This window comes from Sceloporus occidentalis, unplaced genomic scaffold (genome assembly GCF_023333645.1).
Source record: "Sceloporus occidentalis isolate IW3139 unplaced genomic scaffold, rSceOcc1.0.p SCAF_43, whole genome shotgun sequence".
In the NCBI taxonomy this organism is placed as follows: Eukaryota; Metazoa; Chordata; class Lepidosauria; order Squamata; family Phrynosomatidae; genus Sceloporus; species Sceloporus occidentalis.
This window is the reverse complement of record NW_028317023.1, coordinates 2,683,083-2,827,261: the sequence shown is the minus strand read 5'-3', so window position 1 is coordinate 2,827,261 and position 144,179 is coordinate 2,683,083. Positions and strand designations below refer to the sequence as shown.

Genomic DNA, 144,179 nt, shown 5'->3' with positions numbered 1-144,179 from the left:
TTACAGTAAAGGTCATTAGCAGCTATTTTATTTACTTTTTACAGTAGCTCAAGTAGGAGCAACTGAAATTGATAGAAAACCCTAAATCATCATAACTAGGAAGTTATCTAGATTATGCCCAGTAATCTTAAACTCACCTAAATGTATTTTATAAGCATCAGAGAATACAATTGTCAGAAAATCTTAATTTTCTTAATTTTCTGGGGTTACTGTGTTCCCACTCATTTAATTATACATTTTACTCTCTCTCTCTTGCCAGAACTTTTCCCTATGTTTACTTCCAAACTATCCTCCTGATTATCTCCCACATTTCTCAGCCTTTATTAACACCTCTACCAGAGGAGATGTGGCAAGTATACTAGGGCTCATATTCCACCTACCGTAAAATACGTATTTTTCTATAATGGGGGTGTCAGGGACACTAAACTGCACCTTTCATGGCAATGGTGCAGCTAACATCCCTACCCCACAAGCACTATTGCCTCTGACCTTACATTCAGTCTGTCTCCAAATAGTGCCACCTCCTTATATCTCAAAAGCATTACTCACATTTGTCCCTTTACAAGATGCAACTTCTGGTGGGTTGGCCCTATCCTTTGGAATACCGTTCTCAGGCTTATCAAACTCCCCCCTAATCTCCAGTGATTAAAAAGACCTCTTAAAACCCATTTTTTCTGGGAATACCTGTAAATTTCCAACCTTTAACTGCCTCACCTTTCAAAGTCTAACTCCCTCTGTCGTGTGTCTACCATCATGCCTTCTTGCTCGTTCTCTACCTATGTATGCTTATAGGGTGATACATTTGAGTGGCTGGTCCACCTAAAGTGTTTGCACCTCATCTTCTGCAAAATACCCCCACCTCCTTCTAGGCTGTAAATTCATTTAAGAAGGTTCCTTCTAACAGTTTGTTTCTATAAGCCCAAATGGTTACGTGGTTAGTGGTTTACTACTGTTATTATAAACAATTAAGTTACCCGAAACAGGTGAGTAACTAAAAGCCAAGAGCCATGAATAAGTGAATATTTCACAAAATAGCAGTGTGCAAAATTCTTCGAAGCACTGTCATTTCCATTACATTTCAGTAACCATGTATCCAAAACTACTGGAGTAAGCACTTTGTCAACTGACAGTATATGTAATATAATATAAAGTACCGTACTTAGCTGTCAGTAGTTTGACAGTAATTCCTCATGCTGTTGCTAATCCGCATTGCAGCAGCTGATTTGGAGGCCGCCATCTCCTGGTTAGATATGAACTGTGCTGTATGCTTTCACAATGCGATTGTTGGAAAAAGACTGCGTCTCACCCACTACCTGCTGTGCACAATGAGTAGTCTACAATGATCCACGTGTACACGATGGGACCAAAAGTGGATAGTGAAGTCCTGCATGCTGCCACAGTAAAGAGAAAAAAGAGTATCATATAGGATCCTACATAGGGGTGCTCAAAAAACACGTATGAGTTGCAAGCGGGCAAAATAATTGCTTCTAGTCTGTCTCTTAAAAAATATATACTTTATTAGAAAAATAGTAAAAGTGGTAAAAATACCCCTCATCTTATATTCGCGGTCATCTTATAATCAGACCTCAAATAGGGGAATAAGACATATCTGGGGGGGGCAGAGTAGCAAGCCGTGGGACAGATGTGCAAAACTGGGGTGCAGGTTGGCAAATAAAAGGAAATTAAAAAAAAATGCAATTTTTCTCAATCATAGTTTTTATTAAATATGAAAAAATAGTTTACATGTGAATTAATATTTACTTATAAAACTTTTTTCTTATAGGGCAGTCTTATAGTCAGGCTTTTTCTTTTTTTTTTTTTTTTAAATGAATATTTAAATTTGGGGGGATCGTCTTATAATGCTTATTGGACAGTGCTGCAGAATATGATGGTGCAAAATGTACAAAGCGGAAATGAAGAACAATCTGATTGACTTGGGTAAGGTTTGAGAATCTAGTGGCCATCAAGATGATGTTCACAGTGGTATAACTACAAGGGTCACATTGGTCCCAACTGCGACGGGGCTGTGCCCACCCCTGCGACCACTTGTTCCTGTCTCCTCGTGCAGATTAAAAATTGGCATGGGGAGACAGGAACGTATCGGGGTCACCCTACATCATGTGTTCCCGTGATGAAACAGAGAGTTGTATGTATGTGAGCATGGATGTGTAATTGTGCGTGAGTATGGACGTTTAATTTGTGTGTGTGTGTGCATGTATGTTTAAGTGGAGTCAGTTGTAGTGTGTGTTAGTGAGTATGAGTAAGTGTGTGTAATTAAGTGTGTCAGTCAAGAGCCAAGGAATGCACAGACAAGTTATTTGGAGGCAATAATGGCACCGACAAGCTGTTTGGGGCAAAGATGGCACAGATAAGACCTGTGACCAGTGACCTGTAGTTTCTAGTAACTCCCCTGGATGTTCACATACCTCTAAAATGAATAATTCCACTATAACCACTTGGCCCTGAGCAAAGTGCTATTTTAAGTTAATTGTAAGACACGTGAGACAAAAAATATTCCGTCGCTAACTCTCTACATAGAATAATTTGAACGTTTCTATTAAGTAGAGGGTGTCCTAAATGCCTTCACTTTGGATATGTGTATAATATAGCATGCTTCAAAATATCACATTTCCATTGTGAAATGGACAACACATACTTAAATAGAAGGAAATTCTAAGAAATGATCAAATATACAAATCTAAGAAAAGACTTTACCACATCCTTGTAACAAATAATACAAGCCTACATAAAAACCTTGCTTTAAAAAACACACACAAAATGTGGTTTACAGATGTAAACAATGTACATTTATTTGTAGGTGGGAAATGATGATGATGATGATGTCAAACACCAGGAGCTGATGCCAAGATTAGATGTGATTTCTTGAGTGTCCCAAGTGTTATAGTGGTGTGTGTATCTTTTCCATGACAAATGCACCCTGCTAATGAATCTGGTTGCTACCTATTAATCCAGTTGGGTATGTGTTCTTTGGGTAACAGTATGAATAGCTGGTTACAGCATTACTTGCTGGCAGCATGATGAGGGAGCAATAAAATGCAAGACCTGCGTTTCATTGCTTACTCCCAATGCTGCGGGTGAGTGATTGTGATGCCCGACCTCTTTGTAGTGCGTCAGGTCTGGTGCTGTTTTACAGAGTTTTACAAGACATTTTAGAGAATTAGATACTTCCAACTTTGTGGCACCAGTTTGGGGAAGGCCCTTCCCTGTTACATGACTGTGCTCCCATGTGCAAAGCAAGGTCAATAAAGACATGAGTTGACAAGATTGGTGTGCCAGGTCCAACATCTGTGCCTGACTTTACAAATGCTCTTTTTGCTGAATGGGGGGGACCCACAGACACAGTCCCAAATCTTCTGAAAAGCCTTCCCAAACAAGTTAATGACTTGACCATTCGGGTTACATTGGACTGCATCCAAGGTGGGAAAGGAATACTAAATTCTTAAAGGGACACTGCTAATGTGGATTATATGGGGTGACCCAGGATAGTTACAGTTTGTTTATGAGGTTTTCTTAGATGTTGTTGTATGTTTAAATAGCATTCTCTAGGTAAATACCAGACATCAGATATGTACGTATTTGCAGACTGTTATAAGTTATGAAAATGATTAGGACCATCTGTTTGGTTTTGTATGTTGGTGCCTAATCTTGGTGCAGTGCGATGTTTTCACCTTCCAGAAAAGCAACACACAAGCATATATACGCTCATCTCTCTTTATTCTCTTTATCTTTCCTCTTTGTCCCAATCTGTCCTCATTATCTTTCCAATGTTTCCCCTATACCCCCTTATTTGTTATTTCTCCCTTTTCTCATCCCCCCTTTCCCCATCTATCATCTTTCTCATTATCTCCCCTTTCTCACTGTCTCTCTCTTTTCTCTATCTCCAATCTGGATTTGCTAATTTGCAATCTCTTGCAAAGTTTTGTTTTAGTTTTATTTTTATTGCGTTTGTTTTCTTAGATATCATAGTATATCGCTTGAGTACGTCCCAGCCATCCTGTTCATTGTTCGTACTGGTCATCTGGCAAACTGAGCAAATGTCAGGTTGGCCGGTGACCAATGATGCTGCATACTTACCTCTACTGCTGCTCCACAGCAGATTGAGTCCTTCAATATGTGTTTGCTGGCTGGATTCACCTGGCAGCTGGTTTTTAGTATATGTGGATGCATGTGTGCCATTTAGCAGCAGCTAGCCTTAAAGTAGCTTTCTCTTTCCCAGTTTGGCCCTGATCAGGTAAACCATCGTCAACTACCAGAATAGTCACAAGTCGCTCTCTAGTATCATTTATTTACTTTAGATTTTAAGCTGTAGGTCCCCTTTTTCCATGGGTTTTGTTTGTTTAAATGTTTATTTTGTCTTCTTTTACATAGCACTGCAAACTTTATGGCACAAAAAAAACTTACACAAAAAAACCTGATAGTGTTATACATAGACCTCAATGCCACATCCTGTCTTTTAATCCACTTTATGTTGAGGAGGAAAAAGAACAGCAAAAGCATTTCACACCTCTCCCCCTTAACCCCCCCACACATGCAAGGTCATGGTCACCTAAAAATTGTTTCCTGTATGTGTGTATCTACTACATACTACTATAAGTAGTCAGATCTTGAGAGAACGGGCATTATCAGGCTTCTTTGGGATCCATAACAATGAAGTTGACTCTTCTTACAATGACCATTCTTTTTGCTCTGATTTTTTTCAAAGAAGCTCATTCTGCTCCAGGTAGGTTGATTTCCTTGTCCCTATCCCGCATGACATGGTTTACAAGAAGACTTTTGATAAAAATACTATCAACACAGTAGACCATGTCAACCCAAATATATATGTATATTTTTAGCACTAACTAATAAAGTACCCATTTATAGGTAAAGTAGTCATACAGACACTATGATTGGGGCACAATAGGCATAACCACATTGGGAAAGGAGTTCCTTGAACCAAGGAGCTTACAGTCAATTAGTTTTAGGTGGTGTGCTGACATACAGATACAATCATGGTTAAGAGATAAAGGCAATATATTTTTTGAGGATTTTTTCTGCTTCAGTCGAACATACTTCACCTGTGGCATGTTCAAGAACAATGAAAACTATTTAATCAGTATATGCTAGATATTCCGTTTTTGTTATGGAATTGTATTTTTTAAACAAGTGATATTAATGATGTCTCAACCAATGTAATCTCTATATTCTATATGGGGGAAAACATGATAAAACCTCAGTGTCTTTTTTTCTTCCTTAAATTTTGCAAAGGACATAAACATAACACAGAGCTCGGAAACACATACAAATTGTGGAAATCTGTTTTTTCTTTTTGTTTAATGTAAATATTGATTATCTGTAATTACCACACCAGGATCAATTTTTATATATATCCCTTTTTATTTATTATAGTACATTATATTAAAGGTTTTTCAAATCCAGGTATATATAACATAAAAAGTAGGCAGTGAAATGTTTCTTGTTCACCTCACTAGATTGCCAGGTGGCCTATTCTGGATGACACAATCCCTTGGTCTTTGAGTGTCGAGAGGGCTTGCACCATGCAACCCGATCCCTATCCTGTCCTATGGAACGCGTATTTGCCAAACAGGACAGCATAGAATGCCAACAAAATACAGCCTAATGCAAGTAGTGGCCCAAAGACTTTAAGGATGCCACCATTTCCAGCCCTTCCCTGATTTTTGTGTTTTTCTGTTTAGAAAATTAACACGTGTCTCTCCTTATATAGTAAAACTCACAGTAAATAAAATGTTTAGAATTTGCCAGATGGAACTCTTAAGGTAACTCACAAACTGATTTGTCCATTGGTGCTCATGTTAGGCAATATTTCATCTTGTGCTTGTGGCTTGATTTTGACAATGTCTATCAATACCTAAAATAGTGCTGTGTGTCCGCATGCTTCATGTGTTATTGTCACCTGTGCTTGACATTTGAGCCCTGAAGAAATGTGTAGTTCATACTTCAAGGTGGTAAATGGACCATAACTCTTTAACGCATTCCTTATGGTGAATCGTATAGGGTATCTTGTTTAACCAGATATCTCTTTTGCAGTTGGCTCAGATGTGGTCGCTTGCTGTTTTGGGTACATGGAGAAAGCCATCCCTCGCAAACATGTGGTAGATTATTTCTACACTAGTGGCCGATGCACTCAGAGAGCAGTTGTGTAAGTGAGATTCAAGTTGGGGAACATATATATTCTTGTATGAACTTAGTCTTCTAGGAACTAAGTATTTGGGAGTTATATATAAAGAATTATTCTGAAGTAAATCAGCAGAAAATTGAAAAATAGTAAGAACCAGTTACTATGCCAATTAGACCATCTTTTACTCCATTGCTCCAGAAATATTCTTTATACATAAAACCTTTTGTTTGTGCTCCAGAGCAATATCATGCTTCCTTCCAAGGACTTGATAATGCATTTTCAAGTTTGGTTAATTATGTAATTAAAATTTAATTATCTAAAAATATTTTTCACTTTTTTTTTTTATTAGATTAATCACAAGAAAGAACCAGAAATTATGCACCAACCCAGAGACCAAATGGGTTCAGGATCACATTAATTACCTGGAAATGAAAGACATAAAAGATAATGCATGAGCCGGTAACCTGGAGAAATGAGATGTCATCTTTTTGGCTTTAATATGAAACGCTAAATTTGCCACTAAAACAATCTCTTGCTTTATTCTTGTATAAATTACGCAATTCTAGTTCACCTTAGTTTGACTTTAATGAATAACTACGACTAGCTGAATATTTGTATGCTTTCCGTGCATCTTTAAAGGGGAAGTCCTGTGGGATTTTTGTTCTCCATGAGCATAAAATACATTGTGTCAATTCCAACTTACTTTACAAATATACAGCAAACACGGATTGATGCTATTTTGTTCCAATAAACTTTTATCTTTAGACCTGGAGGCTGCTATTGTTGTCAGTCATGTGATACTTTGGTTGACTTTTCCTGTGCAAACACCACACTGACGTAAATCTTTACTCTATACCACCGACAGCACCATGGTAAGGAGTTAGTGCGTTTGTCTAATAGACTGGGTTAAGGTAACAAAGTCAGAATATATATCAACATTATATGATTCAAAAACAAGAAATGTTTTAGCCCAGTCGTGACCGATGACATACCAGGTACGTCATAAAAAATACGTCATTGGTTAAAATTGACACAAGTGTACAGAAGATCCTCCACACATACACTACTGTTCAAAAGGTTGGAGTCAGCTGTTTTCATGGAAAACAAGGGAATTTCTAGCAGTGCTCACAGGGCCGGACTGGGAATTAAAACCAGTCCTGGTAATAATACCAGCCTCATATTTCATGGTGCCATTTTTGGGAAGACTGCACATGTCATGGTTCTGACCCTAATATAAGAGCAGGTGAGGAGGGCCCTGTTAAAACGAGTTTATAATCTAGAGGGAGTTAGGGTGTATTACACAATATATAAAAGGGCTGTTGTTAGAGATGGACCAGCCACTCTAGTATAAGTATTGTAAGAGAGGGACTAGGAAAGGTGAGCAAAAACAATATGGGAGGGTGTTAATGTGCAATGTTGTAAGTGTCCTTAAAGAAGTGGGTCTTGATGGATTTTTTTAAAGCACCCAAGGCAGGGCCAAAGATAGCCAGGGGGAGGGCATTCCAGAGGATAGGGGTAGCCCTTCAGAAATCAGAGGGGAAGACAGATAGAGATCATTGGATGAGATATTTAGAGATGAGTGGAGAGACGGGGTAGGAGGGTATTTAGAAATGAGTAATGAGATGTAAGTAGGGGGAACCTTACTTTGAAAGTAAGACTGACAGAGGGGAGAGACGTTAGTGAAGCGATGGGAGAGGAAGATAAGTCTGGCAGCAGCATTCATGGTGGATTGTAGAGGGGTGAGATGGGTAAGAGGGAGACCAGCTAAGACAGAGTTACAATAATCGACGCAGGAGATAATGAGGGCATGGACAAGCGCCTTAGTGGCATCTTGTGTTAGGAAGGGACGGATGTGGGGAATGTTTTTAAGATGGAGATGGCTGTTTTTAGTGGTGTACCTAGCGGGGGGCGGTCCGCACCGGGTGAAGCTCATCAGGGGGGTGCCAACTTGCCGGCACCGGGCACCCCTCCAGAGACGGACAGTAATGTCCGCCGCTGGAGGAGCAAGCTCGGTTGGGGAGATCAAGGATCTCCCTTTAACCGGCTTAAAATCACTCAAGGAAGCCGGAGGTCTGTTAAAGACCTCCGATACCACTGCCTTACGATGCGCGCGACAACTGCTGCTGTGCGCCGGGGTTACCTCTCATATATTATGTTTATATATTTGTTGCCAACTTTATTAGGGTAAGAAGCGCAGACAGTTTTTGTTTTTTGTATACATTGTACAGCCAACACACTGTATTTGCAGCATGCTCACACTGTTTGGTAGGCCTCATATTATACATTTGTATTATTTGAGCCTGAGACTAGCTTAGCGCACCGACATTTTTTCTTTTCCCTGTTTGCACATATTTGAGGTTGTTGGCTCCTCATCAGTCTGGTTGCAGCTTGCTGTCCAGGGGTTAATTGGGAAGAGGTTTAATTGCACCTCCCCCAACACATTAATAAGGTTTTGGTAGCAGTATAAACTGCTTTGTGTGCCCACTATGCAGGAGGTGAGAGTAGGTTCTCACCCTATTGAGAGTGTGCCTTGACGTGGCGGGTGAGCTTAATTATGCTTTGGCCAATTCATATAACCAAAACCTCTCATTTATATTATGTTTATATATTTGTTGCCAACTTTATTAGGGTGAGAAGCGCAGACAGTATTTTGTTTTTTTGTATACATCGTACAGCCAACACACTGTATTTGCAGCATGCTCACACTGTTTGGTAGGCCTCATATTATACATTTGTATTATTTGAGCCTGAGACTAGCTTAGCGCACCGACATTTTTTCTTTTCCCTGTTTGCACATATTTGAGGTTGTTGGCTCCTCATCAGTCTGGTTGCAGCTTGCTGTCCAGGGGTTAATTGGGAAGAGGTTTAATTGCACCTCCCCCAACACATTAATAAGGTTTTGGTAGCAGTATAAACTGCTTTGTGTGCCCACTATGCAGGAGGTGAGAGTAGGTTCTCACCCTATTGAGAGTGTGCCTTGACGTGGCGGGTGAGCTTAATTATGCTTTGGCCAATTCATATAACCAAAACCTCTCATTTATATTATGTTTATATATTTGTTGCCAACTTTATTAGGGTGAGAAGCGCAGACAGTATTTTGTTTTTTTGTATACATCCCTACTACTAAGCCAGACAATGAAGTGGTAGGCCTACACCACATCAATGTTTGGCTTACTATATAGTGATAAGAGATATGCTGCACTATTGTCAATGTCTGGCTCAATGTAAAGTGATAGGGATTACGCTATACCACCGTCAATGTCTGCCTCAGTATATAGTGATAGGTGTTATGCTGTACCACTGTCAATGTCTGCCTCAGTATATAGTGGTAGGTGTTATGCTGTACCACCGTCAATGTCTGCCTCAGTATATAGTGATAGGTGTTATGCTGTACCACCGTCAATGTCTGCCTCAGTATATAGTGATAGGTGTTATGCTGTGCCACCGTCATTGTCTGCCTCAGTATATAGTGATAGGTGTTATGCTGTGCCACCGTCATTGTCTGCCTCAGTATATAGTGATAGGTGTTATGCTGTACCACCTTCAATGTCTGCCTCAGTATATAATAATAACAGTAATGCTGTACCACCTTCAGCGTCTGAGCCAGTATATAACGATAGAAGCTATGCAGTTTTAAAGTGTGTGTGTGTGGGGGGGTGCCACAAACAGGATCCGCCCCAGGTGCCAAATACTCTAGGTACGCTCCCCTGTGTGGAGGGTGAACAAGAGGTCAGAGCCAAGGGTGACATCAAGGCTGTGAACATGATGGGGAGATGATTGCACCATTAACATTAAGGGAAACTGATGACAGAATGTTTACATTGGAGGAAGATGAGACGTTCGGTTTTAGAGAGTTTGAGTTTTAGGAAATGTGCATACATCCAGGTAGAGACAGATGGAAGGCAGTTAGTTACACAATCTAATACACAGGGAGAGAGGTTGAGAGAGGTTGGGAGAGGATATATGTATCATTATCATACAGGTGTTATTAAAAGCCAAAGGATGAGAGTGTAGTGCAAAGAGAGAACAGAAGGGGTCCTAGAACTGAGCCTTGGGGTACCCCGACTGAGAGGGGGTGGGGAAGTGTTACTGGAGATATGATCAGAGAGGTAGGAAGTTAAGTAGGAGAGAGCAGTGTCACGTAGACCAAGATGAAGAGTTTTTTGAAGGAGAAGAGGGTGGTCCACAGTGTCAAAAGCAGCAGAGAGGTCCAGTAGGATTAGCATAGAAAAGTGGCCCTTGGATTTAGCAGTGAGTAGGTCATTAGTAACTTAAGTAAGGGCGGTCTCAGTAGAATGTCAAGGGTGGAAACCAGAATTAAGAGGGTCAAGTAAGGAGTTGGAATCAAGAAACTTAGTTAATTTAAATAATTATTTCAAGATACTTGGAGGCAAGGGGAAGTAGAGAGATAGGACAGTAATTGTGGGTTCTGAAGAGGCTCAAAAAAGTAGACAGCGCAATGGTTATCCTTTGAATGGCAAAAGGTTATGTACTGTAAAAATAAATCACAAGTATAAATATCATAAATGTGTGTGACATTAAATGCAGGAAGCAGATATAATTATCAAACCAGGGAAATTCCCAGTGTCTGTATAAAGCTCTTCCTCTTTTGATGGAATATCTTTGCATCTTTCATCCACAAAGAAGGGGCATGGTTAGCCGTTCAAGGGGCAGAGATGGCCTTAAATAGAATTTAATATGGATGTTTCTATAGTACGGGATATTATACTTTCCCTTTAATGACCCAACAAGGGATAATAAAATGATTACGCTTCTGAGGAGGTTGAGGTTGCTCTGTGATATTCACCCTTGTCTGCACTGCTGTGAGTTTACCACAAGAAAAAGATCTGGTATCAGCCAGATCTAAGTAACCCAAAACCTCAGCGTTTCCGTATGATCTAATCACTTCCTGTATTGTAAGTAGCTGCACATTGTGTGAATACACTAGAATAAGATGGCTTTTGTGTGATAAACACCAATCTCAATAAATTAATGTGACTAATGGAATCATTAACCTCCCCACTGCCAATGGCCACATCTCCCTAAATATATACATAAATGCTCAGGCATAGGGAATGAACTAGCTACAGACTGCCTTTAGTGAGAGGCAACTGGCGTAGGAGCAAGGAAAGTGGAGTAGGCAGAATATGGGTGGAAAGTGGGCAGAGAAGCGAACAAACCCATGGCTGACCTTCATTTCCAGTGTACAGATATTTGTGACCGAAATATGTACAAAAATGTTATATATAGATATTCTGGTTTGGGACATCGCTGTGAGCAGTCTTTTCCCTTGGATGTTGATTTGTAATTAAGAATTTTTTTGTGCACACATTTACAAGTGTAAATTTGTTTTACGTCCAGTTACAATCTACACCAACACAGAGGCTCAGATCTTTCTTTTTGAGTTGTCCTTATGTGGTACCAACAGCTGCAACCTACATTTTATTGATGAGTCAGTGTTTTAAACGCCAGGATCCATGACTTTGAGTCCCACTCTATTGTCTTTAGAGAAATTCAAAGATCAACCATTTCACCACCTGCTGCTATTATATCTTAAAATAACTTCCTGGCAGAAATATATCTGAATACCAATGTTTTTATTGCATAATGTAGAATACCCTTTAAGCATCAGCAGGAGAGATGGTAGCACTTGATACGATATATCCATACGAGTATCCATAAAATAGCTTCAACTGTAAACGTTTGCACAATATTCTGGAAAAAGCACAGACAACTGCAACCCTGTAGTTGAAGCTAAGTAGAACATATTAGGTTAGACTTATTAATTGGGATTTTAGTGAAGAGTACAATAACAATGTTTTGGGAAATGCTCAATTGATGTCCATGTGGGCAGGGGAAGGCTGGCTAGTTAGTGGCAATCACCTCCTGGGTTGTTCTGATGTTTGGCCTGAACTTTAAGGTTTTTTTTTTAACTTTTATTTCCATATTTACCCACCATGATACCTACAGTAACAAGATCCTAGGCAGTAGTATTCAGATCATGACTGGATCCATTCTGTGGCTTGCTATACACCCCCTTTCTGAAAATGTGTTATGAACAGGAGTAGAACATATTCAGTGTCAGACATATGGCTTGAGCTTCTTTATCACTTAGCCTCTTGGCAGGAATTCCCCTGATTAAATATAGATTTTCCATGTAGGTGACAGCACATATAACAGGGTAGGCACACATAAGATCGTGTACATAAATATACTACAAATGCCATAAATATACTTAAGGGATACAAACACATTTAAGAAGGAATTAGATTTTTAATTTACTACCATTCCACAGTTTGAGAAGCTGCTGATAGGTCACTGACCTGCTCAATTAAACTAAGTTCAATTAGTGACTGAACGTAAATTTGATAATTTGGAACGAATGTTTGGTGATTTATATTATTGACACATTGAAGGAGGAAAATCACATAACAAACACACAATACAAATCACAATTGTAGGGAGGATTTTTATTTAATTACCCAAACATGATAGGTCAGTCTGTGGTACTCCCAATAACCTAACATGAGCATCTTGTGGTATAATGGGACTGGAATTTCTATGAATGCAAGTGAAGTACACACTGACTATACCTATGGTTAATGGGCAGGGAGGCATTGCTAAGATTGCAATGGACTGGATCAAGGTGTCTACTGCCATGTAGTCATAGAATCAAATCTCAACCTTTCGGCTATAACCAAGTGTGGCATTCCCTAGGACAGGAGAGGAGAACCACTTGTGGGTAAATTGTACTGACAATGCACAATTTTGTGTGTTTCTTTTTCATGGGTTTATCATTAAAAATGCCATAGTGGGCCTTTTGGTAGCCTCCACTCTGTATAAGATCTGGGTGCTGCCCTAGGCTTAAGTTGTGAAGACATGGCCCATTGAACAGCCATGGCACAGTTAACCAGCCCATTGAATAGTAGTGCTACAGGGAGCCTGATTGGCCAGTTCTGGTTCCTTTTTATGTGGCAGGAGACTTGGACACTCGACCTGCTGCCCTAGATTCTAGTAGGCCTAGGTCAGAATACACCACTAGGCCATCCCCATGGGTTCCAAAGCTTTAGAAATGGTCACCTTTGTGCTGGCTTTCAAGCTGGCAGGAGTTGGGAATTCTTGTTGCCCACAAAGCACTGCCAGCAGAGGGAGGCAAAGACCCTGTCATTCTTGCTTTTCCTACTGGCTGTAAAAGAGGTGAGGAATACGATTGTGAGTCTTGTCATCTCCTTTTTGGATCATGAGTTTCACCCAGCATATGCCTTCTTTTTTTTCTGATATTAAAGCACTTCACCTCAGGCTTCTAAAGAAGAAAAAATAGTCATATTTATTATTAAATCCCTAGTCAGCAATCTGGAACAGTAGGTTAAAATATTAAACAATGGTTTGGAAACGGGTTACGGAGTAAATGAGATGTTTACACGTATTACAACTTCTACTTACAATAACGTGGTAACTATTGTGGTTGTCTCACTGATGTGATACACTGGATACACCATATTTTTTTTAATAAATCAATTTTCATGATCATGGTTTACTGTTGTAAAACTTATAAAATGGTGCCCTCTAGTGTACAAAATGCAGTAGTAAAAATAAGAATGACATTTAGCTGCGGCATGTATATATATATATATATATATATATATATATGATAACATTATAGAAATATATGCAGGGCCAATATAAAGAGCTCTTTAGTGACCTGTTCATTAACAGAAATGTACAGAGAACAAGAGGTCTGAGACTGGAAGAGTGGAAATTTCATAGACGATAAAGGAAGGGATTCTTTGCAGTAAGGTATGGAATTCACTTCCAAGGAAGGTGGTGTTATCAAATACATTAGATGCCGATACAGTGGCGACTCTAGAAACAATATATAGGGGGGGCACACAAGATACTACAGTCATACCCCTGAAAAAACATATATCGTATTGGCTCGGATATAGGCCGCTCCCGCATATAATCCGCACCCTAAAAGTTAGGTGCTTTTTTTAATGAAAAAGGTTTCTGCCCCCCCCCCAGATATACTGCCACTCTGTCCCGAAGATGTACCCCCCCGAGATATGCTGCCACTCTATCCCCAAGATGTCCCCCCCCCCCCACACCAGACTTACCGGTGCAGACTCCACGGGGTCTTGCGGGGCCGACGGGGGACATCTACACATAACGCTTCAACTTCCGGTGCCGGCACTTCCGCCATGGGAAGTACCGGCAAGGAAGATTGTTCACGCAGACGTTCACCGGCAGCGGCGATGCGAGCAGAAACAACCTCCGCTGCCGGCACGTCTGCAAGATGTGCTTTAAAAATCTCCCTTGCCGGGACTCCCCCCGTGGGAATTCCCGGCAAGGGAGATTGTTAAAGCACATCGAGCACGTCTGCGCGATGCGCTTGGACAATCTCCTGTGCCGGCACTCCCCCCGTGGGAAGTGCTGGCAGGGGAGGCTGTCTGAGCACATCCGAGAGTAGGATGCAGGTCCCCTGCACCGCTGCGGGGGATCTGTATCCTAACCCCTCTGCCTGCCCAGCGCCCGGGACTGGGTCCACACTGCCCACACAGAACCTGGCCAGCACCCAGATAACACACATAAGATTTGCCATCTTTGTCCCCAAATAGCCCAGCACAAGTCAACTTTGTCCCCAAACAGCCTGGCCTGTGCCATCTTTGTCCCATATACACTCTGCCTGTGCCATCTTGGTCCCCAAGGCTCAAACATCCTGCTATTGCCATCTGAGGCTTTCCACAATTATACATCTATGATACACACAAACACATTAACTCATGCTCTCCCTCATTCAGACAATTCATCCACACATTAACTCATGCTCTCCCTCATTCAGAAAATTAATCCACACATTAACTCACGCTCTCCCTCATTCAGACAATTCATCCACACATTAACTCATGCTCTCCCTTATTCAGACAATTCATCCACACATTAACTCACGCTCTCCCTCATTCAGACAATTCATCCACACATTAACTCATGCTCTCCCTCATTCAAACAACTAATCCACACATTAACTCGTGCTCTCCCTCATTCAGACAACTAATCCACACATTAACTCGTGCTCTCCCTCATTCAGACAACTCATCCACACATTAACTTGTGCTCTCCCTCATTCAGACAACTCATCCACACATTAACTCGTGCTCTCCCTCATTCAGACAACTCATCCACACATTAACTCGTGCTCTCCCTCATTCAGACAATTCATCCACACATTAACTCGTGCTCTCTCTCATTCAGACAATTCAGCCACACATTAACTCATGCTCTCCCTCATTCAGACAATTCATCCACACATTAACTCATGCTCTCCCTCATTCAGACAACTCATCCACATATTAACTCATGCTCTCCCTCATTCAGACAATTCATCCACACATTAACTCATGCTCTCCCTCATTCAGACAATTCGTCCACATATTAACTCATGCTCTCCCTCATTCAGACAACTCATCCACATTTTAACTCATGCTCTCCCTCATTCAGACAACTCATCCACATATTAACTCATGCTCTCCCTCATTCAGACAATTCATCCACACATTAACTCATGCTCTCCCTCATTCAGACAATTCGTCCACATATTAACTCATGCTCTCCCTCATTCAGACAACTCATCCACACATTAATTCATACTCACTCATTCACACTTTAATATTCTTACTACCCTCTTTCTCAGTATGTACCCCCTCCCTTATCACTTTTTACCCCCTCTCACTCCCTTATCTCTTTCTACCCCTTCTCCCTCCCTTATCACTTTCTACCCCTTCTCCCTCCCTTATCACTTTCTACCCCTTCTGCCTCCCTTATCACTTTCTACCCCCTCTCACTCCTATTTCCCTACTCACTATCTACCATCCCCCCCCTTTGTATTTCACTCACCTTTATGTCCTGTGGCCGGAGAACGAGGCTTCCGTCTTCCTGCTGTGCCGCGGTGCGCGCTGCTTCACTGCTGAGCGCTGGATATGAAGTCATACTCCGGCGCTCAGCATGAAACGCTGGGACCGTGACGGAGGTAGAGGCCTCGTGGAGGAGACTGAGGGGGGCAGAGCGGTTGCTAGGCGCCCCTCTCTCTCCTCCGCGTTAAAAAAAACCCCAAAAAAACATTTGAGGCTGCCTGGGACTTAAAGTCCCATTGCGGGGGGGGGGCAACAGGGGGGGCATGGAATAACCATGGGGGGGCAATTGCCCCCCCTGTAGCGACGCCACTGCTGATGGCAGATTTCAAAGTAGCTTAATTATGGGGGTTTTTTGCCTTATTTTGGATCAAGAATAGGAAGGTTAGGTAGAAGGGTTGAACTTGATGGACTTAGGTCTTTTTTCAACCTTATGTACTATGTAACTATGTATATATATGTATGTAACTATTTGTCTCTGAACCTTGTTAAGTGAATGCCCAATTAGGATTTTTTCTGGATGTGTTTCATACACCGGAGAGGAAGAGCCACTTAACGCTTGTGTGGAACTGTATCACGACATATTCCAGACAACATTCCACCATTAAGATGGCCTACTGGCAGGCCTTTGGGATATGCAGTAAAATAGTAATATTTAGAAGGTACCATAAAACCTTGGCTATAATATCACATGTATGACTATACCATGAAATCATAGACATGCAAAATCACACTATACAGTTTACAGGTAGTAAGTGTTTAGTACAACATAAAACCTCTTTTTATTTTTTGCATTCTTGGTCAGTAATTAGGTAATGTAAGCTCAGATGTTGGTCAAAGAACAATTCTGACCACAAATATTCTGTATAGATTTAATATAATTGTGCCATCACAATTATGTGTGGATTCCTCACTAATAAATAACTAAATAAAGTAAATTATTGACTAACAAATGAATAATATGGATATACTGGCAAACATGTTTTGGAAATCTAAAGGGGAAAAACATCTCTGATTTTGCTGATGCCAAGTAAATAACTAGGTAGGTCATCTTTTAGGAAGGAAAGATCCTGTCCGTACTTTTTCCTTGAAATGCAGTTGGTTTATCAGAGCTGTGATATCAAATCTTCGTACATGGCAGACGTCCAGATTCCTGCTGTACAGATATAACCCAAGGAGGTTTCATGGTTAAAGGTCAGAAATAAGTACAGTATAGTTACAATGATTAAATGCCTTCACAGTAATGCATACAATGCTGTTTATAATATAAGTGAGTAATAGATGAAAAGAGACAGGCCACTTCTCTGAGCCATATGCTCAGGGAACAAGTCGAAACATACTACCGGCCACTCTACATGGGCGCACAGATACCTAGCCGTGCCAAACCTACCATATAAACTAGGTGGTTGACTTCTAGGGAGGTCACTATGAGATTCTCATGTTAGAAGGCAAAGTGTATGCAGGAGGGTAGAGCCACAGGCATGGTTCAACTAGAGCACTAGACACTCTTGGCCAATCTCATCTCATTTTCCTCCTCCCCCTCAATAATTGTGGGTGCATGCTCGAAAGAGTCTAGTGTCTGTCCATGTGTATCCAGTAGGCGGCAGCATGTACGTCATATATCATCTGATGACCCTAAAATTCCAGGGAGGAATATAATCCCTAGTCTGTCCTGTATGTGTTAATTTTTTAATGGCGTTGTAAAATGAAATGATGGTATTTTATTTTCCTCATTCCTGCCTGCTTCAGCTTCCTACGTGTGCATTGTGAGGGGGGGGGATCGAGTGAGCAAACCTGGAAACAACAGCTACTGGGAGCCCTACCTTTTTGGGAACTGGGTAGGTGGCCCCACTGATGTGAGCCCTACTGATCTTGATGGCTATCCCGTTGATAAAGGCCGGCAGCCAGCTGACATCATTAAGCAGTCCCGCTGATATTGCGTGTGGTCCTGCCATCCTAGTGGGCAGGGAGTGGGGCACCCTGCAACATCCATAGCGTACCCAGAGTTTCTCTTTGGTGATCCAGAGAAGCTGTCAAACCTTAATATGGGGGGTTATTTTCTGAACAGAATTCATGAGTGGATGTCAGCAGAGGGTAGCAAGGGGGTGGCTCAGCAGAGGGTAGCAAGTAGTGGTGGTGCCAGTAGTTCAGCAAAGATGGATATTTCTGTATACTGTATTTGTGGGGCTATCAAATCTATATATATAGTTTTGCTTATTAAGCAAAGCTCCTGGTTAATGTCGGCTTTGATTTCTATGCTTCATGTATTGATGACAATAGTGACTCCTTTTTATGCTTTTAGTTCTTCCCATCAATTTAAAAGTCTATCCAACTGATTTATTATTAATGACAAATAACAGCATTAAAGAGCTTTGAAGCAGATGGTTGATGTCAGACTGGAGTTGCCTATATATACAATAAATATATATATATATATATATATATATGTATATATACAGAATGTATTTCACAGACATTATAAAACTATTTAATTGATAGGGGTTAATGTGTTTTAAGTGATAATTTCATAGTATATAATATATATATATGTCTGCTTACGTCCACTTATTCAGAAAAGAATCATTATGCACATATGTGTAATTGGACCCACGCAGTAGTAATGAATGTCACAGTCTGTACTGAAGTAGCTAATCAGTAGCAGAAAAGTGCACATGAAGGTCTCATCAGCATACGCGAGAATACTCTGAGACCCGGAGAGTTCCTAGGTATGCCGAGACCTTCCTGTCCACTGATTGGCTACTCCAGTACAGACTGTGACATTCATTACTACTGGGTGAATATTTTCTGAATGGAATTCATGAGCGGATGTTAGCAGAGGGTAGCAAGTGGGTGGCTCAGCAGTGGTATGCACTGTGTCACAGTGATGTGAATGATTAAGTGTTATGATTTCTGGCTAGTGAATGGTCAATTTGGCAACCATACATGGGCCCCATGAAAACTAACTTTGGCACTACATTTGTAACCATGGAGTGTTTGGCTAAAAGCTGTTAAATGTTTGTGTGTTCTGATTAATTGAGAATATATACAATCAGAATATTCATGCTGTATATTAAGATATATTTTAGATACACAGAGGAAAGAATGGTTGGTAAGAATGTGACTGCTGTGCACATTTCACACATTCCAATGTGTGTTTTTTATCATGAAATTCAATCATTAAATTCCCCCCCCACACTAAAAAAACACTGTCCCTGGGAGGCTGAAAAGCTTGTGTTTCAATTTTTTCAAGAGCATTGTCTTGGCTCATTTTCTTCTGGAGATCAATAGGCCTGTAACGACCTGCTATGTTTTTTGATAGCTAGCAGCTTGACTTAGTAAAACGCGTCCATTTTTAAGGGAGATCTTTGATTTCCCAACTTGGTCCATTAGTAGCTAAAGGGACACCAATCGCCGAGTAGTGAAATCGGCCCCAACTATAGAGGGTCCTGCATCTGCTGCCCTAAACATAGGCTTAGTCAGCCTAGACCAAAATACATAGCTGCGTAGATTTAAATAACAGAATTACACACACTCCACATACAGACAATTCATTCTGGTATGAAGTCTACATCGGTCAAACTTCTGAACAAAGAATTCTGAACAAAGAATTACTTCCCCACTTCCTCTGGAACATAATACCTTCATGGCAAATGCTTATTCCCTCGCTTTTTGAGAAATTTATGGTAAGAGGCGAATGATCTCTGTTTTAATATATTGATTTGGTAATGTGCCTAGATTTTTATAGGCACAGATAAAGAAAGAGATATGCATTTGTGCACCTAGCTAATTCTGTGCAATGCATGGTACTGGGTGAACATAATGAAAATGCGGATGCAGTGGCCAATGCAAAAGCTTACACATCATGTGGTGAAAATATGGAGCAATGTATACTTACATATAAACAGTACGCGAATATGCAATATTTATAATTCTGTTAAGTGTTTCTGGCTTTTCCTATATCTATCATCAACTTTCCTCATTCCTTTCTTCTTGCTTGCTTTCTTCTTTCTCTCTTTATTCTGTTCTATTCTTTCTCTCTTTATTCAATTATATCCTTTCTCTCTTTCTCTTTTTATTCTGCTCTATCCTTTCTCTCTTGATCACCTCTCCTATTTAGTGATTAATCTATGTCTCTCCTTTTCCTACACTAAACCAAGGAAAGTATTCCGAGGTTGTGCAGACTGGATGGGGCGAATGGTTCTTATCTGCCATTACTTTCTATGTTGCTATGTAATGTCTTGCCCGTTAACAAAAACACAATACCCATGGCCGCACTCTGACCACACTGAAGGCACATCCTCTTTAAAAGTATCTAGATTACAGCAAAATGCTGCAACCCTTTGCAGAAGTGTCTCTCAAGAGTTTTGTCTAACATCTTACATATTAGCATGGTTTACTTGTATATATCTGTTATTTCCCCCTCCAGTCAAGCAGTTCCCAATAAAGAAACCCCTGCCCCCATACGAAATACCACAGGGACTCATAGACTGGAAATAACAGACAAGTGTCAGATACTTTAATGTTTTAAAATTCACCTGTGGATATTTTAACCTTCCCCTTTTTTGCTGTTGGGACAGTATTTTCATTTGATCCCTATAAGGGATACTCTAATGTCCCAACGCGGCCCCATAACAATGAATCCATTTGAACGTAGTTTGTAAGATTCCCAAAAAAAGGTCCCAAAACAGAGATCTCTGTGTATAAAATGCTAAATAGTCAAGAGCTACTAAAAAATACTTTGAGCAAACAGTCATATGTAGAACAAAGTTTTGCTACATATGAACCTAAATTGTATTAATCTTAAGGCATGCAAGTATATTCTATATAACAGACTATACAATATAGATCAATGTATAGCTATACAATTTTAACTTCCATCGGATCTCATTAGCATTTGAACTCTTTATGTTCTACTTTTATTTACAGGGGTGACACTGTACCTAGTGCAGTACACCGGGACCCTGACTTACATGGAAATCAGTGGAAACCGTTCTGTCCCTGGATGCTAGTGAGCTACACTTTTCAATTACACTGTATGCTGACACAGGATGGATACAACTGGGCTATAACTGTAAATGATGGGGGGTGGTAGGGGAAAAATTGTTTGGAGGCTCCAGAAATACACTATACTGACAAAAGTATTGGGACACCTGACCATTACACCAACTTTAATGACATTACATTCTAAATACAAAGACATTAATATGTTGTTGGTTCCCCCTTTGCAACAATAACAGCTTCCACCCTTCTGGGAAGACTTTCCACAAGATTTAGGAGTGTTTCTGTGGGAATTAGTGCCTATTTATCCAGTAGAGCATTTGTAAGGTCAGGCACTGATATTCAACGAGAAGGCCTGGCTCGCAATCTCCGTTCCAGTTCATCCCAAAGGTGTTCAATGCGGTTGAGGTCAGGAATCCAGGCCGCCAGTCAAGTTCTTCCATACCGAACTCATCCAACCATGTTTTTATAGACCTTGCTCTGTGCGCTGGGGCACAATCATGCTGGAATAGAAAAGGGCCTTCCCCAAACTGTTCCTGCAAAGTTGATAGTATAGCATTGTCCAGAATGTCTTGGTATGCTTGAAGCTTTAAGATTCCCCTTCACTGCAAGGGAGGGGCCAAAACCCTGAAAAACACCCCCATTCCATTATCCCTTCTCCACCAAACTTTAAAGTTGGCACAATGCAGTCAGGCGGGTAGTGTTCTTCTGGCATCCATCAAACCCAGACTCACCCATCAGACTGCCAGTGAAGTGTCAATCCACAGAACACGTTTCCACTGCTCCAGAGTCCAGTGGCAGTGTGCTTTACGCCATTCAATCTGACGCTTGGCATTGTACTTGGTGATGTGAGGCTTACATGCAGCTGCTCAGCCATGGAATCCCATTCCATGAAGTTCCCGCCGCACAGTTTTTGTGCTGATATTAATGCCAGTGGAAGTTTGGAATTCTTCAGCTATGGAATCAGCAAAGTGTTGGTGACTTTTACGCACTGTGCGCCTCAGCACTCGGTGACCCCGCTCTGTCACTTTACGTGGTCTTCCGCTTAGTTGCTATTGTTCCTAAATGCTTCCACTTTCCAATAACACCACTTACAGTTGACCACGGAATATCTAGCAGGGATGAAATTTCACAAATTAATTCATTGCAAAGGTGGGATCCTATCACAGTACCACATTTGAATTCACGACCCATTTTCTTCACAAATGTTTATAAATGCAAACTGGCTAGGGGCTTGATTTTATACTGTGGCAATGAGTCCTATAAAAAACACCTAAATTCAATACTTTTGTCCACATAGTGTATTTTTGCTCAGGAGGGGCGTACAGTTTTTGGTAACCCCAATTTTTAAATATCTTTTGACATATTCTATACCACAGTGGTTACATTTTAGCGCCCAGAAGGGATGGCAATCCTCAAAGCTATGGTTCCCCAGAAGCTTCCTCCACTGAGGTTCTCCTGAAAGATGAAGGATGCCTCTGTTAGTCTAGAGATAAGCCTCATTATTCAGAAATCTTGAATTAGACAACAATACCTCAATGTACTGAAATAATACTGAACAGTGTGGGCAGTGTACAAAACATCTGTGTTACATTTAAAACTTGCATCCCACGTTTGCTTCTACTGCAGGGTTTCGTTATGTTACAGTTACTACTCATAAAATGCTTAATATAATTCCAGCTTTTGTTATTTTTGCTATGATTGAGCAGCAATACCTTGATAACATAGATTAAACAAGAAGGTAGATATACCTTGAGTAAAGATGCAGCCAATCACATTAATTCCCAACCTTTTAATTACATCACCAGAAATTCCATGAAAAGAGTACACACAAAGAAAATTGACAGAATATCCTATTTCTGTGGTTTACCTGCTAAACTGCATAATTAATTTGTGGCAGATTTCTACAAAGTCATTTGACCAATAGAAGAGCTTAATGCGCAATTAAATCAATAAATTTTTTTAAAAGAGACGTTCACCAGGGCTGTGACCATGATGAAGTCAGGGACCTGGATGAATAAACTGTAACTATTACATTTTTTAAGATTTACAGTACCAGATTAAAACAGTTCTTGTTTTTGCATTATATGTTTTCAGACAGCTGCATATTAGGAATATGTATGTGTCTTAGCTTTGTTAATTAAGCCCATGACCATTCCAGGAACTCTTCAGGTTTGACTCGGAATCTCTGGGTGAAGCACGGCTTCCTTGGGTCTCCAGGTCACTTTCCTGTTTCTCTGGGAATGAAAAAAGTTTTTTGCCACACTGCACGAGCATTTTCGGTATGCCAGAAAAAACAGAAAATACTGTCGACTATTGTTTATTCAGGTCTCTATCTTTATTTTTCTGCCCTGTACACGTACCTGCCGTACCGGCCATGTTTATATGTACCATCTTTTAATGCTGTACCATAGGTGCCTTTAATCTTTTTGGAGTCCTTTGCATTTTCTTATAGGCCCTGCGGGTTATTTCATGACTGGCTGTTTGTTTATGTCTCTCTTACGCCACTTGTTGTATTGATGTCGACACCAATAAACATGTTTAAAAAAAAAAAAAAAAAGTTTTTGGCCATGTCCACTTCTCCTCCTACCCCTGGACACTCTGACTAATGACAGTCTATGAAAGAACATACTTCATCACCAATTCCATAAAGACTCAGCTCACAGTGGTGTTTTGAGCCACCCAAATTAACACGACTGATAACAAGCGTCCAGGTCTGCAGAACAAATTGAGAAACTTGTGGCAATTATGTTTCATTATGAGAACAGATGGAAAAGCAAATAAAAAATAATGCTGGGACTATTTTGGGCCTTCTCAAACCAAAGTGAACTCTAAACTGCCTTAAGGGAAGTAAGGAGATTCTGGACTCTTTGATGGTCTTGAGAAATGAAGATGGGGACCACTGATTATAGTGGCTGATGACACCAAGGTACAATTTTGTTGTTTAGCCATGCCTGGCAACTTTCAGACCAGAGAGTCCAGACACCTATACAATTTTTAATAATTATTGAAGTGCTCCTTCATATTCTGTAGTGCTGTACACTTTGTAAACAGATCATAAGTTATACATCACATAACATTTTGTACTTAGAGAGAGAAAAGTTGAGGAGGACCCTGCTTTATATAATATATTGCTGCACCACTCTTGTCTAGTCCTGTACAACACACCTCCTCTAAAAGGGGTTGCATAGAAAGTCAGGGTAAAGTATGTGTAGTTTTGTGCTTGCCTAGCTGTAGGCACACAATTTACTGCATTCTACAGGATGTAAAATCTTATGCAAGAGTCCTGACTTCTTTGAGTCATAGGTCACTGCCCAGAAAAATAAGTGACGTGTGGCAGCTCTGCTCTTAAATATGCCCAAAATAGTTTTTGGAATTGAGACAAAATGTCTCTGTGGGCAATGCTATGTTAATAGTATATAAAGGGCTCCTGGGGGAGATGTGGTTAATCCAAATGTATAATACAAAATCAAGCAGAGATTACAAAAGCAATAAAGATATTAGATCTTGTGCATGAAGATCAGTTTTGGTGAAAGGTAGTGCAATCACCATAGTAACTAATGGACTCATCCAATGTTACCATTATGAGCCACAATCTTATATGCATAAACTGCATAAACTGTGTTCATACACAAGCACCATTGTTTTCACCTCTTTTATTGGAATGACACGAAAAAAAAGTTAGATAATGGTGTTTATATGATTCAAAATCAGTCACTGAGAGATTGAGGATCACTGTTTACTGGTGCAAACCTAATTATAATTCTAGAAATTATAAAGAGTGACAGTCGTTCTTTGGGACTCAAATGGTTCTGTCCCTTTTTCTTCCCTGATGTCCCTTCCCTGATGTCTCTTCTCTAAGAGATAAAAAAATTTATAGGAACAACAGATAATTATAAACTAATTTGTGTATATATATTCATCTGTTTGGAGGAGGATTTAGGACCCCCCAAAAAAGTACACTAAATGACCAAATGGATGTGGATACCCTTCATAATTATTGAGTTTAGATGTTGCAGCCACACAAACATTGTCAGTAGAGTAGATGGTATTGAAGATCTCAGTGACTTTAAATGTGGTACTGTCATAGGATGCCACAAGTCTGTCCTGCTAGATCTGCCACGGACCTCTATAAGTACTATTATAGTGAAGTGGAAGCACAGTGGGGCTAGCGAGTGCACGTGGCATATAACAATTACCTGTCCTCTGTTACTACATAGTTCCAAATTGCCTCTGGAAGCAACAGAAGCACAGGCATTGCACGTTGTCTCCAACGGTTTCCAAAGCCGAGTAGCTGCACACTGCTGAAGGTCACTACGCAGAATACAAAGCATTGGCTGGAGCATTGGCACACTGTGGCCTTTAGAGCAGTTGAAATGTGTTCTGTGGAGTAAAGAATCACACTTCCCTATCTGGAACTACTTCCTACTGGAATTTATAGTGCCTACTGTAAAGTTTGTGGAGGAGGAGGAATAATGGTCTGGGATGTTTTTTAGGGATTGGGCTAGGCCCCTTAGTTCCAGTGAAGGGTAATGTTAATGCTACAGCATACAAAGACAATCCATCTTTGTAGCACCAGTTTAGGGAAGGCCCTTTCATGTTCCAGCGCCTGTGCACAAAGCATGGTCCATAAAGAAATGGTTTGGTGTGGAAGACCTTGAGTAGGCTTCACAGAGCCCTGACATTAACCCCATTTGAACACTTTTGGGATTAAATGTTAAACCGGGCCTTCTCACCCAACGTCAGTGCTTGACATGACAAATACTCTTTTGGCTGAATGGGGGCAAATTCCCACAGACACATTCAAAATTAAAGACCAAGGTTTTAGAATGGGATATCCAACTAACTCATATAGGTGTTATGGTCAGGTGCCCACATACTTTGGTCATATAGTATATATTTCCTGGCATTGAACAAGCTCACACAGAAAGTACAGTACAGTGAAAGCCTTGGACAAGTGATGCAATTATATAAATTGCAACTTTGAAATATTCCACACGGGAGTCATGACATCACATCTCATTCCATCTTTCAGAATGCAGTGCCTAATAAGCTGCCACCAGCCCTAATACATGGGACATCTGCTGTGGCAGTTTATAGGGACTGTCCATACAAATTCACAACTGTTGGCAGCTTCAAAAGGTGCAGAATCTATAAAACAGAATATGTTGTATTTGTGATTGGAATATATTCTTCAATTGCCATGTTCTTCAGGTTCTGCAAAGCTGATCTAAAAAATAAAAAAATATCCAGCAACATTGTGAATAGAATTACTGACTTTATAAAGGGACCCCCGGACACTGAGGGAAGAATATACTCCTTGTGAAAAGAATGAAGACAGCTAGACTAAGAGCTTCTTAATGGTCCCACAGGACAGACTAAATCCAGCTCATCAAATGTCCCTTAATTATTCATCAGAAAAGCTAAGGCAGCATCCTGCAATAACAATGCCTATCTGTCTCTGGATGTATTCCACCATCTCCAGCTCCACCACTTCTGTAATTCTGCCTGTGTCTTCCCAGCCTCTATGCCATTACAGCTGACCTATTACTTTCACTGGGATGGAGATCTAGAAACAGCTGCAAGTGAATAGGGTGCTAAAGCGGGATAGTGTCCAGCCCACCCCATTCTACCTCTACACATAGCCCCTCAGTATCCCGTGTGCAGCTGACCAATTATTATTCAGTGGACTGTGAAGGCCGGAACTCTGGTGCTAATCCTCCTGCTGCCAACAACTGCAGATCATTTCCCTGATAACGCCTCCATTGCCAAGTGACACAGAATACAGAAGTATCAGATTCCTGGGAGTACCATGTGTTCCGAATTTCTATTGCAGTGCAGTGATTAAAGGAACCCCCCCTTATATTTGTTATTCAGTTTTAATGTATATTGGAGTCAGGGTGACCACATCGGCCACATTTTCCCGCACACACATAATTTTTACGTATTGCTGACCAGCCCAGATAAAACGCTTATCTGCAGTATAGGGGATGTATAACTGGCTAATTGGTTCCCTTCCATGAGTCTATACATCCCACATACTGCAGGGCAGCATTTTATCTGGGCTGGTCAGCATTATGTACAAATTATATATGTCACCCTAACTGGAGTCCATTTACCATGCTTTGATCGTTGCGTTGAACTAAATTAATTTCTTCAACTACCACGGCCAAGGGCTTGTCTTTTGTTTGCCATTTTTGGAGATATCAAGTATAAAATTAAGATCCATTATATAGTCCAGCGCAATCCTGGAGTTCTTCCCGTCACCCACCTTTACAAAGACTCCCTGGACTTAATAGAATGGTGAGGAATATATTTTGGTAATTTCTCCCTGGTATACATATAAATGGTGACGTATCTTAGACACCCAGGGCATTGTTACCAGTCACCCCCAACGCACAGCTTTCCTTACCGCTGAGCTTTGGGATATGACATCATATTCCAACACTCAGCCTTCTAAGGGTGCCCTGAGCAGAGCTGAACTATGGTGTCATTCCGTGGTAAAATCACTCGATGCACGTGACGTAGGGTGCCGATACGTGCAGCTCTACAGGTTGTATAGGAACATCTGCTCGGAATGTGAATTATTAATGTCATTCCCTTTGCCAGTGCATTGTTGTAAATTTTACTAAAGAAAGTATTAGGCAAATTGGGAATGGAAACTGTCGTACCACGCAATGTTTGCGATTGGACTCCACGGCAATTTAAAAGAGGAAGCACAAAGGACGGGAGTCAATGGGGCAAATCCTATTTAAAATGTAAAAACGAGGAGTGTCCCAGGGAGAACGCTGATATCAGTTCCATTAACACATTTTGCATCAATTGCGACACAAAAGTCTTGTACAGATGACACAAGTGTGTAGGAGTGTCACCACAAAATGACAATACATAATATATAATATATATATTTACAATACAATATACAGTATGACAGTCATCTGACTGGCAACAGCAGCAGCGGATACTACAAACATAGATCATTTAATTCTAAATAAGTATGTAATAAGTATAAGTATGTAATAATAATGCCAGCTAGTTTAGTTTGGAAACGCACATTCATATATAGGGCACTTTGTTTTATCTCATAGCACTGGGTCACTCTCCTCCATGTCCACTGAATGCCCAATTCACTTCCCAACCAATTTAACCACAACCCTCACCCGTGGTTAGCCCTCCTCGCAGAAGAAGGAGAGCTCCGGGTAGCCTTTCCTCTGGTTTTTCTAGGTATGGTTATAATAAGTGTACCAGCCAGGGGTCCATCGAACATTTACCCCGAATGTCTTGTCTGAATACATATACCGGTACTTTGATACGGCTATGCAAGAGTGGTAAGTGCCATCAAACTTTACAAAGCCAAGTTCGTCTGTGCGTTGAAAGGCATCTTGTATATTTTTATTAAAGGTAATCTGTCCCGTTCCCAGGTGATATATTTCACAATTTAGCGCACTTACCTACTTAAAGTCACAATGAATTTTGTGTCATTGGGTGTATTTGGTTTTTAATGCAATACTTGCCTCTGAAGAAGCCCAGTGAGGCGAAACGCGTTAGGTGTAAGAAGCCCAAGTGAGGTGAAACGCATTGGGTGTATTTTGTTAATGTAATGCTTGCCTCTGAAGAAGGCCAGTGAGGTGAAACGCGTTAGGTGTATTTTATTTATAATGTGATACTTGCCTCTGAAGAAGTCCAGTGAGGCGAAACGCGTTAGGTGTGGTTTATTTATAATGTGATACTTGCCTCTGAAGAAGTCCAGTGAGGCGAAACGTGTTAGGTGTATTTTATTTTAATGTGCTTACTACAAAAAAACATTATACATCTATTTACCTTTTTATGTTTATTTGCTTTAAGATGAATATACCTGTGATTATTTATCCTACTATTACTTTCTTCTGAAGCACTCACGCCAGTTCCAATTATCCATTGTGTGAAACACTGCCTGGATACCTCCGTAACAGGGATACATACCTCCCATGTGCCCCTCTTCAGGAAGGACAGTCCCGTTTTGGGACCCAAATGCCTCTGTTCCTCTTTCCTGCCATGAAGAATCTCTTCTATGAGCTCCAAGCAGTTGGCGAGTGCATCACAATGTTCAACAGCCCTAAAAGTCACACATATAAACATGTTTATATAATAAATTGTGTGAATCCGATACATTATTCTTCTACATTAGCAGATATCAGGAGGTCGCAGAGAAGTCCCAGTAAAGTCCATTCTGTTTATTCATCCGAATATATGACAACTGCACATGATCCCTGACCAATGTATTACCAAGGACTGCAACTCCCATCACTCACTTAAACCTGAGTGTTAGCACTTTATATGACAGTCTAGGGTTTCACTTACATCTTTATCTGAATTTATAAATGGATTTTCTTGGTTCCACAAACACCTCGTATAGGCGATGGGTTTGGAGGAGCATTTGTCTACTTAACGGTTAATGCCCGGCGCTCCTCCGTGCCGGACTGCATGACATCTCCTCCCTCCCGGGCGATTCTTATTGTAATGCCGCTGATGCACATGCCTAGAGCCGTCCCCCCCTGTCTGCTCGGGGCCGGGGTGCCTTTTCTCTATCCCACAATCCTCCCCTTTCTCCATCCTGCGTCCCTCCTCTCCGGGGGCTGTCTGTACCCCCCCCCCCCCAGCTTCTAGCAGGAGGAACGGGGCTGAGCGCCTAATGCCAGGCAGTCTAATCAGACCACTTATTGTCAGTGTTGGTAGATCAGGAGTAGTCTGAGCATTGCCCCGTCTCTGTGGATCCCTTTGTCTCTTGTATGTGTGCCAGACTGTCTGCTGCTGCCTGCATGCTCCCTGTGTGTGTCTGTGCATCGATTTGCCCCAGTCTCTTCCTCCCTGCACACACACTCACTCACACACTCACTCACACACTCTATCTCCACCCCTCCTGCTGTCTCTCTGCTGTGATCTCCTGTTTCTCTTGTAACACTATTGCTTTCAGTCCCATCTGTCCATTGCTTGTTTCGGGTCCTGCTTATTGCTGCCTCCGTGTGCGCTGCTTTTTGGGCTGTTTGCGTGGTTGGCTCTGGACTGTTTTTGTATCACTTTACCCACCCCCTGTCTCCATCACAGTCTCCCTCCTGATTTTCTGCCTGCCTGCCTGCCCCAGTGCCTTGCTCTTCCTCTTTAATATGTTTGGGTGCCCTCTTTCTGTCTTGGTGCTGGCTCTGATCTCTGCTAGGCTTTAGTTCTTATTTAGTTCTTTATTCTTATTGTTTTCTTACCTCGCCTTAGTTCCATTGCTCCCTTAAAGTCTGTGTCTTCTCCTCTCGGTCTGCACCCTTATCCTCATCCTGGTGTCTCCCTGGTGCCTATAGGTCCCTGGCTGTGTATGCCCCTGCTCCCAACTCTCTGTGTCGGGGTCTTCTTTTGTATTCCTGGGTACCAGGGTGTGTGTACGGGCGGATCATGTGGCTTCTAGTCCACTACTAAACACTCAACAGGATTTGTTTGGATATTGAAGGCAGAGAACTTGTTGGAACTTAAGAGGTCTTCTCCTGGCCTTCAACAGATCTATCCGAAAACATGGACGCAGGGAAAATGGTGAGTAGGAAGCTAAATTACACTGGAGGGTATCAGAACCACCAAAGTTGAATTAAGGGTCAAAGGGGAAGCAAAACCGATTTCTAAAATTGTGTAATTCTTTCTGGGAATGATAAATGCTGGATGAAAAGCACTTGAGATGTAGAGTGCTACTGGAATTCGCAGAGCAACAATAACAATCATAATATTTACATGGGACCCGGTGACTCTTATATTTCTTATTTGGTATCAATATATCAATGTATCATTATGTATTGCCTAGAACAAAAAAAAGTGAATGTTTGAGTAAACAGAATAAAGTTTTTATTAAGAAATGCCTCATAACTTGCAGTGCTGGTATATTCTAGGTAGCCATGTATATATATATATATATATATATATATATATATATATATATACAATCCAACTTGGAACTTGGCTGGTTAGTGAGGAAGAGCTATTTAGTACCGGTAAAACCTAGTTATGTGCCTGATTATTTTAGTATTTCCATCCCTCTGGTATTTGCATTGCCCTGGTTTACAAGACTTATATGTCTTCTTTGTAAATTAACCTGATTAACCTGATGTTTATCTGAGTATGTTTTCTAATGATGGGTCATTTTAACTTCCACCTGTGCCCTTACTATGCCAGTACGGCATCAGTGTCATCAGTGACCGGCACAAGCGGGTGGATATTGATTAGTCATGGCAATTTAAGGAAGAATATGTAAAATATAGTTGCCGTCATTCTAAACACATCTTGTTTCAAAGGTCCTAGTGACATAAATTATTTTCTTTATAATGTCTGCTTATAATGCATTGGAGATCGTATTGAATAGTGGGCTATTGTGAGCCACATCTTAGTGTATTGTTAGAAGAAAATAGCTGCCCTGTAACATTATTTTAGGTGTTTTGCAAATTAATAGAGGTGCTCTTTTCCCTACAGCAACCAATGATAAAGCCCTGTTGATTGGACCACTTCAGTAAGACTATAATTATTATTAAGACTATTATTAGTACTATTTATTGTTTTATATAGCGCCATCTTAGTCCGTAGCACTGTACAATAACTAGTCAGGACATGACAAGTAGTACATAACATAACAATTCGACTTACAGGCCCATCTCACATGAGCTTACTACTTTCTACTACTAAGTTTTTAAGTAACTGTTCCCTTTACATAAAAATGTATTGTGTTCTTCAACAATTTAGTATACTATGGTTTTTATACTTTAACTTTATTTTGGTTTTGAAGCTGGCCACATTCTCTCCTTAATGTCTTAAGAAAATGTAACAGATTTAGACGCAGGGGAAAAAGGTTGAGAAGTTGAGAAGAGGGTTATCTAAGAACAATGGGATAAACTTAGACAGCAGGAGAAGATGGACCTGCTCTTCTGAGTGTACAATCTGTTAGGAGACTAAGAGAGAGATTGAGACAGAAGGTAAGGGACGGCTTGGACAAGGATGATTGATTGTAGTCAAGATCTTGTGAAAAAGTCAGTGGCCTGGAAAGATCAAAACCTAGGGAAGCAGATGGTTTCTTTTGAGGATTTGGGTGGGTTCTTTTGCACCAAAATTACTCTGAATACATAACCCTCATAGGCTTAGATATCCCAAGCATCAACACGACCTGACATGTTTTTGTCGTGTCTCTTTATCACTTGTTTTCCTAAGATTTTTTCACATGCTGTCAAGCATTGAAGGAACAGCTCCTTCAAATCAGTCACGCTCCAAGATGAAAAGAAAGCCAAATTATGTAAAGAACTCTTACAGGAATTTTAACTGAACATGTGTAGTGTCTAGATACTCGTGGTAATTTTACTGAAATTCAATTTGAATAATGTTCCAATTCAATTTTAATTAAATGTGGAACAATCAGATACAAGCCATAGTCCAGAAAGACTTCTAATTTGTCTAAATCTTCTGTACCCAGGGAAGGGCTGGCAAGGGAGACAGGGGGCAATTGTATCCTGGGCTGATTAGAGTAGAGTGTGGGTAACTGCAATAATGTTTTAGGTCCCTGAAATCCCACCTACAGCCACTGGGTTCATGAGGACTTGAAGAATGTGGTGGTCAGGATTAGAGAAGACAGCTGTATTACTGGGCCATTTGCCTCAGCCTACCCATTGGGCTGAATGATGCTAGCCCTCCCGTCAGTAATCATTTGCCATGTGTACAAGCCTATGGAATATGTAGATGTTTATCCATGAAATGTGCCTTTGGGCATATGATAACTGTGTGCCCCTTTCAAATCAATTTTTCTTCCTTTAACAAATGCATTGAAGGGTTTGTCAGAACTCCCTATGTGCATTTGCTCTCTTCCGCTGTCACCCCAGCTACTTGGCTTGCAAAAGATGTGTTCAGCCGAACGTCATATGAAAAATGCATTGTTCAGGGGTTTGTTAAGCACCCATTGTTCCTCTATAAACTGCAGGAAGTGTTTTTTCTCTAGACTTTTACACGTCATATGTTAAAGGGACACTCCAGCCATCAGATGCACTTGATGCATATAATAGATGAGTGGTAAGTTTACATGGTGCCCCCCTTGCAAGTACAGTCAGTCAGTGGTGTGAAATGTCAGTCAACAAAGGGAGCATTCTGCTGCAGCTCTCCTAAAGGCAAGTTGTTTTTTTGTTGTATTTTTTTTGTTAAATGTTGAAGAATGCAAAGTACTTACATAGTGCTTAAATATGCATTTTACACTGGTGTGGTTGCCTGGGACATTAGACTGTCCCTTTAAGTGGCCTGGCATTAAAAAAGTTGACATGAGACCCCCGTGCGCCATTGATTTCAAGTTGACCACTTTCCTGTCCTAGACTGGCTGATCAAATCAGTGGGTCTAATTATCAGACTGGGTATTTCTTTCATATTTAAGGGATACACACTAAAATACTTGTAAAATAAATGTAAAGCTGCTGGGACACCGGAGTGTCCCATTAAATGTCTCATTGCTGGTCTTCTCACCTTAGAAGGAACAACTTCATCTAATGGGTCTTACCAGGATCCAGCATCTTCATGATTGATTGCTTATTTCTTGGCCAGCTGTGGCCCTAGCATAATTCTGTTGATGAGGGTACATTTGTTTTCATGGAGCCATACAAACTGGAAAGTCCACTTTTAAGTTGTAGTGCATTATGTTTGTTTAATAAGAAATACAATCTTTGTTCTCCAGTTGTTATTTTCCTTGGTTTCTTGGCTACCACGACCCTCTCCTTCAGACCAATGGATGCATTATACCCAACAGCAAATGCCATTTTGAAAAAAACATAGCTAGCGCTTTAGTGATACTGGTACATTCTTATGTAAAGTTGCTTTTGTTGTGGGCAATGAAGGCAACATGCCAGAAACTTATGGATCCCACCTCATCCCTGGAACTATTGGAACAGCAGGTGCAAAACATTAGGACTTAGTGCCCCTTATAAAATGCTCTGGCTAAAAGATCAATGTATTCTAGCACAGTCATTTACCAGTAGGAGACCTAAACATATTCTTGCACCGGCTTAAACATTATTTAGTTATATAGGTAGGTTCTGGTAAAAAAAGTGTTTGATGAAGACCTTATTATCTGGAGTTTGGAATATTGCAAGGCTTCTCATTTAGAGCTGTCTAGCTTTCTTGAATGCTTATATCTCTCACCACTGATTGCAGATTTGGAAGCCAGAGAGATCATACCATGTTAACTTTACTTTGTTAACAATTGAAATACCAAAGGATACAAAGGCAAAGTAATGCTGGTTGTAAGCATTTTTTTGCCTTTCTTCTCTCTGTGAATAACAATTGTCGACTGATTTTCTATTTAACAAATAGAAGTGCTTGTCCGCACTACAAATACGTAGCAAACCTATTTTGGGGATTTTTATCATGTGTCCAGACTTCCTTGGTTGTAAATTTTCATTCCGATGCCTGACTTCTTGTCCAATGCTTATCTTTCCGTGAATTATATTTCCGTCTGTATTTACCAAAATGATTTTAAGGCACTATGTTACATAAAAACGACCAGTTTAAACACTTAGTAAGTTGCTAAGGGAGAAATCAGTCTATTGCATTTCCTATGAATTTTGAAGGGTTAATGCAATACTTCTTTTTATTACAAGTTCCCAAACTGAACAATACAAAGTGCTTTATTCATAAACGTATATCTTGACTCTGTTCTTTTGTGTGCGCTGGCGTACATCGTAAGAGCTCCTGTATTGCACTACATATTAGTCCTTATCATACTGCCTTGGTAAACAATAGAACGGCTCTGTCTTAATCAACCAATTTGGTACTCTAACTAATGACAACTATGGAGGAACGGACTTCATTAGCATTGCCACAAAGAATAAGCTCACTGTATTTTAAGCTCAAACTGATTTTCTCCTCTTGACATAAGACATATGAAATAGCACTTTAATTCCTGAATTTCTAATGTACTCTGTAGAGAGTCACCTGATGGGACAGAACACAATATCTAGTCTATGTTGATATAGAGGTGATTGTGAATGCAGATCATACTCCTAAAATCACACAGGTTGAGTTTGTATGGTGGGGATATGACGTATGGTACCAAGCGTGTAATTGGAATTTGCTAAAAACATTAATATAAGATCCTTGTAGTGGGGCACTTAGGGGCCGTGGGTAGTGAAGGTAGTAGTAGTGTGGGTAGTGGGAAGAGAGAATAAGACAGACAGAAAAAGAGAAAGAAGAGTGAGACTATAGAGAAAAGAGATACATTGATTGAGGTGAGATGTGTCATCGTGCTTCCTGCCAGTGATGTAAATTATGTTTCTTTTAGTGCTCTTCCCAGAAAAGTTGCTCGCTTTTTTGCAGCATATTAGCCATTTCATTCATTTAATATATATAATGCACTATTGTTGCTGTAGGACACAATCCAGTGGTGTCAATGTCAGTTTAATTGTTCTGCAGATTGCATGTTTAGCTTTTGCCACCCAACGTAGGCAATGTGTTCATACATGGACACCATGGTCAGAAGAAGGATTTTGTCTGTCATCTGCCATAAAGCCAGTTGTTTCACCCCACCCCCATTTAAGAAGTTCAGTAATAATGGGAAGTCCTTCCATAGAAAACCTTACAAACCTTTTTTTATTTTTAGAATGGGTGTATTCTTTTGAAAGGGTAAGCTTATGCCAGACATTGTTTTTAGGTAACTGTATAATGAAAGTAACAATTATTTGTATTTGTGTATTGGAAAAAATCAAGCTGTTTTACTTTTTGTAACCATATCTGAATTGTTAGGCAGATCAACTGTTTATACACCTTATTTTAACAAACTATTATCCCATTGTTTTTCCTTAAACAAAGAGAACTCGATTGATCCTTGGTAGGTGCTTTGCCCCTTTTTAAGCTGTTTCAAAAAGCATTTTAAGCATTTTAAGCCTCTGCAAAAATTATCAAAAGCTGTACCTAGGAGCAGAAGACCAGCATTGGTGAGATTTCCTTGTTCTCTGGTTGGTCTGTCAACAGCAATCAACTAGATGATGATAAGTGTGGAATAGCAGGGATCAGATATTTCATAAATAAAAACCCCTACCTCATATTTCATAATGACTAGTTTAAAAAAACAACAAAAAAACAAGAAAGATGCATGGCAAGGGGGTACTAGTTAATTGTCATATATTTAAGCTGTACCCAGTGTATAGTCACTACCAAGGCTAGGAACTTCATGTGAAGTTTGAAAAGAAGATTTGATAGGTAATTCCTGATGTATGTAGCCTTATTAACCCAAAATAGAGTCTTCAGTTAACGTGGTTACCTTTTTTCACGCCAACATAGAATAATGTGTAAAGTTACCAGAATGTCCTTATATCTTATTCTTACTATAATTGTATTCAGTGCTAGTAAGAATGATGTTTATATTGCTATAGTTAGTAAACTGGTAAATTCTGGATATTAGGTGGAACAACAACTTTAATGGTGTCTGCAAATGCTTCCTATCATGTGTCCTATGTTAAATGTTGGACAGCAGTACCATAATCTATGCAGGTAACTGTCAAGCGGATCAATTGTTGACCAGCCAGGCAAGTATGCTCATTATAAGGAATTCTGTATAAGTATGTGCCAGAATGGGAGAGAGGAAATGAAGAAAAGGGTAGAATCTGAAAAAGCTGCTATCCCCCAATGAACTGTTCCCAAATGTTCTAGGACAATGGGAATACAGTAAAAATCTATTTGCGGTGACATGTGACAGGAAAAACTAGACAGTTGAAATATAAAAACAGTTAATTCAGTAATTAATATATAGAATATCTATCTATATATAGAATATATCTTAGATAGGAAGAAAAATACAATTGGTCTTAGGTTGACATGCTTGTTCCTACGATCATAACACAGACATTGATATTTCCGTATTGTCCCCAGAGGATATAGTCCTAAAAAGTTTGTAAAAAGTTTCTATGGATGATTTGGTTTTCTAAAACGTGTCACCAATTTCTTTGGACTCTCAAGCCCATACACACTGGTATTAATCTAACATGCACTATGCCAACCAAGTGCTCCATATTCCATATTGTATTCTTGAAAGCGTTTATGATGTGTCCAGCACCATTCAAAAAAATAACAAAAGCAGGGAACTTCATCAGTTCCACCATTAATTTTTTTTAACCCCTTAAGGACAAAGGGCGGTCCCTAAACCCATTGAAAACAATGCATTTTGAGCCCATACATGTACAGGGTTAACAAACGTTTCATTTAGTAGGATGCTATTTTGTAAATCTTTGACAGAAGACTGCACTTGATAACAATAAGAGGTTATATCAGAAAAAGGTTCTTTGATGTTAATATAATAAAACTCATAAAACCTATAGCATTTGCTTATCTTTGTCAAATTGTGTAATTGATTTGTAGAAAATTAGTATAGCAGTTAAGATGCAGAAGATACTGAACTGTATATTTTCATCTACTGAACTGTAAATTTCAGATTTTGGAAAAGAGACCTCTTATATTTTAACCATATCACGGCTGCAGAGTAAAACGCAAAAGCATTGAGCAGGTACAAAATCTATGTTACTGCCTCATTTGTCTACAGTACATCTGCTGACGTTAAACCAGAATTCATCTCACTTAGACATCATCTGATAGGAGGTGATTTAGAAGAGATTATTTAGAATTTAATTAATTTGCTATTACACAGATTACCAACGGTTTTGCAGCCCAAGAGACAGAATGATAGAGATCGTTTAAGGTCACAAGAACCTGACACAGGATTCCAGGCTCTTCCAGGGATTCTCTCTTGTTAATTGCTTGAAATGAAATGTTCTTTACTTTGAATTCCATCACAACAAACCGCTGTTAGAATAATTAGCCACTTGCTGTGTATATCCAGTGAAGCCATTTATAGATATGTTTTCTAATGTCTAATATATATTTACTATTTGCATTTGACCTGATTCATGTGCCATGTTAATGGGGAAATGTCAGGCATAGTTTTTGTGCATAAGGAAAATAATGGGGGGGGGGAATCTCAATTGTTTATGTATGGATTATGTAAGGACAATTTAACCAAGTTTACCACGACATCACTCACTTGGTGAAACTTTGGCAAACTTTAGTGAATACAAGCCGTAATTATTATATTAAAGGCACTGACCGTATACTATACATCTCAAGTCCCACATTGTCCATTCAGTTAGTATGTATCAAGAGGTCTTATTTCTTATTTTCACTTAGCATGTCCCCGATCACAAACTAATATGGTAAAATTCCTAGTAGTGACTCAGTCCTCATCAACAATTGGAGTTCAGCTCATTGCGATAGCATCCTGTTATTCATATCCTCTAAAATACGTTTTCACTATAAATGGGCCGTCTCGTCTGTGGGAATATGACTCTTAAAATATTATGACTTATGCATATATGTGGGTATATATAGAAAATATGATGGTAAGTATAAAGATATGAGCGTCTTTTGTGTAGCATAGAAAGTGTGTGCAAGTGTTTACACTGAGTTGATAGTACCAGCTTGTGACATTCACGTTTCACTTGCTGCTGGCATGACCTCAGCTCTGTAATCCGATTGTCTCTATGTTACAGTGCCCCTGAATTCTGCAGCAATCCGTGTGTGTGTGTGTGTGTTGGGGTGCTTCATAGTTAAGTAAAAGCTCATTTAAAAGAGGAATTGTCAATAACCTAAATCCTGCATTTAAGTCTGGTTTGCTTGAAAAACAGATGTAATGGTGTTTGTATAAAAAAATTGATTTTGAGAATGAAGAGATGATTAGCAGAATACAACATTGTGTAGCCGTCAAACAGTTAAAACCTCAGATGAACAACACATGACATAGTACGCCGTGTTCTGATTTACTCAACCAAAATTAAGCCAAAATGGAGAAGCCATTTGTGAAAAACTAAGTACACTTAATGATTCAATGGCTTGTAGAACCACCTTTAGCAACATTAACTTGAAGTAATTGTTTTCTGTATGACTTTATCAGTCCCTCACATGGTTGTGGAGGAATTTTGGGCATTGAGGTTTGTGGGCATTTGTTTATGCACAACTCTTTTAAGGTCTCGCCACAGCATTTCGGGTTGAGGTCTGAACTTTGACTGGGCCATTGCAGCACCTCAATTCTTGCAGGTATGCTTGGGATCATTGCCCTGTTGCATGACCCAATTTCAGCCAAGCTTTAGCTGTCGGACAGATGGCCTCACATTTGATTCTAGAATACTTTGGTATACAGAGGAGTTCCCGGTCGACTCACTGACTGCAAGGTTTCCAGGTCAATCATCACCCCTCCACCACCACCATGCTTGACAGTTAATATACTTTGCCTTTGTACGCCTATGAAGATATTCTATTAAAAATCATCTGTCTCCAGCTACAAAAGTCATTTAAAACATTACCATCATCTACACTGTATTTCTAAACCATTTGAGTTTACCTGTAAATTGAAGTATTTGAATATGGCTAAGTAAATCATCAAGAGTGACTATAGCATTGAAGATACTTGACTTATGCATTTGGAGCTGTACGATGTTGTATGGGTGCTCCGGAAATTAAATTTGTTATAGAAAATGAACAGACAAAGAAACTAAACACATAAAACTAAAAACATTTTTTTAAAGTGTAGAAGATACCCCTGGCTTGATTTCTCAGATATCCAAATCACTTTTGTTTTTTTGGGACAATTGTGTTAGTATTAGATGAACTTCTTGGCATTAGAGACGGAAGCCCTCAATTGTATATAAAAATGTCCTTTGCTACAGAAATAATGATTGTTGTTTTCAGGCCTTGTATTGGCCAATTGTTTACAATGTTGGACACCCGCCAGCTTCCACCTCACACTGTGTGTGTGCTAGAATGGAGGCCTTGCTGCAGCTGCCACTGCCGCCCAAGGGTTAATTCACCAATGGCAGATATCCCTAGGTGAACTGTTGTATTTGAAAGGGGCAGATCCCTGTGGCTGTGTAAGAATCGACAAGCTTCTTAGACTTTGTAACAAGTAAATGCCAGCATATTAGCTGTGGAAACACCTGCAGAGCTGCCCTTTTTGCACTAAAGATGTAATGAGATCAGGCTATGTTTTGACTATTGGAAAAAAGCAGGGATGGCGCTGCAGATCTTGGATGTTAAAGAGTCACATGAAAGGTGGATGAAATGAGCTGGTCTCATAATAAGGAGGAGAGCTTCCTGCCTGGCCTTGGAAAGTCTCACATTGAATGCTATAAATAGACCCCCAGAAACGCACACCCATACCTCCAGTCAGACATATGCCAGATTGGTACAGCCAGGCAACAAACTGCTTTTGATTTATATATATATGTATATATATATATATATATATATGTATATATATGTGTGTATTAATGATATTAAGGTCACTCAAGCTAGAGCTTGTTTAAAGTCATCTCCACATATTTTTTATGTATGTGTATATATACCGTATTGGCTCGGATATAGGCCGCCCCCGTATATAGGCCGCACCCTAAAAGTTTGTATACGCGTATTGCGTAGATGTCCCCCGCCAGCCCCGCAAGACACCCGGGAGTCTGCTCCGGTAAGTCAGGCGGGGGGCCAGAGGTAAAACGCATCGTGCGGTTAGACAACCGCACGATGTGCTTAGACAACCTCCCGTGCCGGCACCCCCCCCGTGGGAAGTGCTGGCAGGGGAGGCTGTCTGAGCGTATCGGGGAGTAGGATGCAGGTCCCCTGCACCGCTGCGGGGGATCTGTATCCTAACCCCGCTGCCTGCCCGGCGCCCGGGACTGCATGTCCCGGGCGTCGGGCGCTAGACCCCGAATATAGGCCGCACCCCCACTTTAAAGACTTAAAGTGGGGGAAAAAAGTGCGGCCTATATCCGAGCCAATACGGTATATATATATATATAAAACTAGGGGATATTTGCTTGCAGGCCAGTGAGAACTGTAGCCCAATAGAGTTACGAAAATAACATTTTATTTTGTTAATCCTTCCCCCATGGCTTGTGTAGCATTTGTAAGCGGCGTTATATATAGCAGTGATGCCTCTTTGTCTTTACTGACGCCATATTTTGTTATTGAGTTCAATCCCAAGTCTAGCTTCTGAGGGGCATCTGACAGCCTAGGTCAGGGGTAGGCAATCTTCGGCTCTCCTGATGATGTGGACTACATCTCCCATAATGCTCTTACAGTCATAATGCTGGCAAAGCATCAAGGGAAATGTAGTTCACAACATCTGGAGAGCCGAAGATTGACTACCCCTGGCCTAGGTCATTGGGAAAGCCTCTGACATAAGAAGACAATTGGAAGTTAAGCAAAAATTGACTTACTCTTGGCGTAGGTTTTTCTAGTGATCCCTAATAGAGTGATGGAGCATCACTGTTATTAAAAAAATGCCTCATGCTCTGCTTGACCAAATGTTATTTTCTGATCATCATAATTAATGAATGACCCACTTCTTATCCTATGATTCTGAATGGCACTCGCATTATTGCTTTATATGAGTGTATGGCTTTACTGTAGATGCACTGGAAGGGATACCGGACTAAATGGCCTTCATGTGATGCCACCAGCTGAACTCTTATATAATCTGGGGTTTGATGATTGTTTTTTTCATAGAAGATTTGTATTTACGAGTCACACTGATCCTTGTTACAGATAGCTTTAGTATTTTTATTTATTTCTGTTATTATTCATCAGTGGCATTTTTATGATTATATCTATTTAGATATTATCACTCAAGAGGTTTTATCACACAAAGAACAATGTTGCAGCAGAAGCACATTTAGAGTACTAACAGCAGCTTTTGTGACAATAATATCATTGATGATGTGATTTACACTGCATACCCTGTGGTGACATGAGGATAATTGGACTGTTTTCGTGGTTTGAGTAATAAAAATATTTTTTTACTTCTTAGCCCATTAAAATACAAAGAACAAAATACTCTAAAAGCAAATATATATTTTGCCTACAGATCAATAAATAGCAAAATAATGTATCTTTGAACTCAAGTAAATTTGAGTTTTTGCATGTATGTAAAAAAAATTGTTCTGGTTTTACAGCTAACTTTGAAAAGTCACTATTAATGTTAATATGATACCTTGAACTCATTGAGAAAGCTTCAACAAAGTTGGGATCTAAAGACACACCTTACAGAAAAAGTGTCCCTCTACGTCCATTTGAATTCTCGAGGAGGTACACAATCTGTAATTTGGGTGATCAGGCCCCCCGATGCGCCACTGCTCGGTTGGCCGTTTATAGGGGAGTTTACACAATGGAGGACTAAGCCAAGTAGACACAGCCTCCATGGTATGCAGTCTAGTGCAGTCGAAGCGGACATCACATATGATATATATAGCGCTAAGTAGTAAGGACGGTTGGGTCAAGGCTTCAGACTGCATCCTATTCCAGAATCATACTAGTTGTACTTCAACAACATCTCATCTGCTCTTAATTTTATTATACAGATTACCTAGAGTAGTCCATAACGTATCTTGAGAATATTCTGATTGGTGGAATAACGTTCCATTTCATACGTCATTATATGTAAATCAGCAATACAGGATATAATATAGAATATTTATTTATTTGAGTGTGATTATGCTTTGGTAATATAATTATTATTATGAAAAAACTGGATATGTAGGGTCATATAAAATGGCTGGGTTTTTTTTAATTATGTTTCATATAGTCTCTCACCACCATATATTTCTTTTTTTATCTTTTTTCAGACCGTGAGTATAAACAAAGCCATCAACACTCAAGAAGCTGCCGTGAAGGAAAAACATGCAAGAAATATCCTTTTCTTATAACAAAAAAAAATGATATGTTTATAATAAGCAGGCAAGGTGTACAAGGCAGAGAATGTGGGAGGGAGGTGAATGGGTCTGGGGATTTAACCACTGTGGCATGGAAAGGGTTAGTGCATGGTTTGAAGAGGTTGTTCATGGAATAACAGAGGGTGTAACGCGCTTGGATTTATGTCCCCGCAGGAAAGAGCTGGCTGTGTGTCAGGCTATTTCTGGAAACTGGATTCAGATTTGACTTATTCATAAAACATGCAGCCTTCAAAGAACGGTGGGAGGAAAACTGCTTCTGACTCTGCAGTCAGGAACACAAACACGCTGTACTCATATCTGTACATGAATAGCCTCCTTTTCCAATTGTAAGCTTCCCTCTTGTTACCCCGAAGGTGGTTTTTAAATAGCAGGTTGTCACAGTACAGTGGGTTGCATTCCCTCTGACAACAAAGCAGTTAATGACAGGTCTATTTTCTTAAGATGTACTGCTGTACAGAAACCCTTTACATCCTGGTGCTACGGAATATGACGGCACTATATAAAGCAGTAAGTAACAATATTTATTGGCACATTTAGGCCTAGGGTAGTAGGTCCGTGTAGGGGACAGCCCCTCTGCTGCAGAATAGTGGGAAGTTCACCCTGCGGAGTGATCAGGCTCCCCAGTCATCCGCTGATCAATGAGCCGATTATAAGGGACGTCTCCGATCTCCATAATCTGGCCATTTATAATATAGAGAGTTAGGTAGCCGGCGCATCCTCTATAGTACACTGTACCAAGTGCAGCACATTCTTAAGTAGCGGAGCACTGCCATATGACATTATAGGTGCTTAGCAGGAAGGACAGTGGTTGCAGAGGGGTTGGCTGAGGGTGCTTCCCTTGATAAGGTCTGGGGCAGCATTGAACTGAAATATGTGTTCATTCTTTGCCCGATATTTTTTCCTGTTGTAACTGGATGGAGGATGAAGGACTTTATCCAGAACTGTGGAGGCTTGGAGACCAAAGCTGGCCAACCTACAGCCCACCAGTTGCACTGCAATTCTCAGTATCCTCAGTAAATGGCATACTCATAGAGGATGATCAATTGGGGTTGTTCTTGGGTACAGCTGGAAGGTCAGCATTGGCCATCCTTCTTGATGATATTTCTCCTGAGTATTTCTGGTTTGTCCTTAATTCCATACTTACCTTGTATCTTGGGGACCCACCATGAAAAAGGTGCTCATACGTTCTGGGTAGCTGTGAATCGTCTCCCCCTGTCCAGTAATGCAGTTCTGTGCTGGAAATTCTGTCATGTGTTCCACAAACTCCTCCGCGATGGACACCCCAATGTAAGTACTGGTGTCAGTGTTTTTGCTAATCAAATCTCTGGTGTTACCTGGCATACATCAGGAGTGTAAAAAGCAGGCGATTGTCAAAGATGGATATGGCAAGGTTCAGTGGTGATCAAGCCATGCTGCAGTCATTCTTCAAGAACCCACAAGAAATGTATCCTAGGTTGACCAGATGTCTCCTTTAACTGTGGATGCTTGCATACTGTGTGGTTGCATTATCCTTTGTTATTAATTATTGCTGCAGAGTTATCCAATGAAGTATTTTTATAAGCTTCCCTGGTTAATGGAGCCATCTGGTCACCCTTATGTCCCTCTGGTCCAACAGGGTGTAAGTCCAGAAGGCATACCGTCCTTCCCATAAGTGTGTTGGATCCCTACATAATTTATAAGGCAATCTGGTTCTTCAGCAGATACCCTTTGCAGTCCAAAAATAGCAAAATCACTTGGTGTTACTAAACAGCATAAATTGTTCTGTTTTTCTTAAGTTATTAAAAAAATCTTTAGAATGACAGCCGCCTCAGGACCCCAAAAGCCTCAAGAATTGTTATGTGTTTTTTCATCCCCAGGAACTGTAGCTTCCTTCTCAAGCTTCAGACAATGCATTGTGCTGTTTGCATTTAAATACTCGGTTACCAAATAACAACTATAATGAAATAGTCCCAGGCGCATTTTGTGTTTGGAGGGGGTTTGTTGTATTTTAGTAAAGGAAATGTATTTTAGGGTGTTTTTATCTCACAGTAGATGTTTTTTAATTTATCATTTATCATCAAAAAGTGAATTGTTAAAAACATTTCTTTATTTATGTCCCAATCTTCTATTCAACTCTTACCAGGTTCTAAAGGATTCCCTTCGGTATAAAAATGAGCTCATCGACATGAGTCGAATGTGGGTAAGGGGCATTTACCGAAAACCATGCAATAACTTTTCAATTAATGTCTTGCTAATGTACTTTTCCCAGCTGGTGAGTATAAATATTTTATATTCTAAACTTTTTTTTAGGGCCATCTCAGTGATGGATATGGGCAACTATGCAGCATCTACCTCAAGCTGCTGAACACTAAGATGGAGTTTCACACAAAGGTGACAAAACTTGATTGTAAACCTCTGCTTCCTGTTCAAGATTTATTTTCTTGCTACTTCACTTTGTATGAACTTCACAGAGCTGTACAGTTCCTTTCAGCTTCCCACTTTTTTTGCTGTTTACATTCTCTTCCCCAAGAGCTGTTCTCCTAAGACATTTGTGACTTCCTCACATGTTCTTTATGCTTAGAATCCTCGTTTCCCTGGCAACCTTCAGATGACTGACAGGCAATTGGATGAGGCTGGCGAGAACGATGTTAACAATTTGTAAGTTTTGATATGTTTTACATATCTTAGAATTGCTTTCACATCATCGGCTCCTGAATGGTGCAGTGGGAAAGTGTCTCTGGCAGTCAAGACACAGCTGTTTTGAGACAAATTTTGCAACGTGGCAAATCGTCCACTTGTGAGGCCTTCAAGATAACAGCTCAATGCCCATCTCACTTTACGTGTCTGTTTACACTATGCATTTCGCTGCTCCATGTGCTTCTTTGGTCTCTTCTACTTAGGGTTCTCCATCTACCATCCATAATCCAGTAAGCTCTATAACTTCTGAGTCTTGTGGGGACATGTAAGCTCCTTTGAGTAGGACTCTACTCCATAAGTCCAAATTGTAATGTGATGCACTACTTGTTATGTGCTGTTGTACGGCACTGTGGACTATGATGGCTCTATGTAAATAAATACAAATTAATAATAATTTGCAATCGATTTCACTCTTGGCTCTTACTAAAAGTGAATAAGTCTAGCCCTATATTACATTATACTTTATTGATAGAGAGCCGGCAGATTCCATAGCACAGCTACAAAAGTAAAAAAAATATCCTAAAAATGAACAATAATATCAATACTAAATAAAACATAGTGGTATTGATGGACAAGCGGGTTCTGCCCTTAGGAGTTTACAATCTATTATTACTATAATACTATTCTTAATGTGAAGCACCAGAGATAATGTGCTTTAGAAAGAGGGTAGAGAAGGTTGTTGTTGTTCTGGAAGCATAACAGCTATTATGGCAGCTTTCTAGAACAAGATGTCCCCAGTGTTTTATTTCTGTTATTTGGTCAAAAACATATATTAAAACCTTGTGTGTTAGGCGTTAGTAAATCGAGAGAGTTTTCCTATTGTGGAAACATAAAAGGCATCCTGGCTATGACTTTGGTGAAGGCAGGTGTGATGCGAGAGGTGGAAATATAAATATGAATAGCGCAAAAAAGTCCAACATTAAATAAAAAGAATACTAACACAAGAGATGTTTTTTAGCGCTGGGGTTGTTTAGGATTTTTTTCACATATGAGAGTTCCACTTTAATAAATTTTAGGATTTTCTCTAGGAGAAGAAAATACACAAAAAACACTTTTTGCTCAGTTTTAATTTGTCAGTGGTCAATTTGAAGTCTTAATCCTTATTCAGTGCAAAGCGAGACTTCAAATGGGTTTTAGAGGCAATTTTTCTGAAATGGCTATTTGTGGCTCAGTAATCCCGTAGTTCTATATTTGTTGATGTGTGCTAACCGAGGAATTCTGTGTCAAATTGAAGGAATGTGTCTCACATTGAAGCCAGGCTCTGCTTTTCTAACCCTTATGTTTGTTTTCACTAGTTTCCAGTTAACGGTGGAAATATTCGATTACATGGAGTGGGAGCTCAATTTGTTTCACACAGGTCAGTTAAAAGCTTATCTACTTCCTTATTGATGTTTGTTGTTGCTCTCAGTAAGTGTTAATGGGAGCAACTGGTGTGTGGTAATTGACTATAGTACATGGTCAAAATGTAGCTGGCTCTTATGGGGCACGGGAAAAAAATATCTAAAAACACTGCCCAAACATGTATTTTTAATTCGAAACTTTAGATTATCTACCCCCACACTCCCTCTCCCCCTCTCCATACCTTATGTTTCTCTATACTCTATGTGTCTGTCAATTCTCATTTTGTGATGCCACTTGAATAAATGTATTGTAAAAAGAGCTGTGTAAATAATAATACTAATTTATAATAATAATAATAATAAATATAATAAAGCATTATTTAGCATTTGAAAGAATTGGGTATGTCTTTTGGCTCTGATGCCTCGGTGCACAAGATATAATTATCCATGCTTCAAAGCCACATATGGCAAGAGTTGGCATTACACCAATGTGAAAACAACTGTAAATAATTTATTATCATTATTATTATTATTTATTGACTCATATAGCCGCATCATATTCTGCAGCATTGTACAATAAGTAAGCAGGACATAAAAAGTATTACATAACCAAGGCCAATGATGAGTTCTGAATCTAAGTCACATTCTTGCACCTTTTACACATAATTGTTAATGCAGTAGGGCATGGATGATTAAATGGGATCTAAACTGTGGTCTAGGTTGCATTGGGGTTAAACTGTCTATTTGTGGAGAAGGAGGTGTCCTACTCAACAAATCACATTTACAAATGTGTGGATGGCAAGGTGGGCTTCAGTTGAGGCATACAACTTCATCTTTAGCTTGTAGTAGTCAAGATGGTAGCAATTGTGTAGATTAAATTCATATCATGGTGAAATCAATATAACAAAATGGTGCATGGGCATTACCTTCTCAGGCGAGAGCTTGTGCAAAAAGATTCTTTAGATACAAATATTTTTATATATTTGCTAGCAATTTATATGTGGAGATGCTTACTGCTTAAATTGCAGCGTGTTATATTTTCATGACAGTTGCAAAGTGAATTAAGATACCAATTTAAAAATTGCACATAATTACATTAGAAAATACATGATAGAAATGAATTATTTTTTGCTATGTTCATCATAAATTGATAAGTTCTTCTGTTCCCAGAAATCATGTTATCGTCTTTCACTTTATTGAATTTCTTAATGCATTTTAAAGTCATTAATACTCGTAGTGATCCCCAGTACACAGCAATAAAACCGAGCAATTCAATTTCCTTTTCTAAATCACAGTCATCTTTAGTTTTGCTGACCTTTTGATTTTGTTTTTGTTTGGGTTTTTTGTGTGCAGTTTTGTAATTACCTTTCTGTGATCGTTATTTTTATTGTTGTTTCCGTATTATTTTCTTTGTTTAGAAGGCATAAAAATCCTGAATATATACATAACTAATTCAAGTTGTGACCTCCTGTAATCAGACAAACATATATACAGATTAAATTAGAGTTCTCAGAACATTCATGATCTTTGAAGTTTTTAGTGTTTCTTCCTTTGCCCAGTGAATAAAGATGAGGAAAAAACTTTGTGTTTTTGTAAAGCTTTGTTGGCACAGTAAAAGCTTTTTAAAAGTTTTAAATGCCTTGTGAGCTCCGCAAACTCTACATCTAAGATGGCCGACGCTTGGTCTAGCCATTCACTACAGCACCTGTTTGTGAACGTCTAGTTGAATATCACAGGAACTACAGTGCAGTTGGAGTAGTTTCCTATTGCTGCTGTTTTAACATATACATTTTCAATTATATGGAAGGAAGTTTCATAATGAATGTCTTGAGTTATTTAGACAGTCAACATCATTAGTCAGTGTTTGGGGATACGTCTGACTCGCTCTCGGGCGGCACAACACATTATCTGCCCAGACTAATGTTTGTGTGGATCCTGATACAGGGAAAAGTAGGCGATCACCTATTTGAGTGGTCAGGAAGGAGTTTTTGTTATCTTGTCGCCCCCATGTTTTTTCACCTTCCTCTGGGTCACTAGGCAGGGAGTTTAGGATCAGGCTGTAGATTAGTTGTAGCGTCTAGAGGATTTTATTCCCCTTTAGGTTCATCCGTCCGTACCAGCGAACTATTTTCTGTTATAACGAAAATAACATTTTTATTTTTTTCACTGAAACTGTACAGTAGTCATTTTGAAGTGAACATACCGTACCAGTGGTTAAAGGTTAAGAAAGGGTTCTTCAAACATATAACCAATGCATCACTGCGGTATTCTTGAAGTAGCCCTGTAAAGCTAGGTTAAATGATTTAGACGAGGGCACAAGTTGTCTTAAAGTGTCTTTTGGAACTCCATTATGTATGTGCATGTGCATCAAAACACACTGGAAATTTTGTTAGATCACTACTTAATTTTTTCATAAAATAGCAAATTTGCCCTCCCATGCTGTACATTTATGGCATGAAAGAATTATAGCGTATACTGCCCTATAATAAAGAATTTAAGAGGATTGGAGGATATGGCTTACTCTCGCTCGCTCTCTCTCTCAATATGGTTCTCAAGGAGTTAAGCATGTTGAACTTAAACTGGGTCTCCTAAATCAGGGAAGTGAAAATATGTACAAATACGAACATCTGCTTCCCTTAATCTGTATCTGTTTTATGTAATTTTAAAATTGTACATGTCTTATCAATCTCATATGCCATATGAACTGTCGTAGTTCTGTTGATGTTATGTGCAATGTATGTAAATAAACAGAAACAGTACCATCATAAAAGATAATTTTATAACCTTCCAAAATATACATGTTAACACCGCGACATAACAAAAATTACCAAAACGGGGAAGTGACTCCTTGAATCGTTAATGTGAATTAGAACAGTTGATATTGCATTGAGGAAGTTTTTTTTTTAATTATTAAATTTTTTAGGAAGGTTTCCATCTTTCAGGGTCTTTGAAACCAAACATCATTAGTTTCCATTAGATAAAGTAAATAACAGTACCGTACCAGCTCATCAATGTTATTTAACGCTTGGGTTGTTTGACAATCGTGGGAGCTGTAGTTCAGCTGAACTTCACAGATGACTTGCCCCTGGTTTAGAATGATCACTCCTCAACCTCCCAGTATAGATTATTACTACATCTGCCAGTGTGATATTTGAGTGATGTCTTTACAATGTCTCCATTCCTTTCCATATGTTGTACATGTAATACCTTATCTCCCTCCTGTTTTTATACAGTGTTTAAATCTTTGGACATGTCGCGCTCGGTGTCTGTTACCGCTGCTGGCCAATGTCGGCTGTCACCACTCATACAGGTCATCCTAGATTGCAGCCATTTATATGACTTCACGGTCAAACTGCTGTTTAAGCTACATTCCTGTGAGTATCTGGGACTGAAGAGCTGCCCTGTTTAGTATAACTACCTAAAATCTCCTTTAATTAAGTAAAATAAGTGTCAGATACAGGTGTAAAGATAAGTACTGGTTGTGTGTATAAGAGTCCTATTGAGAGCATGACGTGCCAGGGTTTTTAAGGTTAGGTTTAATATTTATTCCTAGCTATTTGCAGGAAGATTTTAATGTATGCAAATATATATATATTTTTAGCTCTGAAATGAAAGTGTAATAAGGTTTGCCAGTTATGGTGTAATAATTGGACTAGCTTGTCTGATCTGCATACAAGACTAAATGTTTGGTACACAACAAAGCCAGGGGAACGTTATCTGTTCTCATGACCCATATAATTGGTGATGAATTCCTGAATGAATTAAAGAGTCTTAATGGAGATCTGTCTTAAGTCCCTTTGACATAAGAAGTGTTCCTCAGACGAGATACCCTGAGGTACTTTTGGAACCACAAATCCTTCTGTTTGTTTTGTAGGCCTCCCTACCGACACACTACAGGGACATCGAGATCGCTTCATGGAGCAGTTCCAGAAGTAAGTAGTAAGAGCAAAGGACGACTAGATTCCTAATGCACAGAAAACAGCAAGAAATTGTAATAAACAAGCAAACAGACAGAGATACGTGATATTTTTTTTTCTTCTTCAGGCTAAAGGATTTGTTTTATCGTTCAAGCAACCTGCAGTACTTTAAACGCCTCCTCCAGATTCCTCAGCTGCCTGAGGTAAGATAGTCAGTGTTCTAATACATCCACACGATTCAGTGTCTTATATTAAACCCCCACTGCTTACTGTTTACGTATATGTTTATGTATATAGAAGATTGTTATTTAAAAGGTTGAAAAGACGCTGTACGTAAGTAACTGTACAGTTTTAAATGAAAAAAAAAATAAAAAAATACCAAACTCTGCATTATTACTGCAAAAATCGCAACAAAGCTCAATGTAAACTAAGCCAGTGAGAAAATTTTGGAATCTCCTTTTCCTCCAATGCTTTATTTCCATGGGTTATTTATCCTGCCTTGGGGCTGTTGAGGAAGGTTATATTAAAACGGTACATTTGATTGAAGCAATGGACTCCAGCAGGGGAACTGATAGGAACTGTTCATTCTTCTGTTCATTCTTCTGCTCAGCAGTACATGAACTGTAAGGAGTCAGATTTGGATGACTATTCTTTTATAAATGCATAACTTTATGTAAGTGGTACAGGTGTTAGAGCTGTTTCTCCTATGGTCTAACTTGTTGGATTGTGAATGGCCATTAACGCTGATCATTAGCAGTGGTGCACCATTTTTGCCAGCCTCAGACTTTTTTTTTCTGGCTGTTAATGTATACATAGCGAATCTCTACTTTTCAAAAAGTCTTATTCAAGCCTCATTTTGTCTGGTTGTTGTGTTGATTTTCTGAGAGATCATACACTATATGGGCAAAAGTATTGGGACACCTGACCATTACACCACCAGTGACTTTGATGATATCGCATTCTAAATATATAGACATTAATATGAAGTTGGTCCTCCTCCGCCCTTTGCAGCTATAACAGATTCTACTATTCTGGGAAGGCTTTCCACAATATTTTGGAGTGTTTATGTGGGGATTTTTGTGCATTCAATCAGTGGATTTTTTGTGAGGTCAGGCACTGGTGTTGAACGAGAAGGCCTGGCTTACTATCTCCGTTCCAGTTTATCCTAATGAGGATGGGGTTGAAATCAGGGTTCTGTGCGGCCGGTCAAGTTTTTCCACACCAGACTCATCCAACCATGTCTTTATGGACCTTGCTTTGTGCATCTCTATATGGACAAAATTATTGGGATATATCTCTTAATTATGAAATACAGGGTTCAGGCTAGGCCCCTTACTTCCAGTTAAGGAACATTTTAATGCTTCAACATTTTGGACAATGCTATGCTTCCAACTTTGTGGGAACACTTTGAGGAAGGCCCTTTTCTGTTCCTGCATGACTGTGCCCCAGTGCACAAAGCAAGGTTTGATGAGTTTGGTGTGGAAGAACATGATCGGCCCGCACAGAGCCCTGACTTCAACCCCATCGAACACCTTTGGGATGAACTGGAATGGAGATTGCAAGCCAGACCTTCTCGTCCAACATCAGTGCCGGATCTCACAAATATTCCACTGGATGACTGGGCAAAAATTCTCACAGAAATACTCTAACATCTTGTGGAAAGCCTTCCCAGAAGGGTGGAAGCTGTTATAGCTGCAAAGGAGGACCAACTACATATTAATGTCTGTGTATTTAGAATGTGATGTAATTAAAGTCCTTGGTGGTGTAATGGTCAGGTGTCCCAATACTTTTGATCATATAGTGTATATTATGTACTGGTATGTCGTAAACCATCTGTTTGATGGATTGGATCTATATTTAATATGATGTTAAATAACTACAGTATTTCATGATGTATCTATTTCTCAGAACCCTCCAAACTTCCTCCGTGCATCGGCACTCTCAGAGCATATTAGCCCAGTGGTGTTGATACCGACAGAAAATTCTCCTCCTGACAGTGAGACTCTAATAGAAACAGAGGACCTGGTAGGAATGGATTCATCATCCCATCAGGTGAGTGGGAACAACTGGGCGTTTCTGTACTGAATTTCATACTTAGTCTGTGTCATTGTTTTCGCTCCAAAATACCATTTTTGTAATCCATGCAAGCACATCAAAAAGATGTTTGGCATTCATTAAAAACAAATACAGCTTGCAAGTTCCAACACAGAGTTATACTTGAAAGTCATCATCAACTAAAATAAATGCCTGGCAGATCAAATCATTCTTCTCTGTCTTTAGAAATTCTGATTCCTTATTGAGGAAATTTTTTTTAACTCAAATAATAGAAATTATGAATAGTGACTAGTAATTTCTATAGAACATAAAATAACTATTGCATAGATAATTGTTTAAAAATCACCCATTAATTGCAGCACATGATCCTAGTCTTGACATAAAAGCTGTTCTAAACATCCACATAAGCAAAGTTGAATGGTAGAGTAGACAGTACATTAACCTGGTGATTGCAGTTTAGCATTTGAAGCCGGGCTTTGAGTAGGATTGCCATATCAGCCATTTTTTATTGGATACATTTAATACATGTTGCTGACCACCACCTATAATGCTGCCCTGCAATATGTGGGATGTAAACTCTCATATGAGAAGTCACTTAATCAACATCCACCATGCAGGGAAGCACTTTATTGGTTGTGGTCAGCAAAATATAATATTCAGTTGGGTCCAGAAAGACCCAGTATGATATGGCAGCTTTTGTTGGAAGTGATGGAAAGCCCTCTAGTGGTGACATGGTGTTCTGTCAATCACAGTTTAAGTAATAGTGAAACAGTGAATATTTCAAGAATATTTCATTGTGTATCTGTTTTCATTGTGTATTTCGCATGATCGATCATACTATCACTGTTTTTTTGAGTTAATATTATAGGTGAACATTGATTACACAATATATTGATTATATAGTTTCCTCTTTAAAGGGTCATTTTAATGACCCGTGCACTCTTAAAAATGGCCATAAAATGTTCACGATGATTCAATAAGGATTTTCGATATAATTATATCATACATAATAGAAGACACGAATTTGCTTTTGTTTTAATATCATTTGCCATTCCAGCAAACATGAATTGCACACCCTGGCATGTTATGCAAACAAACCATAGCCATTATATTATTTCATCTGAAACTTTAATCACATAAAAAGAACACACAACCTTTTAAAAAGCTTTTTCAGTTTGTCTGGTAACACCATATCAGTGCCTGATTGTGTAACATGTCAAGTGTTTCCAGCAAAAATTACAGAAGAAGCAACATTTTACATAATAAAATAATTATTTCTAGGGAAGGTTTCTAATACTATATTTAGTTACGAAATTGTTAAAGGAACCTTCTCGCCCTGTTTTTAATGTAAAATGCTTATTGCATCCATGTTGCATATACTCCAATGTACTTTACTGCATGTAAATCTATGCATTCTTTAGTTTTATTGGCTCATTTTCCTGTTTCACCTAGCTGGCTCCACTGAGATCAAGGAGCACACTTACAGTGGCAAGAAAAAGTACATGAACATTTTGGAATTACCTTTTGTGCATTAATTGTTATTGTGATCTAATCTACATCAGGTTCACGTCTTTATTGAATACGCATATTAAACATTCAGAGCACGGATAGAAAAAGTAAGTGAACCTTTGGATTTGAAAACTTCTTGAACCTCCTTTGGCAGCAATGCCTTCAAAAATCGCTTCAGGTAGCTGCAGATCAGACCTGCACAACATTCAGGAGGAATTTTAGAATGTTTCTCCTTACAGAACTGCATATGATCAGCCATATTTTTAGGATGCCTGGTGTGAACGGCTCTCTTGAGGCTTTTTTTTTACCTCCTTCAGCATTCGTGGTGCCCTTGAAGTCATCTTGGCTGGGTGCCCACTTCTAGGGAGAATAGCCACAGTACTACATTGTCTCCATTTATAAACAATGTGTCTAACTATGGACTAATGGATATGTAAACTCTCTGAAATTACTTTGTAACCCTTTTCAGCTTTATGCAAATCAACAATTCTTGATTGTAGGTCTTCTAAGATTTATTTTTTTTGCGAGGCATGATTCACATCAAATGCTTATTGAGAATAGCAATCTCAAAATGTTTTTTTTTATGTCTAAGTACCTCTAAGACACCCCCCCAATCCAGTTTCATTGATTAGGGTCAAGGTTTGCTAACTCCTGACACCAATTAGCTTTTGTTGAAGTGATTAGCCTAGAGGATCACATACTTTTTCCAACCCACACTATAAATCTTTCAATGATACATTGAATATGGATAACAACAATACAATAATTTGTGTGTAAACAGTTTAAACAAATTGTGTTTGTTCATTATTGTAACTTAGCAGAAGACCATAGGTTAAGATGAATTTGTACGCGAATGCTGGTAATTCCAAAGGGTTCACTTTTTCTTATAGCTCTAAGTACACTTCCTGTGCATTCTCTGTAGCATTGAAATCAATGGGATCCGTGACAGCTAATTACATTTAGACTAGCTGATTGTTGATGGTCAACTTGCCTACATGCAGGTGCCTGTCACTTGCTGTCTTCAATATGTATATACTGTATGTATGCATGTTTAGTGTTTTTATTTATTTAGCTATAACATGTCCATAAAGCTCTACAGTTTACTGTATAACAAAGAGGACGTACAGTCAGTGTAGTCATATTGTAAGTACAGTAGTCATACAGACATTGAACATTTTTGATTGGGGTACAATAGCAATTAGGTCCCTATGCTTTATATAGCTTACAGTTTAAGTTGTAGTAGGCATTTAAGTAATGTCTTTTAAGTTCAGCAGAGTAAGTGAAATAGGAGCACATCTCCTGTTTGGACAGAGAAATACATGAGAACATATTTTCTCCTTTTTTTTTTTTTTTTACACTTTTTAGTGTAGTTTTATTTTGTACCTTTATTTATTGGTTTTTATGGAAAATTGTTACTGTTGGTGTGGCTTGATATGTGTATTTTCAATACTACAGGGTGTACCTGAAAATAAGTTTGATGATATATTTGGCAGCTCCTTCGTTAATGATCCATTTAATTTCAACAGCCAGAATGGCATGAGTAGAGATGACAAGTAAGTCAGATGAATTAATTATATTCATATTTCTAAAATTTGTTTTCATTGGGATTTCATTTACTGTAAATTGAAAAGTTAATATGCATTTAAGTACATATGTTTGTGTTTTGCTTCATTGTCAAACATAAGAGGGATACAATTTAAATGAAAAGTTTGATGTGTATTCCATTGGTTATTTACCATTGTCCTGCATTTGCTCACTTCTAATAACAGGTCTCGTTTTACACTCTGAGTGACGGTGTGATATGATAAGACACGCAGACACCCTATCTGGTGCCATTTTATCCTCATATTTAACTATGGAGAATGTTGCTCGTTCACAAAGTGAGCTGGTACGCTTTCGGGTTGGGGTAGTTAATGCTCCAAAATATCCCAAATTGTCAGCATTCACATATGTGTATAAAATAAGGCAGACCATGTTATGTAACACAGAGGAAGGCAAATCCAAAATATTCCATTTTTTTTGATGGGATTGTCCCTATATTTTATACTCCTGTACAGTAATGGTGCTTACAGATACAAAACAGCCGTGTTAGAAAGCTACCCTCTGCTCGTAATTTGAGGGCAGATGTGTTGAGCTTCTGTTCTCTGGATCTCCATGATTACTTATCATTAAATCATCTTTCCTCTATCATTTGCTGATTGTTGTTAATTTGTGTAAGGGCGAGGTGAAAGCCGTACCTTTTAGAACATGAAATCTATTGTGGAGGTAAAATAGTCCCTTACTTTCAGAGTGCCTGTAAACAAAACAATTATGCAGTTTGTAAAACAAAAAATACAATTTATAGTTTAGTACTACATAATTAATTAGTTATGCTGCAGGCTGTGAAGGTGATATATTTCCTTTAATTGATCATATGTGGGTTGCTATATCCCAACAGCCTTACCATACAGACAAAGTTAGGTAACTAAATAGGCAGCTGGGCTCCTGCTTTGGCTCTACCATATTTTTACCAAATGTTAGAAAATGCATGCTGGTAGGGGCACTTAGTTGGCCTAATAAAAACCTTACTATATCCTTACAATTTGATGTATTGTTTTTGTATCACAGAGATCGACTAATCGAGCAGCTGTACAAAGAGATTGCTGTTTTACGAGATGACTTTGGAAACTTTAAGGCAGAGGTGAGACTTGTGTGTCTATATGCCTTTTTGAAAATGAAAATGACATAGGCTGTCATAGGGCAGTGCTCTTGCAGTTACTCTCAGGATCCCTCACAGCATATCACATACATAGTACAGCTGAATAGTATCTGGATTGCAGGAGAATTGACTGTTTAATGACAACTTTTAATGTCTTCCTACTGGCTATGATTGAGCTCTTGTTACACTTGTCATTTAATTGAGCCATGCAGAAAGGACCCCTTAACTCTGGAGGGTCTACACAGACCTTCTGAAGTCTCTTATGGCCATCTGCCTTACCTCTGATTACACATGATGTGATAACCCCTGATCACTGTGTAATTAGCTAGCAATTAGATCAACGTAAGAAGAGCGGGGAAAAAAGTAAAAAAAATATATATATCAATTAAATGTTTAATTAAATATTAATTGGAACCCCTTTAATGCCATCATAACACCATTAGGGAGTACCCACTAGTTACAAAATAAAGATCCCTGAGGTCTTAGAAGGACCCAAAGGATCTCCTCTGTTTCCACAAAGTTTGAAGCATAGCGTAGCCCAAAATGCCTTGGCATGCTGAGGGGGACATACGAAGACGTTTTGAGCAATGCTATGCTTCCAACTTTGTGGGAGCAGTTTGGGGAAGAACCTTTTTTATTCCAGCATGACTGTGCAAGGTCCATAAAGACATGGTTGGATAAGTTTGGTGCTCGCACAGAGCCCTGACCTCAACCTCATCAAACACCTTTGGAATGAACTGGAACGGAGATTGCAAACCAGGCCTTCCCGTCCAACATCAGTGCTGGATCTCACAAATGGGTGATTGGGCAAAATTCCCAAAGAAACACTCCAAAATCTTGTGGAAAAGCTTCCCAGAAGAGTGGAAGCTGTTATAGCTGCAAAGGGGGAACCAACTACTTATTGATGTCTATGTATTGAAAATGCAATGTCATGAAAGTCCCTGTTGGTGTAATGGTCAGGTGTTCCAATACTTTTGTCCATATAGTGTTTATATATATAATATTATATATATTATAGCCCAAATTGCATACACTTAGCCTTCCACAGATAAATCCAATCAGCTGCCCTTGTGCTGTTTTGCTGGGTCATTCAAATATCTGTTCAGCAATGTAGTCGCTCACAGGTATTGGTAAAAAAACAACTTTCTTTAATGAGATGTATACATACAATAGGTCAATGTTTCAGTCCCAGAGTGGGACTTTTATCAAGAAAACCCACATCAGTGAAATGTGTTTAAAAATGCCATGAATCATGATATATCGTGATAAATGTCCCTCTCCGGGACTGATCTAACATTGATCTATTGTATGTATACCTCAGATTAAAGAAAGTTGCTTTATTACAAAGACCGATGATTGCCTGCATCCCTGAACAGAAAATTGGGCATTGCCCTATATATTGCTCAGCCAGTCACCCAGCTGTACATACTTTATATTGTTTTGGCAATAGAATATTGATGCATGGAAACAATGGTAATATGTACCCTTGGATTGTTGATGAGGTATGTGCATTGCAGAGCCATCGACTGGTTATTAACCTTAAGGGACGAATTCAGGAACTGGAGGCAGAGTTAGCGGAACAGAAACACTTGCGCGAGCAAGCTGTCGATGAGTATGAGTTTCTGCGTGCAGAGCTGGAAGATCTGAAGAGGAGAAGACAAGACACAGAAAAGGCACAAAAAAGCCTGACCGAGATTGAGAGTAAGGGGGCTGCATTCAAAAGGCTCAGATTTGTAGCCAAACTCTGCAGTATAATGGGACGCTAGTGACTTGCGAGGGTAGATTGAGAGAAGAAACAAGAGAGTGTGTTTGATTAAAAGGTTTAATAAAGCAGGAGAACAGTTACAGCGCCTCTAATTGGCTACCTGGGGAGTATTGTGCAGCGAAAGTTGAGTGTATTTTCATAATGAGGAGTTTTACACTGATAATTTAAGGTGGAATGGGAATCTGACGTTTCTTTTTGGGATTTTGCAATTTGATTGTATAGTATGCTAGAATGTAAATCTCTGAGTCAAGGCGAAAATTAAAAATAAAGGTTTATTGCTTTCTATGCTTCAGGAAAGTCCATCGCTAATGAGCAGCGGTATACAAAGCTGAAGGAGAAATATGCAGAGCTTGTGCAGAGTCACGCGGACCTCCTGAGGAAGGTACTTGGTATTATCTGCGTGTAATACGAATCTGAAACCCATGTGTCTAACCAAAATGAACAATACATGCAATTCTTAATATTAAGAAACCACCTTAAGTGTATTGTATAGGTGAAGCTGTCTTGATTTTCAGGAACCAATAGCAATGGATGGAGAGAGATATAAGCAAGTTCATTAAAATATATATTTAGAGCGGGGTTCTTATAACCCGTGTTGTTTCTTAGGGTGCTATAGACTGATCTGGCATGTCGGGTCAACAACAGTGAGCATCTCCTGTAGAAAGGCTGAGCTGGCCGTTCATAATACGTAGTTATGTCAGTAGGGTGACTTTAAATAAATGTCCCTATGTTAACTATGTATTATACATGGACTGCTAAGGCCCAGCTTATCATTAAGTTATGCCTCTTCCAAACTAACAAGAGCTTATAGGGAAATTACTATGGACTTGATTTTAAAATTTAGATATATAATTGTGGCACAATCACCATTATCAAGTACTAGTACAAGGACCCAATTTTATATACAGATATTTATTTTGTTCTATATCTCTTTTTGTATCAGCCTAACAGCCATTATTTTCTTGTCAGAATGCTGAGGTAACAAAACAAGTGACTTTGGCACGGGAAGCCCTTGGAGACATGGAACGCTCTAAGAAAGAGTTAGAGGATTCATACCAACGTGTGAATGAACACACACAGAGGAAGGTGAGGCTGTGTGTTCTGGGGTCTTACAAGTACAGAAATATACAGCCTTTCACGGCCAGTCTTGTTTGTCTGTATAGGTCACAATATATGGCATCTTAAATTTGCTTAACTGAGGGATCCTGAGCAAACCTTAGTTCTAATTGATCGTGGAGAATTCTACATATAACATTTTACCCAGTTTAAAAATCCAAGCCCTTTTGTTTATTTGTGTCTTCTGGAATCTCAGGTAGTTTTGTTGGCCACTGAAGCGCTAATTTTAGACGCCCATCACTCTTATTACGTACTGCAGTGTAAGAACATTATATGAAAAATAATAAATACATGCATGCCTTTTGACAATTGGCAAGTGTGAGGGCCACCATAAACAGCTGAGTCTGTCTTTCTCAGGCTGCATTTGTGATCTAGAAAATTAGCGCTTCTTTAATACAGCAATCCAAAAAGATAAGCTTAATGAGAGCTCGGTCATGCCAGGATTACAAGTCTCTTGAATGAGATGAGGGAGATTCTAATTAATTTAACATCCATTAATAATGTTCTGAAGCTATTGGAAAGCATTTTATTATACTCATGTAATAGTCATAAGGATCCAGATCACTACCATACTGGTATACATTATTGTACAGTAACAGGCCTTTGTGAATTATTCTAAACAGATGTCTGGAAAATGATGCTGTGCTTTAACATAGATCATCTCTCCATAGACAGAGGAGCAGATACAGCATATGGATGACCTACAAGGGGCACTTGAGTCCAGTAAACAAGACGTTCTGCTTCTTAAGACCAGCTTAAAGACTGCAAAGGAGGTGAAATACACAAATGCTCATACAGAGATATAAATCTTCACTTAGCCCAGGAGCCCAGATCTATAATGGTTTACCATTTCTACTGCTTAAGCTTTGATCTTAACTTTTAATATTTTGAAGCGTTTTAGGGGTGTCATACAACGTACGGTAAAACAAACCGTTACATTTTAAGTTACATCGAAGTAGATAAAGGAGCTCATAAATCTTTAGCTGCGTTGTAGAGGGATCATAAATTATTCAGCTGTGAAATCAAATGTGCTACTCCAAAACAAATGATAAATCAATAGAAACATTTCCAAGAGCGATCATTTAAAAAAAAATAGGAAACATACCCATTTGAACTTCCCTTAATGTCTTGTGTAATGTAACAATCGCTGAAATTGAAACAGTACAGGATGTACATGCATCCATACCGTTACACAAAAATAATTGTTTAAACTTGGCTTTTTGATATTATTCAAACAAGGAGAGCCGCAAACAGATTGAAGAAGTTGAAGACTGTGTCCTACAGCGCCTTCTAGAGGAGACTGAGGGTATTATACAGGAGTCGCTCAGTCGGCTGGATGAACCTCTGTATGCAAATAGTAGTATATCTACAGGTAAGGATATATTCACAATACCATAATATCCATCTGAGTATACGTTCTTTCTTAGTAATAATTCTATTTTTTCCTCCAGACTTTTTCATTTCCAGAACACTGGCTGCGATAGAAAGTACAGAGAAAATAGAGAAAGTATGGAAGGAGAGGCTGTCTGAAACATCAGGTGAGAAGAAACAAGAACCACAATACAGAAGAGACAGTAGAAGGCAAGTTAAGAGAGGAGAGGAATATATAGCAGAATAAGAATGTGGCTGAAAGGGAAAACAAAAGAAAAGTTAGAGAGAAAACTAGAGGGAGAAGTATAGTGAGTATACTGGGGTCACAAGGGAAAAAAGATGATTAAATAATAGTGTTATTAGTGATTTAACAAAATGGGATGAAAGGAATTGAAAAGAGTGTTGAAAATTCTGTGGTTGATGGAATCTGTACTATTGGAGATTATTTTAGAAAAGCGGTTGTTGTAGAAGAGGTATGGCATCTAAATTGGATAATGTATGCATAAAAGGAACAAACATACACCAGTCTTCAAAAATATGAATTCATTACATCGTGCATGTTTAATTGATTATATAAATGCCTACTTTTTTGCAATCGTGTTTTGAACACATTTCTCTGCAAGTGTTTCTCGCGGGAGACCCTTATTTTACCAACTTGCCAATATGGTTGTTTTATTTTAGCAATTTTGCTGGCGTACACTATGTAATTATTCCAGTATGTATGTATACACAGTTTATAGTTCTTAGTATGTGTGCCACACCGCAATATTGGTCAGAGGTTCACTGATAAACTTTTTTTTTGTTTTATGAATATAAAGTAAATATATGTATATATATATATATATATATATATATATATATATATATATTTATTTCTTTACTATATTTTATACTATAAAGTGGCACAGCTAACTCCACCATGAAGTCAACCTAAGTGGCTGTCTAGGGCAGTGAGCCGGCGAGAATGTAGACATCTGGTTCCATCCTATTTTTTTAAGAAAAACTCATGCAGAAGGGGAACCAGAGGCATAGCTTTTCAAAGGCCACTAAAAAAACCAGGATCAGTCTCATAAACCAGCATGTAAGGAAAAAAAAAGTATAGCTTTTATTTTGAGCAATGAGTTTAGGTTTTTCTTGATTGTTCTTAATTCTAGGTGTTAGTCTGGTGCTGCCACATCTTCTTCAGTTTGCATATCGAATAAGTGATGTTATTACACAAGGAGCACAGACCAGGGCATCAGTAGGTAAGTATTTCATCATCCACTGTATTCTCACCCTATGGTTACAGACATTGAAGAGTTCATATGTTTTGCACCATGGGGCAATATTATGATTTAGGGGTTCCAATAAAATCCATTGCTCTGGAAGGCATAATAATTATTGCTAGCCTGGTATGAACCATGTAGCATAGCACAATTGTAAACAATACAGTAATTGAGGATCTCTATCCATACTGATGCTTTAAAAAAAAAAGGCACTGACCGGAATTTTCAATCTGTGTTAAGATATCACAACTTTATCCCAGCCATGCTTTCTTTTTTTCAGAGTTGAGTGACGGTTGTCGGGAGTGTGGTACGGAAGCTCTTAACTACCTCTCCTGCCTACGAAATAAAGAGATGGAGAGTGGAGCAGACTGTAGCAAGATTACTGCCGCACTGAAACACATAGCAGAAATTGTTCAGGTGAGATAGAATTAACAGGCGCACATTCAAAAAGTGTGAAATTATACTGTTAGATTTTATTACAACAACAGCAACAACAAAAAACTCCCAGCCAAGTACAATGATAATGCATAAGAAAGTAATAAAAGAACTGCCTTGTAGGTCTCTAAGTGAGATTGAACCAGAGGCAAGAGTTGCTTTTGGTTGCTTCTGTCTTTTTTGCCTTTTTCAGAACTATTCTGGAAAAAACATTTAAGGCAGCTAAACAGATTAATCTGTGAATCTGTTCAGTGTCGGTATACTCTGGTAGGGCACTACTTGATCTTTACATTAAACACCTGATCATACTGGGCTACATACTGGGTGATAAAACATAAATGTAAGTCTCTGTTAAAGATGATGAACTCCTGAAATTCAGTTGATTTATATTAATTAAAACAGTTTCATGCAAAAAAACAAATGCCACTTGCCCAAATTCTAACTTTTATTTCTGGGTAGAGCAAATAAAACTTTAGAATGATGTTTACTGATTGAAATGAACTATATTAATAAATGTCCTACACAGAATTAAATTGTTGTGCCCGATAACTTGATGGGCACTAACTATTATTATTATTATTGTATTGCTTTCCATTTTTCTCTCCTGAACTAGTTGGCCAGCTGCTGAAAATCATGTTCCACCCAAAATCGTTATTCTTGCCATCATCTCTTGAGCCATGTAAAAGGGGGGGAACTTGGGTTGGAAGCTAGTCTACAATCAGAACAAAGACTTGCTGTCTAAGGAATATAAAAAAAAACACTTATATAATGTTCTCTTTGCAAAGTGGATTAGAATCTAGAAAAGCCCAGGCACACTATGATATGTCCATAAGGGAAAACGAACCTCTGCAAGGTAGAAACATTTTTTTCTAAGGCAAACAAACCGTAGGAAGAAATCTAATTATATTTGCAGTAAGCCTTCCTGCTTGTGCAGAAAGAATTTTTAATGTGGTCTTTGAAGCTTGGTGAACTGAGAGTTTCAATGTGCGGAATATCATCCAAGAACTGGGTAGAATGCAGTAAATCTAATAATATGCAGATATGGGCTGTAATTACAGTAAAGTCCTTTCATAAGTCTGATGATCCGACGCCGTTTGCATTAAAAATCCAAAGCAACAGAGCTCTTGGTGCCAATTTCGTACTTATGAAGGAAGTACAATGTATTTTTTTTTGTCTTTTGGCTCATGTCCTAAGCACTCTTGGATTTAGGGCTAATAAGTTATCACAAAAATTATTTTTTTTTTGCAAACTAGATTATTGAGTATCATGGTGTAATTTTACATCACATTTTATTTATAGCAGATTCTTCAGCGCTGTTACAAAAGGGAAATCTAAACTAACAACATTAAAATTGACAATATATAAAATGAACAATAACATTAACTCACATTAAGACATGCTGGTACAGATGAAGAAGAGGGCCCTGCTATTGCGAGCTTACAATCAATGACCTTCATCACCAGCAACTACAGTGACTCAAATGCTAAATACCTTCTGTTTTAGCCACTATGTAGAATGTACTTTTGTGTGTGATATGTCTGAAGGCCTTCTCTTCAGATCACCACCCAGCCAAGGACTACTGTATTACATCATTGCTTTTAGTCTTGGTGGGCCAGGGTGATTCATAGAAATATAATATTCAATGTAGTAATAATTTGGACAGCAGTTATATAAAATAATCAAGTCTGGTACTTTAGCCCCAAGTCTGATGTCATTTTTCTGGTCTTTTCAGGAGCTTCGGCCTCCAACACTGGATATTAAAGAGGAGGAACTTGGTGATCTGGTGGAGAAGGAGATGTCGGCCACAGCAGCAGCTGTAGAAACCGCTGCCTCCAGGATCGAGGTGAGATGGGGCAGCAAAATTTGCAATTAACAGATATAGACGTAGAGATAATGTACTGCTATGTACATATCTGGTGTGACAGCCTTTACTTTGCAAAGGTTCAATAAATCTAAATCTAAGCAGAAGACATGGCAGAACTTGGTAGCAGAATGTATGTAAAACTATTCTTTAGGACTTGAGAGATAAGAATTATCTCAAAGATAATGGCTTTTTAAGCGCTAAACAGTACAAGAGGTAGGTGTTGTTGCAAATTGATCCATGTATGAAAATGAAAACTGCTTCATAATACCCTGGACCAGAAGTAAAAGTGATGGCCTCTGGTTGAAGGGGTACACAAAAGATTGTGACCTACTTTTAGCATTGTATCACAATTTTTTTTTAATCCAAATGTTTATGCATAATGTTGCCCATTTTCCAACCACCTGCCATTTTCCCCTTTTTTATTTGCGTTCACTCCTTTTTTTAAATTAGTCTTATTTTATTTGATGATCTTACTATAAATAGAACAACATGTTTATTGTATTTTCTCATCAGAAATGTTAAATTGAAAGTAGATTTTTTTCTATAACTTCAAAGTAACGCTGGTATATTTAGGAATCTTGGTAAGTCGGGTGAAAGTTATGCCTAATGAGAAGATTTTCTAATTCCGGTGTAGTTAGGGCTCCATTTGTAGGTTTTTTTCCTAGAGTCACAGCTCACATGGTCGAGCCCTGTCTAGATAGCAAAATACAATTTGAGCTGATTCTTATTTGCTGCTATGCTCTGTGTATCCAGTTCATCGACAATGCTTTATTGTTGTTTCTTCTTTTATTTTACTCTTAAGGATATGCTTAATAAATCCAGGACCGATGACACTGGATTAAAATTACAAGTCAGTGAAAGGTAAAGTATATAATTTACTTAAAAATACACCAAATATAACCAAAAAAATCATATTTGTCAGACTGGGAAGCCACAGTCAATTTATGTGAGATGACACTTCTGATAGAAAAAGAGTATTTCTCACTATCAGTGAGGGAGGATCTCTTATCTGACCAAGCTTATCGGCTATGAGGCTATTCAAGTGGAAATCACAATGTGTAGACTTTAAATAGCTGCAAGCGTGGTTTCTTTATGACGATGATACTGTTCCATTGCTGATACATCTGGTTTTGTTTGCATTCACATCAGTGCTGCGTATACAATTGTGTGTAAAATTACAAGTACGCAACCTTTGTTTTTTTGACTTTGTGCTAATATTGGTGATTGTAAAAGTATTTTTAAATTGCAGATTTTGCTTTTATGCTCTATGTTTTTTTTGTAGGATACTTGGGTCATGTACCGATCTCATGCAAGGGATAAAAGCTTTGATCATGGCATCCAAGGACCTTCAGAAAGAGATTGTTGAGAGTGGCAGGGTAAGTCACACATATTTCAAAAATCAATCATTTTCAACATTCAAAGTTACACAGTTATAATCGTCTCACCCCATTGCTCTTCATCAGCTGCCCCTCTGTGCCAGTCCTTCCACCGGCTCCTTATACACTCCAAAAAGGAATTCTCACCTGACCCTTACCTACAGAGCGCTTTAACTACTCTGGACCCCTCTCTATCTCTGCTTACATCCCAATACTCTCTTGACCATCTGTTATCCCTTATCCAGAATGTTACCTGTGCCGTGATTAGTATCTGGAATTTACTACCTCATTCTCAGACTATCCCATGCTTATTCTTACTTTAAAAACCCACCCTTTAAGAGAAGTGTGCAGTCCATGTTCTGAATACCTCATAACATGTGTTCCGAAAAGAAATCATCTGATCTCCCCATGATCCTTGCTAAAATAGAGTCATCCTCACCCAAGCAGTGCCTCACCTTCTTTCTCATTCCTCCTGAGCCTTCTGATAGATTGTAAGCTCATAAGGGCAGGGCCCTCTTTTTATTTAGCAGTGGTTCTAGGCATGTGTTAATGTTTTTATCAATTTTGTATATTGTCAGTTTTAATGTTCAGTTTTTGTGCTGTTTATTTTTTTTCAAGCGTTGCTGTAACAAACTGTAATTACCGGTATATATATATTGGCCACCTGGTAGATACTGGGCTCAGTTCCTGAAGGGGCGATTGGCCAAGCTTCTTGCATGGCTAAAATGGTTAATTAAAACCCATAGTTTGTGCAATATGTTTGGCAATTAGTGTTATTGTTTCGGAGATATTTATTTTAAAGGTTTAGCTTGGAAGCTGAGACCAATGACAGATCTGTCACAATTATTATTATTATGGGCAGTTAATACTGCTCATTTTAATCCTAAATGCATTTATTTGGGTTTATTTAATTTAATGAACTATAAAATGTCAGATTTGGGGAAAGTAATTAATCCTTCCATTTAATGCGCATAGCTGTGTATGTCTTTATGAGTTTTAGTCACATTTGTAAATATACTATTGTTGAGTAACATAGCTTAAAAAATGTCTACATATAATATTATATAACCATTGTTATATCATGGGTATTTAAGATATTCATTGTATTATACAATGATTAATGACACATTAGCCATTTCTGAAAACAGATATTACCGGATAACGTTTGTTGTGTAGAATTGTGCATCTGCCTGTATGTGTATGTGGTTCTGAAATGAGCCTGAGATGTGACAAAATTACATTTTACCATTTAAAATGTTTTTTACCCAGGGAGCAGCCTCCCCAAAAGAATTCTATGCTAGGAACTCTCGCTGGACAGAGGGACTAATCTCTGCTTCGAAGGCAGTGGGTTGGGGAGCGACTGTTATGGTGTAAGTATAGGCTGCTCGCTACAGACCTCAAACATTTTCCTGTTCCGCGGTGGATTTTGCTTAACACCACCGGATCACAAGCCTTGGCTTCTGTTTGTATTGTTGTAATTGCATCAGTATTTTTCACATTAACAAATATTTTTTATTTTTTTTACTTTGCAAAGTTTTTTCTTACGAAACAATCCTTCCTGTTTTTAGCCTTCTTTCATCTATTGTTGAGGGCTGCATTTTCCTCCCATGTCTAATAACCTACCTGCTTCTAGATTTAGATATCTTTTTTTGGGCCCAAGATGGGGCCCATGTTATGACATCACATGGGTTCTGCCAGAGCTCCTTGGCTCAATGGAGCCAACCATGGAGAAATGACCAATCATATGGCCATATCATGATATCAGAGCACAGCAGGTGGCGGCTACCACCTCTGGTTAATAAGGTTACACATACTTGTATATCGCTACACTGATGATCTCTGACATCCCAGCATTTTATACTTTTAGATCAGCGTTTTTGCACCATGTTTATGGAGCTGTGGTTTGGGTCACTTCAGTCACTCACTTCACACAATGAACATATAACACTCTCATCAAACATTTATTTATAGTGTTATCTTCTGTCCTCTCCCCTAAGTGATCTTCTCGCTTTATTTCAGGGATGCTGCAGATCTTGTGGTCCAGGGACAGGGAAAGTTTGAAGACCTTATTGTGTGTTCCCATGAAATTGCTGCCAGCACAGCCCAGCTTGTGGCAGGTTCCAAGGTAAGACCTTTAATTGAGTAGGAAGTACTGATTTGATAATTGTGCATTATTAATCAGATTCTTATCTTTGTATAGTCAAGCTAAGCAGTAGCTGTTTGGGAGAACACTCCAAACAATTCAAATAAAATTGTGTTTTCTTTAGTAAGGAAAAAATGTAAAGTAGAAACTACATATTGGGTCTTTGATCTATTCTGTTTTATTTTTCGATTTCCAATAGTCTAGTAGTTCTTAATAAGGCCGTCACTTGGCCCTTCAGCAAACCGACAAAATGATCTTCATCGGAACCTGAAGCATTTTAAAGCCACCTCTATTTTCTAGGTTCCCTGGCTGGCATCCACAGTGGCTTTTGTAGCTTTCTTTATTAGGCCACCACATTGTTCTTCATGAAACCTTGCAACATTATTTTCAGGGTCATTACTAAGTTCTTGTGCCATCAGTCTACTTCTATAGGTTTTTTTTTAATCAGACTTATGGACTAACTAACGGACTGGTCTTTATTTGCAGGTAAAAGCAGAGAAGGGCAGTTCCAATCTAGCAAGGCTCCAGCAGGCCTCTAAAGTCGTAAATCACAATGCTGCTGCGGTGGTGGCTTCCACGAAATCTGTCAAGTCTGAGATTGAAGAAAAAGGCAAGTACAATGTATTGAGATGTGTTTTTCTTGTCGCCAGATATTCACAGGTAATACAGTGCACTATGGCACCATCCACCTCATAATCAGTCCTCTTTTTTCTGTTTTTCACAGACACAATGGATTTTTCCAACATGACACTAACACAGATTAAGCGCCAGGAGATGGATTCTCAGGTAATGTGGGGCTTGTGAAGGCAGCATTTGCCTAATTATTAATACAATGTATATTTGTTAACCGAACAATGTTTTGATTTATGCATGGGTGTTAGGCAGAGCGGGATGTGTGGGAAAATATTTGTCCTGTTCAGACATAACAGGATGTCCTCGTCAGGAAATGTCCAGGGTGGGGGGCACTCATGTGTTGCTGTGTTCCCCACCAGGCTGAAAGATGCCAGCCCTACACTACATGAAAAATTGCCACTTCCTACAGTTGTTCATGAATTTATATGGTTGGCCAAAAAAACCCCCAACAAAACAATAATGAAATACAAGTCTGAATCAGCATTGCATTAATGTAGAAAGACAATACAAACTCCCATGGTGTTCCTGACAGGTGCGGGTGCTGGAACTTGAAAACCAATTACAAAAGGAAAGAGAGAAGCTGGGAGAGCTTCGGAAAAAGCACTATGACCTGGCAGGTGTCTCCGAGGGCTGGGGAGATGGTAAGTGGATAGTCCTCCACGGAACAACTGCTCACAGATCCTACCGTGTAACATAGAAACATGGAATTTGACATTCCACCCATCTAGTTTACTCGTTATTTCTGCTTAAACCTTAATCTGTCCTTGGTCTTGTCTTATATTCAGGGCAGCCATATGCCTATTGCATGCATGTTTCAATCACTTACCACTTCTGGAAGTACAGGATTATCATACAGAACCAATGACTGAGTTTGAGCCCCACTGTTAATATGAAGGGGAAGCTAGTGTAAGGCAGTAGGCACTGATACAAAATATTGAAGCAAAGTGTGCTGTAAAGTTAGCTGTCTTGGGGTGAATTCACTAAACATGTGAATAACCAACTCATTAAACTTCCTCTGCAAAAAAGGGCTCAACTGCCCCATAACAATGCATAGGTAATTAAGAAAAAATGAACTGCATTATGCAGTGCGAAATCTGTACTTATGTGATGTATACATTCAGATATATTTGTAATCATTGGCAGTCGTAATTCTACTTTCTTCTTGATTTTTTCCTCCACAGACACTGAATAAGCCCAATTACAGCTTCTTACCACAATGCTGAATGCACAAACAGCGTCAAATCTCAGAATAGGAAAGCACATGCATAGGCATTCAATACAAACCTCTCCAACACTGCCAGGACTAGCTGGTACCGAGTATTCTCGAAGGGCCACAGAAGTGGCAGAAGAACGATGGTGGGAGTGAAGCACCAGTGGGGTGTGATAGGAAAGCCAGCAGCAAGACAAAAAAAGCATTATAACACCAATCACGCTCCAAATCACTTTTCACCTTTTAACGTGCTTGGCAGTCAAAGAACTGCTCCGTCTCTTGTTGTGAATTATAGTTTAGCCTTTAACATCGCAAATATGAAGACAGTGCAACTAATTGCCAAGAAGTGGAATGATGTCTCAAAATTTAGCACCCAAGGAATACGATTTTGCCTTTCTCTGGCGCCTTAATAGCATCAAGGGATGCAAAAACTGCTATGGTTTTACTGCAGGGAACGTGTCAACCTCTGAAGGATTGAAGTAAACCTATGGTTGTTTTTGTTCAATTTTATTGGAATTACCTAACACACAGTAAGGGACAATGGTCTGTTTGTACGATGTTGATGTATGATGGAAAGACCTCAAAGTTTCAATAACTTACCATAGGATGACAACAAAAAGATAAGGGGAAGAAGAGTCATGAACCGCAGAACCTGTTCTCAGGATCGCTATTTCCAAATACAATCCTTTAGCTGTACTGCTAGTATTGGTGCTGAAAACATAACTACACCGTTACAAAAAACAGTATTTGTTAGTGGTAGAAACAAGGTGCAGGCTAATTGTCCAGAGGCCTAAATCTTCAGTTTTTCAGCAGTACTGATGCTAACGGAACAGTATTCACTCATATGCTGTGTTTATTGATTATCTTTCAAAAATAGAGTGATGCTGTGCAGTAACATTGTGTTGTGTATGTCCCTTATTAGATACAAATGAGGTCGCCTGCAAAGGCACCACATCTCTTTGTCTAGATAGGTAGGACAATGACAACCACACTTCAGGATACAACCCTTCATCAATTCTCTCTGTTTATGGTGCTTCTGTGTTATTCTCTCTGGGTCCTGTAACGCCCCCAACAGCCATAAATAAAGAAGCATCAGAATGTTTTACTCTAGGCAGCAGTTATGGGCACACTGTGAGATTAACAGGGGACTCATCATGTAGGCCATGGTGTATCAACATCACGTGTGTGCCATAAGATGTGTGGCTCAAATACATGTCACCGTTTCATTTACATAAATAAACCCATGCTACTTTTTGTCTGGTCGCCTTTCTTTGTCTGTTTAGTATAAACATGCTTCTATGAGCCAACAGGTTACTTCTCTTTTCTTTTCAGCTCTCAAATGCCTTAAAGTGTATTAACAACTTTCATGACTCTCTTCATCATTATCACTTTCCATACTGTAATGCAGGGGTGTCCAACCTGCAGCCCTCCAGCTGCTGCAGGACTTCATCTCCCATAATGCACTTTCAGCTAAGGGGCTGGCTGAGGAGTATGGGAGATGTAGTCCTGCAGCAGCTGGAGGGCCGCAGGTTGGACGCCTCTGCTGTAATATGTTGCATTGATTTAAGGGGAAATATGGTAACTCGGTCCTAGGAAGCTGATAATCAGACAATTAGTCACTTCTTTTTTCCAAAAATGATAACAGATGTTTTCCAACATATAGCTGTTTGGTCATTCAATAGAAAAAGGATACTTCCAGCAGATGATGTTAACTCAGTCTTTAAGAACAAAGGACATTTGTGGCTTTAGTAAAATCTAAGCATGACTTGTACTTTATGTCGCCTCAGACAGGGCAAGTTCTTAATCATCCTTGAAATTTGGATTCATACAAAAAGAGACATATAGCTGCCTAAACAATTGTAAAGTGATAGACAAGCTGTAATTCATCAACTTTCTTATCATCACATAACAGCAAGTTTCAGCCAAAGAGTGGCAAGAGCATCAAATACAATCAGAATAGTGCAGTATGTTGGGTGGGACTGAAACCTTTCATCAAAACTGCCGATAGATACTCAGTTGGGGGGCATACTGAGTGATTAATCAGAAAAAGGGTGTACACTTTGTATGTAACTGCCAGAGACATTGAAATAGGCAACCAATAAATACATAATTGGGGAGGGATTGTGGGAGGAATAGGGAAGAGTCCGTATTTAGATCATACCTGCAGGGCATAGGAAAAGACGGGACTCCAGAACATTTGGAAAACGTGTACCTACAGGCTGGCGCATTGTGGATCATACATAACAAGAAACAAAGAAATGGAAGCAGCTCTGTTACATCACTACACTTTCCAGTCCCAAGTGGGCCAGAGTTGCCTGTATAGGGACTATGTCCAGAACATTTTGCCCAGCTAAGTCCTCTTGCTGGGACAGGCCATGAACATTTCCACTGTTGAGAGTGATTATTGTAAATTCTCAACAATTGAGATATATATCTTAAACTTCTTGGGAGCCCATACTAGAACTAGGCACTTCTTTTCTAAGGCAGCATACCCCATCTTCCACCCAAGTTCTTCTGTCTAGATCTGTATTCCTCTGGTCATCAGCTTGGCTGAAGGACAGAAATATTTAATCAAAATGAATGATTGTATTAATGATTGTATTATGGTTGTATGCATGTAACTGCCGGTGCTTACCCCACTGAATGAACTTAAGGAACTTATAGAAACATAGAATCTGATGACTGATAAGAACCATTTGGTTCATCTAGTCTGCCCATTTTTCCTGATGTAAAGACTGCTTGATTCAGGACAGCAATATGCCTACCCCAGGAATGTTTAACTTCCCTTACTGTATTAGTCACTGCCATTTCTGATAGGGGTAGTTCAATGAATCTACCACCCTCTTAGTAAAATAAAGTAAAAAAAGAGATGTCTCTGCAAAAAGATATTTCAAATTGATAACTGTGGTATATGAATAGGGCAATTAAAATGTATTTCTTCATAAAGGAAAGTTTCACAGTACGTTTTAATTGGAAGTGTAGAAATGAGAGGCTCTGTACATCTTCCTCCTTTTCTGACAGTTTCATTTGTTAATTCTTGGCTTTGTCAATAGTTTGAGGTTTACCATAAACACTGTATGCTGAGTCCTGCTCAGGAACATTGCATCCTCAGGAGAGCTATTTCCCAAGCACTGCAGATAACGGCCCATCAACTGTTACATCCAAGCTGGGGTATGGCCAGTTATATATCACAGCCCGGAATGTGTCACTGTAGTAAAAAGCAACCACTGCCCAGTGCAAAGTTCTATCGGTCTTAAGGAGGGTTGGGAACCCTGTTTCTTTTAGGTGGCAGCCTGGCGAAGGGGTGCAGTTGGAAGACTTAATTGTCATTTGACCCTCTGTTAAGATTGTTGCCATATAAGCTTTAAATGTTTCTTTGATGTTTTTGTGATTCAGCATTCAGAGGAAACAATACAATAATAATAAACAATAATAAGAATAGCACCTTTAGTTAAAGGGACACTCTAGCCATGATATGTGCTTGAATACATAGAGCTAAGAGGTCCCCTTGGTATTTACATGATGTCGCCTTGCAAGCACATAAGTGGGCTCTGCAAAAATCACAGCCGCGCATCTGACATCTGGTTCACTTACTGCCAGTCATCTCCATTAATCCAAGAAAAGAAAACACAGCACTCCAGGGATGTTGCAAATGAATACACACGTTTAATAAGGAGTGTGATAATGGATAAGGTAGAAGCACAAATGTTTCGGGGTACACACACCCCTTTCTCAACGAGCACCTACAGCCATTATCTCCACCTACAGCCATCATCTCCACCTACAGCCATCATCTCCACCTACAGCCATCATCTCCAGCAAATGGTCTAATGAGACCCCCAATTGCGCAGAAACCAATTGGACCACAAACGAGACAGGATCTGCATTTAGTGTATTTATTTACATTAACATGCATTTTGGTGAGGGTGTCAAGGACGTTGAAGCTAAAATATGTCTGGGTTATTGGTGCCATCAGCCAATTAAAGGTCACCTTTAATTAAAATAATGTTTACTGACCAAAAATGATCCTCTGGACCCTAAACTAAATAATGCCCTATGCTTGTTAAATAGAGTAATAAAAGCTAATTACATGTATACCTGAACATCTCTACAAGAAACCTTTCATATAAGATGAGGTTCTGCTGAAGCATTTTTGTTTCTGCCAACAATTAACACTATGGACTTTAAGAAATCAGATGCGTATAATCCGGCCCAACTTCACCTATAAAAGTTACATATTTTAATGCTTCAGTTTCTGATTAAGAAATACGTGGGAAGTACACTCTAACACTTTAGTATCAGGTCAGGAAATAGTTTCTTTGTGTTTTGAAACTCTCTCTTATTTCAAGAGTTTCCTAATTGAAAGTTTTACCCAAAATTCCCAAAAATTTTTTTGTGAAGCCATTGTGTTTTTCTATATCTTTAGTGAAGTGCGATTTATTCTGAGGTTATTTCAGGGTCATGCTCATTTCTTTTCTAGGTCATGCTATGCATGTCCATTTAAGTGCCATTCCTTCATGATTCTTGAAGGCCCCACACTTGAGGATACTGGATGGAGAAATCTTTTACTTAGCATTTCATATAATTGACATTGTTTCTAATTATTTCAAACAATATGGAAAATAAATTCATTATATTATAAGAAACACCCAATACACAAAAGCAGAGTAAGAATAGTACATTAGCAGAGGTTCCAATTTACTGGAGAAAATGGGCTTGAAATTTCCTTTAATGAAATCCCCATTGAAAGAAACAATCATATATTTATTACCTTGTGTTTTGGATTTTTAAGATCCCAGGCAGCATGATTTTCCTGTAAGCAGATCATGTTGAATCGATATTATTGAACTCTTTAACACCGTTACTAAAATAATGAGGGTGAAGCAGTTTAATAGATTTAAGTAAATCATTTGATGCTGTTCTGCACATTCTGTTAATTCCTATACTGCAAATGTTAGAACTGAGCGTAAGCGTAATTGAGCAGATAAGACTGACGTAGTAAATGGAGAACAGTGCAAGAACGGAAACCTTACAAGCCTTTTGGCTGAAGGGAAAAAACAAAGCCAAGTGCCTAAACATCCCCATCCTAGGTATGTATATATACACATATATACAGATATTTACTTACTCTCTATCTCTCATAGTCTCTCAGACCAGTCCTATTTTGCAGATTGGATTGGCCCAGGGGATGAATGAAGTTGGATTTATGACCTAAAGTTTAATGTGGCTAACTGTAAGAAAAAATCTGAAGATGAGATGGACACTTAAATGTACTTTTTGGTGACAACTGCATCAGCACAACGGATTTGTTAACTCAAATAATCTAATGGTGAGCGTGCACAGTAACGAAGTAGTAAAAGCTTTGTATGATATTGGGTTATATAGGAAGAGGTAGCAGTAGTAGGAAAAAGATGTACTATTACTGCTTTATAGATTATCGTCGAGACCTCATTTAGAATCTTGTGTCTATAGAAATACAGAAATCATTTAGAGAATTCAAAAAAGAACCACTTAAATGATACATGAGCTTAGGTTTTAGTAATTCCATAAAAGACTTAGATTCCTTAATATCTGTCCCAGCAATTGTTAGATAATCAAAGAAAAGTCCAGAGCTGAAGGTCATGATGTAAAGCTAAATGGTAAACAGAATGGTAAACAGAACGTTAGCGTGAGAAAAATCTACTTTACAGTGTGAAAAAGTGTAGTAAAAACCTAAAATAGACATCCGGCAGTACATGCAGCACCAGTAAAAGAATTTAAGAAAGCCTCATATTTGCATAAAGCTGTCCCAAATAATTAAGTTAGGGCAAAAGTCATCTAAAAAAGAAGCCTAGATGGACCAGTTGGTTGTTTTCTATTTGTCTAGATATAGTTATTTGTTTTCTGTTTATCTATGGTAACTGTGCAGTGCAGAACCTTTGGCAAACTACCTTAATACTAGATGGACTGTCCTTATAACAGGGAAAAAAGGTTAAGGAGGTCAGGAACCCATGTATTTAAGGGACCCACATCTTAACTCAACAAGCTCTTTGGGCAGGTCTGCTGGTGCTATGGTGTGAGCCAAACAAAACTATCGGCTTGACTTGTATCAAGCCCCTACATAACTAACACAACCAAAATCATTAGCACAAAGAGGAATATTAGACAGTTTGACTCTGGGTTGCTCTTTTCCCATTTTTGTGAAACTGGACAAAGCTTGAATGAGGTTGAACCCAGTTCACCCAGCTCCCACTTTTCAGTCCAATAATGGTGAATTCAACAGATCAGTGAGGAGATAAGATACAGATACAGGATCTTAGGCTTCTTACTCAAATACCAAGCTTTCTCTAGACCAAGATTTGAGAACAGCTGTTCGAATTAATATAAATGATTTCTGGTCCAGTCATTCATTTCATAGAAACAAACACTAAATATTTCTTCATGTGTGCCTATTTCATCACACCTTGTTTTGTAACAATGGGATTATTTTGAAACTGACCTTGCTTTCTTCTGTCGTTATTTTAGACAAAGATACTGTACATTAGCCCAGAAGGCTTATTCTAATCGTTATTGAAATATGCATATCAAAAGCAGTGCTGGAAGATTAGAAATTGATACAATCATATCACCATTATCACCATGATGATTACAGCTGTTGAAGATCTATCATCACGTGTAATATCTACAAGCACAAGGAACATGATATATATTGGTTGCTTCTTTATCCCAGTCCCCCTGATATGCATCTTTTTAGGTTCTCAAAAGGTTTGCTGTGTATGAGCCTATTACAATGTTACAATAATGTGTAGATAAAACAGCAAGACAAAAACTAATTTCTGTAAACACACAATAATTCTGTAAAAAATGTGAGGCATCAATCAGTATTCTTGCCTGGGGAGGCATTTGGTCTAGAACTGGCTCCTATTTTACTATTACTTTCCTTAAATAAACTGCTGCTTCCATTTGGTTATTTATTGTGTTAGCAAAGAAGACGCAAATGCATGCAGGAGATGGGGTATCAGAAACACAGGTCACCTAAGATGTTAGACTGTGCCCTTGCAGACTGCGTACTTAAATGCAGCCTGCTTCCACAGATTTAGACAGTGGAGGAGGACATATAACTGCATGCAGAAAAATTCACTAGATACCATGCAAGAGGGATTCCCAGTGGCATCACTAGAGTTGGTGTCACCCAGTGTGGTCACCCAGTGTGGTCACTTATTGCGTCACCTTCATGGATCTCCTCCCGTACCAGAATCCTTAGACCACGTCCCAGTGTGTGGACAACATTGCATCGTGTCAGCTCTGATTGGTCACACTGCCATCGTTCCCTGACCATCACAAGAGCTGAAGCCTCCATTTCCAGGTCAGCATCCTGGATGGAGGAAAAGCAAGGCGCATGCATGTGGGGGGGGGGGCACAGGTCACCAGAGGACAGCAGTTTTGGGTGTCAGTCCCACTGATGGTGTTACCCAGTGCAGTCCACACCGACGACACTCCCCTCCTGACATTACTGAGGACTTTAATGTGCATTTCAAAAATGGCATACATAGGGAAAGGAATGCTTTCAAACTGGCTGCCAGATTCTCTTACTCTGTGGTATCATTGAAGTGCTGATTTTGCAACATTGTGACCACATGTTCCAAGCTACCATAGTCCCATCCTACTGGCTGTATTCATGTGACCACTCCCACTTAAATCTCCACCTATCAGCTCAGCCCAATAAAGCACTGACACCCAGTGGGCCATCTCATAGCCAGGACCAGGCAGGTGAGTGACATCGAAGTTGTGCATATAATGGAAACCCTTCACGATAAACTGGTAAAATAATGACATTCTCTATAGATTCTACAGAATGGCCTGTCCACGCATTGGTTTTGGGATCCTGCTGTTGGTCCTTGGAGGAATTCAGGAATCTTTATCTTCATACTACGGTAATTTATTTTTTGTCACCTCTTCTGCTTAAAATAAAAAAAGTGTAAAAAAAAGTTAAAACCCTGTGTTGATTGTCCATAGAATACTTAATAGATATATCTAAATATATGTCTAATTAAGTGTCATGCAGAATATTCTTAAAAGTGTTGGTTTACTTAATTATGTGGTATATGATCTTCCTTATATGCTGTTGCCTAATTTGGGGGTGAAAAAACTTTCTTAATCATATACATAATTATGTCAATGAATACCAAAAAACATAATATGATACAACAGAAGGTTATTGCTGGCTAGTATGACTCTAATAAGATTTAAATAACAACAACACATTTAATGAGTTCAATGTAATTAACACATTAAGTTCAATAAGCATTAAATAAGATGTAAAAAGTGTAGAGATCCTTCTTGATTCAGACTTTTTATAACCAAAATCTGTGTTAATATTTAAAAAAAATATATATATAATTTAGATTTTTATCCATCGCAAAATAGTTTTTGACACACAAACAAAATATTTTTAATCCCGATTAACAACAATTAAGGTTTAGACGGCTCATTGAATTGAAACTTTAATGTCTCAAAAATGTGTACACAAATAAATTCACTTTTTTATATGTGAAAATTTACACCCTTTGAACATTTTCCACGAAATAGAAAATTTGCCACTAAAGCAGAAGGGGGTGCACAGAATTCCAGAAGAGATAGAGGGTAATTTATCATTTAGGTGCAAAGTAGTAATATGGGAACCACAGAAATCAGTCTTGTAGAATCAATTTAAACATTTTGGCATATGGGTAAGTGTTACGCATTAGTTTATATTCCAATTTTGTTTCAGTGTTCTTTCAGGCAAAATGGGTGTGGAATAGAAAGTCCTATGTCGTACCTGGTTCCACTCCATATTTAGGTGCCAAAAATCGGCAAATTAATTACGGTACACATAGCTTTAATAATTCAGGCCAGTGGAACGCCAAAACACTAGTGACACTTAGAGCCCAAGTAGGGATCCTGGCTTTTAAATGTATAAGGATACAGTATATATATATATATAGTAGTATAAGCATTTTTAAACACTCATCTACAGACACCAGACATGCCAGAAGGCTTGTTTTTCCCTCAGAAATCTCATGGTCCTGCCACAACCACAAGGGATTCTGGGTAGGCGCACGCAAATAACAATTAGCAAGGTAGCACTTCTCTGCAACCCCTGCTACGTGCGCCATCTAGTGGCTAAAGAATAGAAGACATACATGATTAGCTATCTAGGAAAATATTTCCAAACCAACACCAAAAACCTGTTGATATTTGTCCTCAGTTGTTGTTCTCATGGGCTGAGATGCTGTATGGTATCTTTTTTTTTTTTTTTACAGATGGAATTGAAGAGTTGGACAATGATGTCATTGCAAGCTGTACAAAAGAAGCCAAAAAGCTGGTGGATACAGCATATAAAAACACCCGCATCATGTAAGAATTTGTTGATATGAGTGTTCAGTATATGGTGATATTTTCATGATATAATGTCCATACAAACACTTAATTAAGATGAAATGTGTTCCTAGTCACAAATGCTACAAGCACACCTCCCTTAAATAATTGTATTTTAAGCATTGTGGTTGGACCATGGTTGGACAGGGCAAGAAGTAACCAAAACATATTCTCTTCTCAGTCTGAAGGACCGTCTAAGGAGAAAGGATGTAAGCTCTGCTGATCTTATGGCTTATTTCAAGCAGCCTGTGGCAGGGAGCAGAAACGCCATTCGAGCTGCAGATTACATGGGTACCACCCTCCAGCTCCTGACAGAGAAGGTGAAACACTTTCACCAGAGACCCTTCAATATCTCAGGTATTAGACACCACATAAAGGAATGTCATCGACTGAAATATACAACCTCATAAGTACTACGCACACATTGCATGAGATGAGTTGTAGCAATGCTGTAGGCTGTATGATTGTTCTATTCCGGTCTGAGCTTCTTACGGGCATAAAGGGCAAATTCACTGTACGATGGGTGGTAATCAAACCCTGGTTTTATTCTTACTCTTGTCTGTAGACACATGGTGGTGCTGAAGGCATTTGCACAGGCAATAGATTTATCCAGTCAAGTCAACCGTATGCCTTTTATCATATTAACCCTCTTCCCTTCAGAACTACTCAATAGGATAAATGTACCACAGCAGTGATACCTTCTGTTCTCATTTTTAGTCCACAGTCCTTGTTGCCCCTTTGTGAATAAATTACCAATAGAATCTTGCAATGGTTGGCACATTGGTAAATCTATCTGAACTCGCTGGAGGACATCTTGCCCTTGATCTTGTAGGCAGGTCATTTTATTGCAGAATATATCTGCTTACCTTTCTATTTGGACATAGATCCCACATCTGTGTTGTGCTCGGAGACTGATGGATTCTGGCTATGAAAGGGCTAGCATGGGACATGGATCTTTGCCTGTGGAAGTACCACTGTCTTCTATTTCACTGCATGCCTTTTAAGCCCATCTGTATCTTGGTACATTATGGTTATTGGGAATAATACAATATTATTATTATTAAACCTTTAGCAGAAGTAATGGTTTTCACGGGTATGTAAAAAGTCATGGTTCAGACATGAGGCTATCATGAATATAAGACAAGGTCAAAGATCAAGTAAGGCTTGCAGTCCTACAGCAGGTAGAAAAATGGGCAGACTGGATGGGCCAGGCATTATTATCTTCCATCTAAGTCTATGTTCTTATTATAAATTGGAGAATCAGGATAAAGTATTTAGTTACAATGGAAATAGGTGGAATAAATGACAGGGCAGATTTTGTTTGAAGAATTTTTATCTCATAATATGCAAATGTATGAATAAATAATAATAAAGGTGTCTTTTAGATTTGTTGACTCAAAACCAGATGGACAGTATTTCTAAGATAACTGGATGTGCCAGCCAATATATTCCCAAGGCTTGTCAGGACAGCCTCTATCGTACCATTAGCGGAGAGTGTAATAACAGGTAAGACATAATCTACCCATCGGGAATTGTCATTTCAAGTTGGGCCTGCTGGTATTATTTAATCATCCATCTCTTTGTAGGAAAAATCCAAGCCTTGGAGCTTCTAACACAGGATTTACCCGTTTGCTGAGGCCAGAATATGAGGATGGCATCGCCCTTCCACGAGGATGGACCGAAAGCCGCCCCATCAATGGATTCCGTCTGCCTTTGGTAGGAATATTCATGTAGCTCCAATGAGGACTAATACTAATGTGTGATTTTGGTACACATGTAAATATATGAAAATGAAAATAATGGAAATATCGAAGAGTGAAATGAAATGAGAGTTTATCCCCAGTGGTATTGTTCTGGGATCAAGAAAGTAATTGTTAGATGTAAGGAAGTTTTAAACGTTAGGACGTTTTACTTTACTTAGAGGGTGGTAGATAAGTGGAACAGCCTGTCAGAAATAGTGGTAAAAGTTAACACTGTAAAGGTATGTAAAAATGCGTGGGATTGGCATATGGCTATCCTGAATCTACGAAGAGACCAAGGACTGATTACGGTTTTGTGTTTAAAGCAGTAAAAGCAGGCTTTGTTGTCTTTCTTAAAAGCTTGTTGCTAGTTTCCAAACATAATGAAAAAATCATGGGTTTGGTTAAAAAAATAACCCAATAGATTTTAAAGCCCAAAAATGTATTTCTTTCCCCACAATCTGTTACTTTTGCTTGTTGTTTCTTCCCAGGCACGCGCTGTATCAAATGAGATTGTCCGTTTCCCTACTGAAAATATTACTTTGGATCCAGGCAGGGCCCTCATTTTTATGCAATGGGGACAATGGACTGACCATGACCTTGATCTCTCTCCTGAGACTCCTGCAAGGTCAACGTTCCTCCAAGGTGTGGACTGTGATCATAGCTGTGCACGAGAGCCTCCCTGCTTTCCATTGGGGGTAACTATCAGTAACCATTTGTAAGGTGAATTAACATATAAAATAAAAACATACAGGAAAACTTGACCCAAGTGAATCATTTAATTTAACATGGCAACAAACTGTCATTTTCTGATATCGTATGGGAAACTGTAACTTTATTTCATCATTATAATTGTCATTCCATTGCATTCTATGTTAAAAAGGAATGCTGAATTGATCTCATGTTCGATTTAGCTTTTTGAGCTAAAACTGCACAGGCCTTGTTTAAACAATGTTGTGTTTTATTTATTTTTCATGTTGTAGATTCCACCGAATGACCCCCGCATTAGGAATCAGAGTGACTGTATCCCACTCTTCCGCTCAGCTCCAGTCTGCAACCCAGAATCACCGTTGCGCGAGCAGATCAATATCCTCACCTCTTTCCTTGATGGAAGTCAGGTGTATGGTAGTGATCTGCCGCTGGCTGCTAAGCTGCGCAACAACACTAACAAACTGGGACTGATGGCTATCAATCAAAACTTCACCGACAATGGCCTTCCATTCTTGCCATTTGAAACAGCAGAGGAGGACTTTTGTGTTCTCACAAACAGATCCTCTGGGATTCCCTGTTTCTTAGGAGGTGAGTCCAAGATATTTCTTAGATACCGACAACTGCTTATCAATATTTAAAGCATTATAGTAAAGCGTTCTTCCAAATTTACAAGTTATCATTTTCTCTGTTGTGGTATCAAAAAATATTTGAGATGCGATACCTTAAATAATTTTTTTATTTATTATAGCAAGACTTTCTTAAATAGTTGGACGTGCCATTATAGATTGGGGAACCATTTTAGAACAAACATATTACTCATATAGTAAGGATTCCATGGAGAGATAAGATATAGAAGTAACTGCCAGCTGAAGTAGTTTAGGATATTTTAAATTAGCATTTCTGAACCAAATTGCCCTTATTTGTGCACGTCTTAATAATATCCTTCCAATATCCTACAATGGAAATAGCTATAAAGACTTGTTTCCGTGTTTATGATTTTATTTCCTTTAGAACCAAAATGTAGCATGCCATGTAAAGTGTAAAATATTGGGCACTGTCAAACGGCAGTAGTCTAAAATGTTTGATTCTTAAGGTGATTTGTTTTCTGACAAAGTTTAATTCTACTGCAGGAGACCCAAGAGTCAGTGAACAGCCAGGTCTAACCGCCTTTCATACTCTTTTCGTGAGAGAACACAATCGCATCGCAACAGAATTGCGCAGATTAAATCCACGCTGGTCTGGAGAGACTCTTTATCAAGAAACTCGGAAGATTGTTGGAGGCATCTTACAGGTGCAATGTGATGATATAACATCCCCAAATTATTTTTTTCTTCAAAATACCCCACATAATGAAAGCATTCTATTTTTCTAAACAGAAAATAACGTATAAAGATTGGCTGCCCCTGCTCCTGGGTTCAGAGATGCCAAGGGTTCTTCCTACATACCGGAACTACAATGAGTCTGTGGACCCAAGAGTGGCCAACGTCTTCACAGTTGTCTTTCGCATGGGCCACACACTAATACAGCCTGTCATCTACCGACTGGGTGATGGTTACCGTCCCTTAATGCCAGAACCAGAGGTCCCACTTCATATGACTTTTTTCAACAGTTGGAGGGTGGTGAGAGAAGGTAAGCTATCAATTAAAAGTGATGTCATTTCCTTCAATAAAAATGTTCAATAAGATACTATTGACTTAAGAAAAAAGATGTATCCCCAGAACGAAGAACTATTTTTGTGAAATAGATTTTGTCCCCACCTAGAACAGTTATTTTTCTTCTGTAACATCCAACATTTTTGCCCTTTATTTTTTCTTCCCAGGTGGCATTGACCCTCTGCTTCGCGGCCTCATGGCAAATCGGGCAAAGCTGAACCGCCAAAATCAGCTTGTAGTTGATGAGCTACGGGAACGTCTCTTCCAACTCTTTAAACGCATTGGTCTTGACCTGCCAGCTATCAATCTGCAACGAGGTCGTGAGCATGGATTACCAGGTAAACTATAATAAAGTGTGTGACTTTTGATTTGTATATTGTGAACCATTTGGCCAACTTTATTTGTAAATATTTTTTTGCCTTTGTCAATACATTCCAAATACTACTGTAATGGCAGATTAACAGTCTAGATAGACTATGAATCAATTAATAGTCAGTTGTGGCAAATGAAGTTCAAGTAAAGGTGTCTACTAACAATTTTGTAATTTGCACCAAAAGTGGCTATTTCCAGTCAAAGCCATGAAAAGCTAATCCTGTTAGAATGTGAGAAAGGAAAGTGCCCCATCTCCTGTTGAAGTACATATTGGTTCAGACTCAGGGGCTACAGAGTCCAGTGAATCCCTAGCAGCATGTTTAGTTGGGGAAAGTGTGATCTATGAGGATGGTGGGACAGAAGTGCCAGAAGAGCTGGGTCTTCTGGGACATGGAGCACAATCTCAGCTGCATAACTTCTACTACTATCCTTTACAGTGTCTTAAGAAGAACTGAAGTTGGATGAATGACTTTGAAGTGGATGGTTTTGTTAAATTGTAATATATCTTCTTCTTTTCTGTATCTTAGGATACAACGCGTGGAGGAGATTTTGTGGTTTGTCTGCACCTCGCAACCTGAATGAACTGACTAATGTGCTGAACAACAGGGAGTTGGCTCAGAAATTCATTAATCTTTATGGGTCGCCTGAAAACATAGACATCTGGGTTGGAGGAGTTGCTGAACCTCTTGTTCGCAATGGAAGAATTGGACAACTGCTCACCTGCCTAATTGGGAATCAGTTTCGCAGGGCTCGAGATGGAGATCGGTAATACCAAATGGCTTTGGGAATGGGTTCAGAGAAAAACTGTCTGATAAAGTTATGACATGTAGCAGATAAAGAGTGCTGCAATAAAAAAGGTCCATACCAATTAATAAATCTTAAGTAAGTCCTAAAAAATTTTTTGCCAGGGCTTCTGACTGAGGATAAGTTTTCTGCAGACACTTGGGAAATTAGTATTTAATGGTGATGAAAACAGATAGCTAGAGACAGGAGCTGGATCAAGATAACATTTTGGTTATTTCAGGTCCTGCCTCCCAAGTCTAGAAAACATATTTTAAATTACATAGCTTAATTGTAGCTTTTGAATGTTAATACTTGTAGCACATGTTAACACAACTAAAGTATTTCTTTTTTTTTAAAGGTTTTATTATGAAAGACCCTCTGTTTTCACTAATGCTCAGAAGAGATCAATAGAAAGAGTAACCCTGGCCCGTGTCATCTGTGAAAACACCAGGATTACTGAGGTCCCTCAAAACGTCTTTTTGGGAAACCAGTACCCACGAGATTTTGTGAACTGCTCACGAATCCCAGCCCTAGACCTGAGGCCTTGGAGAGCATGAGGCGTGTCTGGTAATAATTTCTAGCAAGCCAGAAAACCTATGTGACGTACTATCCCATCTAGATCTTTAAGAGATGCTTGTGGAATTTTGAGATTTGAAATGAGTTGATCATATAGTTTTATAATATTACTTTATTGGTTGCATAGTTTAATCTGCACACCTTATGAAAGCTACCTAGTAAATGTACAAAAATGTTTAACGTTAGCAGTATATTTTCAGTAGACTTGTGCTTTCGTCTTCGGGCGAACATGAAAACGAACACGAAGAGTGCGTTTTCGTGTTCGTTCCGAAGACATGAAGAAGAGAAGACAGTGCAGGTAAAACGTAGGCGAAGACGAAGACTCACACACGAAGAATCTTCGCCTTCGTCTACTAATCTACCCGGTCCCTCCCCCATCTAATTTACCTTATCTTCACAGCATCGCGGGAGTTGACTGAAGTGGAAATCAGAAGGTTCGTCGTCAGGGGTTACAGGGCAGTGTGAGTGAGCCTATTGGTCACCTGCAGGGTCTTCCTCTGGCATCAAACAATTGGTTGATGCCAGAGGAAGACCCTGCAGGTGACCAATAGGCTCACTTGCACAGCCTTTTTAATTCCTGATTTCCGCTCCCGTTAACCCCTGCAATGCTGCGTTGGATAATGGGAGCAGAAATCTGTAGGGTAAAGGGCTGTGCAAGCGACCAATAGGCTCACTCGCACGGCCCCTTACCACTAGTTGCTAGGCAGAAAAAAAAGCAACCTGGGACCCTGCTGCACCAGTTAACTTAAAAGTCCGTGCCAGTGACCAACAAAGTCACTGGTACGGACATTTAACTGACACAGCAGGGACACCAGTGGTCTCCCCACTGTGTCAGTTAAATGTCAGTGCCAGCGACCAACAAAGTCGCCGGTACGGACATTTAACTTAGTATAAATAGCTTACTATAACTTCGGACAGAATGCTGCCCTCTGTTGGTTTTACATTAAGTAGCATATGCTTGAAATCCAAAGTTATTCTGCTACTCAACGTAAAACCAACAGAGGGCAGCATTCTGTCCGAAGATATATTAGCCATATGTGGCAGTGTGTTCATTTTCATTTATTAATTATTTAAATAAAATATATTTCCATGATCCGCTGGTCTCCCCGCTGCAACAGTTAAATGTCCGCACTCGCGGACATTAATTTTGTCGAACTTCCAAACTCTTTTTTTCTATTTATTTTGGGGTTTTTTTGTATTAAACTGTTAGACGAAAGGATCATGGGAATAAATGCAAATGAGCACACGGCCCCATATGGCTTATATATCTTTGGACAGAATGCTGCCCTCTGTTGGTTTTACATTAAGTAGCATATGTTTGAAATCCAAAGTTATTCTGCTACTCGACGTAAAACCAACAGAGGGCAGCATTCTGTCCAAAGATATATTAGCCATAGTCTAACAGTTTAATACAAAAAAACCCCTAAATAAATAGAAAAAAAGAGTTTGGAAGTTCGACAAAATTAATGTCCGCGAGTGCGGACATTTAACTGTTGCAGCGGGGAGACCAGCGGATCATGGAAATATATTTTATTTAAATAATTAATAAATGAAAATGAACACATTGCCACATATGGCTAATATATCTTCGGACAGAATGCTGCCCTCTGTTGGTTTTACGTTGAGTAGCAGAATAACTTTGGATTTCAAACATATGCTACTTAATGTAAAACCAACAGAGGGCAGCATTCTGTCCAAAGATATATAAGCCATATGGGGCCGTGTGCTCATTTGCATTTATTCCCATGATCCTTTCGTCTAACAGTTTAATACAAAAAAAAACAAAATAAATAGAAAAAAAGAGTTTGTAAATTCGACAAAATTAATGTCCGTGAGTGCGGACATTTAACTGTTGCAGTGGGGAGACCAGCGGATCATGGAAATATATTTTATTTAAATAATTAATAAATGAAAATTAACACACTGCCACATATGGCTAATATATCATCGGACAGAATGCTGCCCTCTGTTGGTTTTACACTGAGTAGCAGAATATTCTGCCCGAGAATATATTAGCTATATATGGTACTGTGATCATTGGTCGACAGCAGGAGGCCCCCTGCTGGCGACCAATGGAGTTGCTGATACACACATTTAAAGTACTGGCGCCAGAGCTGCGTTAACCCCGTATTAACCGCTTAACCGGAAAAAACGAAGAAAAAACGAATATTCGCCCGAAGAGAAGACAGGAACGGGCGAATATTCGCGGAATACGAAGATTTTTTTTTCCCCGAAGACGAGCACGAAGACGAACACGAAGAGCCCCCTGGTGCCCAAGTCTAATTTTCAGCTATTTTCTGGCCCATAATAACCGGAAATAAATACAAGCAACAATGGCAAATAACATGGCTTTTTTGGATAGTGGAGAAAAGTATGTTAGTGTCAGATGGGGTAATCTGACAAAACAATAACATATGACACTTTGCAAACGGAAAAATATATATATTTTTATTAGCAGTAAATTGAATAAATTGAGTCTGCAAAAATGTTTCTAATAACTTCCTTGGTACATATATGGAACCTTTAATTTGAGTTTCACTTACATATTTAAATTTTTTTTTAATTTCAGATCATCATTAGTTGTCTAAGTGATGGAACATGGAACCACATTCACAATATAATGTTTCCTTCAAATATTGAAACTATTGATTCATCAAGAGATTACAACATACTTTTTTTTTTTTTTTTAAATTCTATCTATCTATGATTTCTTTCAGTCTGTTGTGTCTAGATAGGCTTCACAGCTTAGCATAATTGCAAGTGATTTGTGATTGACTGTAAGTGTAATTGTTTTCAGGGTCAAACGTTCACCTATTAGAAGCGTAGATATGTGTCTATTTGTGTTAGCATAAATACGGTATACATGTGTAAGTTAGTGTTAGTGTGTAAGTTGCGTATGTTACGGGGGAGGTTAAGGGGCTTGGGGGGGGGTCGCTTGGCTTTTCTGACCCCTAGGCTTTTAGCCCTCCTCTGGTGCATGTAAGATGTATGATTTGAAAAAGGTCACAAAAAGAAACTACTCCATGGCAAAGTGTATCATTCATTGCCAAATCAGCAATACACTGTACATGGGCATCAACAGGACTTCCCTTAAAATGGGACAAGAGGGCCATGTGGCATCTGCTTCTGGTCAGTGCTGCTTCTGTCCTATCTCACGTGTCCTCTGAGTGGGAACGAAAGGGTATTATGTTGCATAAAGTAATAATCTATATTAGGCTTTATGAGTCCACACTTCCTATGGACTATCATTGTATGTTAATCCCCACTGTCTCTTTCTATTCATGTTGCAAGCATTTTAGATTCCCTGCTTCTTAGTTTGCATATAAAGAGACTTCAGATGCATTTTATTCTTCCAGAAAATGTTCTATTTCATATTGCCAAGGAGTTAAATAAAACAAATAAAAAAAATAGATCATACAGTTTATTTTTTTTTATTGAGCTAATCCATTTACTGATTATCAACATTGCCATATGGCATTTCAAAAATGCATCAGCAAAACAACAAGGAACACAACTTGGTGCTAGAAAAAGTAAATATGACCTCAATAAATTTTGCCTAAGTGTGTCATACCAGGAAAAACATATTATTTAGTATTGCTATGTTTATATATCTTTGGACTGTTTAGAATATATTACTTATTAACATTTAGCTAGCTCCCTGGCGATTTATAATCTTCCTTGTCTAGAGACGGCTAGTGCTGTACCTGTCCACCGTAGCATAACCAACCCTCAAAAATAAATAAAGTCAACTAAACCCCCATTTTGCTGGGGGTTACAATTCTAAAATTGTACATTAATCATCCATAGCTCTGATTAAATGATATTAATATTAATGCTTATTAATATAAGCAAATAGAAAATATATGTTTATAGTAATAGCGGGGTCTTTTTTGTTTGCTAGTTAAGTACAGTATATGTTTACATAAAACAACATTAATCAACAGGTTAATAATCTTTGTTAAGTATATTTTTTACATTCTTATTCTGTCACCATGTCACCCCCAGGGACCCACTGTGATATGACCTCACAGTAAACATTGTTACATTTAATGGATTTCTATGGATCCCATGCAGGGTAGATCACCATTGATGACATTGATAAATTACAAAAATTAGATTAAAAAACCCCTCGGATAGGCTTAAGAGTGAAATTAGATTTCATTTGAAAGATCCATTTTACATTGTTAAAGTAAAAAAGAAAGCGCTTATTTACAACATGCACACGTGAACATAAGTAAAGCATGGCATAGCTACAGTATAGTCCAATATGAAACGGATAGTAGAAGGTTTGGGAATCCAGCTCCTAAACATATATATATATATATATATATTGTTTTACACAACTTTTGTAAATTTAACAAAGCCACTGTTTCTTGTTTTACGCTGGTTGTATATGCTTTGCTGCACGTTGCCTGAGCTAGTGGCCACACACAGATACATCATTTGGTGGCCACTGGCCTTAAAATGCTAGGGGCCCACTAGTCATCCCCACTGTAGCATTACGGCTGACTGGCAGCCGCCAAAGGGGAAGAAACTTAAGAAATATGATTTCTGCTTAAGGAACATCAGTATTTGCCTCAATGGTCCATTAAAAAAAAATAGTGTTTTATGATTTTATGCCTGGATAAGATGGGTTATGATTTCTGTTGGGGTTTTAAGATGTTATTGACCTTTAAATTATCAGTGTTATACATCTTTAGTCCTTCATAGCAAAAAATCAACGTGATTGGATGTGATGATAAACTAAAAGTATGTAGCAAAGCTCAGGGACTTAACTAGAAACCACAGGGCCCTGGTACGAAAATTGCCCCGGGGCCCTGCAACTTCACAATGTGAGGTAACGTGACCCCGATATGCTTCTGTCTCCCCGTGCCGGTTCAAAATAGTTTAGAAAGGGCCTGCACCGGTCCAGGCTGGAAGGGCCATTTCTAAACTATTTCGAGCCGGTACAAAGAGACAGGAAAAGGGGTCGCAGGGGTTGCTCCGGGCCCCCTAGAAGCACAGACCCCTGTAGTTACCCCAGTGGCAAAGCTTTGAAATGATGCGGGGAACTCTGATCTCTGACAGCCGGGGAAAGTCTGCGTGATGGACGCAGACAACCCCCGCTGCTAGCCACACCTCCTTCCGGCTGCAGCGTAAGTTGTCTACGGATCGCGTGGACGTCAACCCGCTGCTCCGGTATACAGCAGGAAATTGGAAGCACCGGTAAGTGTGCTCCTTCAAGGTTTTGTTTCTGTAGTTATGCAATAAGATAAGGAAGTAGATGTTTAAAACTAGAGGCAAATGTTAGTTTATACATCTGTAACAATATCATTAAAAGTTATATATTAAACACAGTTTAACTAGCTGCAAAATCAATACTGATAATGTCAAACTTATTTCCTTATGTTTATATATATAGATGAATATCAAAGCCTCCCAGGCATTAGCCTGGGGTAACTGGTGCCACATCCAAAGATATGCCTACACAAATCTAGGCAGTCTAGAAAGTCTAGGGTTAGTGGTGCCTGGGTGCAGTAACATACACAGTCATGTCAACACTATAAACTATCTTAAACACACAGCTAACTGCATATGCTTATAAACACTAGCGCCTTACAGTAACACACAACGCTAACACCGTCTACTCATGTTCATGCAAAATAGCACCATTCACTACTGCACACATACTCTAACACTATATGCTGACACACACACAATAATGTCATACAGTAACACACAAACAACTCATCATACACTCGCACACACTAACACCACACTCTTATACACATACACAACAACACATACTGACTCTACAGCACACACACTACTATAAAAGCAGAGGGGTGCAATAAATACATTATAAATACACATATAATTAAATAAATCAAATAATAATAAAATACACTAAACTAAATAAGAGTGCACTGTTTAAAATCACAATAAATATACAATAAAAAACCATGGAACTGGGTCCATACAGACGACTGCAAAGACCCAGAGCGTCCAAAGATTGTGTGCAGGAGTTACGGTGCAGGAGCAGAGTTGGACAGGGCCTGGTGCAGGGCGACTGCACTCACCCGGTGGGCATCTAGGGTTGTGCAGCCACATACCAGCACCCTGACATAGCAGCAGATGATGACAGAACAGAACTGAACTTGGAGATATCCTGTAGGCACCCTGGAGCAGGCATGAGACATAGCACTGGAATCATGTGCAGGATGCTGCAGGCTGAGAGTAGGGAAGCTAAGCAGAGTACAGGAGAAACATGGCGAGCAAGGAGCAGGACCAGACTCAAGATCTGACATGAACAGGACAGGACACCCCTCTACCGGGGTTACAAGACAAGACACCTCTCTACCGGGGTTACAAGACAAGACACCCCTCTACCGGGGGTTACAAGACAGGACACCCCTCTACCGGGGGTTACAAGACAGGACACCCCTCTATCGGGGGCTACAAGACAGGACACCCCTCTGCCGGGGGTTACGAGACAGGACACCCCTCTACCGGGGGTTACGAGACAGGACACCCCTCTACCGGGGGTTACACGACAGGACACCTCTCTACCGGTGATACACGACAAGACAGGGCGCCCCACAGGTTACATCACAGACTGACACACATAAATACAGGACTTAGCCTAGGACTGTATGATAACTATTGGAGATTCCGTCACACCTTATGGCCATAGTATGCTTAGCCCACCACTACACCAAAGTACTCCAATGACGGTGGGTCCTAACGCTAAAGCCTGCTTACAGGGGTACGAATAGACTGAACATTGAATCTATACACATATCAGAGAGACATACCTGCAGACTGAGACAAACAGAACACATGGGTGGGGAACACCTTATAAAGAAAACAAAGCTGAAGCAAGGAGCAGAACTAGAATCAAGGAATCAGAGGTTCAGGACAGAACTTACAGAAATCCAGAAATGGACCACAGCAAGACAAGGAAACAAAAGACATGCAGCTCCGCAGCCTGGGTAAAGCATGACAGTAGCATCCAAATGTAGACACCAAGATATATGCCAGGAGGCACTCTATCCTATTTACAAGGCTGTTGATATGTATGTTACAGCAGTAATGCGAAGCAACGTCAGACCGAAGAAAGGTGAATCAAGAGTAATGCGTTGTGTAGATCCTGACTCACACAGCAATATAGATGTGCCTTGGTGGACACAGAAACAGTGTAGTGTGAAGTTAGTGGGTGTCGTGTATCCGTAACCTAAACTCACCCCCTTATTTAAATAACTGAGACATATGACTTCCTAGGTAAAAACAGGCCAAAGCATTTATTAAATTCACCAATAATATAAGTTGTTCAATGAACATGTAAACATATTGATATTATATAAAATAAAACAATCTAGAAGAACTCCTTGCCAACCATCAAATCCTGGTCTTACCACCAATTAGTGCTAACTACTATCCGGCCTTTGGCTCAGTGGGCACAAACATTATCCATTACCATTACCAGAGGTTACGGGAGAGATAGCCACATTATCCCTTTGTTTCCCATCAAGTCCTGAACCAACCCTGGTTGGCAAGGTCACACCCCACCTCCAGTCTCGCTGTTTTATGCCTAAAATTAGTAGGAGTGCCCCTTCAAGAACACCATGGCAGACCAACACCAGATTGATACCCACATTAGTTAAGTGTACCCCGTCACTTTGCAAATAAACAGCTGTGTTCCTTCCGAGGATGTGATGGACCGACAGCCTTCGAATCCCCAAAACTTATTTAGACACCTGTTTATTCAATCTAATCCTTTTGGTCACACACACACATACACACACATCTCCAAACACCTCCGATCTATCAAAAACTATAAAACAAACCAGATCCTGCTTAATTGAATCCCCAGGCCCCAAACCGGTATGGTACCCAGGTAATTCCTCCCCAGATGGATTACCAATATCCAGAGCACTGAAGAGAGCAGACAGCTAGACAAGCTGGAGGGCAGACTAAGGACAACCTCTCCAGGCGAACCTCCACTTGCCCCCGGTCCCAATATATATAGGAGTGGCTGATGAGCCACACCTGCAGCTCTGTCTCCCAGTGCCGGTATAAAATAGTTTAGAAAGGGCCCTTCTGACCTGGACCAGAGCGCTCCAGGCCAGGAGGGCCCTTTCTGAACAAATTTGAATTGGTACAAGGACAAAGGAACAAGTGGTCACAGGGGTCACCCCGGCCCCTGTAGTTACGCAACTTGCTATGTTGATGTTTAAGAGTCTGAGTACTCAAGGTAAACCTAAAGGCTTAGTAATGTATATTGGCATGTATATTTCTACATAGTTTAACTGCATGCACCTAAACATTTGTAGGAAGTCTTGGTGTTTAAGCAGCTGGCTAGTGCAAACATTGGTAAAAGGGGCACCAACACAGGATAGGTATTGAATTCTGTAGTTTTATTTTTGTATGTATTTATAATTTTTTTTTTTTATTTTAGTTTAGGATGGGGCCCCTCAATATGTTTGCTTAGTGCCACTAAAAACTAAAGCCGCCTTTGGTCCTGAAAGAACCTGTTCAGCCCTCGGTAACATTGTGGTAATGTTAAATGAAATGGTTTACAATATAAATTTGCCATATTTAAATTTATGAAGGCTAAGAAATGTTATTGCCGGATGCAACCATCATAAGGAAATCAATACAGATGTCAGTGTACGTAGGTTTTCCCGATTGTTCAAGGTGTATCTCGGTTTCAGACGTGCCACTTTTATTGATATAAAATGCAAATAGTTATATATATATATATATATATATATAACACCACCTTTAGTAGGGACACCAAGACTTCCTTTTATTGATATAAAATGCAAATAGTTATATATATATATACCAACTACTCACGTTTATTGCTACAAGTTACACTAAAACCAATAGAAATTCTGATAGCAGAGATGCATACTTGCCAAGTGTTCCTGTTAGGTGTGATAATAATTCTTCTCTGATGAGCTCATAAAAGTTTTTTTAAGTGCCTTAAAGGGAAAGTTTACTGTCGTTGACAGCCTTGTTGAAGGGGAATGCATATTAATGAAGAACCACTTACCTCTCCCACTCTCTTCCTCTAAAGTTTGGCAAGGAGAGCACTCCCATTGAAATGACTGGGAGAGTTTTTCTGTACATATCCACAGCATTCTCAGAGACAGTGGTGGGGCTGACTGAAGGTAAGTATTTCATGTGCATTTGGCTAAACACATTTCCTGCATGGAAGATAGCTGGAGGAAGGGGAAAGGGACAAATGCACATGGGGCTAATTCTACAGAATCCTGCCATGCCTTGGCATGGGAAACACTACAACCATTTAAAGGATGCAGCTATAATATGAATTAAAGTAAAGCACTGTTCCTGTACCTAGCTTCACTAGTTAGTTAGGTACATACGTAATAAGATAGAAGTTGTAAAAAGTTTACAAAACTTATTTGAAATGTGTGTTACGCAGGGAGGGCTGGTGGCCTACGGCCTGGGGGGCAAGTCTAGTCAAGTGGCCCATTGCGCCACCGAATCAGCCCACCATCCATGCCCATCTTTTCCTGATTTTCTAAAACATATTGATGTGATGTGATGGGATCAGAAGTACGACAGTACACACACAAAAAAAAGTCAACATACACGGGACGCCTGAAGCCACAATTTGACACAACTAATCCTTTTTTAATTAAAACATGCAGATTGAAATAGATTAAATAACACAAAACCTTTTCTGCTCACTGATTTCTGGGCCTACAAAATGTTGTCCTTTAAAGTGACTATACTTCAATTTATTCCTAAAGACAGTAAGTGCCAGGAAACAGATGATCAAATACAAACCAGGACAGGCTCTGCCACACCGACACCCAAACACACACACACCAGTACAGGCTCTGCCGCACCAAACACACACACCAGGACAGGCTCTGCCACACCGACACCCAAACACACACACCAGGACAGACTCTGCCACACCAACAGCCAAACACACACACACCAGGACAGGCTCTGCCACACTGACAACCAAACACACACACACCAGGACGGGCTTTGCCACACCGACACCCAAACACACACACCAGGACAGGCTTTGCATCACCGACACCCAAACACAAACACCAGGACAGGCTCTGCCACACCGATACCCAAACACACACACCAGGACAGGCTCTGACACCCACCAGACGGGCTAAGCTACAACAATAATAAAAAAAAAGTATTTTCCACACTGCTTTGTTGTTGACCCCCCTTTTAGTGTTTTTGCTCCCTTTTGTGTATTGGCCCCAGTTGCTACCCTTGTGTATTTATGCCGACAGCATAGATAAAATGCTGCCTGCAGTATGGGGGATGAATGTCTGACTAGTTTGTTCCTTCTATGATTCTATAAATCCCCCATACTGCAGGGCAGCATTTTATCTGGGCTGGTCAGCAGAATGTTAAAGCTATATGTGTGGAAAACATGGCCAATGCAGTCACCCTAATGCGCCCACACCCTTGTGTATTGCCCCCAGCTAGCCCCACATTGTAAATTTAATGAATGTTAATAAATGTTAATAAAACTGCCGGCCGAGTGGCCGATGCCATGGCTGTCTTTAATGCGGGACAAAAGCCAGCATTAACCGTGATCGCAGGGGTCACACCCCCCGCGATCACTTCCACAGAGGCCATGCCACTTCCCTGCGCGTTGCTCGCTGTGCGAGCAGCGTCTCTTGTTCCACACAGGACAAGCATGAAACCAGTGGAGTCACGTGACTTGACTCCTTTCTGTTCCTGCTTTCCCGGGTAGTACAAGAGAAGAACGCAGAGGGGTACAGCGGCTCCTGCAGAAGAGTGATCTGCAGTTCAGGTAAGGGGGTGGGGGAGGTGGTATGAATGAGTATGCATGATAGAGGAAATGAATGAGTATCTGTCAATGAGTGAATGAGTATCTGTAAATGGTTAGTATCTGTAAATGAGGAAATGAATATACATTTAAGTAACCCGCACAATTTATATATTTTTTTCTTTTTCCGGGACACATAGATACAGTATGTGTGTAATATCCACACATAGATACAGTATGTGTGTAATATCCACACATAGATACAGTATGTGTGTAATATCCACACATATCTCAAAAAAGCATCAGTCAGTACCACACTCGCCATCCATGCAGCACAATCCATCATGACCAGTGGTTGAAACAGGTCTCTTGGGGATTTCACGTGTTGTGCATTTATTTTGTTTTTCCTCTATACAACTCCTTTTCCTTCTTTAGCTCAGTACATGTGTTAGACTTTTCTGCCAATTTACCATTGCTTTATTATTGTGCTCTTTTGCTGTTCATTCTGATTGTACTAATTCTCATTTCCTGTGATTTTGACCTTGGACTGAATAATGTTTGTGAAAGAATAATGTTTGTGAAAGACAGAACCAGTGACCTCACATCATAGTTTCCAAAATTTCCAATGACAAAAAAAGGATACCTTTGCTTCAAGTGGTGTGATTATAGGAGTTTTAATAAGACATTTATGTAACCTCTGGATAGTTATTTATGTAAGGGTAAGACGTTTAAAAGAACAATAATGTATCTTGAGATAATAAGGGGTTTGGGCCTAAGCAAACCTTGATAGATTGAGGTGGCCATGTGGGAAATTTGTTTTGTGGTCTGTGCTGCAAATGCCATCAATTTGCATAATACATTGGTCCCACAGCATGGCGTGGACATCAGTTAGGGGACATCTTTTGGTCTTCCCAACGTGTCCCACAATACTCTATTTTCACCTTAACCTAGCTTGATTTTTTCACAGTTGACTTGAAAAAATCTAGTTTTCGTTTTCATGCATGTTTACCTTACATGAGCAATTAGGGAGTAGAAGTGGATCAAAGTTTACTGACCAACGTCTAATAATAAAGTACATACATGCTTTTCTGACATTTGAACACGGGGCCCTGAAGACCCCTGGTCTTAGCACACGCCAAGGCGTCTCGGGACCTGAAGTTGGCAATCTGCTGTTACTGACATCTTACCACAAGATATATATTAACATACAACTGGCTCATATTTTGTTTGCTGCATAATACACATGTGCAAATGGAACAAAAACTATTCAAGTTTTTCAGTTTGTTTTTGGACTATTCATTTTCATGGTATGTTCTATGCCCATTCCGTTTTGGCCAAAAAATCTGCGGCATTTTAAACTCGGGAACTAAATTTGTTACCCAGTGCCCACATTCACTCTTACTCTCTCACACCCTAAATGTTTCCCTTCCTTCTCTGCCAACCACTTGCGCTTCCGCATCTTCTTCTTCATCTTTTATCTTTGATTGTTTTCCTTCTCAAATGTCTTCTATTTTCAATCTGCAATCTTCTATATTTGTCCGCATAACCTGGCGGGAACTTCCGTCAAATGGCGGCACTTCTAATATTATATTATATTGCATAGTTTAATTTAGGGCAAAATTATGACGCTTACGGTAACATCCTCTCCCCCAATTGGAGGACTTGATTCGAAGTAGCCCATGCTGACATGGACTTCAGAGTAATGATAGGAATTGGGACACACTCTCTCTATTCTCATAAGCCAATCAAAACGATCACACTGCTTTTATTTTAGGGGGCTACCAGGTCATCATAGGAGTTCTACAACAAATATTTGTCTACATGTTGCTGCTTGAATGAAACAAATCAAATATATAAAATTAGAACTGTGCATTCCTTTCCTCGATTGTATTCAGGGGCGTAACTAGACGCCTCAGGGCCCGGGTGCGAGAATCTGTTAAGGGCCCCCTCACCCCCTCACCCCCCACCAAAAAACATGATTTTTACCCAACAATTTTTTTTCAACTAATTCAACAAATTCAATTTACATATTGAATCATATCTGTAAAAAAATCAAAGAAAAAGGGGAGCATGTACAAAGGGCATAATCCAGGGGTGTCCACGTTTTTTCTGCAGTGGGCCACTTCATCAGAATTGTATACGTGCGCGGGCCGCACTCATTTTTCACTGTGACAAAAAATATGGCCTTTAATAAAATATGCAGATTAAAATAAAGTAAAATGACACAAAACCTTTACTCTTCCTCTCACTGATTTCTGGGCCTTGAAAGTTTTGCGACTACAAATTCAGGATTCCCTAGATTTATTCTAGGGATGAACTAAAATGAAAATTCTGGACCAAAACATTCAGGGTTCACTTAGCCAAAACTGAAAATGACCCCCACCTTTAAAAATAATAATAAAAACTCACATGTTTAATAAAAGTAGGTAACACACAATTGGACAAAATTAGCAATATGACTTGGCATGATAGGAGTGTGATTGCTAACAGCAATCACACTCCTATCATACCCAGGCAACCAGTAAATGCTGGTACCTAGGCATGATGGGACTGTGCTCGCTGTTAGCAATCACACTCCTATCATGCCAAGTCAGCCAGTACATGCTGGTACAGGGTGGCTGTAAGTGATGTGCAGACCCCATACTGCTGGCAGTATCACTACACAAGGGGGGCAGCTAGCTAGGTTTCAGCATGTACTGGCTGACTTGGCATGATAGGAGTGTGATTGCTAACAGTAGTCACAGTCCCATCATGCCTAGGTTCCAGCACTTACACATCCATCCAGTAAATGCTGGAACCTAGGCATGATGGGACTCTGATTGCTATTAGCAATCACACTCCTATCATGCCAAGTCAGCCAATACACACTGGTACAGGATGGCTGTAAGTGATGTGCAGACCCCATACTGCTGGCAGCATCAATACACAAGGGGGGCAGCTAGCCAGGTTTCAGCATGCACTGGCTGACTTGGCATGATAGGAGTGTGATTGCTAACAGCAATCACAGTCCCATCATGCCTAGGTTCCAGCACTTACACATCCATCCAGTAAATGCTGGAACCTAGGCATTATGGGACTGTGATTGCTGTTAGCAATCACACTCCTATCATGCCAAGTCAGCCAGTACCAGTGGCGGATCTACCGGGGTCGCAGGGGTCGCGACTGCGACCGGGCCCCGGCGGCAGGGGGGCCCAAGCCAAGGGGCCGCCCGAAATCTTTTTTAAGTTTTTTTTTTTTTTTTTTTTTTAAATAAGGCAGGGGTGTCCAACATGCGGCCCGCAAGACCTCGAGGTGCTGCCCGCGTAAGATCGGCAGCCAGGGCAACCGATCTTACACGAGCCGCACCTCAAGCCCTGCTACTTACTTGTGGGAGGGTCTTCTGGACAGCACAGAGGAAGCGGAGTTCACGTGACATCCTACTTCCTCTGTGCTTTAGCAGAGAAGGCAGAGGGAGGCCGCGCCCCCTGCTGAAGTCTGTGAGGGGCATCGAAGGGAGCTGCAGTGCAGGTAAGGGGGTGGGGAGGGTGTTTGAATGAGTGTGTGTGATTGAGGGAATGAATCTGTGAATTAATGATTATATGAATAAATGAGTGTGTGTGTGTGATAGCATGGATGTGTAAGTGCTGGAACCTAGGCATGATGGGACTGTGATTGCTGTTAGCAATCACACTCCTATCATGCCAAGTCAGCCAGTACATGCTGAAACCTGGCCAGCTGCCCCCCTTGTGTAGTGATGCTGCCAGCAGTATGGGGTCTGCACTTACAGCCACCCTGTACCAGCATGTACTGGCTGACTTGGCATGATAGGAGTGTGATTGCTAACAGCAATCACAGTCCCATAATGCCTAGGTTCCAGCATTTACTGGATGGATGTGTAAGTGCTGGAACCTAGGCATGATGGGACTGTGATTGCTGTTAGCAATCACACTCCTATCATGCCAAGTCAGCCAGTACATGCTGAAACCTGGCTAGCTGCCCCCCTTGTGTATTGATGCTGCCAGCAGTATGGGGTCTGCACATCACTTATAGCCATCCTGTACCAGTGTGTATTGGCTGACTTGGCATGATAGGAGTGTGATTGCTAATAGCAATCAGAGTCCCATCATGCCTAGGTTCCAGCATTTACTGGATGGATGTGTAAGTGCTGGAACCTAGGCATGATGGGACTGTGACTACTGTTAGCAATCACACTCCTATCATGCCAAGTCAGCCAGTACATGCTGAAACCTAGCTAGCTGCCCCCCTTGTGTAGTGATACTGCCAGCAGTATGGGGTCTGCACATCACTTACAGCCACCCTGTACCAGCATGTACTGGCTGACTTGGCATGATAGGAGTGTGATTGCTAACAGCAATCACAGCGAGCACAGTCCCATCATGCCTAGGTACCAGCATTTACTGGTTGCCTGGGTATGATAGGAGTGTGATTGCTGTTAGCAATCACACTCCTATCATGCCAAGTCATATTGCTAATTTTGTCCAATTGTGTGTTACCTACTTTTATTAAACATGTGAGTTTTTATTATTATTTTTAAAGGTGGGGGTCATTTTCAGTTTTGGCTAAGTGAACCCTGAATGTTTTGGTCCAGAATTTTCATTTTAGTTCATCCCTAGAATAAATCTAGGGAATCCTGAATTTGTAGTCGCAAAACTTTCAAGGCCCAGAAATCAGTGAGAGGAAGAGTAAAGGTTTTGTGTCATTTTACTTTATTTTAATCTGCATATTTTATTAAAGGCCATATTTTTTGTCACAGTGAAAAATGAGTGCGGCCCTCGCACGTATACAATTCTGATGAAGTGGCCCACTGCAGAAAAAACTTGGACACCCCTGGATTATGCCCTTTGTACATGCGCCCCTTTTTCTTTGATTTTTTTACAGATATGATTCAATATGTAAATTGAATTTGTTGAAAAAAAATTGTTGGGTAAAAATCATGTTTTTTTGGGGGGGGTGAGGGGGTGGGGGGCCCCTTAACAGATTCTCGCACCCGGGCCCTGAGGCGTCTAGTTACGCCCCTGGCCAGTACATGCTGGTACAGGGTGGCTGTAAGTGCAGACCCCATACTGCTGGCAGCATCACTACACAAGGGGGGCAGCTGGCCAGGTTTCAGCATGTACTGGCTGACTTGGCATGATAGGAGTGTGATTGCTAACAGCAATCACAGTCCCATCATGCCTAGGTTCCAGCACTTACACATCCATGCTATCACACACACACACTCATTTATTCATATAATCATTAATTCACAGATTCATTCCCTCAATCACACACACTCATTCAAACACCCTCCCCACCCCCTTACCTGCACTGCAGCTCCCTTCGATGCCGCTCACAGACTTCAGCAGGGGGCGCGGCCTCCCTCTGCCTTCTCTGCTAAAGCACAGAGGAAGTAGGATGTCACGTGAACTCCGCTTCCTCTGTGCTGTCCAGAAGACCCTCCCACAAGTAAGTAGCAGGGCTTGAGGTGCGGCTCGTGTAAGATCGGTTGCCCTGGCTGCCGATCTTACGCGGGCAGCACCTCGAGGTCTTGCGGGCCGCATTTGGCCCGCGGGCCGCATGTTGGACGCCCCTGCCTTATTTAAAAAAAAAAAATAAAAACTTAAAAAAGATTTCGGGCGGCCCCTTGGCTTGGGCCCCCCTGCCGCCGGGGCCCGGTCGCAGTCGCGACCCCTGCGACCCCGGTAGATCCGCCACTGATTGTATTGAATATTTGACTGAAACCAAAGTTGAGATATTCTTGCAAGAATATTGATTTGTTTAAATCTGACAAGGAAAAGGAACAAAAATTATCCTCCTGTGGAATTACTCAATGTGTACTTAAACAAAACACCTACTTTATGCTTCCTTAAAACTGTATTTGAATTACCGTTCTAAAAACCTGTAAGATAATAATCAGAAAGTGTATGTAAGGTCTCTGGAACTGTAAAAGGAAGTAAGCACATGGAAAATCAAACTATATTTACTTTGACCTAAATCGTATTCATCATTTATATTTGTTGTAAGATACAGGGTAAACACATTGGTCCTCCTTGAAGTTTGTTTACAACTACCTTTGTTGTAAGAAAACACAACAAAACTAAGCCAGCAACTATCAGCAGTCTTAACTCTTACAACCTAATGTGTAGAATAAATGGTCAACTTATACATAAAATAGTGCAAGAGTTTCCTATACACCACATACATAGTACCTGAAGTGTGTTGATTTATTTAATATTATATATAATTAAATATTATATATATATATAATTTATATGATATTAAACTGTATTCATAGAACGCCAGCAGACTCCATAGCACCACTAAAATAGGAGATAGTAAAAATTAACAATAACATTCAAATTGACAATATACAAAATTAACAATAACATTAAAACATTTTAAAACATACTGATATGGGGGAGGCTCTTTCGAGCTTACATTTTTTACATTGAATGAGGTTGCACTTAGTTGTCCTATTACACTTAAATCTTACTGAAATGTGTGCTGTATTTTTTCATTTTTATTTTGCGTTATGTGTTGATAAGATTTAGGGTTCTCTTGAAATACTGGTAAACAAAGACTATATATATATATATATATATATATATATTCTCTGACTTTATTACGAATTTTGATCTGCTAACCATCTCTTGCTTTATGTAAGGCCTACTTGCAGAAGAATCTCACCTAGGTTAGTCCTTCATAATCCATAGTGACGTCAGATATATTAAACATTCAACTCTCACTTGTTTTTATTATTTGGAAAATAAATTTCCGCCACTTTTGAAGACAGAGGTTAGTTAATTATTGTATCTCTAAACACAATCAGTTGTCATAAACATGCTTTACTTATACATGGATTTTATTACATCTTTGTGTAACATTGACATATTCTGCCACTTTCAGTTATGTTATCTCCTATAACAAATGACTCATCAGCAAATACACAGACATTTCCTTTAAGTTGAAACATGTCCACCTCAACCAGTGGCAGACCAATCCTCGTGAATGTACCCACCAGATATTCCCTCCTACTAAAAGTGCCATCCTCCTTGAGGGCTTCAACTCGCTATAAAGCCACAGCAGTTACCGTGGGTGTGTTATGTCAGAAAGGACCGGCCAGGTGAGTGATGCTGAAACTGTACCTACGCTGATAACGCTTTATAAGAAATGGCTTAACTTGTCTATTACTCCACAGATCCTACAATATGGCCTGTCGACTCATTAGTCTTGGACTTCTGCTACTGATTTTTGTGGATACCACTTCCCAAGGTGAATTCATTTTTATGTATTTAAAAATAACACAAATCATATAGCGAAAGACATTGATAAAAGCATATCATTTATGCGTACAACAGGGATTCCGGTACAAAGTTTGACATTGTCTTATCGTTATATTAAACAATAGAAAGTTCCCGTGGATGACTCAATTAGTTTGCTATGATGAGAAGACCACTTTACACAAACGTTGCACCAGAACCGTCTTTTACACATAACGTTTAGACTTCAAACAAAATACACTGTTTTTCCATTTTTCTTCGGATGAGCTAGATGGACATTGTTAACATGAAAACGAACATTTTGCATCTAAATTATTTTCTTTAAAAGGTGAGGTTGGCAACATTGATGGAGCTCTTATTAATGACTGTGCCAATGAGGCAAAACAGCTGGTGGACAAGGCCTACAAGCATACACGTGACAGGTATTATACTGGTTTTAACTTTTTTTGATTGTTGGTGGTTTGGGGTGGAATGTTTGGTTGGGTAACCCCAATGAACTCATTATATACTGTTTGGTAACTGCTCAACTTATATTTGACTTGTGTTTTGACTGTCAAACAGAACATTGTCTGCTGCAGACTGTAACACATTGTCTGTTTCTTTTTTCAGTTTAAAGGGACGTGTTAGTAAGAAGACGGTGAATCCCGCTGACCTCATGGCTTATTTCAAGCAGCCTGTGGCTGGGAGCAGAAATGCCATCAGAGCCGCAGATTACTTGGGTGTCACACTCCAGCTCCTGACTGAGAAGGTTAAGAACTTCATTCATAGACCTTTTAATATCACAGGTACCAATTATATCTAATTTGCAAACATTTCCAGTGTTAAACCAAGTAATTAATGATTAGTGAGCAATTACTTCAACTGCTCTAATTTCAGGAATTTGTTTTGGAAAATGTGTATTTCACAGTTATGTTAAACTTACCTGCATGATACGTTGTATAAGTGCCTTTAGTTATTGAAGATGTCAACTGCCAATCCTACCACAGTCCTTCAACACGTATGCAGGGATGCAGGGCGCATTTTCTCCAGTTGTAGAGAAACTACATTATGCAGGCAGATGTTATGGTGAGCATTAACTTGGGGCAGACGACTAAGTGCATTGTTGGCACAGACTGCTTCCAGACTACGCCTCTGACACTACCTGGGATTACAGAGCCATTTAGCCGATGTTGCTAAACACAATGGCAGTTTAAGAGATCCCGGGATATTTAATGGGTTAGGGTTAGGCTTATTTTCCCTTAAAGTTGTGCGTGAATGTCTTTCCGGCATTTAAAATGACAACAGGTTTTTAATAAAATATTTGTAATAAACCTCAGATGTTGCCCTTGCAGGTGGTTATCAGTGAGTCACAGTATGTATGCAACATATCATTTCATTTTGATGTAATTCTGTGTATTATGTATATTTCTGTGTATTATAACTATATTATTGAATATTTATAAGGTATTTAATGTGTTCTATATAAGCATAGCTGTGTTCTCTTTACCACCTACCTTTTATTTACAATTTATTTCAAGAACCACTATCAAATCCCATTTCTAAACTATCCAATACTCTGTACTCATTTAGTATCATCGTTATAGCATATTTACAGTATACAGAAATCCATAAAACACACTATTTAGGGTAGCTGAAAAATAAAAAACACTCCACTAGTACACAAGGCTCATCCAGCAGTGACCTCTAGTTTGTGTCTATTAAACATATATGTTAGGTAAGTAAAGATAAGTACTGCATTAGGGTAAAAGACACTACCTTGCTAATAAACCATTTATTCATATTCACAATTTCTATGGAGTGTTGAGCTGGTTTAAAAACACAAGTGACACATAATGTATTCTATAGCCTGGCACATATAGACATATTGTAAGAATCGGTATTTATATTCCAACATTGTAAAGTAGAACAATACCCATTGTACAGCACTACAGAATATAATGGCACTATATAAAACAATACATAATAATAATAGATATAGGTAAATGTTTAAATGTAATGAATAATGCAGAAATATAAAATTTAAATGTGTTTTCGTTTAGATTTGCTGACAGAAAAACAGATGGAAATTCTGTCTCAACTAACGGGCTGCGCTTCACAGTATATTCCGAAGGCTTGTACAGACAGCCCCTATCGTACCATCACCGGGGAGTGTAATAACAGGTGGGTAATAATATTATATTATACTTGAAAAAGTTATGTTATATTTATTCTGTTACATGGAAATAGCCTATATATAAATATCAAATCTATGATATTTGTTAATAGAAATACTAACAGAAACAGTATAATGGGGTGGGAAAGGACACATAAACATCATTTTGCCTGGATAGTAAGATAGCTAATGTTTTCCCTATAGACAGAGGAGATTTATTATACACGTTTATATTGGAGAAGTACACTTTAGTTATTATTATTTAACATGAAAACCCATCAGTTAAGGGAATGATCTTAGAAGACATTACGTGGAAATCAAGCCAGGGAGGACTGGCAACATACAGATGTGTGGGTAAGAATAGCCAAGGGCAAAAAAAGTAATTAAAAAGGGTGTCTAAGTGCTTCCTAAAACCCCCTCTATGCGTAAACACAGATAAAACACACCAAGGGGCATTAAGAAGTGCCCCACATCTGAAAATTAAAATAATCCAGGGGCAATGGTCTATTGATATACCTTGTTCACAGCCAGATTAAGATGTAATAGAGCTCTTAGGTAGCAGGGGCAGGCTGATCTGGGGGGGGGGTCAACCCCATATGGAGTCCACATTAACGACATGACCCCTAACTGGCTGTGTGGTAGCTTGTACTGCGTGTAAATAGGTTAAGGTATTAGTGTGTGAGCGACAGTCTGTGGGTGAGCGGGGCAGAGAGTGCGAATGAGAGTTTGTGTGCACATGAGTGCGTGTATACTGGGGCAGCAAGGGCTAGTGGCCACTTGGCTGGGCTAAAGGTTACAACCTTCTCCTACTAAGCAGGTTACCAAATCAACACTCTCATGCACACACATAAATTCAGTTCATAGTAGGGAGTGAAAATGCAACTAATACTCATAGTATTAGTAAATACCTATTTTGTTCACACATACAGCATCCGCCTTAAATCAATGATTTAGTCTCGATATCACCTAACATAATACTTTCCTACATTGTTCATCTTTCACACAACGCAACACATATCCTTGTAATTCACTCACCATAGCGTATTGATGCTGTATCACACAACATTGTTTGCAATAGAGCCAGGTCTGCCTGCAATGCCTTACCTCTACTTCAACCACCTTTCTTATGTGTGTCCCTTCCTTCTGGAGCTATACCTGGTGCTCCTCTCTCTTACACTCACCTCTCCCATCATTTATGGCTTACACACAAAAATGCAGCAACCCAAGGTTGTATCTTATATCGTTATGTAATAAAAAGAGATGAATACTTCCAGCATGACAGCCATTTGTAATTGTATATTTATAGGAAGAATCCCCGACTTGGAGCATCCAACATAGGCTATATACGCTTGCTGCCAGCTCAGTATGAAGATGGTTTTTCTCTTCCACGTGGCTGGACGGAAAATAAGGCTTTCAATGGATTTTCCCTTCCCCTGGTAAACATACCAGACTCTTACATATATTAACTCATATAGAACTTTTCATTGCTACTGTTTATCAAATAGAAATGGTTTTTTTTATCCTTTAACATAAAAGCTTGCTTACAAGGGCTGTGAGAGAAGAAATCTATGCTGCTGACTCCTTCAAGGCGCGCTTATTTTGACAGATCCCTGTCACGGAGCTGGCTAGTCCGACCGACTACCTCCGCTGTCTTGTGCTCCCTTAGCCTGGGACACCACACTTTCCCCTGTTCCCCAGTCACTAGCCGAGACTCAGTGTAGGGTAAAACCAAACGAAGACTGATTTATTTCTCACACACAGGACTGGATATATCCATAAAAACACATATTTACATAAAACAAGATATTGGGACACAAACTGCCCCCTTAATCTGCCTCCCCGAGACAACAGGGGCAGTAACGAGATTAACAACATTAATACAACATTAAACTGAAAGAATGGTGTTCACTCCCTGGTGGCAGATCCTGGCTGTCTGCTGGAGATAATCCCCTCAGCCAGTGATGAGATGATACTGCTGGGGGTAGCCACAGAAGCCTTGCCCATAGTCAATAGGGAGGAGGCTGGCAGTCAGGCTTCTCCAGTGGTCCCAGTGATGGAGGCTTCCGTCACAATCCTTATCCAGTTTATGGTTATACACCTCTTGCAAAACGGTTTATCTTTTATATTATTGAGTCTAAGAATTCTTGCAGTATAAAATAAATAAAAGCAAAACTACTTTTAATAACTCTTATGACACAATGTATTTATATCTGGTACATATAAGCATTCATTTACCTGTAAGTATTTAAGTCTGTAATTTAAAGTATTACACAAACAAGTAAATCACTGTGTTGTTAAGAACAAAGGGACTCAAGTAGTTGTAGGCAGTATTGGAGTACATTGGAGTTACAGATTTTTATTCAAACACAACTTTTATTGTTTTTTTTCAGGCTCGTGCGGTATCCAATGAGATTGTCCGTTTTCCTACGGAAGATTTGACTTTGGATGAAGGCAGGGCCCTCATGTTCATGCAGTGGGGACAATTTTTAGACCATGACCTGGATCTTGCTGCAGCAAGCCCTGCAAGGTCAACTTTCCTTAAAGGTGTTGACTGTGACACCAGCTGTGCCCGTGAAAACCCTTGCTTCCCTTTGAAGGTAACATTATCTAGTAATTTCAGCTGTTCTTTTATATGTTTAGCATATCAGATTTATGTTGAATGTCTTGGTTTATTCGTGAAATACTTCTGTTTTATCTTTTTTGGTGCTGTTTTTCTGCTACAAATTGAATGGTTTCTGTAATCTCTGTATTTTCTGTTCCTTCCACCTAAAGTCACAGAAGTGCCAAAGCTTTCTCCTCGATGCTTAAATGCAACTATATTATTTATAATTTTTTAGACTTATTTAAATAGACAGGGGTAGGTAATCTTACAATGGTTGTGATATTTCAACTCCCACTATCTTCACCAAGCCAATGGATACATGACTTTCCTGGGTGTCGGTGATTTTTGAAAACCTGGAGGGTCAGGATTAGGTGTTCAGGTCATTAGGGCAGAAATTGGGGCAATTGTAAGGAAGAAACTTTAAAAACAATGGAATGACACCTCGGTAGGCAATATTTTATATATAGCATTGCCCATGGCACATTAATCACTACTTGTCACTCATGTCTTTGCATGTTTGAAGATTCCTCCAAATGACCCTCGGATTACGAATCAGAGTGACTGCATCCCACTGTTCCGTTCTGCTCCAGTCTGCAACCTTCAGTCTCCAGTACGTGAGCAGATCAATGTGCTCACATCCTTCATTGATGGAAGTCAAGTTTATGGCAGTGACGTACCACTTGCTGAAAAACTGCGCAACAACACTAACCAGCTGGGTCTTATGGCCATTAATGAGAACTTCACTGACAATGGACTTACCTTCTTGCCTTTTGATACAGTTAGCGGAGATTTGTGTATCACAACAAATTCATCGGCTGGAATCCCTTGCTTCTTTGCAGGTGATTGTGGGTGATATATACATATCTATTGCAACCCAAAAGTATTTACTAATTACATTTGTCAGAGACTGAAGAGTCATTTTTCCTGCATCTTATCCTGATACATGCATTTTCATGCTATCCAGGAAACCCATATTTTCTATTGTAGTTTATACTTTTTTTTACATTTTAATGGTATGATTAAACTTGCATTTTTTTCTAGGTGACAATCGGGTCAGTGAACAGCCTGGTTTAACAGCTTTCCACACACTTTTTGTGCGGGAGCACAACCGCATAGCGGCTCAGCTGCACAAGTTAAACCCAACTTGGTCGGGAGAGACTCTGTATCAAGAAACTCGGAAGATTGTTGGTGGCATCTTACAGGTGTGGTTCAAACATTTTGTCACATAATCATTATTATTTTGTCATCTGTGATAAAATTACTTAAAAAACTGCTCTCGTCAATGGGTCAAAATTAAGCACAGGACAGTTAAGTTCAAGCATTTTCATTTACTTTAATACTTTGGTAGAATCAGCATGTAAAATAGGACAGAAACAAAATAATGCTTAGTCTTTCTGGGTGCTAGCTAAACATACAATTTGCTCTCTAAGGTTGAGGTGGTTTTCTCGCTTCTCAACTTAATATCAACATCAACTTAACAATGTGAGAGACTGAATAGGAAATGACTGGTCCTTTTTAAACACTCCTGTAGAAGCTTCAGCATATGGTTAAATTCCTGGCTGTTGGAGCACCACTAGGTTCTCCAGATACTGTACCCTAGGGACCCGTAACATAACTTGAAAGTCTCATAAGCCATGCTTTTATTTGACTTGCAGAGCTTATATACTTTCCATCAGGGGCATGCTAAGATGGGTGCAGTGGGGGCCAGGCGAGGGAGTTCATAATATCCCACCTCACCGGCTCATTTTTATCTGGAACCGTCTGTGAGGCCACATAGGTCCAATTTAGCTGTATCAGAAGCTTTTGATGTGATGTCACATCCAGTGCTTCTGATACATCATGACAAGGCTGGTGGGACAATACGGGGCCATTCTCCCCATTCTCCCAATATGTCTTTGATTTTATTGCGGGGTGATTAATCAATTGGTAAATACCTCAGCCATCCCTTATATCCGATCTGACTTTGGAGTCACACGTAACTTTCCATCTGTGTGCCAGTGAATAGGAGTTTACCAAGGAGTGCAAGAAGGAGACTAAAAAGGAAGTCCTATCTTCTATCACTCTCTCTTTTTCGACATTCAGCAGCTGTCTCCCCAAATCGTGGGCCTTCCTTTCCCTGTCCTCTGCCATTCAACTTTCCAGAAACCTTAATAATCTTATACATATACCCTGCCACTCCTCCTACCCTCCTTTTACCTTTGCTTTCTGGAAAACATGTTCTGTGTGTAACAGACTAATATGACCACGTCACCTATCGTTCCCTGCACCTTCTTGCTTTGACTGAAACCTGGCTAACCTCTTGTAACACTGCCTCTCCTCCACCTCACTCACACTTCCAGACATGACGAAAGAAAGGTTTGTGGGGTAGGCTTCTTACTCTCCCTAACTTGCACTTTTCAACCTATTCCCTCTGCTCCATCACTGTCTTTCTCCTCATTTGAGACCTGTTGTTTCTGTAGGTCAAATTGTTCTGCTATATACTACTTGTTATGTCCTGTCTACTTGTATATGAATATGATGAATATAATGGCGCTATATAAAACAATAATAATAATTGGAGTGAGTATGTTTTAAAGGATGTGTGCATGTTACAGCATCGTGTTGGAGAGTGTTAAGATAAGGTGTTAGTGTGAGTGGGTATGTGTTACCATATGGTGTAAGGATATGATGTTAGAGGGAGTGCCAACGTATGTTTTAAGTTCACCCCTGCTTTTCACCCACCACTATATCACAGTCACTATTATAGATCCTTATTTATGCATCATAAGTAATAACTATTTTTTTTGCAGAAAATTACATACAACGATTGGCTTCCTTTACTCCTGGGATCCGATACAAAAAGAGTCCTACCTCCATATAAATCTTATAGTCAGAATGTGGATCCAACAGTGTCCAATGTATTCACTATTGCCTTCCGCATGGGACACACCCTGATACAGCCCTTCATTTACAGGCTAGGTGATGGGTATCAACCTTATATGCCAGAACCTCAAGTACCACTTCACAAGACATTCTTTGGCAGTTGGAGGGTGGTGACACAAGGTAACTTGATCTTGTAACTGCACTTTAACATCTTTGCTGTCAAATTATGAATTAAGGGGAGTGAAGCATAGATTCACATTTAGAAACAGCCTTAGTAATGCAACCTTTTTGAAACATGTAAATTACAAATGGAACACCTAAAATGGGATTATAAATGTAAACGTAGAGCTTTGAATACAGTATATATTTCTAATTAGTCTTTGCATTCTATCCACAATAATATACTGTAACACTGTTTTATGAGCAGTGGAAAAGCTTATGAGCAGAAAATGCAGTAACAATTTCATGTACTTCATTCTTATAATATTTTTGGATTTGTTTCAAACAGGGGGAATTGATCCTCTACTCCGGGGTATGATTGCAAACCGAGCCAAACTGAACCGTCAGAACCAGTTGGTGGTTGATGAGTTGAGAGAACACCTCTTTGAGTTTATTAAGCGCATTGGACTTGATCTAACAGCTATAAACATGCAAAGAGGCCGAGATCATGGTTTGCCAGGTAACATCTAGGAGATTCATTTAGAAATGTTTTTTAAACAAACTATTCCTCTGTATTAGTATTTTTTAACATTTAGTTCAGCCTTTAACAACCATTCTTGATCTCACATTTTTTGAATAAAGATTATGCTATATGCAGGGCAGAAGTCATTGTATTTCAATTTGACAATCATTTACAGTAGCTGCAAAGTTCACTGTTTCATTAAATGAATTATTTTGGAGCCTCTTGAATAGGGGTATCTAGTACATTAAGTCTTTGTTGTGTGGTAATATTATAATGTTGCCTCTTCTGGCCCCTAGGATACAACGCATGGAGGAGGTTCTGTGGTTTATCTGCACCTCGCAATCTGAATGAGCTGGCTTTTGTGCTGCGTAACAGGGAACTGGCTCAGAAATTCATAAAACTCTATGGGACGCCTGAAAACATTGACATCTGGGTTGGAGGGGTTGCTGAACCCCTGGTTCCTGGTGGAAGAGTTGGCAAGCTACTCACGTGTCTAATTGGGAACCAGTTCCGCAGAGCCCGGGATGGAGACAGGTATAATACCGTATTTGCTCGATTATATTTATCGTCTTATAATCGGGGTCGTCTTATAATCAGACCTCAAATAGGTCTGACTATGAGACGACTAAGATCCAGATCCCCCGCAGCTCAATCATTTTCTCTCAATCACAGCTTTTATAAAAAAAAAAATAGATTAGATGAATTAACATTTACTGGTAACTTTTTTCCTATAGGATCGTCTTATATTCAGGCTTTTTCTTTTTTTCCTAAATTAATATTCAGATTTGGGGGGTCGTCTTATAATCGAGCAAATATGGTATTTACTTAGTACAGACAAAAGAGATTGCAGTTCTACATGACTCACAATAGAGTTTTTAAATGGTTTGTTAATTTATTGCATCAGTAGGGAAAAATCGACAATCTTTTTGTTGTATGCAATCTTAACTTAAAATTGTGTTTTTCTTGTATGCAGATTCTTCTATGAAAACCCCTCAGTGTTCACCACTGCTCAGAAAAAATCAATAGAGCAGGTGACTCTGGCACGCGTTATCTGTGACAACACGAATATTAAAGAGGTCCCTCGAAATGTCTTTATGGGGAACGACTACCCTCGAGATTTTGTGAAATGCTCCAAAATACCTGCGCTAGACCTGAGTCCATGGAAGTTAAAGAGGAACTGGTAGGTTCTGGCAACTGTTGATTGTAATATATATTTCTACAGTGAACCAAGTTGCCTAATACATTGGATATGTCTCAAGGACTAGTTAATATTATCAGTTTTTAGTACATATCAGTGAAATAAAATTGGCAACATTACAATTAATCTAATAATGGGAATGGCAGTATAGATAAATGCTGGTAGATATTGCCAAAGGTGTTGCCGATACTATTGCTTCAAAATGTATGTCTGATTTATGTCTATGATGATTACAATTTCAAAAAAGCATGGTAGCTGTTTCTAAATAATACCTGGACTACAATTTAGGCACGGTGTACACATTCAAGATACATAAAGAACTAGCAAAATTCTCAATTAATTAGGCAATATACAAGAACATTCACCTGTGGGTATAAATAATGTACAGAAACAGAGTTGAGTGTTAGAAATATTGTAGTTATATGTACTTGTTGTACTTAATAAAATAGTGAATTCAACAGAATGAATGGGGTTTTCTAAGGTTTTAACCACCTAGATTTAAACCACGTTATTCCCTCAGCATGAACAAAATGGCATACCTCCTACCGCCAAAAATGTAAAAAGTTTTGAAGAAGAGGCTAGAACATTAATAAATAAAGCAGAAGCAAAAAATGAGTGGTGCATTATGCAAGATATATGTAAAATAATAAAAAAATGGACAAAAAATAGCATAAGAAGGTGGGACTACAGCTAGGTGCCTCTTCCTTCTGACTCCCAGAACTGCTTTATGGACAGTCTAGCCATGGAAGTAGTCATGAACCATGAAACTAGTTCTACTATATTGGGGACATATATTTAAATCCTTAACTTTATGTAGTAAAAAAGAGAGCTCTCTAATTGTTCTACAGTATAAAGGCCCTAGGATGATTCTGCAGGACTTTGGTTTATTATTATTCGACATGCCTGATTCTTTTAACTTTCTACTTTCCAATTCCAGATTATCACCATTAGGGGCAGTGGAAATCTGAAGAATGATACTGTTACTCAGCAGCACCTGCTCACAATGCCTACTCAGTTATTTGGACTACAAGTTTCTATGTATGTTTGGGAGTGGATCAGTGACTATTATGATAGATAATACATAGTTTTTACAAAGAGATGTATGCAACATGTTCATTCCTAATATTTTGATAAATGATATTACATTTAATGCCCGCTTGACAGATGTAAAATGGTGGATACCCTTCTGAGATTTCAAATAAATTACGGATGTGTCATCATATATCAATTCTAATTGTCCATACTTTATCCTACTACAGTAGTTGAGGGTCTTGGACATTTTTCAGATTTTCCAGTATTGTGCATGAAGTGTGAATGAGCGTTTGGGTCACATGGTGCATTGGCACAGCACTTACGTGGCCCACTGTGTATGAAATATGTTGGACGTGTAAAAATAAATAATATAATAATAATAATGATAATCACTTCCCTACATTGTATGTGACATAAGAAAGACTGCAGTGTCAACCCGTTGTTAATTTAGATGCTTCCTCACATATTACTAACATGATACCAAACACCATGAATCAATGCAAAACTGATTGTTAGCAGGACTTGTTTTTTGAGTGCTAGACTGTAAACAAATAAACTGTAATAGAGATGGGGCATTGATGTCAGATCATTAAAGCAAAAGAAATTGTAATGTGTGTACACTTATTTTTTTATCACAATTGTCTCGGAATTTTGAGACACTATGTTTGGAAGAACATCTCTATCTAAATCATGGAGCTTTATAATGTAAGAGTCTAGTACTGGGAATTTATGTGCACCAAAGATGGTTGCCAAACTATCCACTGACACATCAGGGAAATGCAGCTTAATGGAAAGAAACAGCACCAATCTGTAACCTGTCAAACCATCAGGGCTGTCTCCAAATAGAGGGAATCTCTGAGATTAGAATTTTCACATCCACATTTTCCCCTTAAGCAGCATGTCAGTGCCTTACCTTGTACCTTGGGGTCCCTTGGGATCTTCCTGGGACTATTCCATAGGGTATTCTATTCTCCCATGCCTTCATGTACCTTAGATGTCTTAGTGCGGGCATCTTTCAATGGCATTGCCATGCTTTACCCCTTGCGTTGCTTGATGGCACAACGTTGTTAAACCCACTTTGTTCTTTCTTTCTAGTCAGGGTAGTGATTGTTGTGGATGATCTTTCAGGTGTGCTTATTCTTTTATTGAGGGCAAAAAATGCCTGACAAAAACTGAATTTGATGAACACTCCAGTTGGTATTGAGTATGAGGTATAATTAGTATTGGTTCCTGTTGGTGCTCTTTTTTTTATAACAGTTTATAACAGAACATGGCTACAAAATAATGATGTGATTTAATTTTCTGATGTGAAAACAATGACCAATGACTTCAACATCAGTTCTTTATGCACAAACACCATGCCTGAGATGCCTTAAAATGCTGCTTCTACATTGGGCTAATATGTCACCCAATAAACTGAATTCTTAAACTTTTTGAAACCATGAGAAAAACCAATCACTTGTCTTGCATGAAATACATTACGTTATAGGCTGAGCCATTGCAAATAACATAGCTTTAGTCTTTTCGGCATAAGTTACTCACGTTTTAATGTCAGAATAAAAGCATATTCTAACTTACCACAACTGGAGAATATAGCCTGCTTTTGAGGACTTTTCATTACATCTCTAGAGAGTGGTTGTGCAGGACAGTGCCTCCACATCCCACTTTATAACATGTGAGTTTGGGTTCCCTATATGTAACCCTTTTCCAGTCTAATCACCTTGTCCATTTCTTCACTAAGTGATCAGAAATACTAACCATTTACTTATAATGATGTGTGATAATGTAGCTATACTCGTTTTACAGATTTTTTAAAACTATTTTCTGTTTCAAGTTACTATTGCGATACCAGGGATTACAGACATGTAACACATGTTCTTAGGGTACACTTCATGGCTTTTAATTTACCACCCAACAGTCCCGCTTTTATGAGACAGTTTTTATTGTCCGGCTGTCCAGAGTAGCTTCCCCACTGTCCCATGTTTGGGGCAGTGGGGATCGTAAATTAGTTGGGTATAATCTCTGATCTCTTCTGACTGGCCCAGGGAGCTGTAACATCAAAAGAGGTCCCTGCTATTGCAACACAGAAATCCTTTTCAGCTCCCACTGTAACCACCTTGTGTCTGAAGCCGAAAGCAGCAAGATGGTTCTTTGGGTAAAACAGGCGGAGGGTAAAATTATACTGTGTGGGACAAAAGCCCTCTGTTGCCCTCATGTGGTCACATACATGTATTGTCATATGGATTGGATACACACCATCTGTGTAAAATGCTTGGCAGACAGAAAGTAAATCAAATAAACTAATGAAATCAACATATATTATTATCACAGGCCTGCAGACATACACATGAAATGCACAGAATATGGCATACAGCATATACAATTATACTACAATTCATGAATAATACTCATATACCCAACAACTATACACTTACAAAAAACATTATGTATACAATTCCGTATAAATTATGTGAAATAAACTTCATCACTAGATAAATATTATTCAAGAAAGTAGTATTATATATGAATGCACCATGCATTGTTTTAATTACATGCAGGTTGATTAACCTAAGGAAACCTACTAGTACTAGCACCATTCACAATGGGCCACTAGATGCTGCATAGTGCCAGCTATTCTGACCAGATGTCTTACTGCAGAACTGCATTTGGCTCTCACAGAACAATTAACTAAACTAAAAAGTTAAGTTTTTGGTGAACTGAAATTACATGAAAAACTGAATATTGCCTCATTAACAATTCATCAGGAAGGGCAAACACTGGTGACCTTTTTCCTTTAGAAGGGTCATAATAAATGCAGAGAGATAAGACTTTTTATTTCTCTCCAGCTCACCTACAACTCACCACTTAGTAAATAAAACCTTGAGTTTATTGGACTAAATCCATAGTTTTAAATAGTTCACAAAATTAATCTCAACATCTCAATGTGATGGGGCAGATTTCCAGGGTCACGCAGTCTGGGTCTGACTCCATTATATTGTAGTCTCCTGGTTATCTGTGAATCCCAAGAGGTGCTTTTCTTACTGGTTTATCACAGCTGAAATCCCTTCCTGAATACAGGTAACTTCATCCAAAATATATCCTATTGCTAAGTAGTTTGCACAATGAATGTTACTAGAAAAACACATGGATCTACAGGTTTTAAACTATAGAGGGTCAGCTCATTCAGACTGCATAAGCCTCTCCGCAGAGCAAGACTAATTCTTTGAATTACAGGGTTCTTTGAAGTGTAATTTACTTTTGAGATGAGCAGGAAAGACTCTTCCTACGAAGGAGGACCTGGCCTGATTTTCTGGACCCTGCTACTATGAGCAGGCTAAACGCTATATAACATGTCAAGCCCGGGTGGCAGCTGGCTCAATTTGCTAACCAGTGGAGTGACAGTACAATAAATATCTTTTGGATTGTCAAGCAGCTATCTTAACAGATGGTGGAATGAGGCGCTAATACCAAGCCTGGGGTAAAGCTTACATTGTTAATGAGTGGGCTCCTGAACCCATGCATCAAAATTTATTCTTTTCATTATTTAAAGGGGCACAACTATACCCACCTCTTCCATCATATGGCACAACTGCATCAAGAGCTGCAAGTCTTTCTATTTTTATCTTTATTGCTTCTTTTTTTTTTTGAGTAGAGATTATTGAAACATTCAATAAAATTATTCAACTGTATGTATTAAGTGGGAATAGGAGAATATTTAAAGTTATTATTTATGGGCAAGTCATCCCTCATACTCGCAGATTCGGTTTGGTTGCCAGTGATCCGCTCCCTCTAGGAGACGCCTCAGGACCCCAGATGCTGAGAGCATCACACGTCCCAAACCTTGCAAAGCTGCAGACAGGAGCCTCAGGAATTCCCTGGGGAAAACAAAAAAAACAATTTTTAAAACCAATAAGACATCTTGATGAAAGATCTCATTACAAATTTTTTATGTGTTTCCCCAAGAAAAGCACCAGGAAAGTTAATTTTTGTCTGAGGATATTCAGTAAGGAATTTGTGGCAGCTAGAGGTGGGATTGATTTTGATTTTACACCCTGTGCAAAGTTAAAACTCTTGTAACTCTTGTAGGGCTTTATTTCACCCACAAAATATAAGAGCCACCTCAGCCCTTCTAGCAGGGAAAAGAAAAAATGTTGGCTCCTCATCAGTCTGGTTGCAGCTTGCTGTCCAGGGGTTAAATGGGAGGAGGTTTAATTGCACCTCCCCCAACACATTAATAAGGTTTTGGTAGCAGTATAAACTGCTTTGTGTGCCCACTATGTAGGAGGTGAGAGTAGGTGCTCACCCTATTGAGAGTGTACCTTGACATGGCGGGTGAGCTTAATTATGCTTTGGCCAATTCATATAACCAAAAGCTCTCGTTTATATTATGTTTATATATTTGTTGTCAACTTTATTAGGGTGAGAAGCGCAGACAGTATTTTGTTTTTTGCAGCAGGGAAAACACAGCAGGATCACTCGCTTCTTTTGGTGTTTTCAGCAAGTAATTACTTTATAAGTTGCTGGAAATTATTACAAGAAGGGCTCTCTTTAAACACCATTATTTTTATTATTATTTTAATATTTTTATCATCTAATTTACTATAAAAAAATAATTTTTCTGACTTTTATTTTAAACATATTTTACCCATCCACAAAAGCTAATGTTTTTATGATTTTTTAAAAAAAATTTTGTAAGTCATAGGGTAATAAGTACAAGTAGCGTATTGCTCGGTGTGAGCCAATGCCCTGTTCTGGGAATGGATGGGTTGGGACAGGTTTCACCCACAGCCTCCAGGTAAGCACTGCTTCTTTGGGTCGCTGCAGTAGCGTATGTGTTACTTTATAAGGGAACATTCTAGTACCTTATATTTTTACAAATGTGCCCCCAGGGGCTCCAAACCTTATACTCACCTGAGGACTTTCTTTGGACCCAAACACTGAAAGTCACAGCTCATGGAGTACAGGCCATAAAATGTGGCCTTTATATTAAGACTTCCAAACAAATCACGTGGGTTGAGCTTGTATATATCAAATGTGATTCGAGCAATGTCTTTGCTATTTCTTGGCTTTTCTTGCTGCAGTGAGTATGACAAGACACCCTTGAAATAGTACAAAATAAAGTATTATAGTTTTATATGATACAATCAGAGAACATCAGTGCAAGAAACGCTATACAGAAGTCGACCCCTCCGTTTGTGCTTACACCAGAACCAAGCACTGCTGAATGTACCCACAAGGTAGAAGCCTACACTCTAAATTAAACCGAGCATTTAGTTTTTTGTCTTTAGCTAGAAGCTATAGTAATGGTATGTTAAAGCGTTTCTACTTTAGTCAAAATTTCACAGGTCGTGTGGCAAATATTCTGAAACACAATCAAGAAGCCTGTTGACATAAGAAAGATAAGTTTTCTTGCAATACTGTAAAGCACTGGAACAGTTCTTACTTTAGCTGAGACTCAAATAATTGTTTTTTAATTTTTTTAAATTTTTTAATTTTTAATTTTTTTTTAATTATTTTTAATTTTAAAAATACATACAAAATTACATAAATACATATAAATAATCCATACAATATATAAAACACATAACTTAGTACATTATGTTAATAATGATTCCTTATTTCAGTTATATAATATTACTGACTAGAAACATATTGTATTTTCATCAAATTAACATCTATTAATATTTTTCACATAACATTTACTAGCATTCGTCTCAAATAAATAATATTGGTATCGTTTATAATTTTTTTTTTTAATACATCAGTTTCAGGTACTTTCTTAGGGTTTCTCTATCTTAAGCAGGCCCGGACTGGCCATCGGGCACACCGGGCGTTTGCCCGGTGGGCCGGGCCACGGCAGGGCCGCATTGACTTAGGGGCTGATGGAGCTGCAGCTCCAGGCCCCTACCCTACCTACGGCCGCATTAACGCAGGGCATAAGGGGCACCTGCCCCTTAAGCCCGCCGCAACTGCGACCGGGTTCGCCACTCTAAGGGGCCAGGAAGTCCCCACCAAGGCCGACCATACGGGTCTGCGGCCGCACAGGGTTTAAATTAAAACATCGGGGGTTTTTTAACTTTATTTAACATCCTCCATGTTAAATAAAGTTTTTTTTTACTTTATTTAACATGGAGGATGTTAAATAAAGTTGAAAAAACCCCCCGATGTTTTAATTTAAACCCTGTGCGGCCGCAAACCCCTAAGGCCGGCCCTGGTGGGGGCTTCCCGGCCCCTTAGAGCAGGACCGGCCTTTGGGGTGTGCGACCGCACAGGGCGTCACACTCTAGGGGGCGGTCCGCACCGGGTGCCGCTCATCAGGGGGTGCCAACTTGCGGCACCCGGCACCCCTCCAGAGACGGACAGTAATGTCCGCCGCTGGAGGAGCAGGCTCGCAAGGGAGCGGTATCGGAGGTCTTTAACAGACCTCTGGTTCCCTTGAGTGATTTTAAGCCGGGTTCAACCCGGCTTAAAATCACTCAAGGGAGCCGGAGGTCTGCTAAAGACCTCCGATACCGCTCCCTTGTGATCCGCGCGGCAACAGCTGCTGTGCGCCGGGGTTTGTTGTTAGATCCCGGCGCACAACACTGAAGCCGCGCCCACCGCTGTCCGTGCCCTCTGAACCGGAAGAAGACAGAGAAGACAGAAGAACTGAAGAAGAGGAGCGAAGAGGAGGAAAAGGAGCTGTAAGGAGAAAAGAGGAAAGGTAGGAAAATATTCAGTGAGAGTGGATTAGTATATATGTGTGGATTGGTATATATGTGTGTGGATTGGTATATATGTGTGGATTGGTATATATGTGTGGATATGTCTTTTTCATGATCTAATTATGCTCTAAAAGTACATCATAACTCCCATCACTCTATACTGTTCCATACAGTGGCAGAGCTGGGAGGCAGAGGCCTTGCACCCTCACCGCAGGACTCCTGAAAGGTAAGTGAACTTCAAAGAGGGAGAGGGTAGATAGTTAGGAGGGGGTAGATAGGGAGAAGGGCGTGAGACGGGGGAAAGGGGGTAGATAGGGGGAAAGGGGGTAGATAGGGGAGAAGGGAGTGCGAAGGGGTAGATGGGGCAGAAGGGAGTGAGAAGGGGTAGATAGGGCAATCATACTCCTATCATGCCAAGTCTGCGAGTACATCCTGGAATCTGGGTATGCCTGGGCATGATAGGAATGTGATTGCTGTTAACAATCATATATATATATACATATAATATTGTTTTTTAATTGTTTTGTCCTATTTTGTGTGTTACTTACTTTAAATAAAAGGGTTTTTTTTATGGTGTGGGGAGGTCATATTCGGTTTCGGACAGGTAAATGCTGCATTTTCGGTTTCAGTCCAGAATTCGTTTCGGTGCATCCCTACTACTAAGCCAGACAATGAAGTGGTAGGCCTACACCACAACAATGTTTGGCGTAGTATATAGTGATTGGGGTTATGCTGCACTATTGTCAATGTCTGGCTCAATGTATAGTGATAGGGATTACGCTGTACCACTGTCAATGTGTGCCTCAGTATATAGTGATAGGTGTTATGCTGTACCACCGTCAATTTCTGCCTCGGTATATAGTGATAAGTATTATGCTGTACCACCGTCAATGTCTGCCTCAGTATATAATGATAACAGTGAGAAGAGGCAGAGGTGGTAGATAGTGATACAGGGGGATAGATAGTGAGAAAGGGGAGTTTTGTTACAAGTTTTTATTCCTTTCTTTTTTTGGGATGGGGGGGCACCAGAGGAGTAGTCCGCACAGGGCGCCAGAACACGTAAGGCCGGCTCTGCCTTAGAGTGGCGGACCCGGTTGCAGTTGCGGCCATATAGGCCCAGTCAGTCCGGTCCTGACTGGGCCTATTTTAAGGTAGGAGCCTGGAGCTGCAGCTCCATCAGCCCCTAAGTCAATCCTGCCCTGCCACAGGCGCGGTCGCAGTTGCTGCTTGCTCTGGCAACAAGGTAAATAGGGTGAGGGAAGGGGCTGCAGTGAGAAGGGGCAGAGGGGGGTTAGGTAGTGAGAAAGGGGGAGATAGAGGCGGTACATATTGAGAAGTGGGGAAGGGGGTTACATAGTGAAAAGGGGGAACATAGTGAGAAGGGGCAGATAAGATGATGAGAGGGGGTAGTGTGAATGCGTATGAGAATGAATGAATAAATGTGTGGATGAATTGTGTGAATGCGTATGACAATTAATGAATTCATGTGTGGATGAATTGCTTGAATGATTTGTGAGACTGCATTAATGAATGTGTTAATGATTTGTGTGAATGATTAAATGCAAAGATGGTACATGAAGGGTGGGCTTTAACAATAAATAAATAAATAAATATGGGCTGCTCAGGCTTAAATGCCCGGGCCTATTTTTTGTCCCAGTCCGGGCCTGATCTTAAGTGTTCAAATTCTAGAACTCGAGTTCTAAGGCTTGACTTTCAATGCAAATAATGTTCATTTTAAGACCTTTTAAGGAAAACTAAGCAGATACTTACTTTGATTTGTGGTTCTATAAGGACATTCTAAAACCCCCCATTGATGAGATTATCTGCTGTATTAAATGCACTATAATTCTTATCATTATCAGTTATTAGAAAACAAAATAATGTATATTACATAGTCCTCTATCCATTTAACTCCTTAGCTGCTAGAGAGTTATTAGTGCCATTTCTATTGCTCTCCAAAGCTCAAAAGAACAATCATGTCTCTTTTTTTCTTTATTTTTATGTGACAGTGAATGTATACTCCTTGTGTCAGTCTAAGTGTGTGAAGCCATGTCCATAAGCATAAATGCTGCTCTACTGCTTGGGTGATGCAGTTAGGAAACCAATAAATCCAATAAATCACCAAGGGCAAGTACTAGAAAAAAAATCCTATCCCTTTAACTGCTTAATTACATGGGGAAATGTCTGTTTTAATATGTTACCCACTAACTAGTCTTTTTTTTTTTTTTTTTTACATATTTTGCGAAGACTATAATTATATGCTGAATGAGTCTCCTATTCCGTTAAGTGCTCTACTTTAATTTACCTTTACTGGAATCCACTTCTGCCCCTTTTCCAGGACCATGATCACTGAACCATCCCCTAGCGTGTCAAAAAAATCCTCTGTATCCAGTAATGTCCCATCTTCCTCAAGCACTAATGACACAATACCAGTTAGGAATAGAGCGTCCATTGCCTAAAAAGGGACACAAGACACTTTTGTATAATAAGCTTGTAACACACATGCTATTATTGATACAGTGCACAGAACACTACAAACCTCATTGCTTTTTTGCTGGACTTCCAAAGACCTGAATCCACAAAATGACCATATGCCTGAATAGTCAGTCACAGAAATCCCACACACCTGGCGAAAGTGCTCTTCCATAAAATGGCCACACACTTGATAATTTTAATCAAACCGCCAATCATACATAATTGATGCAAACGTGAATACACTCGCAGTACTGCAGTCCACCTGGGTGTGCACCCTCATAGATATAGAACATACCTGGGTGCATTATGCTGATTATTTACACATAGACGAGTGTACCATCACAGCGTTAACCCTTCAAGCCCACTAACTTACTTTTGCCATGAGCTCCCTCAGGGTCCCAGCCGTGAGCCCCTTACGTACACTCCGGTCATGGCTACAGATGCGGAAAGGCCTCTGTGGTGGTGAGGAGGCAGTTTTCACTCTGCGTGTTATTTCGGAGCCCACATTCGAGACAGACCTGTAAATAAGCATAAGTACAATTTTACAAAACAAGATTGGGTTATCAATAACCCAAGGCATGAGGAGAAATATCGGTCTTATCTGATTCCTCATTGCATAGAAATATATTGATTTCTCCTAACAGCCAGACTATTTCAGTGGCCTCTTTGTGTAATAACACAACATACATTGATGTTCCATGTCTTTCGACATATTAATTACCAGTAGTCAACAAAGGACACTTTTTTTTTACTGGGGCATAGCTAAAGGTGCCACTACGAGGGCTTTACTTTATCTATACCTACTACTGACTACTACCTACTACTGCTTTTAATGTAAATGGTGTGTTTTTAGTAATTTATTGCATTTTTAATGTTTCCAAATGTTTAGTGTCACTTCTGTAGACTCCTGTAACAGTGATTTTAAAACATTTATTAACATGAAAGTCAATAATCATGAGCAATTTAATACAAGAACAACAGAATTAAAGAAAACAAACCTGAGCAAGGCCCCGGGAGCGAGATTTGATATAAACTCCATGGAAGTCACGGACAAACGCTTAGCTCCTTTCTCCCAAGCTGTGAATACTGGACTATGAAACCTTCCACAGACAAACACAGGGCCAAAGTTCAATATCATGCAGCAGGAAAATTGCAACACTGGGCTATAAGCCATTAATGACATCATATTATTTTCTTTACATAGAACTCTGTCTCATACCCAGCTAGGCATTTTTTGTTTGTGTTTGACACTGGTTCAGCATAATGAGAATTGCCCTTTCACAACAACTAGACGCATATGTCTAATACAGGGGTGTCCAAGTTTTTTCTGCAGTGGGCCACTTCATCAGAAATGTATGTGTGCATAGGCGGCACTCATTTTTCACTGAGAGAAAATATGGTCTTTTAGCTTTATAATGCATATTAATACAGGGTTTTTTTGATCAACTTTTATAACACACACAAGGACAGGCTCTACTATATCAACACCCAAACACACACACCAGGACAGGCTCTGCCACACCGACACCCAAACACACACGAGGACAGGCTCTGTCATACTGACACCCAAACACGCACACACCAGGACATGCTCTGCCACACTGACACCCAAACACACACCAGGACTTGCTCTGCCCCACTGACACCCAAACACACACACACATCAGTACAGGCTCTGCCACACTGACTCACCCAAACATCAGGACATGCTCTGCCACACTGACACATCCAAATACACACACACAACAGGACAGGTTGTGCCACACTGACACCCAAACACACACACCAGGACAGGCTCTGTCACACCGACAACCAAACACACACACCAGGACAGGCTCTGCCCCACCGACACCCAAACACACACACCAGGACAGGCTCTGCCACACTGACACCCAAACACACACCAGGACTTGCTCTGCCCCACTGACACCCAAACACACACACACATCAGTACAGGCTCTGCCACATTGACACACCCAAACATCAGGACATGCTCTGCCACACTGACACATCCAAATACACACACACAACAGGACAGGTTGTGCCACACTGACACCCAAACACACACACCAGGACAGGCTCTGTCACACCGACAACCAAACACACACACCAGGACAGGCTCTGCCCCACCGACACCCAAACACACACATCAGTACAGGCTCTGCCACACTGACACACCCAAACACACACACACATCAGGACAGGCTCTGTCACACCGACACCCAAATACACACCAGGACAGGCTCTGTCACACCGACACCCAAACACACACATCAGGACAGGCTCTGCCACACTGACACCCAAACACACACATCAGGACAGGCTCTGCCACACTCACACCCAAACACACACATCAGGACAGGCTCTGCCACACTGACACACCCAAACACACACACATCAGGACAGGCTCTGCCACACTGACACCCAAACACACACACACACACCAGGATAGGCTCTGTCACACCGACAACCAAACACACACATCAGGACAGGCTCTGCCACCCCGACACCCAAACACACACACCAGGACAGGCTCTGCCACACTGACACCCAAACATACACACATTTGACAGGCTCTGTCACACCGACAACCAAACACACACACAAGGACAGGCTCAACTTTTATAACACACACAAGGACAGGCTCTACTATATCAACACCCAAATACACACACCAGGACAGGCTCTGCCACACCGACACCCAAACACACACACGAGAACAGGCTCTGTCATACTGACACCCAAACACGCACACACCAGGACAGGCTCTGCCACACTGACACCCAAACACACACACCAGGACAGGCTCTGCCACACCGACACCCAAACACACACATCAGGACAGGCTCTGCCACACTGACACGCAAACACACACACCAGGATAGGCTCTGCCCCACTGACACCAAAACACACACACATCAGTACAGGCTCTGCCACACTGCCACACCCAAACACACACACACACACATCAGGACAGGCTCTGCCACACTGACACCAAAACACACACACATCAGTACAGGCTCTGCCATACTGCCACACCCAAACACACACACACATCAGGACAGGCTCTGCCACACTGACACCAAAACACACACACACCAGGAGAAGCTCTGTCACACCGATACCCAAATACACACCAGGACAGGCTCTGTCACAGCGACACCCAAACACACACACACATCAGGACAGGCTCTGCCACACTGACACCCAAACACACATCAGGACAGGCTCTGCCACACTGACACCAAAACACACACACATCAGTACAGGCTCTGCCATACTGCCACACCCAAACACACACACACATCAGGACAGGCTCTGCCACACTGACACCAAAACACACACACACCAGGAGAAGCTCTGTCACACCGATACCCAAATACACACCAGGACAGGCTCTGTCACAGCGACACCCAAACACACACACACATCAGTACAGGCTCTGCCACACTGACACACCCAAACATCAGGACATGCTCTGCCACACTGACACATCCAAATACACACACACAACAGGACAGGTTGTGCCACACTGACACCCAAACACACACACCAGGACAGGCTCTGTCACACCGACAACCAAATACACACCAGGACAGGCTCTGTCACACCGACACCCAAACACACACATCAGGACAGGCTCTGCCACACTGACACCCAAACACACACATCAGGACAGGCTCTGCCACACTCACACCCAAACACACACATCAGGACAGGCTCTGCCACACTGACACACCCAAACACACACACATCAGGACAGGCTCTGCCACACTCACACCCAAACACACACACACCAGGATAGGCTCTGTCACACCGACAACCAAACACACACATCAGGACAGGCTCTGCCACCCCGACACCCAAACACACACACCAGGACAGGCTCTGCCACACTGACACCCAAACATACACACATTTGACAGGCTCTGTCACACCGACAACCAAACACACACACAAGGACAGGCTCAACTTTTATAACACACACAAGGACAGGCTCTACTATATCAACACCCAAATACACACACCAGGACAGGCTCTGCCACACCGACACCCAAACACACACACGAGAACAGGCTCTGTCATACTGACACCCAAACACGCACACACCAGGACAGGCTCTGCCACACTGACACCCAAACACACACACCAGGACAGGCTCTGCCACACCGACACCCAAACACACACATCAGGACAGGCTCTGCCACACTGACACGCAAACACACACACCAGGACAGGCTCTGCCCCACTGACACCAAAACACACACACATCAGTACAGGCTCTGCCACACTGCCACACCCAAACACACACACACACATCAGGACAGGCTCTGCCACACTGACACCAAAACACACACACATCAGTACAGGCTCTGCCATACTGCCACACCCAAACACACACACACATCAGGACAGGCTCTGCCACACTGACACCAAAACACACACACACCAGGAGAAGCTCTGTCACACCGATACCCAAATACACACCAGGACAGGCTCTGTCACAGCGACACCCAAACACACACACACATCAGGACAGGCTCTGCCACACTGACACCCAAACACACATCAGGACAGGCTCTGCCACACTCACACCCAAACACACACACCAGGACAGACTCTGCCACACTGACATCCAAACACATACACCAGGACAGGCTTTACCCTACCGACACCCAAACACCTCGACTGAGCTAGAGCAGAAGAGTGAGGGGCTATTTTTCAGCCGTTGCTGAAAATGTATTCTTGAGCGACCGCTTGGCACCCCTCACTCTCCTCCACGTTTGAAGCCACTGAAAATGCATTGTCCCGGATTGAGGCTGCCCTAATGCCATGTGATTAGGGTCATTTACTTAAGATACTGCATCATCATAATTTTAGATATCCAAATTGGAACACCTTTGTTGGAGTGTTTGGCTAGAGGCTGTCAGAGTTGTAGTTGGACCCATAAGGGCATGGTCAGCCCCAGGAAAAGGCCATTGCCTGTCACAGAGTGCATGGTCAAGCATGGGACCAACCTCCAACATATCCAAACCATCTTACAATATTCAGCTTCAGAGCGTCGCAAACAGGAACTGCAAAAGCACAGACCTTCATTAATTTTACAGTTCCTGGGCCAGACAAGAGATAGCAAAGGATCTCCTCAACTGGTTCATAATTTCTACTGCCTGTAAAAGCGGGAAAATGGGGAAGCTATGCGAGACAGTGCCTGAAAATCTGGGCTGTCCCATGAAAACAAGGACACTTGGGAGTTGTATCCCAGGGGTAAAGACTTGGGGTAAAGATCAACTAAGTAGAAAGAACAATCAGAAATTGTAGAAAATTATTTTATTTGTTCAATGAAAAGCTAGGTTTTTTAAGAATCAGAGAAAACATTAGTATCAAGCTATTTACGCAATGCTTGGCCCACAAAAGTTAAGTTTCATGTTGATTCATTGCAGTTTAGAACTTCACTGAGGCAGTTATCCTGAATTCTGTTCCCTCTGAGCTCTCAACTTCCCTTCAAGCCATTGAAATGGGTTCATAATGAGTGCTTTTATGTAGAAGAGAATAAAGTGAATAAAGCAAGGCAACCACATTTCTGAGGGTTTTCTTGGAAACTGTCAGGGACAAAACATTAACAATCTGTACAAGTGCACAAGTAAGACAAAAGAGCCGGAAATGAGAGGGGAGTAAGAGGCACCTATTGCAGTCCTCAAAGACCTGAATCATGAACAAACTTTTTAACTTGATCTATTAAAAATTACTGTACTGAAATGGGAATCAGCTGCATGCTTTCCAGGTCAGTACTGGATTTTATACATCTATTATTTTATTATCTATCTACCTATCTATTCTACTTGTCATATCTGACTAATTGTTAAATAATTAACTTAACATGCCAGAAGCACAAGACAAATTGATCCATCCTGTAGAGTGCTTATCAAGACATTATTTTAATCAATGTCTTGATTAAAGTACCTAGAATGGACCGAAAACTGAAAACAAATAGGCTTTGAAACTTTTGCATGAAATTAGTGTCACCTACCTTTTAATTTTGCAGAATCAAACCTGAAACTAACCCTTTATCTTTCTCTTATCAGAACTTTATAAATTAACACAAAAGTCCAAAACAGGAATTTTTTTCATGAGTTTTTTTTTTAAAAAAATGCAACCCAAATACAGGACCCTCATTTGTAGTGTGATATGAAGAGTAATTTATTTACATATACAATATATAAATACAATTTATCATTTATAATTGTTTGAACTTTTAGTATATAGCACACTAATACTGCAGTAATAATAACCAATATAATTACATCAAATATAAAAAGCCACCTTCTAATTAAAATAGGATTGTAATAGAATGGTCACTTGTGGTCTTGTAGACTGAAATCACAATACGTGTTTTCAAACACAACACTTGTGGGTGGATGTGGTATGTATGAGATGCTTTTTTGGAAGTTTTCTGGCTTGAAACTCGTAATAAGAAATCTCCACAGGTCTACCATCATAGGGTAACCGTGGTCTATTGCACTGCCCTGTGTATTCTTTTATTTGCCATGTTTTGGATCTTTTGGGGTAACTAGTAAGTGTCTTGTTCTATTTCTGCTTATTTTTAATTGTGTTTGTTGTGAGCCGAAATAGCTAGCTAAGTTCTCACGATCATGCCATCAATGGTGAACTCTGTTCTTTTTGCTCTTTTCTTTTACACCTATATTGTAAAACTCTTCTGGTCAGCCAGCCTTCGTTCTCTGCTCAGGTTCTATGATTGGTGGATGGTCACATAAGTGATGTAGCATCCCAATGTAACAGTAGCGCACATTTGTGAATATGATATAGAAGATAAAACTATTTATTTTGCAACTTATCAATGTTAACCTTGCATAGAAAACTCCAGCCGACATGCTTGACATTTTAGCCATTTGCTCTAAAATTCTTTTATATGCAGTTTTTTCTGCATTGGTAATTATTTTTCTAAATGCAATGATACGAATTGTTGATTTTCTGACTTTTGCTTCCATTGTCACCTATGATGCTATTTCAGCTGTCTGAACAGTCTGGCATCTGGTTACTTAATTTAGCATTTGCAATATTTTACAAATAAACTATTTCTAGGACCATAACACGAGAGACACAATTCTTTAAAAATGTAATGTTTGCCTTTTGTACTTGTGTAGCTCTTTAACTGGATTTTTAAAAAACATCTCCAAAACTTTGCATTTACTGAACAATATCTAGATGCTAGTAATATCCACATTGCCAGTGGATCGCTCATCATTCATTAGCTAGTGGACATTTTCACTAGACTTGGGCACCAGGGGGCTCTTTGTGTTCGTCTTCGGCAAAAAAAAAAACTTCGTATTCCGCGAATATTCGCCTGGTCCTGTCTTCTCTTCGGGCGAATATTCGCGGACATTCTTCGTGTTCGGGTTTTCTTCGTTTTCCCCGGTTAAGGGGTTAATACGGGGTTAAAGCAGCTCTGGCGCCAGGAGTTTAAATGTCCGTGTGAGCAACTCTATTGGTCGTCAGCAGGGGGCTCGTCTCCCTGATAGAACAGGGAGACCAGTGGGATCTGACGGGTAAGTTGCAGCATTGGGATTTTAAAAGTCTGTACGAGCGACTCTGTTGGTCGCTCGTACAGACTTTTAGGCTCCTGGTGCTGTAACTTACCCGGCACATCCCACTGGTCTCCCTGTTCTATCAGTTAAATGTCCGTACGAGCGACCAATAAAGTCGTTCGTACGGACATTTAACTGATAGAACAGGGAGACCAGTGGGATGTGCCGGGTAAGTTGCAGCATTGGGGTTTTAAAAGTCTGCACGAGAGACTCTGTTGGTCGCTCGTGCAGACTTTTAAAACCCCAATGCTGCAACTTACCCGGCACATCCCACTGGTCTCCCTCCCTGTTCAATTAGTTAAATGTCCGTACGAGCGAACAATAAAGTCGCTCGTATGGACATGTAACTAATGGAACAGGGAGGGAGACCAGTGGGATGTGCCGGGTAAGTTGCAGCATTGAGGTTTTAAAACCCCAATGCTGCAACTTGCCCTGCAGATGCCACTGGTCTTTAACTAATTGAACAGGGAGGGAGACCAGTGGCATCTGCAGGGCAAGTTGCAGCATTGGGGTTTTAAAACCCCAATGCTGCAACTTACCCGGCACATCCCACTGGTCTCCCTCCCTGTTCAATTAGTAAGTCTGTGCCGGGTTAAATGTCCGTACGAGCGACCAATAAAGTCGCTCGTACGGACATTTAACTAATTGAACAGGAAGGGAGACCAGTGGCATCTGCAGGGTAAGTTGCAGCATTGGGGTTTTAAAACCCCAATGCTTCAACTTACCCTGCAGATGCCACTGGTCTCCCTCCCTGTTCAATTAGTTAAAGACCAGTGGCATCTGCAGGGCAAGTTGCAGCATTGGGGTTTTAAAACCTCAATGCTGCAACTTACCCTGCCGATGCCACTGGTCTCCCTCCCTGTTCAATTAGTTAAATGTTAAAGGGTTAAGGGGCCGTGCAAGTGAGCCTATTGGTCGCTTGCACGGCCCTTTAACCTATGGATTTCCACTCCCGTTAACCCCTTCGATGCTGTGTTAGATAACGCAGAATCGAAGGGGTTAATGGGAGCGGAAATCCACAGGTTCGCTGTCAGGGGTTACAAAGACCGTGCGAGTGAGCCTATTGGTTGAGGCCAGAGGAGGTCCCTGTAGGCGACCAATAGGCTCATTCGCACTGCCCTGTAACCCGTGACGGCGAACCTGCGGATTTCCACTTCCGGGAATTGCCGCGAAGCCGCGAAGACAAGGTAAGTTAGAAGAGGGGGGGGGAATGGTAGACGAAGACGAAGACAATCACGAAGATCTTCGTGGTGTGTGTCTTCGTCTTCGCCTACGTTTTACCGCCGCCGTCTTCTTTTCGGCGTGTCTTTGGAACGAACACAAAAACGCACTCTTCGTGTTCGTTTCCATGTTCGCCTGAAGACGAATGCACAAGTCTAATTTTCACAAATCCTGGGTACTACAAGCAAAGCTCCATTTGTTTCAACAATGCTTGCATTACAGAAGCTCTTAGGAGAAGCCTTTTTGAAAGTCTTAGCAATACATCCAAACAGGTTAAAAATTATGAAATAATCTATCTATCTATCTATCTATCTAATATATATAGAAACATATTCTGAGTTTCTTTTTTCTTAGGATGGTACAGACTAATTCATGGATGTTTCCAAAATCTTGTCTTATGCTGTAGCTTCCAGACAATAATTTTTGTGACCATCAGACTTCATATTGAGACTATCATGCAAACTCTCCCATTAGTCAATTTATTGGGGAAAAACATTTTTTAGAAGGGGAATGGTGAGCGGGATAATGTCATCTCGATCTTTCGGTATGATGTGGAGACATTCACACACAACGAACAGAGGTATCATAAGCGCTTGCTGTAGAAGGATGCACCTTTAAGTAGTGACCATGCATATTTGTTCTATCACAATCTCTCAGCATTGTACCGACAACCTCATGATAAGTATTCTCAATCAGAAATGGATAGTAATTAAACCGTACAGATACTTATGTTAGTGTTTTGCTCCTAGGAAACAAGGACAGTGTTTGCATGGACCCATTGCTAATTGTTTCACATCTGCAAGGACCAGGTAAAACTCAGTTAAGATCTACATATTTCCAGACTAAGTCAGCTTCAAATGTATGTATATCCCCATATAGTAACCCACCATAGCAATGCCTGGATTTCTAGGAACTTCAACTACTTAACATTATCGGATTGCGCTCCTTACGGGATGGTAGCTCAGTCTGATAGCTTCCATTAGTCTGTTTTTTCCATGTGATGGATATGATTAATAAAGTCCTACTTCAACTTGAATAGTTCAATACTAGAGTGGGTTAATATGTAACCTGCTGCTCTGACATTAAGATTTATACACCATTATATTTTATATTTAAAATAACATTTCCATTGAAGGAAGAGGAAGAGGAAGGTGGAGGTGAACATTGCATTGTTCAAAATGTATTGGTATGTCCCATCAAAATTTTGTGGGAACAGTTTGGGGAAGGCCCTTTTCTATTCCAGCATGACTGTGCCCCAGCCTACAAAGCAAGGTCCATAAAGACATGGTTGGATGAGTTTGGTGTGAAAGAACTTGACCGGCCTGCACAGAGCTCTGGCCTCAACGCCATTGAACACCTTTGGGATGAACTGGAATGGAGATTGCGAGCCAGGCCTTCTCGTCCAACATCAGTGCCGGATATCACAAATGCTCTGCTGGATAAATGGGCAAAAATCCCCTTAGTGTCACGAACCGAGGACACAGGTAGATAAGGAGCCCAGGTGCAGGGGATACGAGGGGCTCTGTCTGTACCCCACGATGCATGATGGCTTGGGGTTGGTACAGACAGGCGCAGGAAATAACTCAAGGACAGAAGATGCGGATTAAGAGTTGTATTGCATATGATGGTACAATATATATACACAAAGAAAGTCACTTGGCAGGAAGCCCTCGGGTTGGGGCACACACGGCAGGAAGCCCTCGGGTTGGGGCACACACGGCAGGAAGCCCTCGGGTTGGGGCACACGGCAGGAAGCATTCGGGTTGGGGCACACACGGCAGGAAGCCCTCGGGTTGGGGCACACACGGCAGGAAGCCCTCGGGTTGGGGCACACACGGCAGGAAGCCCTCGGGTTGGGGCACACACGGCAGGAAGCCCTCGGGTTGGGGCACACACGGCAGGAAGCCCTCGGGTTGGGGCGCACACGGCAGGAAGCCCTCGGGTTGGGGCGCACACGGCAGGAAGCCCTCGGGTTGGGTCGCACACGGCAGGAAGCCCTCTCGTTGGGGCACACACGGCAGGAAGCCCACTTGCAGGGCACACGGCAGGAAGCCCACTTGCAGGGCACACGGCATGACTAGAAGCCCTCTTGCAGGGCACACGACTAGAAGCCCTCTTCCAGGGCACACGACTAGAAGCCCTCTCCCAGGGCACACGGCACGGCTAGAAGCCCTCTTGCAGGGCACACGGCTAGAAGCCTACTTGCAGGGCACACGGCTAGAAGCCCACTTGCAGGGCACACGGCTAGAAGCCCACTTGCAGGGCACACGGCTAGAAGCCCACTTGCAGGGCACACGGCTAGAAGCCCACTTGCAGGGTACTAGGTTTGGGAGTCCACTTAGTGGGGCACTGTCCGCAACTCAGGAACACAGCAGGTTGCCCACTTGCAGGACACACGGCAGGTTGCCCACTTGCAGGGCACTCGACTTGGGAGTCCACTTAGTGGGGCGCTGGCCGCAACTCAGGAACACGGCAGGTTGCCCACTTGCAGGGCACACGGCAGGTTGCCCACTTGCAGGGTACTCGACTTGGCAGTCCACTTAGTGGGGCGCTGGCCGCAACTCAGGAACCAAAGCAGGAACAGATCAGGAACCAAAGCAGGAATAAATCAGGAACCAAAGCAGGAACAGATCAGGAACCAAAGCAGGAACAGATCAGGAACCAAAGCAGGAACAGATCAGGAACCAAAGCAGGAACAGATCAGGAACCAAAGCAGGAACAGATCAGGAACCAAAGCAGGAACAGATCAGGAACCAAAGCAGGAACCAAAGCAGGAACAGATCAGGAACCAAAGCAGGAACAGATCAGGAACCAGATCAGGAACCAGATCAGGAACCAGATCAGGAACCAGATCAGGAACCAGATCAGGAACAGATCAGGAACAGATCAGGAACAGATCAGGTAATCCTCAAAGGTCAATGTCAAGGCCCAGACTGCAGGGCTGGGCAGATTTATAAAGGCTGACTTGATCAGGTAAGCAACTGCAGCTGGACCTGATAATTAGTCTGAGTGGTTCTGAATGGCAAGGGCGGTCACTAGTGGCTGGAAACATGAAATGAATGGCAGAAAGTTTAACCAAGTCCATACAGCAATGGGTGAACGTTACACTTAGAAACACTCCAAAATCTTGTGAAAACCTTCCCAGAAGAGTTATATTAAAAAAATATATTTTTTTTTATTATAGTTACATCAAAACTTTTATTAGATGAATATGAAAATATGCTGGTTATGATTAGCTCAAAACAGACTTTTACTGAAACATTTCAAATATAAAACAATACAAATAACACAACAATTCCAACATTAATAGACATACACTTATACATATATATATATATATATATATATATATATATATATATAATTCTTATTTACAAATATCTGCATACCTCCCAACATTTCAAAACGTGAAAGAGGGACACTTTTTTTTTTGTTTAATCTTGTGGAACTCACCAACACAAGCAAATGTCCCGCTTGTATCACCACTTAAAACACACTTAATTTTTGTCAGCACAGTCATGCGTATTAAAAATAACCAACACATTGAACTGAATTCCCATAAGGCTCAGCCAGACATACTACTTCCATGATGCTGGCTGAGCATCATGGGAAATGCAGCAACAGTAAAGCTACAGATGTTAGCTGTAAACTAAAATTCCTATGATTGTCAGCCAGCCAGGTGTCCTCCATATTTCTGGCTGAGCATCATTGGAAGAGCAGTCCACAGCAGCACAGATTTTTTTGTTAATTAAAAAAGGCTCTTGTTAGCCTCCCTCCCAGGACCCTTTACACATACCTGCCTATACACTGCCTTTACACACATATACACATACACTGCCCTAACACACACACATATACACTGCCCCTACACATATATATATATATATATATATATATATATACACTGCCCTTACACACATATATACACATACACTGCCCTTACACACACACATATACACGCACACTGCCCTTACACACACATATACATGTTCACTGCCCTTACACGCACTCATCACTACACGCCGGCTATTCCTGCAGAGCGCAGGGATGATGCTGTATGATCTTGAGGTCTCCAGGGGTGTGATGCTTTCTTTCTCCTGTATGGAGATTACTGTCTTTTTTAACTAAGCCGGCTTCCCCTACATATGCTTAAAGGTCCCAAATAAGTTGTTTTTTTTTTAAACTGAATATTTATTGAGATCAGACATAAAAATAACACAGGTATCCTCCATGTAATGCATAGGAGTAAAGACATAAAGAAAAAAAAAACAACAGAAAAAAAAAAAAAAAAAAATGCACATTACAGTTGGACATTACTGCAAGTATACCGCCATACAATGCGGAAAAACAATGAAGAAATAACATATCGGTATAATATGTATACACCAAATAAGTTTAATGGGGAGACATTTGATTGGTTGGTGTTGTTGTGGCTAAACAAGGCTTCCTATCATCCCCTGGGGTCTTTACATATGTAAAACAATACAGCCATGAATCTACTACCCTGATATGGACACACCCAAAGTTTCTCAGCAGGTTTATTTGCCCATGGCTGTCTTATCCATAAGTCTATCCTATCAACCCATTGTACCTGTCTGTCTACACCCAAGGTTTGTTTAACATAAGAATAATACATAAGCAATTTTCCATAGCATAACATGTTTTTAACATCACAGAGCACTTTAGTACGACCCATTCAACTGCCAATGTTTGTCTATGCAGATGGCTTTCTATGTGTTTGATTTTATACACCTGTTAACAATGGATGTGCTTGAAAGACCTAAATTAGGATGGATATCCACATACTTTTGGTCATATATAACCAACAACAATGGCAGTGCTACAATACATTACGATATACAGCAATGTGTTTAAAATTAAAATATTTGTTTTTCCATGGGACTCCCCCTTAAGCCAACTAAAGATGACAATTTAATGTATCTATTGGTTGCATGATGCCCACCAGGTGGCACTAGAGAACCCACTGATAGTTTTCTCCTGCTTTTAAAACAAAAAGTAGAAGCCCCTGCTTTGATAAGTTTAGATATTGCATGATAACTGTATTTATTTTAATATACATGATAAAAGGCTTGTATGACAAAGGGAATTTATATGTGGCAATGCAGGCCACATCACCACATGATTGAGGTCTGAGTACTTTTTAATGTGTATGTTTCCCAGCCAGATTACTATGTCACTCTGTAATTTAAGCACAGAGCATGTCCAACACTGAGAGCATTCCCATCCAATGACTGCTTAGGGAGGGAAAAAAGCCCTTTCATTTAGATTTTATTGCAATGCTTCTGGACACAGTGAGTGCCTGGTGACATGAAAAGTTCAGTGTCAGGCAAAATCTATATCCCTCCTCCAATTCATCTGCCTAGTGAAGCTTTAACTGTGAAGCTCTGAGATTAGACCTTTAAAAGAGATTTCAAAAAGCACCTCTGGCTACCTCCCACTGCCTACCTCACCACTATATTAATGCCAGGAGTGCACACAGGGACTCATTAATCTACAGAGCGCTCCTGAGACACATTGGCACTGGATCCTACCCTTATAGAACTCCAGACTGTGCTCTACTGAACTTACATACTGACTACCTCTTTATCCTCACTTCTCCTTCAGATGATGCCATCATGTGTGAAGCAACTTTTGAGCTGCAAGAGGTTCTTCATTTTGGTTTTTACTCCTGTGGTGCTTTTACCATTGCCACTCCTCATTCAAACCAAGGTAAATAGTTCTTAATTAATTTACAGATATGTACATGCTGCTATAATTTGGAACCAGCTAGCTGTTGCTTAGGGGATCTACTATAACAAAGTTTGAGCTTGCTGAATGATTAAAGGGACATCCCAGTCTTAGGGAGCCCCCTAAACAATACATATGAAATTACTTTGTACTTTAAAAATGACAAATTTATCTAACATTAAGTTATGGACCATGTTGCAAGACTATGGAGGTTGTTTATACAGAGCAATTCTGGTGCAAAGTTTTAAAGATTCTGCTGCAAAATGCTGATGCATCCCATACAGTGATCCACTCTGGAGAAGGCTGACAAGGGGCAGGGAGGCTCTGATTTAAAACTTTTGGGCTACTTTCTGAAACTACTGTAACAAAGTAGAGTAACAATGAAAGGGCAACATTAGCAACCCTGTGTACACCTGTATAGACTTTCTATGCATCCACTTTCCGTTGTCAGTTTAAAAGCGCCATTGTAAACAAGACCAAAAAACTATGATGCAGGTATGGACATTTGATGATAGGGGTTTATTTTATTGTGTATGACATAAAATCCCAAGTATGTCATGTACTTTTATATAATAATTTAGATCCAAGATTCTAGTTAAAAAAATAGATGACAGATTTTGGCTGTTTTGAGCAAATTTTATGGATGCTACTTTTAAAGAGAGAATGTATGAGAAGTATATGATGTGGATTGGCTTATATTTTCCATACTGCCCTATTAAAAAAAATATAAGCTGGAACTATATTTTTATTATTATTTTTTTTTATATTGAATGCATTCTATGTTTTCTTCCCAAAAAAACATTTTTCATGGACACCTAAAATAGATGATTAGCTAAGATGCAGGCTTGGATGATTTTCATCTCCAGACTATGTAGTAGACACCTATCTTAAGCTTCTTGGTTTGATGTCCTTCTTTGTGAGCAAGGAAGCAGTTAGATGTCCCTTCTAGTGTTCTGGCATGTGTCTCTGCCTTGTCAGTCACTAAAAGTTTTGGTACACCCCAGTATTTACTTACAAGAAGGGCTAGCAAGTGTAAATAGCAGAAACCTACCTTCTCCCTGATTAATCAACATAGATCTTAGTGTGTACTTTGTTACCTGCAGAATGCAGATACACCCCTTTAAACTTTTGTAATTACACCACTAGTAACCAGAATTCCAATGGTCTGTCAACTACACCATAGAAGGCTTGGTAGGGATTATGTGAAGTGTCTTACCCATTAAATTAGTACAGTAGTAATAGAAGTAGCATCTACAAGCAGTTATTCCTCAGTTGAGCTTAATTTGAAAGGTTGTTTATAAAGAGCAATTCTGGTGCAAAGTTTTAAATGTATTCATGATCACCAGACTATCCCTATCCCCAGATGCCACACAGATGCAGAGATGCTAATTTAACATGCAGAGATGCTCTAACATAACCGCTGTATGATATCATAGACTGGGGTCTAAAAAGTTGTATGACTTAGGGCTACTGTATACAATTTTCTCAGTTTGCCATTAAGGACATAAGTAATCTTTCTTCACACAATTGTGAAATAAATACATTGAGATGTATAAATAGGAAGGGGTACTTGCTTTGCATTTTTAAAATGACCTAAAAGCCACATCATGGGACTGGGTGGAATGTGGCCACATAAGCTCCAGTTACTATTTTGGCATTAGCACCGACATACACTGACTCACTTGTTCAAAATATTATGGAGATTATTATTTTTTGAGTTTGTGTTCTAATGGTATATGCATCCATAACAGTGACACTTATACCTCTTGTGTACTATACCCTAACACTCTTCTAGATTGTAAACTCATTTGAGCAGGGCCCTCCTTTTCCCTTGTTTTCATAAGTGTCCAAAGGTTAACTTCGACCCAGGGTTAAGCCATAAGGATTTCTTAGTTGCATGAGTGTCCTGTGAACTCTTGGTTAGTGTAACATACTTCAGAAAAAAAATCTGCAAAGAAATGGGATTCCTTTAATCACGTTCAACTATACATTAACTCAACACATTTTGATTGCTAATCAAATAAATTATAGATAATAATTTAATACAAAACATACTTTTGAATCCAATTATATCACTACCAACAGAAGACAGTGTCACATCTAGAAAATCTAGCAAAACTCAGGTTTTTTCATGTGACAGATGTAATACATTGTCATAAATAAGACATTTTAATGCTTACATGCAGTATTTGAAACATATAGAATACACCTGGGGTATTGGTGGTATCTGTGGTGAGTAAAACTTGGGCAAGCAGGACACCTCTCATGCTGCACTAACCTCAATACTCTATAAAGCAGCCCACGTGAGCCTGAGTTGGAACTTGTAACTATTTCATTATTACTGTTGCACTCAAGCAGATATAACATAATTAGATTTGGGCCTGGGGAACTGATACTTTAAATTGTTATTTTTTTGGTTACTGTTCTTTTCTTCTATAATTATATATTAATAGTAGTAATGTTTGGAGTCTTGTAGGGCAGGGATAAATGTCCTGCTGATAAAGCAACTGGGAGTGTAGTAGTAGTAATAATAATAATAAATATAATAAATACATGCCTGTGCCATTGTCATGGTAATAAACTTATGATAATTAATCTTATAAAGGATGTATGTGCATTAATTTGGCTGAGACAGTGAGACAGGTTAAAGGTGAGGAGTTTGAGTACAAGGTTATGGTGCTCAAAAGTGTTTGATGAAGTGTGCGCTAGACACAGAAAAAATAATATTTTGTTTCAATGGAATATCAATGAGGAGTGAATTGTTTTGTCCTGACCATTAAGTCTGAGAAATATGTTCCCTGGCTTGGAGAAGGGGCTGGCTTTGGTAAGATATGTTAGCCTGTGATGAGGTGGATCCTTGAGAAGGTTGAAAAAATGAATGGGCCTAGAAGGAAATGGCTGGTACTCTTCAACACCAACCATAAGGAAAGTCCCTGAATAAGCTGTGGATAAGCCTGTGGTGGCACAAGGCATCTAGGGAAAAAGTCTGTACAAAATGGCGAGAGTGGTACTTGCTCTCAGTAGAACAATAGGGTGTAGCAGGAACATAGTAGACATGTTACTGGAATGTAACAAAGTTTATAGGAAGATAACCACTTTTTAGACTAAAATTTACCTAACTTTTACAGATTTGGGTCAATTGTTTCCTAAATGTTATACAAATGCCTTTGATGTGAACTTCAAATGACAGCACTTAACATTTGAACAGATGGCCTCACAACCAACTTTTTAAACAATATCTATATACCTTAGTTTGTGTAGATAGAGACTAGGTTGCTATACGGATTATGTTCACTGTTTGTTTGCTTTGGCAAAATATCATATGTATTATTATCTTCTGTATCATCCTGAAAAACAACTTTATGCGAACACCCATTAGCATTGACTCGTATGTACTAATACAGTATTTGGGAGAGAATTTCTGATAAAAATGACATTTTCTCTTTATATCTTCCATTATTATCATGAGAAATTAAATTTGAGTTTTGAAAAGCAACTTCAATTAGAAGAAATATTAAAAAGAAGAAATGTCCTTTCTTAATTTGTAAAGTTTTTTCATGTTACAGTTTTGCTATTCACTAGGTTCTAGATGACCAATGATTTTCATTTGTTAAAACGTCAAGTGGTAGTGTTTCAACTTGAACCATTAGCTGTAATTTTCCAAAGAAAGTATGTGACCATTTTATTGTGGATGAACCTCCACCATGTTTACAATGCTAAATTAAACAATTTTTAATATTGTTTTCCCTCTTTTAAAGCAATTTCATAATATAATGTTCTAGACATTCACATATCTGTCATGTGTATGTGTTATAACTTGCAATCTACTAGACAAGTAGCCTAATCTACTAGATAAACGTCTTGTGTCCTTATCATACTTCCTTGTGGAATACAATAGAATGGCTCAGTCATTATCACTCACAGAGATTTATGAAAGTCTATAGAACAATGTACTTCAACAAACAAACTGGACTTTATAAGCGTTGCAAGAAAAATTCAGCTCAATGTGGTGTTTGAACAGGGAAAGTCACCCGAAATATCACATTATTGCCTGTTAAATTCATACTGCATATTGAAATAGAAAATCTGCTATTTCGTGTCAACACCTGTACAAGGGGAACACAATTTTGCAAGAATTATGATGTAGAAGGTATAGTTGTCATATGTTTACTTGATGCACACTGTGAGGATAGGTTGAATCCAGCACTTATAAAGATATTATGTTGTTATTAATTGGTATGACAAATGGTTAATGGTGGACGATGGATGTGTTTTGATGATTTTAAGATTATAAATTCTGATAAATTCCTATGGCCATGTGGATAGGGTTAACTGTTTAAACTCATACAAGCTTAATCATTTCACAATACAGCCAGGGCAATAAGCCATTAAACATCCACTATTGTCTGAAAGAATGTGACAAATGCCAGGGAAACAAACGTGCAACTTTTGTAATGTTATCAATTTCTCAGTAAACATACAACTGGGAGAGGCCATAAACTATTGCGGAGCAGGGCGGAGATGTTCCAGTCTCTGATAATCCGGTGTTGCAATGGTCAAACTAATTATTGGCACTGTAAATCGCATTTGGGCATTTTGTATCTAATGACTTTAACACAGTGGGGGCTATGTAGAAAAAAAGCTACCTGGGATGCAAAAATTGAAAATGGTCTTATAATCACAGCAACCAATGGTATGATCCAACAGCATGATTTCTCTATTTGTTCCAATGTTGGTAAGGCCACCTTCCAAACTTTGTAGCAGGATCTCTTATTGTAGAGGTTCTTAGATTGTGTTTCAAGAAGCCATGTTCAACACAACATTTTCAAATGTGACCCTACTAATAAATAAACTCTCTTAGGTGAGCAATATATCAATTAAATAGCTAAGAAATGGCTTCTTATGAAAATGAAAGGACACCACGGATTAAAATAGAAATTATATAATTATATAAATTAAGTTTGTCAAGTTTACCAGTAAATTGCGGACATATAAAGTACAGGATTTTTTATTAACGTTACTTTTCCCTGTTGAATTTGACTCCAGCATGTGGTCAGAATGCTGGGTCCAAAAACTATATAAAAAAGTGCTCTCAGGTATAAAAACTGTGTAATTCGGCCTGTTTGTTGTCATCCGGTTAATGTTATACAGGGACATTGAAACCAAGAGATTTAGTCATATTAAATGTTTATTCGATTATTGGAAATGCTTCAAATTACTGTTAAATAAACAGTGAATATTTGGCTTAGCTCCACACACTACCGTAGAATAAATTTGCTGTAGTTTTGAGCTTAGATACCCACAGTCCCTTTCCAGCTGCTTTCACTCTCTCTTATATGCCCACAGAATGCCAATGAGCCTCAAGTAGGATATTCAAGTTAAAAACCACATTCAGATTTCTACTTTAATCTTGGCTGTCAGTATGACTAGTGTTGTATGTTACAGAACATTTAGGCACACTTAATCCGTAAAAGATCCCTTTTAATCTGTAGTGAAGATGAAATAAAGAGCTATTTGTATCAGGAAGTACATATGAAAATTATAACCCTGCTACAGTTTCTCTGTGCCCTGCAGAATGTTTCTGTGTGACCCAAAGGTGGTCTACAAACCATGCTTTGCTATACCAAGTAAGCATTTTATTACTCCTATTTCACAAATCTGTTTTCCTTACCATTGCATACATCCCATCCTGTACAGCTGTCCTATCAAGTAATTTGCCACTTTGGGGGGAAGGTGGGGACCATGGGCCAGTTAGGGAGATCAGAGGATCTCCCCTAAGTGGCTCAGCAAGTTGTAAAATTACTTGAGTTCTGCGTTTTGCAGCACAGACCTCAATCATGGCTCCCACATGTTGGCCAGATGGGAAAGGTAGGCAGGTAGTCCGGCCCCTACTGAAATTTTGGGGGATATGCCATTCATATTTTCTGAGTACATTGCTATAAACATCAGAACTGTGATCATAACTCATAAAAAAATATTTAAAAGCTCTTCAGTGACACTTGTACATTTCTATAATTATTAATATTACTTAAGGATTGTGTAAGCACATTTCTTATAATTTTTCTTGTTGGCTCAATTTTGGAATTGGGAGGAGCACTTTCCTGCCATTGACTGGCCACTTCAAGTAGTTAATCAATGGTGCAAATTACCAGACCAGAACCTAAACGAGGACCTGCAGCTTCTCCCTATTATTATTATTTATTGTTTTATATAACGCCATCAAATTCCATAGCCCTGTACAATGGGTGGACAGGACATAACAAGTAGCATGTAATATAACAATTTGACTTACAGAGACAACAGGTGAGGAGGGCCCTGCTCAAACGAGCTTACAATCTAGAGGGAGTTAGGGTGTATTACACAATAGGTAAAAGTGCCGTTGTTACGGATAGACCAGCCACACT

General features: G+C 39.8%; 6 protein-coding genes across 6 annotated transcripts in view; 5 read left to right on the top strand and 1 right to left on the bottom strand.

Moving 5' to 3' along the window:
- The first annotated feature begins 4,668 nt into the window (after nucleotides 1–4,668).
- Nucleotides 4,669–6,615, top strand: LOC149289679 (C-C motif chemokine 5-like). The gene is made up of 3 exons (XM_089490222.1): nucleotides 4,669–4,741; nucleotides 6,070–6,181; nucleotides 6,510–6,615. Exons 1-3 carry the CDS (start codon nucleotides 4,669–4,671, stop codon nucleotides 6,613–6,615), a joined length of 291 nt encoding a protein of 96 aa, XP_089346348.1.
- Nucleotides 6,616–30,600: 23,985 nt separating this feature from the next.
- LOC149289678 (huntingtin-interacting protein 1-like) lies at nucleotides 30,601–70,209 on the top strand. The gene is made up of 29 exons (XM_089490221.1): nucleotides 30,601–30,618; nucleotides 42,747–42,810; nucleotides 43,999–44,141; nucleotides 44,977–45,033; nucleotides 45,144–45,224; nucleotides 45,415–45,491; nucleotides 46,826–46,887; nucleotides 50,104–50,244; nucleotides 50,745–50,802; nucleotides 50,915–50,990; nucleotides 52,696–52,839; nucleotides 55,807–55,904; nucleotides 56,959–57,031; nucleotides 58,567–58,750; nucleotides 59,108–59,196; nucleotides 59,784–59,900; nucleotides 61,170–61,302; nucleotides 61,382–61,468; nucleotides 62,456–62,545; nucleotides 62,847–62,983; nucleotides 64,734–64,844; nucleotides 65,668–65,726; nucleotides 66,148–66,241; nucleotides 67,511–67,611; nucleotides 68,261–68,366; nucleotides 68,871–68,994; nucleotides 69,109–69,170; nucleotides 69,550–69,658; nucleotides 70,199–70,209. Exons 1-29 carry the CDS (start codon nucleotides 30,601–30,603, stop codon nucleotides 70,207–70,209), a joined length of 2,706 nt encoding a protein of 901 aa, XP_089346347.1.
- A 7,852-nt stretch (nucleotides 70,210–78,061) lies between these two features.
- Nucleotides 78,062–85,437, top strand: LOC149289677 (myeloperoxidase-like). The gene is made up of 12 exons (XM_089490220.1): nucleotides 78,062–78,140; nucleotides 79,509–79,602; nucleotides 79,805–79,980; nucleotides 81,009–81,129; nucleotides 81,210–81,339; nucleotides 81,854–82,060; nucleotides 82,346–82,661; nucleotides 83,204–83,364; nucleotides 83,450–83,702; nucleotides 83,893–84,063; nucleotides 84,625–84,862; nucleotides 85,239–85,437. Exons 1-12 carry the CDS (start codon nucleotides 78,062–78,064, stop codon nucleotides 85,435–85,437), a joined length of 2,145 nt encoding a protein of 714 aa, XP_089346346.1.
- Nucleotides 85,438–92,434: 6,997 nt separating this feature from the next.
- On the top strand, nucleotides 92,435–112,977 carry LOC149289676 (myeloperoxidase-like). Its single transcript, XM_089490219.1, has 14 exons — nucleotides 92,435–92,643; nucleotides 96,201–96,260; nucleotides 103,414–103,487; nucleotides 103,824–103,917; nucleotides 104,105–104,280; nucleotides 105,535–105,655; nucleotides 106,954–107,083; nucleotides 108,038–108,244; nucleotides 108,773–109,088; nucleotides 109,291–109,451; nucleotides 111,039–111,291; nucleotides 111,620–111,790; nucleotides 112,090–112,327; nucleotides 112,767–112,977. Exons 1-14 carry the CDS (start codon nucleotides 92,435–92,437, stop codon nucleotides 112,975–112,977), a joined length of 2,421 nt encoding a protein of 806 aa, XP_089346345.1.
- A 4,785-nt stretch (nucleotides 112,978–117,762) lies between these two features.
- On the bottom strand, nucleotides 117,763–124,241 carry LOC149289675 (lipid transferase CIDEB-like). The gene is made up of 5 exons (XM_089490315.1): nucleotides 124,201–124,241; nucleotides 123,576–123,720; nucleotides 123,033–123,182; nucleotides 118,935–119,122; nucleotides 117,763–117,898 (listed from the first exon to the last, which is right to left on the bottom strand). Exons 1-5 carry the CDS (start codon nucleotides 124,239–124,241, stop codon nucleotides 117,763–117,765), a joined length of 660 nt encoding a protein of 219 aa, XP_089346441.1.
- Nucleotides 124,242–137,655: 13,414 nt separating this feature from the next.
- Nucleotides 137,656–144,179, top strand: part of LOC149289674 (Na(+)/citrate cotransporter-like) — a 20,648-nt gene continuing 14,124 nt past the window's right edge. Inside the window, exon 1 of the mRNA XM_089490194.1 lies at nucleotides 137,656–137,757. Within this exon, the coding sequence (XP_089346320.1) occupies nucleotides 137,656–137,757 (102 nt within the window). The remainder of the gene's footprint in view (nucleotides 137,758–144,179) is intronic.

What these genes read in the sequence shown, in the direction of transcription:
- LOC149289679 (XM_089490222.1), top strand. Translation starts at nt 4,669, where the DNA reads ATGAAGTTGACTCTTCTTACAATGACCATTCTTTTTGCTCTGATTTTT. An exon ending in AGAAGCTCATTCTGCTCCAG is followed by an intron (nt 4,742 to 6,069) that starts GTAGGTTGATTT and finishes TCTCTTTTGCAG; the next exon opens with TTGGCTCAGATGTGGTCGCT. An exon ending in TGCACTCAGAGAGCAGTTGT is followed by an intron (nt 6,182 to 6,509) that starts GTAAGTGAGATT and finishes TTTTTTTATTAG; the next exon opens with ATTAATCACAAGAAAGAACC.
- LOC149289678 (XM_089490221.1), top strand. An exon ending in TTCATGGAGCAGTTCCAGAA is followed by an intron (nt 50,803 to 50,914) that starts GTAAGTAGTAAG and finishes TTTCTTCTTCAG; the next exon opens with GCTAAAGGATTTGTTTTATC. An exon ending in GCCAGGAGATGGATTCTCAG is followed by an intron (nt 69,171 to 69,549) that starts GTAATGTGGGGC and finishes TGTTCCTGACAG; the next exon opens with GTGCGGGTGCTGGAACTTGA.
- LOC149289677 (XM_089490220.1), top strand. Translation starts at nt 78,062, where the DNA reads ATGGCCTGTCCACGCATTGGTTTTGGGATCCTGCTGTTGGTCCTTGGA. An exon ending in TATAAAAACACCCGCATCAT is followed by an intron (nt 79,603 to 79,804) that starts GTAAGAATTTGT and finishes TTCTCTTCTCAG; the next exon opens with TCTGAAGGACCGTCTAAGGA. An exon ending in AGGGCTCGAGATGGAGATCG is followed by an intron (nt 84,863 to 85,238) that starts GTAATACCAAAT and finishes TTTTTTTTAAAG; the next exon opens with GTTTTATTATGAAAGACCCT.
- LOC149289676 (XM_089490219.1), top strand. Translation starts at nt 92,435, where the DNA reads ATGACAGTAGCATCCAAATGTAGACACCAAGATATATGCCAGGAGGCA. An exon ending in AATCCCTTGCTTCTTTGCAG is followed by an intron (nt 109,089 to 109,290) that starts GTGATTGTGGGT and finishes ATTTTTTTCTAG; the next exon opens with GTGACAATCGGGTCAGTGAA. An exon ending in CCGAGATCATGGTTTGCCAG is followed by an intron (nt 111,791 to 112,089) that starts GTAACATCTAGG and finishes TCTGGCCCCTAG; the next exon opens with GATACAACGCATGGAGGAGG.
- LOC149289675 (XM_089490315.1), bottom strand. Translation starts at nt 124,241, where the DNA reads ATGGAGTTTATATCAAATCTCGCTCCCGGGGCCTTGCTCAG. An exon ending in GCTCCCGGGGCCTTGCTCAG is followed by an intron (nt 123,721 to 124,200) that starts GTTTGTTTTCTT and finishes GCTTATTTACAG; the next exon opens with GTCTGTCTCGAATGTGGGCT. An exon ending in AGAAGTGGATTCCAGTAAAG is followed by an intron (nt 119,123 to 123,032) that starts GTAAATTAAAGT and finishes TACTATTTCAAG; the next exon opens with GGTGTCTTGTCATACTCACT.